Source organism: Lissotriton vulgaris, chromosome 8 (genome assembly GCF_964263255.1).
Source record: "Lissotriton vulgaris chromosome 8, aLisVul1.2, whole genome shotgun sequence".
NCBI lineage: Eukaryota > Metazoa > Chordata > Amphibia > Caudata > Salamandridae > Lissotriton > Lissotriton vulgaris.
The window spans coordinates 999650250-999794428 of NC_141696.1; positions in this window are offsets into that span (position 1 = coordinate 999650250).

Sequence of the window (144179 nt, forward strand, 5' to 3'; positions counted from 1 at the left end):
ACAGGAATGCCCCCTCTCGCCATACCTGTTTGCTCTTGCTATGGAGCCGTTAGCCGCATGGGTCCGGATGGATGCGCAGCTGTGGGGCTTCGAATGGGAGGCAGGACTTTCGGACAGAATCGCATTATACGCCAACGATGTTCTGTTTTTCCTTACAGATGTGAATCGGTCCGGGCCTCGGGTCCTAGAGATAATGAGGATTTTTGGAGAAGTTTCAGGACTGTACCTAAACCCACGGAAGTCCACGCTTTGGTGCTGGGTGACCGCATGGGAATTGGGACGTGGGCACTATAGATCGCGGCTGGAGGTCTCAAATACCTGGGGGTGTTCTTGACAGTCTCGCCGGCAATTGCTTGGGAACGTAATATTGTCCCGGTGTGGGATAAAGTACAACAGGAGATGAGGTGTTGGTCCCGTATGCCCCTCAATATCTACGGCAGGTCAGCTATATTTAAAATTGTTGCCCTCCCCCGCATGTTATACCAACTACAGAATCACCCATACCCGATCCCATCGCAATGTTTCTGACAAGTCAACTCAGCTCTAGGCCAATTTTTATGGGCCGGGGGAGCGGCGCGAGTGGCCCTACGTACCTGTTTTTTGTCCACGTATTTTGGAGGATTGGCAACGTCAGATATGTTGTCCTATTACCAAGCATCCCATCTCGTAGTCTTGAATGAATGGTGGTACAGCGACAGGGGAGACCCAGCATACGCCCTTGAGAGGTACCTGATGGACCCGGATACATTGCTCACTATTTTATACTCGGCAAGGCTGAGAAAGGGGCTGCCTAGAGCAACCCAGGTGGTCTTTCAGCTCTGGCAACAATCACTGCGTCGTATGGGATGGTGGGGGAGACTGACGGAGGAGACCCCACTCTGGCACAATGGGCAGCTGCCGGCACTGGCATTGTTGCAGGGCTTCCGAGGTTGGGACTCAATAGGAATTTCCACATTAGGCCATGTCCTGAAGGGCACAACACTTAAATCCTTCCAAGAACTTAGTGAAGAATTCTGTATGCCCCGCACGCAGTTCTTTAGGTATCTACAGTTTCGGCATACCCTTACACCCACACTGGAGGGATTAAATACCTTGCCCGAATTTAGCCCGATAGAGGCGAAGGTGTTCATGGGGGACCTGGGGGAGAAGAAAATATCCCGTATATACCAGACACTAGTCACACACTGCTCTTCCGATCTACAGCCACTATGAGATCACTGGGTGAGAGATGTGGGGGAGCTGGAGGAAGAGGATTGGCGAGAAGCTCTTGAATCCCCCAGAGGAGCGGCTATCGCCATGCGCTTGCGCCTAATACAGTTTAAGTACTTACACCGTGCCTACTATACTAGGGAGAGATTGTGGAGGGCAGGCCTGATTGAGTCTCCAGCGTGTCTGAGATGTAGCCACGACATGGGCGATTTCCTGCATACAGTATGGGGCTGTGATGGTCTGGTGGGATTTTAGACCGGGGTGTGGGACTGTCTGTCGGAGGTGCTGGGATGGGACCTCCCTCGTACCCCAAAATTAGGCCTACTTCATGTTTTGGAAGCGGTGGGGGGCAACATCTACAAGAGACACCTACTCCTACTGGGCCTTACAGTAGCAAAGAGGGATGTGGCTCAGGCATGGAAGGACCCCAAAGCTCCCAAAGTAGTTGCGTGGAAAAAAGGCCTTGACTTTTGCATGGGATTGGAACGGCCAGTTTTCGAAGCCAGAGGCTGTCCCAAGAAACACTATAAAATATGGAAAAGGTGGGCGGACTAGAGGGGCCTGTGGCTGGAACCTCCGGCACTGATGGGAGACGTGGAGGGGCAGGTGTGATGGGAACATGGGGGCGAGGTTGTACACACTGTTTTATGTATGAACAATTTATGCAGTATCGGAGAGATGCTGTGCAGGGAGTGGGAAGGGAAGGGAGGGGCCAGGGAGGTTGGGAAAGGGGGTAGGGGGTTGGAGGGCATGTTTTCTGATGTTAACTGAATCGCTGATTATGATGTACTGTTCTAGGGTACGGAGTGTTGCGTCTTCTATGCGATTTATCAATAAAAAGAGTTGTAAAAAAAAAGACTGAAAATATCACATAAATATAAATACAGGTACAAACATCACAACTCACATGACACAAAAATCGCTTGTATTCATTAAATGGACTTTATATAATTGTGCAACTTTAATACATGGTTTGAAGAACTCATTTGACCCTGTGGTAGGGGTGGCACTCTTGGACAGAGGGTGCTTTTAAAGGTTTTGCACACAGGATTGAGTTAAGTAATAAGATATTGGTAAAACTTTTCTGTTGTTTGGTGCCTGGCAAAAAATTGATCCACTGTCCAGTTCTTTTGTGTTTTCATACTGAGTATGGCAGGTGGATTAAGCCCTAAAACGGGGGGACCCATATATCATGTCTGCTATACGCTGACAATTTAGTGATTACGGACACGACAGAGCTGGGTTTGCAAAACAAAAAAAACTGAACACTTTTTATGATTATTGTCTAAAAAAAGTCTCACGGTTAATTTAAAAAAGACTAAAATAATGGTGCTGGGTAAAAGAAAGAGCTCTTCTTACTGGAAACTGGGAGACGTCAGAGTCGAAGAAGTGGACAAATATAAATATTTGGGTATGTGGTTCGATAGCAATTTAAATTGGAGGGACCACATACAGTCATTATATTCAAAGGCTCTCTCTTCGGTATGGGGCCTTAAACAGTTTAAGCAGAAGTATTCCAATACAGTGTAAAGGTTTTATCCTTAGGTGACAAATTGGATTGGAATTTAGAGGAGGGTAAATGCATGAAACAGCTCCTTGCTCTCCCTTCGTCAACTATGATACAAGCTATGAGAGTGGAATGTCATCTTACATGAAGAGCCCTCCAAAATATAAAATCATTGTAAAAGAGAAATAGAGGAAAGTGTACTTAACTGGGCATCCCAAGCTAGACATAAGTTAGATAAGTTATGTGCTAAACTTTCTTTAGAACCAGATCAATATGAAATCAGGGCAGCAGATCCCCAAGCAGGTGCTATGTGATATTATCAACACTAAGGCCTGAGAAGATTTATGTTACCTGGTGAGCAGATCGTCCACCCAATTCTTTGTTAATGGGTGGACTAACGATCAGATGTTCCCCTATATCGAGGCCATACCAAACTCGAAGCTTAGAAATACAGTATTGAAATTTAGAGTTGGCCTGAATCCATGTGACACCGAATGGAAGATAAAATCTGCAATGACGAACAAACAGGGTCTGTACACATGTGGATTACAAGTAATATGCAGTGGCCCACATATTTTGTTGGGTTTTTTGTGGTTCCTGGAAGAACGAAAATAACTTTTTATATAAGACTGATAGTAGGGATCAAGCACTTAACCTAATGATAAATATGAGACTTTTAAATGTGAGCGTGTGTGATAGGAAGATTTTTAATTGCAATACAGGAATCGTTGAATGAATTGGTAATATAATCTGAAATGGATTTGGGGTAGAAATACGACTTTACCCATGACCTGAGAATATTTTCGATCCTTGGAAGTTCCGTATGTATGTAGAAATGTATATTTAAGATACATGTGGCCCTTTTTCTATTCAGCGATGAATTAAGAGCTTTTTATAGAGTGGCACATCTTCCTTTGTATATTTTATTAGGATTATATTGAGTTTTATACAGTTTCTATGATTGCACTGTTTGTATAATTCACATTTTGACTGTACACTGTATTGTGTCTTTTTTCTTTTTATCGCTATATTTGCAGAATAAAAATATGTATTAACAACAGCAACCTCCTGGTGCTTAGTTAAATATGCAGTGGGAGCTGCACAAACCCCCCACCCTGGGTGACCACCACCTTCCAGGGCTTTCTTTCTCTTAAAAAACAGAAGGGGGCCGCTGAGTTCCACCTCCGGGCTGTTCTCAGCCACTGGGACTACAACCACCCTGAGGCGACCAGTGTCAACCGAAGGAGGGGGCCTCGCGGCACCCCTCCTGCAGCCATACATGTCCTCCTGCAAAGCAAAGCAAACTGTTCTTTCAGCGGGCGGGTGCTGTCAAAGTGCTCCCGCCCCCTTGAAGCGAAGGTTTTACCTGTGTAAAAGGGAGATGGAACAGGAACCTGAAGATGACCAAACCATTGCCTGGCATGTTCTCGGCTTACCTGAATGCTCATCTTTACCCCTGCAGCCGATGACCAACACGAGGATCCAACAGGTAAGGAACCCGCGACCTCGAGAGAACCGGATGGTGCCAGCCACGAGGTAACCACAGAACCAATCAAAGTGCAGGGAGGGCCTTTTAAACCCCTGAACACGGAGACTTGTTGTTGCTGAAAGACGCCGCCAAATGGAGAAGCAATATTGGAACCAATATCGGGAAGGGCTGCATCGGGGAAGATAGTGTGGTACCAAAGCCAACCTGTTTCCCCACCAAAAGCAGGAAGAGGGAAAACCTGTAGGGGTTCAATCACCCCATCAACTCGACTGCTCGGAACTCCTCACTCTGTAGGGAAAGGATCATAGGAGAAAGTGTCACTGATTTCCCTGCTCCTACCTTTCCGAAGTCGTTCCTCCCTGGTAGTATGTGGCAGTGACCTGACGACAACAGACTAAGGCAGAGTCCCGGACCTGACACAGCACACCACCACATTTTAGGAGTAACATGGCTGAGCCAGGTATGGAGCAGAATCTTTGGAAGATGGGAGTGAAGGAGGGGGACACAGTAGGGATCTCAAACCCCACAGAAATATATAATCGGGTTGGGTTCCTAATTCTTGTAGTCTCTTTTTGTGTGGGTTCTCTCACTCGCTTCCCTCTTTTCGTTTCAAGCATTGGGGAACTATAAATCTTGTATTGATAACTCAATGTCAGAAATGAGCAGAAAGAGACAAAATAAAGATTAGGAGCAAGCAGAAAGACGCAAGATAACAGGCAGAATCAGTAAAAAGAGGCAAAAAGGAGATCGGAAACAACCAGCTAAAGGCACAATAGAGGTCAGAAACAATCAGCAAGAAGCAGAATAAAGGTCAGAAGCGAGTAGAAAGAGACAACATATTCGGCAGAGGGTAGGCTATCAGAGAAAAGAGGCAGAAAAACAAGCAGAAAACGAGTGGGGAGGCACAAAACTAAAGGCAGCAGAGGGTAGTGGACTGCAGGCAAGCTGGACAAGAGGACCATCACAGGGGAAGCTGGTGCAGGATCCTGCTCCTATGTGCCCCCTACTTTTTTTCACTGTGCACTCACTGGCAGACACACTCATACACTGACGTACTCACTCACAGACCCACTCACACACCCACTCACAGACCCACTGAGAGACTCACACACCCACTGACAGATGCACTCAGACAGTCATGCACCCACTCACAGATCCCTTCAAGCCCTCACAGACCCACTAAGAGACTCAACCACCCACTCACAGGCCTAATCAGATACTCATGTTCCCATTCACAGATCCACTGTCAGGCTCACCTGGTGGTTCCGCAGAGGCGAAGTGGAAAGAATAGATGCTGGATCCCAACTTCCCTTACCCACCACCCTGGCCCAACTGAGTCAATGCCAAAGAGGAAAAGGTGGGGAAGAGGGGGAACAAAACAAGGTAAGTTTTATGGCACTAAGCACAACCCTTGACAGTGGATAGGTGTCGGCAGGCAGGGCTCGTGTAAGTGGCTGCGGGTGGGCTCCGCAGTGGGGCTTCCCAACAGGACACCCCGCCCAGGGACCCACAATCAGGTTTGGGATTATTGGGATAACGCCTGTGAAACAACCGCAATAGGGGGGAGCATGAACATGAGAAGCAGGCTCCCAAGTATGTTCAGCAGGCCTATAACCCTTCCAATGAATCAAAAACTATAGCCTATGCCGTCCTCTACGAGAGTCTACAATATAGTCTATCTCGCACTCAGGCTCATCATCCACCAAAACAGGGGGGGTTGAACAGGAACAACAGTACCAGGAGCTACAGGCTTCAGCAAAGAAATGTGAAAAACTGGATGGATCCTGAAGGAGGCAGGTAAGTCTAATTTTACGGCAACAGGATTACCACTTTGGAGATAACATAGGGACCAATAAAGCGAGGTTTTAATTTGCTTGTCCCTTTTACCTTAATATTTCTCATAGATAACCAGACTTTGTCTCAGATCCCATAATCAGGAGGTGGTCTCGGATGTCATTCTTATACCTGCTTTTGGCCTCTTCCAGATATTGCTTGGCCTTAGTATGTATATCTTGGAGACATTTCACAAGTTCTAAGACAGAAGGAGTGGAAGGAGAAACAGAAGGAGATATAAGCCCACAACGGGGGTGAAAAACAAAATTACAATAAAAATGGGATTGAACTATGGAAGAATGTTCACCATTGTTGTATGCAAACTCTGCAGTCCAAAGAAAGGTATCCCATTCCTCGTCAGTGTGCAACAGTTGGCACCTTAGATATTGTTCAAAACACTGATTTACCCTTTCAGTTTGTCCATCTGTCTGGGGGTGATGAGCAGATGAGAGTCTTACATCTATTTGTAGCAACATACTCAAACCCTTCCAGAATTTAGACACAAATTGGGGGTCTCGACCGGACACAATAACGAAAGGAAGACCATGAATACACACCATGTCCTGCAGAAAAACAGAAGCAAGTTCTTTAGAATCAGGTAAACCATTCAAAGGAATAAAATGAGACATCTTTGATAACATATCAACCACCACAAATATGACAGTATGTCCCTGCTTAGTGGGTGGAAGTTCTACAATAAAAACCAAAGAAATGGAATGCCATGGTATAGGAGGTGTGGGCATAGTAGTTAAAAGCCTCGCTGGAACTTGGTGCGTACTCTTACTCTGGGCACAGACATAGCATTGTTGAATATACAGGGGAGTGTCCTGACTCATAGATGGCCACCAAAAGGATCTTTTAAGTAAGGCAAGGGTTTTCTTATGACCTGGGTGTCCTGCTAACGCATGTTAATGACACCATTCAAGTGCTTGCAGCTGTAAGGCCTTGGTAGGGAGAACTAAGCCTCCTTGAACGTACAAGAGATTGTGAACCCTCACTCCCTTGTGTTTGTTTTCATATTCTTTGATTTCTTTAGTTTCTTGTGCCTGAAGTACTTCCTTCAGAAATGATTCTTCCAAATATGTACCTCCCAAGATATACTCGGGGCTAAAGATAAGGGGTTGATCGTGAGGGTTCTGGGTATCAGACAGATCATAACCATATTGCGATAGGGCGTCTGCTTTGCCATTTTTGTTACCAGCCTGTAACTGTGTGATGTAAGCAATGTTGCTGCAATAATGTGTCCTTCGTAACTGCTACATGGATAGAACCCTAGATGCCTTCAGGAACTGCAGATTTCTGTGATCTATAACGACAGTGACAGTGTGTAATGCCTCTAATAAGTATTGATGTCATTCTTCAAAGGCACGTTTTATAGCCAACAATTCTCTGTTTTCCACAGAATAATTCTGCTCAGGCGGTATACGTTTGTGTGAATAGAAGGCAACTGGGTGTAGATGTCCAGTTTGTCTGTATCTCTGGGACAATACTCCTCTGATGGCCACTTGGGATAGATCTGCTTCAACTATAATTGGCTGTGAGGAGTCAGGATGTTTAAGGACAGGAGTGGTAACAAATTATCTTTTTAGACAGAAAAAGGCTTCCTCTCCGGCTGGCGGCCACAAGAAAGGTGTCATTTTTTCAAGGAGTTTTGCAATAGGGGACGGCAAAGATGCATACTTGTGTATGAACTCTCATTAGAAATTAGCAAAACCCTGTACTTCTTTCACAGACCTGGGAGGAGGCCATTTTGTAATGGCTGTGACTTCTTGGGGATCCATTGTCACCCCTTGTGAGGACAACACAAAGCCCAAAAAGGTGACTTCAGGGACATGAAATGTGTCCAGCTTCAAATAGAGATTATTGTCTCTGAGGCATTCTAACATACTTTTCACTTGCCCAATGTGTTCTTTGGTGGAAGAGAAATAGGTTAGAATTTTGTCTATGTAGGCAATGGTGCTCACATCCAATAAATCTCTCAAAACTTCCTCAATAAAGAATTGAAATGGCGCTGGGGCATTACATAGCCCAAAGGGCATAACCAAATATTCATAGAGGCCAAATTTAGTACGAAAGGCAGTTTTCCATTCATCTCTCTGTCTTACCCGTACTAAATGGTAGGCTCCACTGAAGACCAGATTAGAAAAGATGGTAGCATCATTTACCTGTTCGAGTTATGACTGAATGAGGGATAGAGGGTACTGATTCTTCATTGGTACACAGTTTAGAGCTCTATAATCTATGCAGCACCGAAGATCCCCTTCCTGTTTGGGTATAAAGAAAGGGGAGGAAGATGCGGCAGATCTGGAAGGCCAAATGAACTCCTTCTGTAACATGTCATCCAAGTACTCCCTCAAATAGATATTTTCCTTCTCTGTTACTGCATATATACGACTGCACTGAATGTTTGCTCCAGGTGCTAAATCAATGCAGCAGTCGTATGGACAATGAGGTGCTAGAACAGAGGCCTTTTCTTTATTGAAGACTTCTCTTAAGGAATGATAACAGGCAGGCTATTCGGGCAAATTGGAGTCAGTAGGCACTGATATGTGTTGTGATGGGGCCTCACTCTTTAGACAATGTAATTCACAGAAATCAGAAGTAAAATTCATGGAATGGTCTCTCCATTTTATGTCTGGGTCATGTTTCATCAACCAAGGGAGTCCTAAAATTGCTTGAAATTGAGGTGAAGAAATGACATCAAATTGAATAGTTTCAAGGTGACTATTATGTATGTAAAAACCTAGTTCTTTGGTAGAATGTGTGACAGGTCCTTATTTCATGTGGCTCCCATCAATAGTCTTTACTATTTCTATTGTCTTTTTAAGTTCAACTGGAATTTCCATATTTTTAACCCATGTAGAGTCTATAAAGTTCCCAGTCGCTATTGAATCTAGCATGATCTGAATCTCTGCAGATTTATATCCCCAACTCATTTGAGCTCTAAAGAAAAAATGGTGCAGCAGAAAAAAGGCATAGTTCTGACATAAAAGTTGGGAGATCATTAAACCTGACCTACCTGAGCAACCTGTCTGCACCTTGCTCTGGTTTGCTAGTTTCCCGACTCAGCACGTTTTTTGGTTTAATCAGGCAGTTTCGCAAGAAATGTCCTGCTTTGCCACAGTATAAACATAGTTTATTGTCCCTCGGTCTTTGTACTTCTTCAGTACTCAAGGGCCCTTTAATACTACCTATCTGCATAGGCTTGGGGTTATCAATATTTTTGTCTGAATCTGGCTTCTTTTCTCTATACGTAAGGAACTTAGGGGCAGATTTATGAAGGACTTGCGCCGCCGGTGCGTCACTTTTTCCCATGTTAAAAATGACGCACCGGCGGCGCAAGGCCTTCATAAATCTTCCCCTTAGTCTCTGAGCGTCCTGTTTCACGTTTCTGATAGTGCAGTATGTGATCTAATGTAACCACTAAATCAATCAATGCATCGCAAGACTTAGGAGTGTCCACAACTTGAGTTAACATATCTTTTAATTCATCCTTTAAACCTTTGTAGAATAGAGCACAATGCTTTGCCTCAGGCAATCCTGCCTCAGCAATCAACCTGTTAAAACAGGAGATGTAGGTCCTTTGTTCCTTGTTTAAGATTCAAGAATTCAGTGTCAACTGATTGCATAAAAAATGTCTATCGAACAAGAGTCTTAACTCCTCTTTGAAAGCCCTGTAATCATATAACAAGGGGTTATTATGATCCAGTAGAGGGATTGACCATGCAGCTGCTGTTCCACACAAATATGATAAAAACAAATGCTACTTTAGATTGCTCTATAGGGAAACAAGAAGCTTTACAAATAAAGTGCAACTAGCATTGGTTGATAAAAGTAGCAGATTTGGCAGAATCACCTAGGAACCTTTATGGTAGTGCTAATGGTATAGAGGAGGAGGTTGTAGTATGATATACCGGTGAAGTACTACCGGAGGGAGAAGTCTGTGATGAAAAGAAATTACCATGAGCTCCTGACACAGGGTCTGACGAGGGTGACCTTTGAGGGGGCGTGTTGTAAGGTATCCACTCTAGGAGTCAGGGCTTGTGTTTCTTTTTGTAAGTTCCCTATCATGTGTGCCACATCGGCCAAGGTAATCTGTTGTTTCCCTGTTACGACCAGGTGGAAAAATAAAACGTGGGCTTCGCGTTCTGCGAGGTTCAACTGGTGTTTCCGCAGGGACAAAGTGGAAATGACAGATGCTGGTTTCCAACGTCCCTCACCCACCTTCCTGGAACTGAGTCAAAGCCAAAGAGGAAAAGGTGGGGAAGAGGGGGGAACAAAACAAGGTAAGGGAGGAGTATAATCCAATGGCTCGTCTGGTATGATGTTGTATCTGAATGTAGGAGTGATACCTGTTAAATGTACCTCTTGTAGTGAATTGGAAGTTATGGACAAATAGAATGCGCGATTAACACTGTTGAATCTAAAAGGTAGAAGCATGTGTATTAATCATTAGGCCTGCAGAATTTAAGCATTCAATCATGATAAGTGTGAACAATACCAACCTTAGCAGAAACCACAATCTGGATTCACTAGAACCAAGAAAAATTTACTATCCTGAAAATAACTAGGAAAGAAACAAAGAACTAATTTTCCTAGACAGGACAAAAAATATGGAATATTGCACAAAAAGGTGCTGGGTGAGGGTAATATAGAATATCTATCTCATCATCCAAAGTCACTAGTACCCCTCTCTTATTTACAGCATAAGAGAAAGCATGGAAGTCAATTCTGGCAGAGAAACAATCTATTGCGAAAATGAAAAGCAACAAGTCAGAAAAGTACATACCTAAATGCTGTGGTATGCAATAATCCTACTGTTTAGGCTGGAGGCTAGGATCCTTTAACCGAATGCTCTCTGTTACCTCCATTTCAAGAACAGAGAAATATGATACAAGGAAATGCTGTCAGGAGAAGGTGGCCGTGTACTGGACAGCTGACGAGGGAGCTGTGAAGCTGTGGAGTGCTCCAGAAGAGAAGTCGTGACTTGGAAGCGCAGGACCCAAAAGACATCGCAAGAGGACACAGGAAACCAATCTTGCTCTCCGACATGAAACAATCAGGAAAACAGAATAGGCTACACGGGAATCCATGAATCCTGTCATCGGACTTCCCTTTTTATGGCTCTAAGCGCCACCCTTGCCTGCCGATGAGTGTTGTGGGCGGGGTTCACATGGCTGTGGGCGGGCTCCTCAGCGAGGCAGCCCGACACCCATTCAGAGACTCATGCACCCTCTCACAGATCCATTCCAAGAGTCACACACCCACTGACTGACTCACTCAGACACTGACTGACCTACTCACATACCTACTCAGAGACTCACATAACCAAACAGACACTCACAAATCCAGTCAAAGACCCACTCCGAGACTCATGCACTCACTCACAGACTCACTCAGAGACTCATGTACTCACTCTGAGACCCACTTATGCACCCACTCATAGAACGAGCTATGTGAACAAGGAGTGTACAATTCATGTGTGAGGATCTACGTGTCCTGGTGTGGTTAAATCCAGGTGAGTCCAGGGAGTGCTACTATTAGGAGCAAGGGCCCTCACATGCTTCATCATCAGGCAGCTCCTCGTCGGGCTGGTGCTTCAATGCCCAACGGGCCATCCAGGGGGGCTCTTTATCGAAGTTCTTTTCTTTTTTCCTGTTGTGAGGTGTAAGATATTGATGTGGTGTGTAGGTAGATGTCAATAGAATGAGAAGAGGGTGTCTGCTAAAGATGACTAGCGGGATCCAAAAACTATTTTGGTTGGCGGGTCCTTTTGTCATGGTTAAAAATGTGGGTTTGAGCTTATAATAGATAAAATAGTCAAGGGTTGACATGTTTCATGCCTATTACTGTCCACAAGTATCATGGCATTTCATCAGGACCAATGAAACTGTATCTACTCAAGCAGAGATGGACTAGTGAAATATGTGCAAACCATGCCCTGTATACCTACATAGAAATGCAGTGTATCTCCCGGGATAGACCTAGATAAGGAAAAAATAAAAGTAGTACAAAGAAAAGATATTAAAAACATATATTCAAGTTGACAAATCTGTAAAAAATGAGGAAAACCACATGTGACCTGCTGACAGTATTTGCAAACTGTGTAAATGCACGCTCATGCTGTTTCTAATAGGCATTACAACAGGGAGAGTGTGAATACATGCAATTAAATTTGTTGCAAATCATGTTGCTTTTTATTGTGACCAGATGTGCTCACCTGCAGCAAAGCCAGCACAACATTTTCTTTACATACTAAGGGCTTTTAACACTGCTGTGTACATTCAGACCGCGGAGCAGTATGGCTAACACCTCAAAACAGGCAGGCATGGTCGATCCCACTGAGACACTGGACACAGTCTTGAAGATAGAATTGGCCCGTAATACTCATCAAAAAGCACTAGGCCAGGTTTCCATTGCAAGGCCACATGTAAGGGAATTAGGTGTTTTGTTTTTTTAGATACCTGGAAAAGAAATAATCAGTTTTGGGTCTTTTGGTTGGGAGTTGTTCTTTATTCCAGTGGCCCTAGGGGTTATTCATGTGGAGGTGTCATGGACATTGTATGTGCCAATGTGTAGATGCAGGCCTGGGAACGAGGGTTAGGCCCACTCAGAGAACTATTTAGACACTCACACACCCACTCACAAACCTACTCAGACATTTTCGCACCCACTGACAGACCCACTCAAATACTCTAACACCCACTCAAGGACTTACTGAGACACTCATGCACTCAATCACACACTCACTGTCAAAGGTTATTGGTTACATTTAGGAAATAAAATGCAAAAAACCTTAGAAATTCACTTAAAAACCAAAGGTTTCAGGGGCATTATAGTTAGGAAATAGAATTATGAAAACACATGGATACACACAGTCACATAGCCACTCACATAATATTTATTACAAGTAGTATCACTTGTTAGTAGTGCGCCTAGTATACTAATCTAAATTTTGTAGAAGGTTAGTAAATCATTAACACCATAAACTCCTAGAAAACACTTACACTCACTGATAATGTCATCAGTGATGTCATTTGAGAGGTCATCAGTGATATCATCAGTGATGTCATTGACCATGTCATGAGTGATGTAAGACCACTGACCTGGTCAGTGTGACTGCTCTCCCCTGCACAACTCCACCACTGAGTGAGGTCCCCTGATCCCTGAGCGCACTACTGCAGGGTGTTTGAGGCCCTCCTCCACTCGCAGGCTTCTGCCTGCGACTCATCACTGGTGGTCCAGTGGGAGAGCACACTGCTCTTCTGCTGGTCTGCCCCTTGCCTCTCTCCTCTCTGTCCTCTTCCTCTCTTTCATTTCCCTTCTCTTGCCTTTTTCTCTTGTCTCTCTTTTTCTCTTTTCCTTCTCTTGCCTTTTTTTTCTTGTCTCCCTTTTCCTTCTTTTTCTCTTTTTCTTTCCTTCCTGTGTTTTTCACTGCTGCTGCTGCCCCCATGGCCCCTGCAGCATGTCCTTCCCACTCCCAGCTGAGCCACCCTCCCCGATCCCTACTTAATGGTGGCTGCTGCACGGCAAGAAGAGCAAGACCACTGATCTGGTCAGTGTGACTGCTCTCACCCCCCGTAGCTCCACCACTGAGTGAGGTCCCCTGAGCACTCTACTGCAGGGTGTTCAAGGTCCTCCTCCACCCGCAGGCTCCTATCCCTGGTGGTCCAGTGGAAGACCTCTCTGCTCTTCTGCTATTCTGCCACTTGCCTCTCTCCTCTCCGCCCTCTTCCTCTCTTTCCTTTTCCTTCACTTGCCTTTTTCTCTTGTCTCTTTTTCTCGTGCCTTTTTGTCTCTTGTCTCCCTTTTCTCCCTTTTTCTTCACTTCCCCTTGTTTTTCATCACTGCTGCTGCCCCAGCTGCCACTCTCCCCTCCAGCTTGTCCTTCCCGCTCCTGCCTCCCAGTTGAGCCGCCCTCCCCCGATCCCTACTTCTTGGAAGTCTCGCGTCACTGATGCGCCAATGACATGCCCGACCGCAACCAGCGCCAGGAACCCTGGTCCTCCGATCTGCCCACGCTGCGACTCCAGCCCCCTCCATGCTCTCAACCCTCGATGCAGCAACAACTGCCAGCTCTTGATGCTGAACAACACTGAAGGCCCTCTCTACTGTCTACACTGCTGCCGCACCTTCAGCCACATCTGCATCCCAGCAGCAGCCTCCAGCGGTCTGGACCCCACCGCTCAAAACCACTCAACTGCATCCTTCTCAACATACACGCTCCATACACAAGCACATCACACAAATCTGGGATCTCCTCAACACCTACTCGCCCAACATCCCCTTCCTCACAGAAACCTGGACCAACACCCACTCCGTACCTGACATCGCCACTGCCATCCCCGACGGAAACAAGATCCTGCGCAAGGACAGCTCCAATCGGCCAGGAAGAGGTATCGCCATTGTCCACTAAAGCAACTTCCGCATGACGACCACCACTCCAGATGACACAACAGCCCTCATGGGCCACCTCCATCTCCACTTCCAGATCCAGACCAACCCTCAAATGACTCTCCCTCATCTACAGGCCACTCAGACCCTGTGATCTTTTCACCAACATCATCACCAACCTTATCACTCCCCACGTCCTCGCCTCCATAGATTACATGCTACTCGAAGACCTAAACATCCACCTGGAAAACCATGACGACCCAAACACTGGCTCCCTCCTAGAGAACCTCGCCAACATGGACTCAAACCTATCACCGCCCTCACACACACAGTGAGACACACACCACTTGACCTTGTCTTCGCCAAAGGAAACAGCGTCTCCTACAGCCGCACCTCAGATCTCCTTTGGACAGATCACCAATGCATCCACTTTGTCTTCAACAAACCCACCGTACACAAGTACGCCCACTGCCTCCCCTGTAGATGCTGGAACAAACTCACTGAAAACCAGCTCACCTCCACCCTCATCAGCATCCCACCTCCAACTAAGCCAGATACTAACACCACAGCACGAAACCTCCACCGCTGTATCACGAGCTGCACTAACACACTTGTCCCCCTCAAGAAAGACACTGAACGACACATCAAGGAAGCAAGTTAGTACACCCCTGCGCTCCAAGAATCCAAACGCTCTTTCCGGCAACATGGATAAACAACAAAACCCCAGAATCATGTGGCACCTACAGAGCAGCCATCACCGCACACACCAGCTCATCAAATCCACAAGGAAGAAATCCATCCAAGACAGAATCCTCACCAATACTCACAATTCCAAAGAACTCTTCTCCATTATCAAGGAATTCGCCAAACCCTTCAGCGAAACAACAGATGTTTCACGCTCTCAAAACCTCTGCAACAGACTCAGCACCTTCTTCCACCTCAAGATCAAGATGATCTATGACAACTTTGAGAACCATGACCTTCACACCGCTCCTGCTCCCCATTTTAGTGACGCCACCTGACGGATCCTGTTCAACTGGACCCTGCTCAGGACAGAAGACATCCTGAAGACCATGAGAAGCATCCACTCCAGGGAAACCTCAGACCCTTGCCCAACTCACATCTTTCACAGAGCTGCCTTGGCCATCGCAACCAAACTAAGCCAGATGATCATTTGCTCACTCGAGACGGCCACCTTCCCCGATGACTGAAAACTCGCCGAGGTTAACCCCCTCCTGTAGAAACCCTCTGCCACCCCAAGGGACCTCAAAAACCTCAGGCCCATCTCCCTGCTTCCCTTCGCAGCCAAAGTCATCGAAAGGCGGTCAACACCCAGCTAGCAAACAACACCCTGGACTTCTGCCAATTGAGATTCTACAGCAACCACAACACCAAGACTGCCTACTCGCCGTCATCGATGACATCGGCTCCCTCCTCGACCCGGGTGAAATAGCAGCCCTCATTCTGCTGGACCTCTGGACTAGTTTCAACACCTTCTCATACCTCACCCTAGACCCCAGACTCCAAAACGCCAGCATCCGCAACAAGGCCCTCAACTGGATATGCTCATTCCTCAAAGGCAGAAGCCAGCGAATCAGACTCCCATCCTACCCCTCGCTACCAACAAAGACCAACTGTGGAGTGCCCCAGGGCTACTCCCTCAGCCCCAACGTCTTCAACATCTACATGGCACCCCTCGCAACCATCATCAGAAACCACAGTCTCAACATCATCACCTACACCGATGACACCCAGCTTATCATCTCTCTCACCAACGAGCCCAAAATCACCAAACGCCACTTCCAAGAAGGGATGAAAGATGTCGCCACCTGGATGAAAAACAGCTGCCTGAAATTCAACTCCAAGAAAACAGAAGTCCTCATCCTGGGCTCCACCCCCTCCACATGGGACGACTTCTGGTGGCCCACACCCTAGGAAATCCCCCCCACGGACCATGCACAAAGCCTCTGCATAATCGTGGACTCATCGCTCACAATGAACCACCAGATCAAGCCGTGTCCTCGACCTGCTTCAACACCCTCTTCATGCTTTGAAATATTTTCAGATGGATCCCACCCAAATCCAGAAAAAATCTGTCACGCATGCGCTCATCAGTAGCAGCGGAGACTAAGGCAACGCGCTGTATGCCAGAATCAATAAGAATCTCCTTCACGTACTACAGACTGTCCCAAATGCTGCAGCCAGACTGATCCTTGACATCCCCCACCCCATCACCCAACACCTCCCTAATCTCTACTGGCTCCCAGTCGAAAGAAGAATAACCTTCAAACTTCTCACCCACTCATACAATGCCCTGCACAACACCGGACCAACATACCTGAACAGCTGCCTCTCCTCTCACACACCCAAAAGACACCTCCAATCAGTCAGCCTCCTTCTGGCCACCGTCCCTCGCATACACAGGACCAGAAGATGAAGAAAGTCCTTCTCCTACCGCGCAGCCAAGGCCTGAAACGACATTCCCCTCCACCTCTGACAAGCACCCACACTGTCCCAGTTCAGGAGGTATCTCAAGACCTGGCTCTTCGGCTGAGACCCCAATCCGCTAAGGACCTCAACCTGGCCCTTCGGACAACCCCTACACTCAATGGAGCCCCCCCCCCAGTGCCTTGAGACCCTCACGGGTGAGTAGTTGTACCTCAACAACCATGATTGATTAATTGATATGTGAGGTCATAGGCAGTGCATTACGGGGGCATAAGTTATCGGTAGCTCGGCTAACTATAACTGCTCAATTACGCTAGTTTTATACGAGTGAAATATAAGCCTAACTATAACGTCCCTTTAACCTTTGGTTTTTTCAGTGACTTACTAAGGCTTTTTTAATTCTATTTCCTAACTATAAAGCCGCTGTAACCTTTAGTTTTTCAGTGAAATTCTAAGGTTTTTAAAATTTTATTTCCAAATTGTAATGTCCCCATAAACTTTGGTTTTTCATTGTCTGTCATTTTGCAGATAGTCAATGAATATGTAGACATATCGAAAAGAAAATATAATTTAGAAAATAAATTACACAGGATGGAGCTACAAGCCTGGGAAGCTGGCAGTCGCAAGTTGGAGCTCCTCCAAAAACTGTGCCCTCCCAAGGGCGAGGCTGGTGGACCGGTAAGCATGTGGCGAGAATTGGATTTGCATCTGTAATAATTTCCCGGAATGGCATCAACTACCTGCAACCCCCCAAGGCACAGCTAGGCCTGCCCTGGAGAACTGGTACGGGTGTTCATTACAGTCTGCGCTGTCACCGGCAACAGGGATAATTCAACCCATCACTTCTCCCAGGTGAATAGAGCACAGAAGGGGGCCAGCACTCCCCCTGATAATTATCTGGATCACAATGGTGGGTCTCACTGTTTTCCTCTGCATCAAGCTCTGTTTCTTCATGAAAATAGACAGAAGACTGGAGCTTCCATCATCTTGGTTGTTCTCGCATTGAATGAAAGGAGGCAATGCTTTGGGTTTGACCCTCCTTTATGTGCACACTGACCCCACCCCCTTGGGTAGCGCTCACCTGGGCCCACTAAGATCCAATCAATGCACAACTGAACTGCACCACCCTACGTGCCTCCTGAAAGCACTGTACTTGCCTTATTCGACAAAGCCTAGGTGGTGGAGGGTACTGTTGTTTCTTCTTATGACGGAGTAACACGTGAAGTGGCTCTCCAACTCTTACGTTACAGCATCTCATGTCTGCCCTCCCTGCACCCATATATTATGCCATGCCTCTCTTTGTTGAGTGAAGAACACATCTCTGTATAAACTTACCCAGGTACTCCTCTTTTCTATGACTAAGAGATAACAGTCTTTACCCCTCTGTAGTCTTGCTTATGATGTTTCACTGTCACTCTGGTGTCTAGTCACCTAAGTGCTTATATTTATGCAGATTATGTATCATTTGTATTCAAAGCTGTGGCTAAAGTATAATGCATATCACTCTTGTGGATTGCCAGCTACTTCCTGTCCTCTACACTTCAGCTATGCTCACTGTAATATCCAAACCAAGTAGGCAATGACTTTTCCCAGAGGCAGTGTCAGGTAAAACTACTAAAATGGACAGTGATAAGCCAAAACCACCAGATGAAGTGGTACTGGAAGCAATACTATAGAAACTAATAGTGCTTTGACTCTTGATGGCCACGATCAAGGTCACAACAGCCAAAACCTTGACGTACATCCTGTCGATCCACTCCAATCTCACCTCTTTCAACACCCGCATGCAGCAGATAGAGCACAGTCTACATCACTGACAGCAAGAAAATGGAGCTTCCATTAACTGGAAATAAGATCACTAGTTTCTTCAGAGCAAGATAACTGACTTGCTCATTTTAGGTCAACTTCTGTTTTTCAGGAATACTGATGGAGGGGGCAGGCATTTCAGCATTCTTGCCATGATTCATCCCTGAATTCACCAAACTTATGTTCAGCCCAAACCTAGAATTCCAGAGAGCACAAAAACTTAGATCAAGGAGGCTTAAAGGTACTGGTAGACCCCATCAGATCATAGCCTGTTTCTTGAGAATGTGGCAAATCATTCAAGAAGCTAAGAAACATGGCCTGTTTCATCATGGCGAGTAGCAAAATACTGTCATGCAGGAGTTCATTCAGGAAACCCTTCAATGCAGGAGGAGATTTTCACTTTGATCCTGACTCAGTGCACTGGAGATTAGATACAACTTACTTCACCCTGTTATCATGCTAGTTACCCGCCATATTAAAACACCAGATTTGATGATCCAAGGCAGTTTGTTAGCTTTCAGCTCTTGAGGCACAGCCGGGAGCAGGGACAGACAGCTATATTTTTTAAAGATCTGCACTGAAACACCTTGTAGTTTGTTTTAAAATCGCCGTTTCTGCGCCACCCTCGCTACTCAGCAGATTGCTTGCTGACGTAGGCAAGGGTTCCTCAGCTGACACGACGGGATTGGCCTGTCGCCAGGACACGCCCACTAGCATAGCCACGCCCCCTTGGACTCAAAACGCGCGCTGATCATGAGCGCAGCGTTTGTTAGCTTTCAGCTCTTGAGGCACAGCCGGGAGCAGGGACAGACAGCTATATTTTTTTTAAAGATCTGCACTGAAACACCTTGTAGTTTGTTTTAAAATCACCGTTTCTGCACCACCCTTGCTACTCAGCAGATTGCTTGCTGACGTAGGCAAGGGTTCCTCAGCTGACACGACGGGATTGGCCTGTCGCCAGGACACGCCCACTAGCATAGCCACGCCCCCTTGGACCCCTCCCCCTTCTGCTACAAAGCATGTGCCCCCACCGGAAGCGCAGCGAAGGAGCGCATCGGGCACGACGATTTCGTGCCAAAGGCGCGCTTAAGGCAAGCTCGTCTGCGCTCGTCCGCGCCGAGGCCGGGCCCAGGGCCCCCCCTTCCCGTTGCACACCAGCCCCTGATGCGCTCAGATATAGCAGGAGCACACTCATGCTACTGAATGCACAGGCAGCCAAAACTGAGTGCCCACGCTTAGCCCCTCACGCAGTATACCAGGACGATAAAGATTGCCCTCACTGCCAAGTTCGGCTTCCACACATCAACCCCCTCCCCCCCAAATCAATCTTGATGCCTTATCCTAGCCCTGACAACATCAAGACCCATTCCCTATCAGCCCAAGTAGGAACTGAGCCCAGTACCAAAGGGAAACTAATTAACAGACTTTTAAATGTCCGATCCCTTCCGAAACACGCCACCGAAATACAGCCTCTAATTGAGGCTAATAACCTCGACATCCTGTTCCTAACCGAGACATGGATGGCTGAAGGAATAGAGTCAGAGCTAGGCCTAGCATGCCCAGACGGGTTCAATATCATTCAGAAACCCAGACACTCAGGTCGAGGAGGAGGTTTGGGGATCATTTTTAAGGAACAACTTAACATCACTACCCTAGACGTTGATACCGTTTCCTCTGTTGAAATCCTCTGGATTTCCATTAAACATGATTCTGAACACTGCCTCATGGCCCTTGTATGTTACAGGTCTCCGGGGCATTTCAATGCCTCACAACAGCAGGAATTAATCACGGTCATAAATAATATGTCAATCTCCCACAACAGGCTGCTGATACTGAGCGATTTTAACATATGGGACAATGACCAACTACGTGCAGCCTTGCACAATATTACTCAATCCTGCCACAATCTAGGGCTGAAACAGTGGATAAACACTCCTACACATATACTCGGAAACACACTAGATCTAATTTTTGCGGCAGAAGACCTACTGACCCTAGACACTATCCTTCCAGTAGGCTGGTCAGACCACTACCTCCTCAGGTTCAAATCCCACCTCCCGTCCCACACAGGATCCACGAGACCGCACGCCAAAACCTTCTTAGGTCGTGACTGGAAGAAACTGTTGAAGAGGAAAGAGGAGGGAAAGTTCGATCTACGCCAGGTTGGGGCCTCGTTCAAAATAGAGAATGATGTCTCCACTACTTATCGTTCCTTTTGCTACGAGACTACAAAAAACTCGACGCCATCATCCCGCTGAAAACAATCACAAACAGGGGAAAACCCTCTGCCCCCTGGTATACGGATAAACTGAAAGAACTAAAAAATATCTGTAAAAAGGCGGAGAAGCTCTGGAGGAAAAAATACTCAGACCAGGAGAAAGCACGCTGGAGGCTCACTATCTCTCAATACAAGAAAGAAATAATAACAGCCAAATCCAACTACTTTGCTGAGGTAATCCTCAAAAGCTCTAATAAATCCCGGGATACATTTAGGCTCATCAAAGAGCTCTCTCACCCCGCCTGTGTTAATAGCCAAATCAAGCCCTCACAAGAACTCCGCGACGGTCTAGCAGTGTTCTTCCAAGATAAAATCTGCAAAATTGTAGAGGGAATGAATAGCAATCCTATCTCCTCATTGCAAAACAACAGCATTCAAGCGAACAAAGACAAGAAGGTGGAACCAGACACATACCCCCCTTCAAATGCTACCCTGGAAATCTTTACGATTCCCTCGGAACAGGAATTCCTCACGACAGCCCTCAATACGTCTTCAGGCTCTCCTCTAGACCCCCTTCCTCATAGAATAGCCAAGAATTCCGAGGACGATATTCTACCAGCTCTGCATCAACTATGTAATCAATCTCTGCGCACAGGCTCCGTACCCAAAGATTGGAAACTGGCGATCGTCACCCCGCTATTAAAAAAACCAAATCTGGACCCCAGCTGCCAAAAGAACTACCGACCCATAACCCTTTTACCATATCCAATAAAGATCATAGAAAGGTGGGCCAGTAGATCTCTAGCCCTCTTCCTAGAAACTAACAACATCCTGGAAGAGGAGCAGTTTGGCTTCAGACCAGTTCATGGAACGGAGTCAGACCTGCTGACAGTCATGGATGACCTACGAATGAGGGCGGACAGGGGAGAATCAGCAACTCTGATTCTGCTTGACCTGTCCGCCGCGTTCGATACGGTGAACCACGGCATCCTGATAGAAAGATTGAGGAACATCGGAGTTGGAGGGGTCGCGCTTGACTGGTTCCGCTCCTACCTGACAGATAGGTGGCAGGCAGTAGCCATCCCTCCCTATCAATCAGAGTTCATCAAAGTTCCGCACGGGGTCCCACAGGGGTCTGCCATCAGTCCCATACTTTTTAATATTTATATGCAACCCCTGATGCGGATCATCAAAAGCCATGGCATCAGCGTGACAAACTACGCAGATGATACCCAGCTGATAATCTCGCTGGACGGAGCTCGAGCAAGCTCTATGGAAACTTTCCACACCTGTATGCTGGAAATGTCTCTCTGGCTCAATCAAAACTCACTAAAATTCAACTGTGAGAAAACTGAAATATTGCATTGCACAGTAGGAAAAATCCCCAAAAATCTACCATCAGATTTCTGGCCTCAGTCGTTAGGGGACCCACCCACCCCAGTGAGCTCAGTAAAAAATCTTGGAGTCACTATCAATAACAAACTAAGCCTAGAGACAAACGTCAACAAGCAGGTCAGCTGCTGCTTCGCCCTATTAAGAGGACTCCGCAGGTTGCTACCTCTCCTGCCTCCACAGACCAGAACCGACATAGTCAGGAGCACTATCCTCAGTCGCCTGGATTACTGCAATGCCCTCTTGCTGGAATCCCCTGCCTATCTCATCTCCAGACTCCAAAGTATCCAGGCAGCTGCAGCCAAACTGGCACTTTCCCGTGAGCGAAGATCTTCTACTACTCTTGCCCTGGCTGACCTTCATTGGCTGCCCATACACCAAAGGATTTGCTTTAAATCCCTATGTATCGTTTTCAGGGCAGTTCACGGACTAGGTCCCCGACCACTCCAGAATAAATTCAAGTGGTACGAGCCCACCCGGTCTCTCCGATCCTCATCCTTAAACTTCATCAGCATTCCCAGGATCAAGAAAGCCACCTGCGGAGGACGAGCTTTCAGTATAGCTGCAGCCCACCTTTGGAATAACCTCCCCATCGACATCAGAAAATCTAATGACCTTCTGACCTTTCGAAAAAAGGTAAAAACCTTGCTTTTTTCCCAAAAATCCTCCTAAAACTCATCACAACAAATAAATCGACTCTGTTAGCACCCTGTCCATGTTCCTGTCCCCCCCCCACAAAGCTTTTAGCTATGTACTCAAGCGCCAGGATGCCCGTAGGGTTACAGAGCGCTCTACAAATGCTATAAATAAATAAATAAATTAGAGGGATGGCAAGACTCCTTGGAAGGAAAAGAGATTGCTATCTCTACAACCAGAGACTTGCTTGCAACCCTGGAATCTCAGCTAAGGAAGGACTACAGATACTCACAGTTGGACGAGAGGAAATGCTTGGAAGAAGTCACTCAGCCAGCACGAAGCAGAAAACGATGGGAAAACACCTTCAACATCAAGACCAATTATTATCACTGCTGAAGTCCTCCCAAGTGCTAGAATATTAATCAGCTCCTGCTTGCTGGTGAAACAACTCTGATGATCACCGCAATCAATCTCCTTTGTTGTATAATTGTAAGAGTTTTTTTTCTATTTGTCTGTCTTATGGCCTCTGGTTTAGGAGACAAAACTATTTGATGATTTGTGAATGGGAAGTTGGTTTCTCTGAGGAGCCAATGATGCTCTAGGTCTCTCTGAGGGGACTGAGTTTCAGGTAGGGTTGGTCCACACATTTATCTCTCTGCACCTGCACTGACCATGGGGGAATATGATTGTGCCTGGTTCCCAAATGAACAGGACACACTATAAGACACTAGAGGGTTCTACTGGACAAAACACTCTCTAACACTACCACAGTCCTGGGTCACCCATGTTTGATCTCGGGGATAATATTCCTATCCTTTGGCATGGATGCACAGCTTTTCAATGTACCTGTCACATGCGCAACTGATGACCAGGGGTGCAGGTCATCTTCCTGGGCAGTTCACAGCCACAGATTTGGGGGGGCTCGTCTGAACTTTTAGGTTTCCTTTAAATCACTCATCTACACTTTCACTAGTCATTCCTATTTACCTCCCATCACAACTTTTGAGTAGGAGCCATATAACATGCACACCTTAAAATTGTTTCCGTAAATGTGAACCGAATGTGAACCTACTGTCTTAAAAAAAAGAAACTACTAACATACCGACACACTACATCCACTACTTATCCAACATACAGAATTTTGCAGAAGCAGAAAGACAAATACAAGGATGGGTAGGTTTGGAATACCATGCTTTTAAATGAGGCCACCAGTGACTCTATGTTAACAGTCGCCTCTTAACTTTATCACAAAGGAGGGGTGGCTATTTATTATATTCTCTTCTCATGAAAAGAGATATACATCCATGCAGGTGCATTAGAAATATGTTTATTTCTCTAACAGAAGAAATGCAGTCCTCATCGGAGGAAAGCTGGGCCAACTGTCCAAGCTGGAATCATGGTGCTTGTGCCATCTTGCATCTAGGTTCTACACCAAGATTCTAACTGAAATGCCATACATCCCTCTTTGTTAACAATACAGAATAGAGCATGCAAGGTTTACAAACAGCGTATCTTTACGATAACTATGAAAGGTTAACTTTCCTTATCTATTGAATATTTACATGTTTGCATATCAGTACAGCATATATACAATTTAAAGTATTTGCAGCAACACTCGGAAAACCAAAGGAAGCAGGCAAACCAGGTAGCGTGTATTCACTTTATTTCTATACTAGCAGCCCGTCCCAACCTTGTACGGGAGCAATCAGGCTTCCCCGACCCCCGCCCGCCCCGACATTGTCCAGCAGCCCGGGACCCCGCCCGCCCCGACATTGTCCAGCAGCCCGGGCCACCAGCAGCCCGGGCCCCCGTCTGCCCAGTCCCCCGCCTGCCCCGTCCCCTGCCTGCCCCGTCCCCCGTCCCCCGCCTGCCCCAACCCCCGCCTGCCCCGACATTGTCTGTGGGTCCCCCGGAACCTTACCTCAGCTGCCGATCCTCCCCCGCGCTCCTCAGTTCACTGCTCCGCCGCTCCTTGACACTCGTCACCGCTCCTCCCGCCTGTCCGCCGGTCCTCACCGCCTGTCCGCCGCTGGTCACCGCTCCTCCCCCGCGCCATGTCCACCGCTCCTCCTCACGCTCCTGAACACCACTCCTCCCCGCGCTCCTGACGTCAGCACGCAGGTCGCAGCCGGCGCTACTTCGAAGGGACTACTTTTTTTTTTAAGGTACATTTTTTAAATAACGCATATTTTTATAGTTTATATAGCCTATGTCCATCTGCACACCCTGACAATTACAATGATGTATCGGGTGTGTCGATTGGCGCTATGGTTCCCGAGTTTACCCGCCTCAAAGGTTCAAAGTTCTTGCTTTATAATAGTAGTATAGATTTGCAGTGGATCCAAGCACTATTAAGTATTAAGTATTGTATGTGTCTACTTTACAAGATAGTCCTGTAACCACTTCAGTATCTGTTTATTGCATCTGACTAATTCACCTTTCCTCACATGCACCCATTCTCTCACTTTCAAATCACTCTCCTCCTTGCTTGATTTATTCCTAAAGTACTTAGATTCCCCTCCCTCAAAGAACCTTATGTCCAAATTACCTCTGTCCAGACCACTTCTAATTTCCTCCTTGAGATCCAACATTCAAGCTAGTCTTCGATTGTGTATAGAAGATCTTCCTCTCATTTTCTCAAAGGAGATCACTCAGCAGTCAATCTGGGTGTGCTATGATAACTCCACAATAATTCATTAATGGTTGACCAACAATTTTTCCCATTAGCAGTGGCTAAAAGCAGCCCTTCCTTTAACACTCTAATCCACCATTCAACAATGCCATTACTTTGAGGGTAATATATCAATGCCCTGATATGTTCTATGCAATGGCCCAATATAAATGAAGTCATCTCCCTAGATGTTAGCTAAACACCATTATCAGTCACTAAGCTTTACTTAACCTGACTAGAGCCCCAAGGGAAAGTACTAGTGGATGGACTAGTGGATGGGTTCAATGCTACACACAATCTGTCAACACGACACAAGATAATACATGCAAAACAGAAACTAAATCCGCTATCTACATCCCGGACTGAGAAAGCATTATACTTTAGACACTGCTTTGAATACAAATGATAAATAATCTGCATAAATAAAATTAAATTATGTTTAAAAATGAAAATATGAGATCCTAATATTGAACATGATCAAATGAGTGATACATTAGAGAATCATCAAGCCCTGAGTTACTACAGAATTGTTTTTATAACATATGTATGTTAGATAGTAGTTGTTTGTAGTGTGCATGGTTGTAGATGAGAGGACATATTGTTTCATTAGAATTGTAATCTTGTTTCCATTGAAACCTGTGTTGAAGGTACTTAGGATGTAATACCTGGTCGAATGAAAGCAATAATCTGCAGAAGAAAGATGTTATATAGAAAAATAGATTTTTGAACAGAAAAATTAAGGATTGAAATGAAAATCATAAATCTTTTAGCAGTAAATTATCATATATATGTGTGAGAGAAAATCTAAATAGAAAGCTTGAGGGGGATTCTAGGTGCTAAGGATGGGTTCAATGCTATACACGATCTGTCAACACCAGATAATCTAATAAGTGCAAAACAGGAACTAAATGGTTATCCACATTCCAGGCTGAGAAAGTCCTATTCAGCCTTCAGCAACAACATTATGGGGAGGGGAGCCGGGGAGCTCTTAGCTTTCCAATTAAGGAGACAGGAAGTTCAGCAGGTGGTCCCCATGATTAAGACCGGGTTGGGACAGCTAGTGGTCCATCACATTGACATAGTTGTCCCTTTTAGGGATTATGACAAAAGGCTTTAAACAGTGGAATGCACAGACTCTAGATTTGCTCAGGACAACTTTCTCTCGCCCCTCCCAATGCCACAACTAACGGATGACCAGCAATTAACCATGAAGCAAGACATAACGGAAAACAAAATATGCCTGGTCATTCATGACTCTCCATATAACAAAGGACTGGAAATCTGAAATGGTATGCCACCCCATTGGGACATTAACAAGGCCAGAATTACATTGTTATTGAGGCCTGGTAAAGATCCCTTAGACTGCGCCAGTTACTGACCCACTTCCCTAATAAATACAGACATGAACATTCTGGCAAAAGTGCTAACTAATCACCTTAAATGCTTTCTACCTGCCTTGATACACAGGAATTAAGTGGGCTTTATACCTCACCTGTCCTCCACATTATGCCTCATAACGCTTGCTCAGATTTTCTGGCTAGTGAAAGATGATAGATGCAGGGAAAGCATTTGACAGAGTGGAATGATCTTATTTGCTTTGGAATTGGAGACCAATTTTGAAAATGGTTCAGTGGCTATATACTTGTATCTGAGCAGTGATGAGTGGCAATGACTATTCCTCCATGGAGATTGAACTAGGAAGAGGGATAAGACAGGGATGGCCTCTTTTTACGTTGAAGATGTCTTAGTCATTATTTCCAACCCCCAGAGACCTTTCTAGCAACTTATGCCTATGGTCTCAAAATTCTCTGTTTTCTCAGAAATATAATCTATTGGGGGAAACGTGAGGTATTGCCTCTAACACACTCCACTACATTGATGCAAATTCAAGATCATCCTTTCCACTAGAAACACCATATCTTGAAATACCAAGCAATTTATCTTAACACTGGGCTTACCAAAATGGCTGAAGACGATTTCAAACTGCTTATCTCTAATATCGAGGAGGACCTGCAATGATGATCAGCACTTGACCTATCCCTCTGAGATAGAGTGCAGGTGTACGAAATAAATGTAATACCTTGCATTAACTACTTATTTGCAATGCTGCCTTTCTGACTTCCGATAAATTTCACACTGCAACTGGAAGCTGGGGGCTGTGACTCCCACAAATGGAACACCACTAGATTGCATAGCAGCTGGCACCACTACACTGCATCCTACACACAGCCTTATACACACATAGATGGGTCTCATTGCAGAGCACACTGCGGACAGGGGAAGGCTCCCTATTCCCATTATACATAGGTCACAAACGAACACAGCTTTCCCCCAACCCAGTTGTGCACACCAACGTCTACGCATTAAATGGGGGCAATCAATCCCACAAGAAGAAGTGGTTATGCACAAAAATGGAAACCCCTCTGGTCTGGAAACACTTTATTAGCAAAAACATTTGCATAGTTGATCATGTTAGGCAAAACGATAGATTGAAAATCTTTGTGGAAGTTCAAGAGGAATTCCACCTCCCAGGGATTTTTTCCTGAAATGTTCAAAGACTGTAACATTGTATTATTTCACCCTATCTGCTGTTAACATGGGCCCATACCAAATCAGCACCTCTGTGTTATTTCTCCAGGAGAGGAATGGAGCAAGCATCTCTAAGACATTCAATGACAGGTTTTTTTCCAACACTACATCGAACAGCCTCAAGGACTTGTTCTGCAACCCTCTCCACTTTGACTACCTTGATGCTGACTGGGGAGATTTAATGACCAATCACAACAAAACTTTGAGGGAAGCATGCCTTAAACTTAGCTACTTTAGGATCCTCCACAAGAGGCATCGGACACATCATAGGCTGCATGATACACAGCTACTACCCAGTGTAAAATGCTGCAGATGTGTCCATCTGGGGTGTGACATTGTGCATATTCTCTAGGAATGCCCAGCCATAACACCCTACTGGGGTATGATCTGGATATATGTGACAAATACCCTGGGGCCACTTTGCACACACAAAAGCCAGGTGGGACATCTGCACGATTCGTCAGATTACCTGGAGGTTAAATTTCAGATGACTAGATGGTTTGCAACTGCTCTAGCAACAGCTAAGCTTTGTATACTTCGACTCTGGCTAACCCCACACAGCCCACACATACATGAACAGGTACATGAAAGGCATTCAGTAGCCACTCATGAGCATATGATTTACAGACTAAACAACAACTGGATATAGCCGATCGCTGCTAGGACATCTTTACCCAACCTAAGTAGATAGCGTTGGGAGGCGTCACTGACTACACTTTGATCTATGCATACAGATGCCATGGGCATTCTGTGTGGCATGGAGGCACGCATAAGGAACATTTTTTTTCTTCATTATCCTTCTTTTGAGACATAGAACAGACTTTAACATTGGCATCATTCTACCTAGGTGCTGGCTTGAGCTGAGCTGCTTTGTAATTGGGTGACTGATGCTTTGATCATTCATTTGCATATCAGCTCAAGTCATGATAATCACTGTTATACTGCTTCCAATGATGCCTGGTACCAAAAGTGACATACACCTGCTGAAATTGTTATTTTGCCTGGCTATAATTTGGAAAAAAGGCAATTTTTGGTCCAAACATTTCCAACTTTGCACATGTGGTGCACTGTACAGCACACATACAAATTGGAACAAGTGTTGAACTATGTCTAAGCATAGCTGTTTATACTGCAAGAATATCCTTCCAGTACAAAACCTATGAATGACAGCACACACTTGCACTATGATGCAAGTGTGTGTGCATTGATGTATTACGGCTAAATCTGCTAATGAAGGGAGAGAACATTTTTTTTTAACCATTTCTTTTTATTAAACATGAGGAATCGACAATACAAAGTACATTTGGGAGGAATTGAGTCAAATCCACGTTCACAATCCAGGATACAACAATGGTTAATAGGTCTTGCATAAGGAGACAACACATTTATGGTATGAGAGAATCTTCAATTGAAGGAACGACAGAGGGGCTACATATATTTCCTCGATAAACATTCCATTTATTCCAAACAGCTGACCATTTTTTGGGACAACCCCATGATATGTATCCAGTTTTTTTCCTTAAACATGAACCAGTCCCTATCTGTTTTCCATTTCTCAATTTTGGGCGGTAGCACCGCTCCCCACAACTATGCAATGGTTTGTTTTGCCACCATAAGACCCAGGGTAGCCCATATTTTATCTTCACTAGTTAAATCAGTTGGCTCCCAAACATTCAGGAGGCACCTTTTAGCTTCAGGATGGACAGACACCGCAAGCACCGAACTCATGACGTCATGTACTTTCCGCCAGTACTGCTGAACTTGCTCACACTTCCATATTGTATGCATGAAGGTGCCCAGTTGACTACAATTTCTTCTACACTCTTCCCCCCTCCACCCTACCCATGCGAACAAACGAGGCCCTGTGATGCAAACTCTGTCCAGTATTTTGAGCTGGACGAGAAGCAATCTAGTAGAGATTACCACCTCTCTCAGGGAGGCCACTGCATCCTGCCCTTCTTCATCATCGAATTCCAGCCCATCTCTCACCCAATTCTCCCATGTCCATATGAAGGGATCAAAGGTGTTGTTGATCAACTTTTTATAAGTCAGGGAGATCGTTTTCTTAGGTAGATATCCGTCTAACACCATGTCTTCTGAAGGCAAGGCTTCAGGGGGAGAGGAGCCTTTCTACAAGTGAGTCATCAGTGTGTGTCGTATTTGCAGGTATCTAAAGTATTTGGAGTTAGTCAGCGCGTACTCCTGCTGCAGTGCCTTAAACGTTAATATATCACCCTTCACCCAAAGGTCTCCAATCTTTGAGATCCCGATCAGGTCCCATTTGTCAAACCCTTTCGAGGTCCTCAGAGTACCCAGCTGTTCCGTGTCCCACAGGGGAGTTGCCAGGGTAAGTGTCTGCTCCCACTCCAGACTTCTCTTTGCTGCGTGCCAAATTTGAACTGAGTGTTTAGTCGGCCCTGTTAGGTGGAATTTCTTGTGACTAAAATATATGGTCCTATTGTAGCTTCCCCCGTAATAGCTATCTATCCATCGCATATCCCGGATCTTCAGGTCTGAAATAGGTGCAATGATTGATGGCAACTAGATGAGCAGCCCAATAATATTTTTTAAGGTCTGGAGGATCTATCACTCCATCGTACCAAGTCAAAACCAGCTTATTCAATGCTGTAAGGGGTCTCCCATCCCACAAGAGTTGACGCTGCAAGCCCTCTATCTCTTTAAAGTAACTCGTAGGGACCAAGTTGGAGGAGTTCTGCAGAGCATAGATGAAACTTGGCAGTGCCGTCATCTTAAAGATTGCTGCCCTCCCCAGCATCGAGAGCGGAAGCCCTCTCCAACTCGCAATATCGCGCAGCAATCTCTGAGGTGTGGGAGTAGATTGCACTCGAAACAGCGTTTGGGCTCTGTGGTAATGAATATACCCAGGTGTTTGGAACCTATTGTCGTTGTTTGTATTGAACAATCCCTGGGTGGGAGGAGAGGATCCCCACTGATGACATACATAAGGGATTTGCTCCAGTTGATTGAGTACCCCGAGAATCTGCCAAAGACTGCAAATATATCAAGCACTCTACAGAGCAACATTTTGGGGGAGGCCAAGTATAGAAGAATGTTGTCTGCATACAAAGAGATGCGGTCCTCCCAGTCTTCCAGCCATCGCAGCCCTCACATAACTGGACCCTTTCGGATCCATTCTGCCAATGGCTCCAGGGAGAGAGTAAAGAGCAGGGGGATAGTGGACAACCCTGACGAGTCCCTCGACTAAGCGTAAACGGTGCAGATTTCTTGTTGTTGACCACCACTTGCGCAAGAGGCTCCAAGAAAAGGAGATTGACCCAGTCTACAAAGCCAGGTACGAATCCCATTTTTGTCAGTACTGCAAAAAGGTAGGGCCATTCCATGGAATCGAACACCATAGTGGCATCTAAAAAACAATTACTGCTGCCTCCTGGATGGGAGCCACCCTTCCCAGCACTCTGTGCACTCTACATAGGTTTAGCGCAGTGTTGCGATGGGGCTTGAAGCCTGATTGGTTGAGGTGCACCAACCTACTAATTACTTGAATGAGTCGGTTCGCTAAAGGTTTTGCCAATACGTTGGGTTCCATGTTAAGCAGAGAGATAGGTCTGTAGGAGGAACATTTACACCTCAGTTTGCCCTCTTTATGGATGGTGACAATGTCGCCATCCTCTGATCAGGCGGAAGCGAACCTACCCTCTTGCTCTTTCCAAACATAGCTCACAGGTACGGGGCTATTTTATCTGGTCTTAACTTGTAGAACAAGATGGGTAGGCCGTTAGGGCCGAGGGCCTTCCAGGACTGGAGATTTCTTATTGCTTACGCTATTTAGTTGTTGGTAAAGCCACTATATAGTGCATTCGCTTCCTCAGCCGTGATGGCAGGGAGCCGTATGTCTTTAAGCAATTCCTGGGAGTCAATTTCGAGCAAGGGGGTGCTTGATTGGTATAACTTACACTATAGTGAGCTGCAAATGTGTTTGCGATTTCCTGTGGGTCAGTGACTGTCTTACCCGCATCGTCTACCAGTTCTGGCACTAGCCTGCTCATCATTTCTCTCTTGTTGAGCCAGGCTAATAGTTTCCCAGCCTTGTCCCCTAGGTCATACACTCTTCCGTCTTTTTCCCTACCCCATGTTCTGGCTCTGCAGTGCCTATGGCTTTATAATCATCTTTTTTAGTTGCAGGGTGTACAGTTTCTCCTGAGTGACCTCCTCCCTGAGGTTCCGTGACGATTTGAACCCGTGTTTTTCAATATTGTCGGAAATACATAATATTGGTATCAGCGAACCGCAAATGATCCATTTAGCATATCCTGGTGTTTTCGCTACGCTACGAGCAAGAGCACTCCTTTTATAAACACATTTCTGATCTACCCACGGCATCCATCTTAAATCATGGCCGCCATTTTGTGTTTCTTGCCCTCACATACGCAATAGCCTCTGATCACTTCATCTCGATTAAGGACACGTAGCCTTAGCCGGAGATTCACCTCTTACATGACACGTGCACCTTAAACCAGATCACGCTGTAGCTGCATGACTCGACAAAGGCTGCCTCCTCTGCCCAGGGCCAGTCCTGCTAAACTGGTCTTCGTGTCCATTGTCCTGATCACGATTAGGCGGCCGAAGCCGGTAGCCTTGCCCATTTACAACCCACAAACATCCCTTATCCCGCTTTTCTATCTTCTGCACCTGGCTCTGCTCCTTTCCTTCTGGGCCTTTATTAGGGGGAGGTAACGAAATTTACGATGAGGCGGTCCGGGTCTTGAATGAAAAGTTGACATGAGATTATGATGGAAAAGTGGGAACCCCTCGTTCGTAATGTTTTGACATCAGATATTGTCGACGATTCCTGTGTACGCCAAATATTTATTGTTTATGACACAAAGGTTTGGGAATGTACTAACATGTGAAGAATTCGCCTAAAGGCCAAAATTTAGTATATAAGGAGCAACCCTCTTTGTACAAATCGAACAGGCTCCTGGTTACTGCCCATGCGTAGTTTCTGCGACTTCTGTGTCCCTGCAGTAATAAACCTTTGGTCTTTGACGCCACCATCGAGAAGCCCGTGTTTCTGTTCATTTGTGCACCAAGGCAGGTGGAACTCCGGGGTCTTTGGGTGTTGTACCTGACACCTCTGGACGGAACCAAAAAGTCCAGAACTCCAATTGGCGCCCAACGTGGGCGACGTCATTCGGTACCGGTCCAAAAGCCTGAAGAGTTCGAGAAGCTTCGTGTGAAGATTCCTGAGGGAGGCGCCCCACTTCATCGATCCCGGCATATCGCAAAAGTGGCCCGACGTTCTCTTCCACGAGGGTTTCCCGTTCAGGACGGCTGCAGTGGGCCGTTGCCTTGACCGTCGCCCTGTCTTGGACCCGAGGTGCAGTCCTTAGTACAGCGAAACGTGACGGGTTTCTCCGTGGTGACGTCTTCAGTGCCTCAGTTAAGTATTTAGTGATAGCTAGCTGGTTACTTTGTGAGGGTTGTTAAAATCCTTTTTGGTTCTTGGTTTGGTTTGGTCTCGTAAGATTATCACTGGTTGTTCTGGTTACGATAATCTATTTGGTTTAGTTTGGGTATCGATACATCAGTTCGTTTTGGTAGGCCTAAGTTCTTGGTTCGAGTGCACATATCTGTTTCGTGTTTTGTTTGTTTTGTTTTCTGGACTGAAAAATGGTAAGTCGGAAAAACTGTATGTTGTCTTGTTTCGGTTGCAACAGTGACTCACGATTGGAGGACTCATGTCTGGTTCCTCCGATTGGGACTCCCCTGTATGACTTGTATTGTAAATATGGTGTGGGTCCTATATCTTATAATGAGGTGTGGGTCCGATACACTGAGAAGGATGGTGTCCTTAGTTGGCCACTGCATGGTAGTTTTGAACCCGAAATTCTCGACAATTTAGAAGCGAAATTGTTTAGGAAGAAAGCCCGGCCGGCAATGTTTGATTCTTTCCGTTACTGGCGAAAAGAATCCAAACAGAGAGAAATGAAAAGGTTAAAGAAAGAACAAAAAGAGCAAGAAGAGTTGACTCTGGAGCAAGCGGCTAAGCACCTGCAAGTTAACGAGTCAGAGAAAGCCATAGAGGTGGCCATTAGAGAGCACAATTTAGCGATTGACAAGTGCTATCCTGCCTTGCCATCGAAAACAGCTAAGATACTGGAGGATTCCGAAAAACGATCCTCTGCTATCATATTTGTTACGGTCACCTCCACCGTATGCACAAGGTGCTACGGCTCCACCTTTACCGAATGTACAATTGCCGGTTGCTGGACAACCTGGTATTCCTGCTCCTGCCCCTCAGAATCAAGCTCCTGTACCTCCTGTGGTCAATGTAAATGTTCCTATGGCTCCTCCTCCTCCTGGATTGCCGACTTCTATACCTGTATCTGTCTCGCTTACACCTACTGTTCCACAAACTATCTTCCTCGATACTTCTACTGTTCCATTATCTGTTCCTACCTCTACTGTGTTCTCTGCATCTGCGAGTATGTTGACTCCACTTTCTGTTCGTCGGAGAATCACTGATTCTGTGTCTAATATGCTGTCCCCTTTCTATAAAACCCTAATCAAGACTCCTACTTCTGACTCTGTTCAGAGACGTAGTCAGCTTCCGAGTACTGAGGAACGGGGAATATTAGATTCAACGGCTCTCAGATGGATTTCGAAGAGTAGGAGATATAGTACGAGAGATGTGCTAGACACGTTTATGCAGTGGAAAGAACCAACGCAACGGTATGTCTTTGACGAGATGTGCTCGTTGTTACGTGAGGAGATAGAAGAAGACGATGTTGAATCAAATTTAGAAGACTTAATTAAGGTTCAGAAAGAGGTTGCTGCAGGAATGATAGTGGGTGATAATATAGAAGAAGCGATGGAACTGATTTTAAGTTATAGGAATGATCCATCACTTCGTTCACCAAGAGATTTAGAGAAAAACAAGACGAAATTAAGTCGCCAATATCCAATGAGGGAGGTTCCTCCTATTTGGCGCGAAGCTGTGCAAGCCGATCAAAATAATGGTATAGTAGCCGCTCCGGCCCAATTTCAAAGAGTGTGGATACACATTCCGTGGAAGCGAGCTGAAGTATTAGCAGTGAAACAGGCCTTGCCAGATCCGCGTAAGAATCCTGCTGGATACTATAAGGAATTAACACAGACAGTTGAGGCTTGTATAATGAACTTAGCAGACATCGATATGTTATTTGGCAATGTAGTTCCGCAACCGGTGTGGGCTAAAATTCGTAGAGAGGATCATCAAGTTGCCTTAGGTGGTGACTGGGCAGCTATCACTGCAGCGGATGGTCATCAAGTAGGTGGTGCAAAACCCGAACCCCTAATTGCTAACCTTCCAGGTAGAATAATTGATCTAATGAAGACTCTGATGCCCGCATTGCGTGTTAATTGGGACAAGTTATCAGCATGCAGGCAGAAGAAAGACGAAAGTGTCTCCGACTTCTTCACGAGGTTCGAAGAGACTTTTGTAGATCATAGTGGTCAGGATATGAGCACAGAAGGAGGACAAAGACTGTTTGTCGATAAATTTGTGCATAATTTGTTAACTGAATTATGCAATAAATTAAAGGATTCAGAGAGTGCGTGGGCTGTATCCACAACTGCGCAAATACTTGCGACTGCACAGTACTACGAAAACAGGGATAAAGAGGAAAAGGAGAAATCAGAGAAGAAAACGAAGGATTTAAAGACTAAAGTTCTTTTGCAGCAGGCGTATCCGCCTCGCACGAATCAGACTAATACGCAACAAGGGTCATATCAAAGAACAGATTATAGTACATCGAGACCTCAATATCAGTGGAACCAGTGTGCGTACTGTAAGAAAGAGGGTCACTACAAAAATGAATGTCCGATCTTAGCGCAAAATAATGCAGCAGCAGCCCAGAGAGGTCGTGGTGGTTTTGTGCAAAATTCTAGAGGTCGAGGACGAGGTACTATGCCTCCACAAACGAATGATCGTCCTTCCAATCACTTTGATCAACGAAATGGACAGTCTACTCAGCAAAATAGATCTCAACAATATCTTGTTGAAGATTATTGTGAAGTAGATGAGGGATTTCAGCAAAATGGGTACTAGGACAGCCATGGACAGAGAGAGGGAGTAGTATCAGTTCCAGTGGACCAGAGTGGGCCTTATGTCGCAGTAGCAACATCAGGTGTAGTCGAACCGTTTCTGTTGGATACTGGTGCCGCAAAAAGTTCTATCATTCATGCGAAACTCCCTGGCGCACCTTTGTCCGGCTCAACAAATGTTTCTGTAGGTTTTTCAGGCGCCCCTGTTTACAACCCGATATCTGGTCCTTTGTCTATTTCTGTTGGACCGTGTCACTTGAAAGCACCTCTGATTTTGACGACAGGTTGTAATGAAAATCTGCTTGGTTTAGATTTGTTAAAACGACTATATGCGACATTGTACTGTTCTCCGGAAGGAGTACAGCTTACGTTGGGTAAAAATATCACTTCTCCGATGTACTTGTCAATGGATGCACTCCCGCCAGAGCTGCGTTCACTCCCTGATTCTCTTTGGGCGACTGGTCCTAATGATGTAGGCCTTTTAGAAATACCACCATATGTAGTTACTTTAAAAGCGAATGTAAAATTTCCAAGAATTCCTCAATACAAAATATCTAGTGAAGGTGAGCGTGCACTTTTATTGATTGTGCAAGATTTGATTAAGAAAGGTGTGGTTGAAGAAACGAGAGGAAATGTCTGTAACAGTCCTGTACTACCGATTTTGAAACGAACTGATCCTACAAAGCCTCCAGTTTATAGGTTTGTTATCGACCTTAGAGAAGTTAATAAGATTGTAGTCCCGCAGTTTCCTGTAGTCCCAGACATTACTGCCTTGTTAACACTGATTCCTGCTACCTTCACTTGGTTCTCAGTCATCGACTTGAAGAATGCCTTTTTCAGCATTCCGATAGCCGAGGAAAGCAGAGATATTTTCGGCTTCTGTCTAGGAGGTCGAAGTTTCAGATTTAAACGCGCTCCACAAGGCTATTGTGAGAGCCCATCCATTTACAGTCAAGCACTAAAAAGCCAGTTAGATTCCTTTGTCCTTCCTCCAGGTTCTGCTCTAGTACAGTATGTAGACGATCTTCTAGTGGCTGCCGATGACAAGGAAACTTGCAAAGCAGCTACAATTTCGTTATTGCATTATTTGTCTAATTTGAATCACAAGGTGTCACCTTCGAAAATGCAATACTGCTGCCAAGAAGTGACCTACCTAGGTCATCTCTTGTCAAAGGAGGGAAGGAAGTTGACCCCAGAGAGAATAAAAGCAATTACGCAAATGAGTGTTCCACGCACACAGAGAGAAGTACGTGCCTTCCTAGGTATTACCTCTTACTGTAGGCAGTGGATCCCAAATTTTTCTCTTTTAGCAAAACCGTTGGTAGCTTTGACTGGGAAAAATGTTCCGAGTCCGGTGCCATGGTCTGATGAATGTCAAGAAAGTTTTTCTGAATTACGAAAAGCATTGTGTTCAGCTCCTGTATTGGGTACACCTGATTACAGTAAGCCATTCACGCTCTATGTTCATGAGAGAGAAGGTTGCGCGTTGAGTGTTCTGACACAGAAGTTTGGTGACAAACAACGCCCTTGCGCGTATTTTTCATCAACATTAGATCCGGTAGCTAGAGCGTTGCCTAGTTTTTTGAGAGCTACAGCGGCAGCTGCGGCTTCCATTCGACAATCTGCTGGTTTGGTGATGAACAACATGCTAGTAGTCATGGTTCCTCATGCGGTGGATACACTCATGAATCGAACGAAGACACAACACCTTACCAGTGCGAGACTATCTGGTTACGAGCTGACATTACTAGCGAGTCATATTCAGATCAAAAGATGTAATGTATTGAATCCAGCAACGCTGTTGCCGACTGATCAAGAGTCGAGTGATTCCGAGCCCCATGATTGTTGTTTTAAAACGGAGGAAGAGACAAAAGGACGCATTGACTTAAAGGATACTCCGTTATCCGATCCAGATGGCACGCTGTATGTGGACGGGTCATGTTTTAAATTGGAGAATGGTGATGTGACTGCTGCTTACGCAGTAACGACTTTGAAGACGATTGTGGAGACTGCAAGAGTGAGTCAGAATTCTGCCCAAGCTGCAGAATTAATAGCTCTAACAAGAGCGTGTGTTTTAGCTAAGGGAAAGAGAGTGAATGTCTTTACAGATAGTCAGTACGCATTTGGCGTGGCCCATAGTTTTGGCCGTTTGTGGAGAGAAAGAGGTTTCATTACGTCCCATGGGACTAAGATCCAACATGGTCAGCTAGTTAACGACTTGTTGGAATCTCTAACCTTGCCGACTGAAGTTGCGATTGTAAAATGCAGTGCTCATAAAGCAATCACGGATGATGTTGGTCGTGGGAATGCTTTTGCTGATGAAATTGCTAAACAGACAGCTAGAGACACGATGAGCAGAATGTATGTTGCAACGTCTGCAAGATGGATCGCTGAGTCTGGAATGTGTGAGGATACTATGGAAAGTGTGAAAGAGATTCAGAAAGAAGCAACTGAGGAGGAAAAACGTGTATGGAGAGAAAGTACGGGCAAGTTGGATTCGAATGGGTGTTGGATTGATTTGACAGAACAGCAGCGTTGGATGTTGCCTGATGCGTATGTGCTTGCAGTGGTGACAATGGCGCATGGAGTAGCGCATATAAGTTCTAAAGGAATCTGTAAGATGTTGGCTCCGGTCTGGAAGAATGATGGGATCAGTAAGTGTGCAGAGAGAGTGGTGAAAAATTGTATGGTATGCCTGATGCATAATCCTGGCAAGGGAACTCCAACTCCAGCTGGTCACTTCGCTCCTCCTTCCTGCCCCTTTGAAGTGATTCAGTTAGATTTCATTCACATGGATCGCTGTAATAATTTGAAATATGTCCTGGTGGTAGTCTGAGCTTTTTCCAGGTGGATCGAAGCATATCCACTAAAGGACAATACTGCCCTATCAACTGCCAAAATTCTCCTCAAAGAATATTTCCCTAGGTATGGAATGCCACGGATTGTATGGTCAGATAACGGAAGTGAGTTTATAGGGAAAGTTATGCAGAGTGTGTGTGCCGGCCTAGGCCTGAAACAAAAGTTCCACAGTGCGAACCATCCCCAGTCTGCTGGTTTAGTGGAGGGTTACAATGGTACCCTTAAGCTGAAACTAGCTAAAATACAAGCATCCACAGGTTTGGCCTGGCCAGACGCACTTCCTTTGGCTTTGTTATCAACAAGAGCAACTGTACATTCTAGAGTGGGGCTTAGCCCCTACGAGATCGTTTTTGGCCGCCCGGCAAATATTTGGGGTGTGCCGAGGCCTAAAGAGTTTTGTTCTCTAGAATATCCTATGTTGATAGACTACCTTTACGACTTGACTGCTAAATTGAGTCTTATTCACCAACAGGTTTTCGATGCTTTGCCAAAGCCTCCGGAGAGTCCAGGGCATCAGCTGAAACCAGGAGATTTTGTGGTTATCAGAAATTTCGCGAGGACGAAGAACCTTCAGCCGAGATTCGTCGGCCCCTTTCAAGTCCTACTTGCAACGAGAACAGCAGTTCGTGTGGCTGGACGCAAGCATTGGGTGCATGCATCCCATGTAAAGCGTGTACCTTTGCCACTTCCTTACGACGACTGGGTGAAGAAGGGAATTGGTTCCTCCGAATTTGAAAGCACGCCAAAATTCATCCCTTTTAGCGATGCCGAATTGATCACTGACACTCCAAGCTCTGACTCTCCTCCAGAAAAGACTCCTTTGAACACTGAACATTTGTCCCCTGCATCAGAAAAAACTCTGTCATCTGCGAACTTGAACACTGCAACAGCTACCAGTGAAACGCTATTTGCTGATCAGACAGTACCTGCGAAGCAAAGATATAACTTACGAAACCGTAAAATGGACAAATAAAGCAGGCAACTGCCTATTGTGATATTTTGAAATTTTGAACTTTTTGCCTTCAGCCAGGAAGTTTGCTATTGTTTTATTGTTTTTTTAAAATTGCCTTGCCGTCTGGGTAGCCGTAGGGTCGTGGCTGTGTGCCTAGTTGAATTTGCAGGGGTCTGACACAAGGTCGATCTTTCTGTTGGTTCTGGGAACTCCCAGGGCTGATAGAGGCATTTTCATCTACGTACACATCATCAGTGGTCGCGAGCGGATTGTAGAAGATGGAGCTTCCTGCGCTGCAACGAGAAAATGTGATTTATGTTCGCAGAAACAGACTTTGCAGAATCCTTCACAGCAAATGCTTTTTGATGCAATGTGCCATTACATTCTTGATTGTTTTGATAACGTTGGTGGGTGGAATCGTCTTCAGTATAAATTTGATTTTTGTGCCAGTTACTACAGTACCTCCCCTTGATACTGCTACTTCTACTGTTTCTTCTATTCACTCTTTTCATTCGTTTCCCGAACATGAGCAAGCCCGACGCTCAGAGTTCATTAACAACACTTTTGTACAGCTCTTGCACCAAAATCAACTGGTAGTTAACACTACAGACTGCTGGGTGTGTGGCTTGATACCCCACACTATGGATAAAGGTATTCCTTATCTGGTTTTGCCTTTCAGCTACAATGGATCATTTCAGGCCCTTCAAACCATCTTTGCTTATGCCCTTGAAACCTATCCTCCACGTCCACCACGTTCCACTAAATATAACTCTGCCAACAAAGCTTTAGTCCAGGGAATTATTGACATGATCAAGGACGTCAATAATACTCCATCATACCCTAGAGACGAATTGCGAGTGTATTTAAGTTGGAATACTTCAGAGTATCGCCTTAGTTTAGGAGAAAGCAAGCGTAAAAGCTCAACTCCAATCTGGGTCGTACCTCACCGAGGTCAGGTCTGTTTGCAAGGTAATGGGAGAAATCCGAGAGCTCAGCTAGGGAGGAGTGAGTGCGTAGGGACTTATGTGTTTCCGGCTAACTCTTCCCCTGCCTTTCTTACTGCTAGGGGTACCTACTTCATCTGTAGAGATAGAGCTTATACATGGTTGCCTGCCGACTTTTCAGGATCATGCTATATTGCTCGATTGTTGCCTCCGACATACACTGCCTCATCTGATTACCACAGAACCAGAGTAGCGAGAGGTGTCTTCAGCAAGGAAGATACTGCTGGTCAGGAAGCTGGAGACTTCTTCAAAGGCTTCCTTCCGTTCTGGGGGCCTATGGCCAATAGTAGAAACATACGTCAGCTAACACGGGTAGTTGAATCTACTATTACCGAAACTGCTGGTGCCCTTAGCAATTTGACAGCTGAGCTTCAGGCGGATAGACTCATGACGTTGCAGAACCGTATGGTTCTAGACGTTATCCTTGCAGATCGAGGTGGGGTATGCAGAATGATCCAATCGAGCTGCTGTGTCTTTATTCCTAATAATGCTCCAACAGTCTATGAGGCGATCTCTAAGCTACACAAGATTTCCGACTCTATTCACGTAGACAAGGGAAACTGGTCCTTCATGGAGTGGTTTTGGACTCTGATCTCAGCGTGGGGATGGAAGGTTCTAATGGTCATTGGTGTCATCTTAGTATTCCTATTCTCATGCTGCCTGATTATCCAGTGTGGTCCTGCTCTGTGTAGTCTTTGTGCTGCAACTTGTCTTAGAAAACCACCTGCGTTTGGAGAAAAGGCACGAGAAAGGATGATGATACAACAGCATGTCACTGACCTGATGAGCATAGAATTAGACTCTGACATAGACTGAGTAATTGCCTATGTAAGGGCAAAAGGAGGGTCTGAGGTTCCGTGACGATTTGAACCCGTGTTTTTCAATATTGTCGGAAATACATAATATTGGTATCAGCGAACCGCAAATGATCCATTTAGCATATCCTGGTGTTTTCGCTACGCTACGAGCAAGAGCACTCCTTTTATAAACACATTTCTGATCTACCCACGGCATCCATCTTAAATCATGGCCGCCATTTTGTGTTTCTTGCCCTCACATACGCAATAACCTCTGATCACTTCATCTCGATTAAGGACACGTAGCCTTAGCCGGAGATTCACCTCTTACATGACACGTGCACCTTAAACCAGATCACGCTGTAGCTGCATGACTCGACAAAGGCTGCCTCCTCTGCCCAGGGCCAGTCCTGCTAAACTGGTCTTCGTTTCCATTGTCCTGATCACGATTAGGCGGCCGAAGCCGGTAGCCTTGCCCATTTACAACCCACAAACATCCCTTATCCCGCTTTTCTATCTTCTGCACCTGGCTCTGCTCCTTTCCTTCTGGGCCTTTATTAGGGGGAGGTAACGAAATTTACGATGAGGCGGTCCGGGTCTTGAATGAAAAGTTGACATGAGATTATGATGGAAAAGTGGGAACCCCTCGTTCGTAATGTTTTGACATCAGATATTGTCGACGATTCCTGTGTACGACAAATATTTATTGTTTATGACACAAAGGTTTGGGAATGTACTAACATGTGAAGAATTCGCCTAAAGGCCAAAATTTAGTATATAAGGAGCAACCCTCTTTGTACAAATCGAACAGGCTCCTGGTTACTGCCCATGCGTAGTTTCTGCGACTTCTGTGTCCCTGCAGTAATAAACCTTTGGTCTTTGACGCCACCATCGAGAAGCCCGTGTTTCTGTTCATTTGTGCACCAAGGCAGGTGGAACTCCGGGGTCTTTGGGTGTTGTTCCCTGACACCTCTGGACGGAACCAAAAAGTCCAGAACTCCATCCCTGATCTCTTCCTCCAGCCGGAGGAACTCATTCTCAACTTTGACCAAGTCTTTATGCTTCTCTTTCTGTACCCCAGCAATCATAGAGAGTGATTGCCCCCTTTTGACGGTTTTAAAGGCTTCTCATACCATTAGGGGGCACGCTACCGACCCCTCATTGTCCTAGAAATAATTTTCTAAGGCCTGGAGTAGGGCTTTTTTAACCATGGGATTGTGGAGGTACCAAGGGTTTATGGGCACGATGCTTCCCACGCTCGTGGCCCCAAGGACCAGTTGAGCCCACAGTGGGGAATGATCCGAGATGCCTTGTGCCATGTGTCTGATTTCTCTGATATTAGTGATTTGTGATGCTGGCGCGAGAAGATAGTCTATGCGGGATAGGCTAGTATGTGTCCCGGAATAGAAGGTGTATTGCCATGTGTCAGCTAGGCCTAAGGTGTATAGAAAGTCTGGAAGCCAGCGATATGAGGGGCTAATGTTACGGGGACGATAGCGATCCAATGAGCCAGAGACTACCGAATTGAAGTCCCCTCCTACTAGCAGGAGACCCTCCGGGAGAGAAAGGAAGATGGAGCCAATGTCTTTGAATGTCTAGTGGAATGTAGACTGACATCAACATTATTGTGTTCCCTTCCCATTGCCCCTTCCCATATCTTTGAGTGTCTAGTGGAACGTAGACTGACATCAACATTTGTGTGTTCCCTTCCCATTGCCCCGTGACTGAGGTGTATCTGCCCCTGTCATCCGACCATATTGATTGTATGGAAAGGGGGAAGGAGTTTTTAAGCATAATGCCCACTCCCCTAGAGCCAGTTGTGAAGCCTGAGTGGGCCACTAGTTTATACCCCATTTGTTGAGTGCTCTATAGGTGTGGCCCATCAGGTGGGTTTCTTGTAGGAGTACTATATCTGGGGAATGTCTTGTGTTGTGCTGCTGAACAATGCAGAATTGTATTTTGTCCCCCAAGCCCATTGACGTTCCAACTCAGAAGTCTCAAGCTTTTATCTCAGTGTGTACTCATGAAGACCTAACTGAGCCTCACATTCCTCTTGACACATATGGACAAACATTGTTTATTTAACTTGATCATACAGAAACTTACAAACCCCTACCCAACTTCCCCCCTCCTTGCTTCCCTGAACTCTGGGCCTGAAACTGCCCATAAATGTAACAGTGCAGAGTGCCTATCACTCGAACTGGAGACTAACAGTAGACAACAGTGGGGTAAGATGCTCTGCCACCCTGCCCCCATACACTTCTGTGGAGTATTGTAGCAACCCGAGCGGTGAGAGCCACCATCAACATCTAATACAAAAAGAGATTAAGTCATCCTACCAAGCTAGTGTATACTATTGAGTACAGGACATCTCAGCCCTCACTGGTTTGTTCACGGACAGTGGTGAAAATAGAGTCATGGTGCCCCAAGTTCAGGAACGAAGCGCAGTCCAGCTCCCAAACAGGTCGAGTTCTCAACGGGCATTATGTTTGCTAGCTTAGTTCTAAAAAACCAAGCTTTCCCATCTGCCTCCACCCAGAGCCGAGCCGGAAACAACATTGAGTATTTTTTGTCTCTGTCCCTGAGTTTCTTCTTGATGGCATGGAAGGAACATCTCTGTTCTGTACCGCCTGGGTGAAGTTTGGAAAGGAAAGGATTTCAGCATTTTCATATGAAAGAGGCGGGGCACCTTGGCATTGTGCAATATTATGTCTAGGTCTCGAAAGTTAAGTAGCCTGGCCAGTACTGGATGCAGAGGGGCACCATGCCTCTGCCTGCCCCCGGGGACTCTGTGGGTCCTTTCAATCACAAAAAACTTTGACAGGCCCGTGGGTTGTTATGAGGTCCTCTACGAAGAGTTCAGTCGCTTGCCCCTCTGCCCTCTCCGGTACACCAAGAATACGCATGTTATTCCACCTGGTGTGCCCCTCATAGTCATCCAGTTTATCTTCCGTGATCTTCCGGAATGTTTTCAGTTCTTGGACTTCGAGTTGAAGTTGGGAGGTGTCATCGACTAGGCTAGCTGTAGTAATCTTGACCTGCTTAACTTTCCTGCTCATTTTGATGAGATCGCCCTGATAAGTGACACCTCTGACGTAATGGTGTCCGTCCTCTGCTCCAGCGACGTTCTGACCCCGGCGATGGCTTCCATAACATCTTTCAGGGTGAGTTCTGGGACATCCCCCTCTGCACCCCCCATTGACTTATCTTTGGTTTGTTGTTCCTGGATGTTTGCCTTAGGGAGCGCATAGGGATCCAGCTCATTCTGTTGCGTAACCTTTGGGCCCCTCAAGCTTGACATTTTAATCATCTCTGGTGTGGCTGCCACTCTGTCTCTTGCCAGGTTAAGGGTGACAGCGCCAACCACAGCGCCGTGTGATTCTATGGGCGGGTGTTCCACCTCCAGCAAGGGCCCTGACCGCCCAGGGATAATGTGCCCAGGGAGAGGGTGGGAGAAGAGGTGCACAAGACTTCCCACTGGAACGACACCCCAGGTCAGGTGGAGGGCAGATGCAGATACGCTGTTGTGCACGGGTGTCCCCAATGAGTCTTTCCAGCCAGCAAGCATGGCCTTCCAAAATCTGATGGGCACCCCTCACTGTTGTCTGAGTGGGCAGCGAGTCACCGCTGTTATGCCATGATGCACAGTGAATGCCCCATCAGACCAGAGGGTTTGTCATGCCTCAAATGTGTCCTCACTTCGGGGTCTCCAAAGAATGGCCACCGCATGCACCATCGGCCGCTCCACAGGTGCTCTGCAGTTATGCTGCAGGTGTACAGTCCCCCCTGGGGTGTTGGCAGTTATGTGGATCCCGAGTGCTGGCCGTGTAATGACTATGCGGCCCCACCTTATTGTTGCCGCTATACCCCCAGGGTCCAAGGCCGAGGTCTTGCCGCAGCGGGCTCGTCCCCTCTAATCCCGTCAGCCGTGCCAAGCAATTCACCACAAGCGGGGGACCCGGCTCACCTGGCGCACTTCTGCTGCTGATGTTACCTGCATGCCGAAGTCCTTGCCACGCCTCCAGCCTCACTCTGGAGCGCGGGCCCAGTCCGCGGTCTCGCACAATGATCGGGATCGCACCTCGCCGCGTCCCACTCGGTTCCAGCAGTCACGGCAGGACCCTGTCTCAGGCGAGGAGTGGGCCGCAGATGGCAATGGCCACAACTCCGGTCTCGCCGGTCCCACAGCTCCGATCTTGGGCTCGGCGGAATCTCCACACAGTCCAGCAGCACGTCCACCGCTAAGGGTTCGGATGAAATTTTCAGGATAGACGGTAGGGAGACAGACTGCCGGAGCTACTCTAGCTCGCAGTCATCCCGCTATGCGGTGTAGCACTGCCCCGCGTCAAGAGAACATTTCTTAACAGTTATGGTGTTCTGTTCTCTACCTTTCAAGCACCACATCACAGCAACTTTGGTTACTACACTGTGAAAGAAAGTTTTTATTAAAATGCAAAATAATCTAGTTCAAGTCACATGTGCAATGTTAACTTGCAATTTATGTTGAGCTGACATGACATTGAAATGTGCAGTATGTAGTTATTTCTAATAGTACTAGGACTCAAAATGTGTAAGCAAGCTTCTATTTACAAACAACTAAACCAAATGTGCTGAGACATGCAGAAAATGCTTACAAGTCTACCTTACCCTCACATGCCTTTGATAAAAGCTTCACTTTGCATTGCAGAATGTTCCCATTTAATAATGTTTTGAAATGTTTGCTAGAAACTCTTTTGTTGAAAAAAATGAATCCTTATTTTACTCTTTAGATACAATTCATGAATAGAAAATGTTGACCTTTTTAACATATTATTATTTTATTTTATAATGAAGAGATGTGGTGCTGAATAATATTCAATCAATCAATCAATCAATCAAAGCATTTATATAGCGCACTATCTCACCCAGAGGGTCTCAAGGTGCTAGGGGAGGGGGTCCGCTACTGCTCGAACAGCCAGGTCTTGAGCTGCTTCCTGAAGGCGAGGTGGTCCTGGGTCAGGCGGAGGTGAGTCGGGAGGGAGTTCCAAGTTTTGGCGGCGAGGTAGGAGAAGAACCGTCCCCCTGTGGTGGCTCTTCGGATTCTGGGGACAGTGGCGAGGGCGTGGGCGGTCGATCGAAGCTGGCATTTGGGAGCGTAGAAGTTGAGGCGGCTGTTGAGGTATCCTGGTCCTTGGTTGTGTAGGGCTTTGTGAGCGTGGGTGAGGAGACGGAAGGTGATTCTCTTGTTGACCGGGAGCCAGTGCAGGTCTCTCAGGTGTTCGGAGATGTGGCTGCGACGGGGGATGTCCAGGATGAGTCGTGCTGAGGCGTTCTGGATTCGCTGCAGTCTCTTCTGGAGTTTGGCGGTGGTTCCTGCGTAGAGGGAGTTGCCGTAGTCCAGACGGCTGGTGACAAGGGCCTGGGTGACCGTCTTCCTGGTCTCGGTGGAGATCCACCGGAAGATCTTGCGTAGCATGCGCAGGATGTTGAAGCACGACGAGGAGACGGCGTTGACTTGTCTGGTCATGGGGAGGGAGGAGTCCAGGATGAAGCCCAGGTTGCGTGCGTGGTCTGTTGGTTTGGGTGCGCTGCCTAGGGCGGAGGGCCACCAGGAGTCGTCCCAGGCGGAGGGTGAGGATCCCAGGATGAGGACTTCCGTCTTGTCCGAGTTCAGTTTCAGGCGACTGTTCTTCATCCATTCGGCTACCTCTTTCATCCCTTCGTGGAGGTTGGCTCTGGCGGTGGCGGGGTCGTTGGTGAGGGAGAGGATCAGCTGGGTGTCATCGGCGTAGGAGATGATGTTGAGGTTGTGCTGGCGTGCGATGGCTGCGAGGGGGCTCATGTAGATGTTGAAGAGTGTTGGGCTGAGCGAGGAGCCTTGAGGAATGCCGCAGATGACTTCGGTGGCCTCCGATCTGAACGGGGGGAGGCGGACCCTCTGTGTCCTTCCGGCGAGGAAGGAGATGATCCACTCCAGAGCCTTCTCCAGGATTCCGACGTTGCTGAGGCGCTGTACTAGGGTACGGTGGCAGACAGTGTCGAAGGCCGCGGAGAGGTCCAGGAGGATGAGGGCCGCTGTTTCTCCGTTGTCGAGCAGGGCTCGGATGTCATCGGTGGCTGCGATCAGGGCGGTCTCGGTACTGTGGTTGGCCCGGAAGCCAGACTGCGAGAGGTCTAGGGATCCGTTCGTCTCGAGGAAGGCGGCCAGCTGCTTGTTGACGGTCTTCTCGATGACTTTTGGAGGGAACGGGAGTAGCGAGATGGGGCGGTAGTTCTTGAGGTCGGTGGGGTCGGCTGATGGCTTCTTTAGTAGAGCACTGAGTTCGGCGTGCTTCCAGCTCTCCGGGAAGGTAGCGGTGTCGAAGGAGGTGTTGATGATGTTCCGCAGGTGGGGTTCGATGACAGCATCGGCCTTGTTGAAGACGTGGTGAGGGCATGGGTCGGTCGGAGATCCGGAGTGGATGGAGTTCATTGTGCAGACGGTGTCTTCGGTGCTGATCTGGGTCCAGGCGCGGAGGGTGGTGGTGGGGGGCGCTGGTTCGGTCATGGCGTGCGTCGGTTGGGTGCTGAAGCTGTTGTGTATGTCCGCGATCTTGTTGTGGAAGTAGGAGGCGAGGGAGTTGCAGAGGTCTTGCGAAGGGGTGATGTCGTTGTTTCCGGCGTTGGGGTTGGAGAGCTCTTTAACAATGTTGAAGAGTTCCTTGCTGTTGTGTGTGTTGATGTCGAGTCGCTCCTTGAATGCGGTTTTCTTGGTTGCGCGGATGAGTTGGTGGTGTTTTCGGGTGGCGAGCTTGAGGGCAGTCATGTTGTCCGGTGTTGGGTCTCTGCGCCAGGTTCTCTCGAGGGCTCGGCAGTTCTTCTTCGAGCTCTTGAGTTCTTCGGTGAACCATGGGGCTTTCTTGCTGCCGGGTCTGCTGGGCAGGGTCCTAAGGGGGGCGAGGTCGTCAGCGCAGTCGCGGATCCACTTTGTGAGGTTGGTGGCCGCTTGGCTGGGGTTTGTTGCGCTGGTGGGTGGGTTCTTGCTCAGGGAAGTTGCGAGCTGGTCGGCTGCGATCTTGTTCCAGCTTCTGCGTGCAGCCTGTTGTTGGTGGTAGTGGATCGTGGTCCTTCTGAAGCTGAAGTGGACGCAGCTGTGGTCCGTCCAGTGGAGTCCGGTGGCGTGGCTGAAGGCGATGTCCTTGCTGGATGAGAAGACGGGGTCGAGTGTGTGTCCGGCGTAGTGGGTGGGGGTGGTCACCAGCTGCTTGAGTCCGAGGTTTGCGAGGTTGTCCAGCAGGGTGGTGGTGTTGCGGTCGTTGTTGTTCTCCAGGTGGAAGTTGAGGTCCCCGAGGAGGATGTAGTCAGCGGAGGGGAGGGCGTGCGGGCTGATGAAGTCGGCGATGTCTTCGCTGAATTGTGTGCGTGGTCCCGGGGGTCTGTAGATGAGGGTGCCTCTGAGGGTGGTCTTGGGGTTGATGTGGACCTGGAAGTGCAGGTGTTCTGCGGTTGTCAGGGTGTCGTCGGCGTTGGTCATGATGCGGATGGTGTTCCTGTGGATGATGGCGATGCCTCCTCCGGTCTGGTTGATGCGGTCCCTTCGGATGATCTTGTAGCCGTCTGGAATGGCGATGGCGATGTCGGGCGCTGAAGAGGCGTTCATCCAGGTTTCCGTGAGGAAGGCGACGTCTGGTGAAGTGGTGTCGAGCAGGTTCCAGAGCTCGACGGCGTGTCTGTGTCAGCAGCCACTTCAGGTGGCTGCTGTTGTTGCTCGTCTTGGTCTTGGTGGGTGTGGGTGTACTGCAGGTCCGGATGCAGGTGAACTCGCATGAGCGGCAGCTGAAGGGTCCGTGGGTGCATCTCGAGGTGGCTCGGTGGCAATCCGGGAGTCGGCCGGTGTTGAGTGCGTTGAGGGTGGTGGCGTTGTACGTCCGGCGGGTGGGCTGGGGTCTGCGAGGGCCAGGAGTTCTGGCACTGGGCGCGGTCCAGGCGCGGACGGGCGCAGACGGGCTTACCTTTGGCGCGCCTTCGGCGCACAATCGGCGCTCCTGCTGTGCGTGACCGCTGCGCATTCGCACGGTCGCCATATATGGCGAAGTGCGAGGGAGGGCGGAGCAGCTGGGAGGCGGGAGCGGGGAGGGCACAGAAAGAAAAGGGGCGTGGCAAATCAACGGAGGCGGGAAGCGGGGAGCGGGGCGGGAGGAAACCGGGGCAGCAGAGGGGAGCAAGTACAGGGGGGACAGGCGATGAGTAAATACAATAACAACAAATACAATATCAGTTACAACAAAGGGGCACACAGCAGGAGAAACACGGGGCACAGGAGCCTAAAAAGGCAACAGAGCAGCGAACACAGCAACAGATGCCCCGACCGCAGGAGACCACGCCGCTCGGCGGCAGGGGGCATGGTCAGACGGCGGCGGCAGGGTCAGCGAGGCAGGCGGGTGGCAGGAGGCACACGCAGCAGCTGGTAGGCGTGCGGCGCGGGGGTGTCCTAAGCTAGGTCACACTCACCTGCGTCGCACGGTCGCCATATATGGCCAAGTGCGAGGGAGGGCGGAGCAGCTGGGAGGCGGGAGCGGGGAGGGCACAGAAAGAAAGGGGGCGTGGCAAATCAACGGAGGCGGGAAGCGGGGAGCGGGGCGGGAGGAAACCGGGGCAGCAGAGGGGAGTTGATGTTTTTATTTCACACAGCCTATTGTTTAGCAAACATACAATTTATTTCATGAGAAGGTTAAGAATGTGGTTATACCCATGGAAAAAGGAGGTCAAAGAATCGAAAGGCCTCATGTAATGCTTCAATACTTTGTAATGATTATTTGTGAATTCATTTTGTGAAATCATTAGAAAAGAAGAACAGAGACTTTCCAAGGAAGAACAGAGATAGAGAAGAAGATACAAAAAGAACTGTCATATTTAGTTTTGACTGTTTATACTAGTGTGTGTTCCTAGAGTAGGTTAACACTCAATGCTCACATATTCTTTTTCCCATTCTGAAGCTGAATGATAACTGCTTAATGCTGACTGCTGATTTGTCATCCCTTTCTGACTTGATTGCTGATTGCAGTTGCTACTGCTACTGCCTGACTCTTTTACTTCATTACTGAGAATCCACTGAGCTTTGGTGAACCTCTCTTTGTGGGTGGTTCAGCTATTTTTGACTGATTGAATTTAGAGCTTTGTGCTCTATCTCACTTTTGCCTCTAAATCTTGAACTCTTTATGGGTTCCTGCTAACACCATTTTCTGTCATTCTTTAGAATAAGAATTCCTTCTTTTATGGAAAAGTCTGAATGCTTTATTTATTGTTATTTGTTCTAACCATACTGTTAGACATGGCATCCTTTGGCGTGTTTCCCAGTCTTTTTGCTTTCTGGCCTCCTGTTTTTAATGGTACATTAAACCTTGTTTTTCTGGCTTAGTGCCTCTGCACTTTCTCCCTGCTGTTCAGTGCTAATGTGCAAGTGCTCTTAGTGTACATTGTGTTAATGGATTGGTGTTTTCATGTTTGGCTTATTTGATTTACTACTAAGCCCCTAGAATAGTGCACTGTGTATGCCCAGCGCCTGTAAATCAAATGCTGCTAGTGGGCCTACAATACTGATTGTGCCACTAACACAAGCAGCTTTTGAAAGGCGTGTCAGACCTGCCACTGCAGTGTGTGAATGCAGTTTTTACTGCCATTTCTCCCTGGCAAGTGCATCCACTTACCAGGTGCCTACCCACCCTTTTTGAGCAGGATGCAGTGTATGTGAAAGGTATGACATGTTCTGGTGTGTCCTGCCATTGAAATACTGCCAATTTCGTTTTTCACTATTGCAAGGCTATCTGTCCAATAGGCTAACATGGACATTGCTTTGTGATATCTCACAAGTATAACTTTCCATTGGGACAAGATTGAGAAACAGAGTTTTTGGCTCTCTGAACTCAGCATTTAATAACACATCTTTTTATGGAGATGGTTTTTTAATTGTGTGCTTGGAAATGCCACTTTTGGAAAGTAGGCATTTTCTTGTTTAACCATTCTGTGTGCCTCTGCAAGTTTGTGCATTAACTGTCTGGTTTTGGAGTGACAGGGGCTGGGGATGAGCATTCACTGTAGACAGTCCCAAGGGGGGTTGAGGTGTGTCCTGTCTTTCCTGGGTGACTCATAGTTGGGATGAATAGGCCTGGTCTGCACTTAGAGTGGTGGTAGGAGTTTTCACTAGCACATGAATATGCAGTGTCTCCTCTGCACGATGCTGTCTCCACATCCTGCAGTGAAGCTGGGCCAGAGAGGGTAGAAGTGGTTTGGACTGGGCTCAGAGACCCTTGCCACAAATAAAACAAAGACAAAATGTGGTATAAATATTGGGGCCCTACCTCAGGACCTTAGAACTCTTTTGGATCAATGAACCTTCCAAGTCGAAGAGCTGGAGAAGCTGTGAGGAAGAACTACAACTTTGCTGTGTGCTTTGCTGTGCTGGTCTTGGCTGGCTGCTTCTCTCTTGGGCAGAGAATGGACTGGACTGAACTTTCTGCAACTTGTTTGAGTTTCTCCAAAAGCTTGAGGTAGAGCTTTTCCCCTGTTCAAGAAGTCTCAGGAATAGCAAAGACTTCACATTCATTTGCTACCAGCACTGGAAACTGTGTGATTTGTGCTGCAACAGACGAAAAAGCAACCTGACGTCATCAACAACACAGCTGCCAGCTCCGTGTCCTGAAGTCACTGCAAAGGGCACCGCTGCACTTCGCACCGCAACCCTGGTCTCACCGACAAACCATCAGATGCCACCACTGAGCCGCTGCTTGCACAGTGAACTGTGGGCACCACACTTCGCACAGCCTTGCTTCACACCGCAGCCCTGGTATCCCTGATGACACTGCTCCACACCGATATCAATGCTGCTGCTTGCACCGTGGTTTGAGGGCACCGCTCATAAGTTACATGATGCGCCGCCCGTCCCAAACTGCAAATTTGGCCGACGACAGCGCTTCAACAATGATGATGCCACTGCCTGCTCTGTGAACTGCTAGCACCACACAGGGCACCCCACCACTTTGCACCACAGCCCTGGACTCACTGACGCTGCTGGACACTGTCTCCAATTGTCTGCCTGCACCACATCATGAGAGCACCCACGCTGCACTGCTGCACTTTGCACCGCAGCCCCAATGCCCACCAACGCCAGTGCTCCTGACTTCAACCACACAGCGTTCAATCTGCAACACGTGTAACTTCAAGGGCCTGATGACTCCAGCACCGACCTCTAGAAATGAAGCCTGCTGACATTGGCTCTTTAAGGCTCGTTGCGGGGCCACTTATGCTCTGCATTTGTAAAGGTACTGTTTGCGGGTCTTCCTGACAACGTAGCTGGTCCATGACGCCTCAGTCAGAACTGTTTGGATTTGTTGTTAATTAGGCTGTGATAACCCCGGATGGAGCTTTTGACTTAAGGAACTGTATTTAAGTCAAATTTTGCTTATTGATATTTCTCAGAACTGTATGGTGGATTTTTATAATTTCGGTCTTGTTTTGCACAGATAAAATATTGGATATTTTTCTAAAACTGGGGTGGTGTAATTTTGTAGTGTTTTCACTGTATTACTGTTGGTTATGTGCAAATGCTTTACACACTGCCTCTGAGATAAGACTGACTGTTTATGCCAAGCTACCAAGGGGGTGAGCAGGAGTTATTTTAGAAGGGTAACTCCCTTATCCTGACTAGGAAGAAGGGTCTCTACTTGGACAGGGTAACAACCTGCCAACTAGAGATGCCCATTTCTAATACATACTTTTTCTGATCAATTCTGTAATTTGACCACTACATTTAACTAACTGAATCAGAAGAAAGAGAACTTACTAAACCTTTATTGAAAAGAAAACCCTTAAAACTTTCACCTAACTGTCATTATTGACTGAAATTTGAAATAATATTGTGATTTTGCAATGCTTGGCTCCTGATTTTCTCATAAACGATGGCAAAGGTCTGTCACAGAGAAGCAAGGAACAAACTTCCGAAAGGGGGGTCAACCCTGTTGGTGTGAGATAGAGATGATAAACAATATGGTGCAGATTTACAATCCCCTTGCGCCACTTCTGTGTCACTTTTCCCATGTTAAAAGTAACGCGAAAGTGGTGCAACTGGCTTGTAAATCTGCCCCTATATATTTAAGTTGATTCCTGCTCCAGCAAAATCTGGTGGCAGAGAGACGGTTTACGTCTTGTGAAAACGAGCTATAAAATACTTGCCCGAGTTAGAGTAATGCTCGAATCCCAAAGCGCAAAGTTTGAATACTGACAAAGTGGGATTTTCAAAGGCGGTAGCTATTTTGGAGGTGTGAGTGTTAATGGGGTGACTATTTGTTGTGTCTATTGAGAAGCAATTTGGACTCCGAGAGTTGAATGATTTTATGAATTTATATGTTCATTGTTTCTTGTGAAGAAGTTGAAGAGTAACAGATTCAGCGTAGCCTAGGATCCCAGGATATTAAGATGAATGTAAAAGACACTTACTAGATAGTGAGAAGAGTGTAAAATACACTTTATGGTTTTCTTGTCTGCTAAAGTTTTGTGGTGTAGATCGTGAGGTACAGTCGACTACACAAACTGAGATGGGGACATTAAATTAACTGATGTGATTGTACTAATATTGATTGATGTTGGCAGAACCTGATTGCATAAAGGTTGAAGCTATATTGATTAGGGTGATTTCCAACTGGCTGAGATTTTACTTGTAAATTTGAAAATCTCTTTGTGTAAAAAGTAGGGAGGTGTAAAAAAAACTTAACATTCTGATTAGTGAATTGCCTCTAATTTCCTTAGTGGAGCAAACAAAGATTGTCTAATTTCATTTTGTCTAAATTTGTAGAATTGTGTGTACTAGAGAAATTGCAAAGGATGGTGAGCTGCTGCAAGGAATGGGATCATACAGCATAGCGTGCCATGCTGGGATTGGTTGGTTAGTGTATTGTCTAGCTGTGATTATTTGAACTGATTATTGTTGAATTTTGCTAAGATCAAGAAATTCTTTAAAGAATTGAAGGCTTTTGTGAAAGGTGATGTTACAATTCCAATATGGAAAGGTGAAGTGTCGCCTAGAAGTGGTGCACACGCTCTTATATGGCAACCAAATTGGGATTACATAAATGTTTATGGCTTAGTTAATGGTGCAAGAGTACCCAATATATGGTACTTTTGAGCTAAGAATCATTGAAAAAATTAAAGGGAAGCTGTATGAAATGAAGTCACCACTTAGACCCACACAATATGAATCCCTAAATGTGTATGAGAAGGTAACATGAGACAAAGTAAAGGAAAACACCAGAATAAGACTAAAAGAGCAATGTGTAATTATGCAGATGCTCGATGGAATGAAGCACATCAGAGATGGAGAAAAGCTATTGTATAGGGAACTAGACTGTATCAAAGTATTACCAATGAGACTTGAGGAAATAAAAAAGACTAAGACAGAGGCAAAAGACAACAGAAAGGGTAAAAAGAAGGATGAGACAGATAGTGATTCAGGGGATGAGATTTTGGAAGAAATTCTAGGCACACTTCTCTCACCTTCTGTGACCCCTATCCCTTGTACTGATAATAGTGCAACTGTAAGTAAGGACAGTGGCTATGGCTCCTGATGAACCAAGCATAATATAGCTTGAGAGAAACTTTAAGACATTACAGATTGTCTCACCACCTGCTTTTAAGGCACCAACAATTATCCCAAATGGGGTAACTGCTTCCATTATGACCGTTCTTGTACCATTACCACAAATTGCAACTGTACAAACAGTGCCTCGGTCACTTGTGATAGCCTTGATTGTAACTGTCCCACATGTGACTGCCCCAATAAACATTGTGTTGACACCAGAAGCTCAAGGAGCTGTAGGAGGATTGGCTATATCAAGGTTTATCCTGACATCCCAAAATTCACAATTTGTTGCCTGGAAACCACCACAAACAATTCAGTTATTTAGAGATAGGAGAAGGATTGTGTTTGCAACATCAATACTAGAGGGAGAAGCAAATATGTTTGAGGATGGAATTTTTCCACCATGGTTTGAGGAAACAGCAGGACCTAGAAAGACAGAAGGTGCAGAACGATAAGATATCCCAGAACCTGAAAAGGAGAGAACACTAAGAGGCACATGCATCAAGCTAATTACCGTTTGCAAACGGGAGATTCGCAGAATCGGCCCCTTTGCTTCTGGGAATTAGCCTTTTAGGATGCATCAAACCCAAAGCCATTTGCAAAATAGGTAATCGCAAAATTTGTGATTCTTTATTTTGCGAATAAAGTTAGGGAATCGCAATTTGCTATTCCCTAAATGCAATGCAAGAAGCATGCTCAGAATGCGACTTTGCATTAAAGAATCACAAATTACTATCAACTTCAAGTTGATGGTAATTTGTAATTCCTTACAAAAATGCACAACATTGCATTTTTCTACGTTCCATGTGGAGCACACACATGCCCTTATGGCATGTGTGTGTGCCACATGTGCACACATGCCAATTTTGGGGGTGCATCAGGGTGGCCTTTTGGCTCCCTGGCACCCTTGAAATTGTATTTGCAACTTGAGAGTACCTATTTCGTAATCGCTAATTGGTAGTGGCTACCCATTTATTCCTATGAGCCTCTAGGCCTATAGGAATGAATGGGAAAGCATTCCCTAATTGTGAATTTTAATTTGCGATTCGCTATTAGGAAATCTGTAGGAATAGCAATTTGTTTAGCAAAACCTACATGCATAGGCAATTGCGATTCCTTATTAATCGCTATTAAGAAATCGCAATTAGCTTGATGCATGTGCCCCACTGGGGCGATTCGCTATTAGGGAATGGTTTTCCATTCATTCCTCTGGGCTAGGCCCAGAGGAATGAATGGGAAACCATTTGCAATTTGCGATTACCAATAGGTAATCGCAAATTACGAATGCAATTTCAAGTGTGCCAGGGGGCCAAATGATCTGTGGGCTGCATGTAAAGTTATTGTTCAATTGCCATGGCAAGAACCAATAAGAGAAGTATGAACTAATGCACCATCTCCTATAGGTATGGAGAATTATGATTCTGTGATTACTTTCCTGAAAGGCAAGGTGCCTCCGAAAGATCTTGATTGGATGAAGATTAAAAGAACTTCACAAGATCCAAAAGAATCAGTGCATGAGTACTATGAGAGATTGTTTCAGGTGTGGGAGAGAAAATCCCGATGCCAATGAATCTTAGGGACTTATGTACAAGCCCCTATCCACCACCACGTCCCTTTTACAGACATTGTGGTGGTGATAGGGGCTGCGCCTTATGTACAAGGCAGTGTTAACCAACTTAACGTGGCTTAATGCTGCCTTGTACATAAGGCACCCTTTCACGCGATGGTTAGCGTGAAAGGGGGTGCAGTGGGTGTTGTGATAGGTGTTCCACCGCAACAACCATTGTATTTGATGTTGCTCCCTATGTACAAAGGTGGCGTACATAGGAGGCAATGTCAAAATTAGGACTGGTCTTTATTTGGCGAAATGAGGAGAAATGCATTATTTCTCCTCATTTGTGCTTTTTTTGCATGAAGCAGCAAACATAAAAGTGACAGAATTGCAATTTAGGAGTGTTTAATGTGCAGGAAGGGACACCTTCCTACACATAAACAATCCTCCCCTGCACGCAGACATCCTTGAACTCTGGTGCAAGGGTGCCTGCGTTGGCGATAAGTTGCTAAACTTAGCGCTATCGCAGGGTGAAACGCATGGCTGCACACATTCTTGTAAATATGGTGCAGCCTTGCATTTCAGAAGTGGCAGAGCATGTCGTTAAGCCTGGGAGGCTAAGGACACGCTCCGCCACATCCTTGTACATATCCCTCTAAGTTTGTTATGGCCAGAGAACAGTGCACATTTACAACAGAGTGTGATCTTCTGGCAAACAAAATTGCTTGATGAGATCCTGAGGTATGCAAAATATTGTAGCGATGAACAAAGAAATGAAGAAGAAAAAGCTCAAGGACCCAGATTAAGTTTGCTTAGAGGGGGGTTTTCAACCAGTCTTTTGCAGGAAATCAAAGTGGTATGTAAGGTGTTGGTGCACAAGCAGGAGTGCAAGGTATTCAAGGAGGATTTGATGAATCACAGGGTAGAGTTAGAGTTGTTCCGGTTGATCCAATATCTGAGATGGATGTCGTGACTTTGAAAAAAAAGACTCCTTGTAACTATTGTAACAAGATGGGGCATTGGGAGAGAGAGAGAGTAGGCTTAATCCTGATGGACTAAATGGAAATGAATAAATGTGGATGAGGAAATCAAACGTAAATCCCAATTCAGAAACAGGTTCCGATGAAGCAAGTTACACAGACTCAGATGGTCCCACTAAAGCTGGGAAACTCTAGATTTAATTTGAACCAGTTGCCCAAGGCAAACCTTAACCCCTTCCAGATCCGAACTCAGAACACATTTCAACAGTGTTCTGTATTTGATAGTGATAGTTTCAGGTCCAACAATTCCAATGATGGTACCTGAGGGGGTAGGAGGATTGTGTGTTTGGCTCAGTCTTGTAGACAGAACAGAGTGGTCCATTCGTAGACGGTGAGGGGAATGGCCACCCTGTATAATTTTTTATTGATACCGGAGATACCTGATCCACTGTTAAAACAGTGGAAGTCCCAGATCTGCCTCTCTCAGGAAAGAAGTTCCAAGTTGTAAGACATTCAAATACCCAGTTTCAGAGTAAGTTTATATAAAAATAGGTTCATTTGAGGAAAATCATCAATTTGTTGTTTATGATTCAAGCACTGTAAATATGCTAGAAAGGGACTTGTTTTGCAAGTTAAATTTCACACTTTACTGCACAACCAACCGTGTTGAATTTCAAACCCATGATAAGGATTTCAAGTTCAAAATGGCTTGACAAGATTTGGCTCTAGGATTGTTCACAGTAAGAACAATTGAAGAGTTACCTCCTGATTTGAAAGAAACAGTAAACCCAGAAGTATGGGACTTCACAGGAAAATATATCAGACTAATAAAAGGTGTAGAACCGTTCCGAGTAAGACCAAAACCAAACGCATTGTATCCAAGAACAGCACTATACAATTTGACACCAAAGCGGATTGCAGGAATAACACTTGTAATTGAAGACATGCTGAACAAAGGGATTTTGAGGGAATTGGTTGTACGTCCATGCAAATCTCCACTCATGGGTTTACAGAAGCCCAATGGAAATATCAAATTGTGCAAGATGTCCAAATAATGAATAGCATTGTTGTTCCATGTTTTCCCGTGGTACTGAATCCAGCCACTATACTTTTTCAGATCCTGTGCACAGCAGAGTGGTTTATTTCTGTTGATCTCTGTCAAGTATTCTTCTATGTGCCAGTACACTAGGAAGGACAGTACCCCTTTTTCTTTGTGTTTCAACAGAGAGTGTTGGCATGGTGCCGAGTCCCACAATGGTATGCAGAGAGTCCTTCATCTTTAACCACATCTTGAAAAAGAATCTAGAGTCATTGCAGATACCCTACAAATCAGTACTTGTGCAATATATAGACAATTTACTTGTGGCATCATGGACACAGGAGCCAGGTAAGCAGGATAAGATGCAATTTTTAAATCACCTGGCTAGGAATGGACACAAGGTTTCTCAAATAAACTTGCAATACTGTCACAAAGGGGTTCAGTATCTGAGACACAACCTTGAGAAAGGAGCAAGAAAGGTGTCGCCAGAGTGATCGGAAACAATTCTTCAGATGAATCCATCTCAAACGCAGAGAGATGTCAGGATGTTTTTGGGAATACCAAACTTGTCTCTAGTGAGTAAGCCTTCTCTGAGGCTGACACTCAAAGATGTGCCTAATCTACTTCCCTTGGACAACAATTGCTTGAAAGCTTTCTTAGAGCTGAGAGAAAGTCTCTGTTGTGCCCTAGCACTAGAAATGCCGAATTACAGTAAGATGTTTACTTTATTTTGAGGTGAGAGCTAGAGCTGTGCTCTCTCAGTTCTGTTGCAGGAATTCTGTTTGGAATCAGAACCATACCTGGCATCACAGGATGTCAGTATGTAGGGATTGAGTCACCATAGCACATCAGTACCTCTGGGCCCAAATACGACTGGCTCATAGTGCCGTACCTTCCCTCCTAACCTTCTAGAATAACAAGCAAATATGCACCCCAGAACACAACACTCTAGTCCAGAGGTAACCAGGGAAACAGATCATCACCTTTCATTTTTTCACTCATGCATGCCCACAATAAACAAAAGACAGTCACAAGCAAAGTTTACAATATTTATTTTAAACTATTGTGCTTTATCGTGCAGCAGCTGTGCTGCAATTAGAAAACATGGACAACTGAGAGGAAAAATCAACAGAACTAGCAAACTGTGTACAATAAAAGGTCCTATCATGGTGAATGATATATCTGTTTAAGCCTAACCTCACTAAGTAATAGTGATATATCAGTGATCCCTGGGATTAGCACTGGACCCCATACCTGGCATTTTTAGTTAGCTGTCTGCATGTCAGATGTCAAAAAGCTGGTGCACCCATTCCAGGGCCTTTCCCTCTACTAGAAATCCTCCTCTCTGTTTTCAAAAAGGCAAGTCTTGGTTTATATGATACAAAGGACCACGTTGAAAAATAGAAGCTGGGTTTCTCTGTGATATCTAAATGTTAGAATATATTGCTGACCAACCACAGAATAAAACAGGGCACGATGTTGTTCGACCTTGTACAAAATGTTCAGATTAAGTCCCAGGAAGAAGTATGGAATTAATAAAAAGATTATAATAAGTAATGTTGTGGCACAAAAACAGATGTGCTATTTTGTAACGTGTGCAAAGTAAAAGCAGCCTATAAAATGCAGTTAGGATAACATAGGGGAGAACTACAGTGGGCCCTAAAGGTAACTCACTACAACCCCTCCTTGGTCAGAACAGTAATTTAAAGTCTGACTAGATAATAAAAAACCTAAAGCACAAGGGGAATAAAATAATATGCTTTGCTAATAAGCATGTTATACAAAAAAAATAATCCTAATGAAAAACATAACATGACAATTTCGAAAACAGAGCCAAATTAAGGTGAGCCGGGGGCATCCAGTATTTCTTCTGCAAGTTCAAAAGCTGATGAATCCAGAATGGGTTCACAAACTCTAAAGAACAGACATGATCCTCTTTATCAGCCGATGCTGAGGAAATAGTCGGGTAACCTGCATATGTGTCAATATATATTCTCAAAAATTAGGGGATCACTGTTCCTAAAAAAGAAAAGAGAAGGATAGAAGTGGTCTAGGGTGCTGATAGGAGAGTCAGTGAGCCTATTACTTGTTGCCATCACACATCCCAAAGGATGTCATGCTTCCTCATAGGGTGGTTTCTCCTCGTTGGGCCGGTGCGGCAATGCCCTTCGAGTCCACAGAAGGGTCACTTTGGTGGATATCTTTAGGAGAGTTCTTGCTGCATGATGTGTGTGAGGAAGTGCTCAAAAGAAAGTGAGTGAGTTTAAAATTGACTAGAGGATATTGATGCTGTGTCAATTAAATTGATGGATTCCTCTGTCAAAAGTAAAAAAAACACAGGTTAGGGCTACTAGAGGGTTATAATGGCCCTCGGTAGTCAGGTGTAGATATGAGTGATGGCCTTTTGGTCTCGGACAGAGATCCTTGGCGCTTCTTCAGGACCAAAAAAAGAGTGTATAAGCGAGTGGAAGTGTACAGAGGCCCTCCCTCTAGTAGGGTGGTGCCACCTATTGGATCCTAGTGAAAACAAGAAAGGCTTGGGTCCTGTACTCCCCAGACTGGACCACCCAAATATTGAAATCACAGAAATGTGTCAAGGGAGGTTTATTTTAATTATTTGCGATAAACCTGAGACCACTAATTCTGAGGTTTTTAAGCATTTATTCTGCTTAGTATTGATACTTCAAAAAGACACTCATAAATCAATTGGACATGTCTTTTAAAAGGAAACACCACATTAGTAAATCACACAATTGCAACACATTTGTATGCGTGGTTTAGAACCATTTCTTTTGTGAGACAATTTATACAACACACACATAATACGAAAACTTTATTTGTGACAGAAATATATACAGCAAACCAATGATCACAAGACAAACATCGATAAATTAAGTGTGCCAGCCTGAAATTAAACCAGTTCTGCATTTGCACTGAAAACACAAGGCGGACAATTTCTCATTCAAAGACACATGTATACTGTCCTGCCTGTGGGAGGGTGGGGATGCATATCCTACTTAACGGAGTTGACAACCTAGAAAAAGGGGGGAAATAATTTCTATTCAGTCCCCTTGTGGCACACCCTATTCTACCATCCCCCACACTCAACAACCAACGTGTTTTGAATCCCCAACAATTCCGGGATTCTCTTCAGGACTCAGACTTGGTTTTTGTTTGGGCTCTAAAATAATAAAAAGAAAAAATATGTTGCTATAAATCTGACAACCCCTTGTATGACCAGAACTTAATGGCCAGCACATGAATGATAGGTACCTCAATTGTGCTGCAGACAGGTGTCAATTATCTGTTCTTCAATTCTTAGTATTAATCGAGGCTACAAAAAGATAGACATCAGGGCATTAAATGTACGGTGTACTACATGAGAAACACATCATATTTTAAGGATCATGGAACAGATTTCCTACCTTAAATTTTATGGGTGTGTGGAAGCGCTTGATAATGATTTAAAAACGGTCCAGGAATGGTAAGTGAAATTATTATCAGTACTGACTCTGCCTGCATTCTGTGCGCGCATTAGAGTTAAATAGTGAAAAGCTGGCTCATGCTACAATGTTACCTTGAGACTTGTGAAATGTAGTTAGAGCTTGCGGGCGCGTCACTGTGAATTTTTTCTGCAATAATCCTGACTATTTCCGGTGTGAATGGAAAACTACATGAAAGGAGGCTCCTTGATTATGTGAAACCCCAACTATTCCAGCAGCAGATTGTGACTTGCATTTCATTTCACCCATGCGAACGCAGTTAGAAAATCATCTCGCTCCTCTCATTCAAACCGGCAGCACTTGTTAACTGCCACTGATGCTTCCTTAAACAACCTGGAAGCTGAACTGTGAGGTAAAAGGCCCCGGAGATTGTGGGCCATGTAGTCCATATTCAAAACATGTGACATTTAAGAGTTTAGTAATTTCAGATGACTCATTCAGGCCATGCAAGGCCGTGTTAAATTTCATAATGAGAAATGCCTCTCTTCTTGTCAATACTGTCTCAGGGTTACCATCTCTCAGGTTATTCTTTGTTATCCCTTTCCAATACAGTCCATGTAAGTCATAAAATCTGTGGTTCAAAGTTAGAAAATGTTCGACCATTGGGGCAGTAAGAATTTTATTCTTCAAACGTGAGCGGTGTTGCACAATCCGATTCCGTACTTCTTGCAAAGTTTTTCCAATATAAATCTTTTTGCACAGGCATGTAACTGCATTAACCACGTTTTGGATTTGCAATTAGTAAATTCATTGTGATGCCAGTGTCTCTGTCCATCAGTAAAAGTGCAGCCCTCAGTGGTGAAACTGCATACCGAACATGTTCCACATTGTGATGCCCTTGCACAGGTTGAAGATTTAGCATGGTGCAAGGTGTAGACGTTTTTTATTTTCGCCTGCTGTGTTGGCAATTTGTTGCCCAATACCTCTGTTTTTTTTACAGAGGAGAGGGGTGGTCCGATGCTAGGAATTGTACCTTCAAGCAATTGCCAGTTGTTGCGTATGATTTTCTTCACAGGTTGTGTGTAGGGCCCGAACGTGGAAAGACACACAATGCGATCAGTAGGTGACTTAATTTTTTTGATTAGCAAATGTTCCCTAGGTATGAACGATGCCCTTTTGAGAGAGTGTTTTAACAATTTCTGTGGATACCCCCTTTCCCGAAGTTTGTTAACAAGTGCTTCTGCATGGAAATCGTCGTCTTCCCTTCTTGAGCTTATTGCGCCTTATGCGCAAATATTGGCCAAACGGCAAATTGTCATTGAAGTTTCTGGGATGGTAATTTCTGTAGTGGAGTGCATTATTTTTATCCGTGGGTTTTGCGTGCAGTGTGGTAATTAACCCACTGGGTGAAGTTTTCACTCTCACGTCCAGAATTGCAAGACTCTGATTGCTGTATTCTTCTATTTTAGGTCTGATGCTGTGTAGTCATCCTTTGTGTGGGGATGCATCTTTTCCATCAAGAATCGTTTGAGATCCTTCCCTAATTTTTGTATTTTATTTTGGGTAAAGTAGTCTCCGGTGTCGTTCATTTCTCAATTTATTTCCTCTAACCTCTTCTTGTATGCTGAGATCTGGACCAATGATTTCAGTTTTGTTTTGCTTACTTGTATTTTGATGGTCACTGCTTCTGCTAGTCTTGTTGCGGTCTTGATGATTAGTACTAGGTAATCCCTTGTACATTTCAATGATATTGCTGACCAATCTTTACGAAAAGTGAGGTTTTTGAATAAAAATGCGAGGAGCGTTGTGTACCCAGAGGCCTATGGGAGCTGCAATTGCACGAAGATATTCTGTCATGATTATGCCACATATGGCTGTTCTCACTTGTTCTTTTTTCATCTCAGTTAGATCGTCCCATTCATTTGTCTGAGTCAATGTTTGTTTCAATACACTTTCTTGCAGCAAGGAGGCTGCTGATAGGATTGCATCCATTTCTTCATCAGTGTATCTCAGACCTACATTGGTTGCCATTTTTGAGGTGTAGGTTGGGTCGTTTTTGTTCTCTTCAACTTATGTCTTTGTGGTAATAGTTAGAGAATGACTGACTCAAATTTGGTCAGCAGGGGTAATCGCAAATTGAGAAAAAAGTATTCAAAATAGTATTTGTATTTCCCACAGCTCCATGCTGCTATAATACTGTTTAAATCAGAAGGGGGAGGGAAAGGAAAGTTAAAGTCCATTCGGCTTCCATGGAGTTATATTGATATCAAGAGGGAGAATGGACTACTTGTATCTGTGTAACCAGGGTCAATAGGTTTGCGTATGTTCCTTAAACCCTCATACACATACACAAGTTCTGGACAGTATTTCTTGGTTCTCCGCCATTCAGTGACGTGGCAGCATCATCATTGGGTTTTAGCAGAGGGATGCTGACCTCCACCTGGAGGAAGACCAACTGGTATTACAGTAGTGTCCAGGGGTGAGAAAAGTGGGTGCGGTGCTCATGTGAGGTGGGTTGAAATTCTCTACGCCACCATTTAAGATGATTCTTTTATATTATGGTGGTGTGAAAAAGTAAAACCAAGGTAGATGCATGTGTAGATCAAGTAATTAATCTTACGCACTCTGAGTCCTACTGAAACCCGACACAAACTCGTTATGTGATAACTTCCATATAGAAGATCAGTACAGTGCACCTAACCCTCATTTTTAAGCACGCATTTACACAATAAGATGCCATAATTTTACACTATGTGATCCACATACACTAACATAGTGGGTCCGCATAATCATAACTTGCTTCACTTTATCCCAGATCGTCATTCATTTATAAGCGCGCATTAAAACAATAAGGTACCAGAATTTACATGAAGTGATCCATTTACGCTCACACAGTAGGTTCATGTAATCATAACTTGAGTGTCTTCATCCATCAGTTAACACATGCAATAATGCAGCTTTCGAGTGCCTGCATGACCTGTGCCTATGCTCTTCTCCTTTTAAGTGTAGCTGTGTAAATAACTATTATCTCAACTACTATTTAAGCAGCAAATATTTTGGGGTTTCCTAACAATGTCTATAAAAGTAATGATAAGTAGACAACTACACTCTTTGAAATTTTAATTACAGGTACAGGTACTTTTGACCTAACCTGATTCAACTGAATGGGTAAGTCCATGACTCGCTTACTGTATCTGCGTAATGCGCATCTACCCTTTTCTGGTCCTGAAGAACCCCCCTAGATCCTACTGGACAACGAGGCTGAAACATGTTGACCACCGTTGAACCTTAATAGTGCGTAAGATTGGTTACTTGATTTACACACGCACCTACACTGTTTTTACTTTTTTCAAACCACCATAATATTAAAGAATAGTCTTAAATGGTGGCGTAGGGAATTTTAACCCACCTCACATGAGCACCGCACCCACTTTTTTCATCCCTGGACACTACTGTAATACCAGTTGGTCTTCCTCTAGGTGGAGGTCAGGATACCTCTGCTAAAACCCAATGATGATGCTGCTGAGTCAGCGGAGAACCAAGATATACAGCCCAGAACTTGTGTACGAATATGAGGGTCTTTTAAAGAACATACACAAACCTATTGACCCTGGTTACACAGGTACAAGTGGTCCATTCTCCCTCTTTATATCTATATAACTCCATGGAAGCCGAATGGACTTTAACTTCCCTTTCCCTCCCCCTTCTGAATTGAACCACATTTGTACATAGACAATCACATTCAGAATACTTTTATTCTAGCTAGGATCTAATACTTTCAAGAGTACCACTAGAACAAATCATGAATATACACTCACAAGCAAAAGAAATGGACAAGGCTTGGCATTCATTCAGACCGCCTATGCCCATAGATTGTGTTAAATCTTACCAGAACAATCTAACCTGTTTAATGAGACCACTATAGGAAGTCTTTATTGTGACACTAAAGGAAAGGAGCACTAACATTTTACATAGTAATTATGGGGTAATAATGTTTGAAAAATGTCTGGAAGAAGATGATTTCAAGAAGACAATGGTTTACCCAAAGCTGAAATTAGACAGATGGCAACAATGGAAAATGTGTGTTTACAAAAGGAGAACACACACAAGAACCAGACATGTGGGAATTAGTAGCTGTAAACATACATTTGAATTAATAGGAGTAATATGGCAAATTTTACAAAGGTAAGAAACTGCTATTTCAGGAGTTTATTTTGTTTGTGGACCAGACCCTGACCTTTAGTTTCTTGCTGATTGTGAGTATATTTGCAACTTAGCTATATTGTTTCCAAAGATGTATTATATATATATATAGAATAGATGCATTAACAATGACGCCAGCACATAGACGCACCTGTAGTACAGAAGATGGAACCCAGTTAGAGGAGAGAAGAGAGGGTGTGGCCTAATGGTCAGAGCTGCTGACCTTGGAGCTGGTGATCGATGTTCAAGTCTCTGTGTCGGCTCAACATCCTGTGATTTCGGGCACATTACTTAATCTCCTCATGCCAGGAAGAGAGCCCAGAGACCCTCGCAGGTAATTAATTGCACTATACAAATCTGAGAATGCATTTATTAATTAGTGGGAGATATTGTAGTGCGATCATTCCGTCTGTAGGAGTCATACTGAATGACAAAAAGATTAGAAAACTGTCAAAAGTTGTTGACAAGCTAGCCACTAGTACTTCTGGACCTTTATTAGTTGCGAACACTGAGCTTGTAGCAATTATATCCATGGTTTTGCAAAATTGCTTAGCATTAGACATCTTACTTGCAGAGAAAGGCAGAGTCTGACAAATTATGAAAATTCAGAATTCCTACTTATACATAACCGATAAGAACAAGAGGATTCAAGCACTTTGCAAAGAACATTTTAGACCAAAAACCTGAGTTAGAGGAGTTAGAGACACCTAGCATTTTAGAAACTTTTGGAAAGGGAATGTACCCTATTGGGAACTGGTTTGCAGCTGCAGGAGGAGGAATCCTGAAAGTCGTTTTTATGCTAATTTTAGGTATCAGGCTTTGTTTACTAATACTATTTGCATTATTCAAAGGCTGTAGAAATTGCATTAATAGAAGAAAGAGCAGAGACATTAGGAGAGAATGGAAAAAGGACTAGCATTGATTGATTGAAGTAACGATGAATAAAGAAGTCTTTACAATTCAAATGTTTGAAAAGAAAAGGACAAGACTCAACTGATGATGAGAGTGCCCTTTGAGCAGAAGTTATATGTGAAAAAGTGATGGTTAATATAAGCATTAGAGGGGGAATTTAAAGAAAGTTTTTGTTAAAATGCAAATGAATCTAGTTAAATTTACATGTGCAATGTTAATGTGCAATTTACATTGAGCTGGCACAACAGTATGTTCCTAATTAATAATAACGTTTTTAATTGTTTGCTAGAAACACTTTTGTTAAATACAATAAATCCTTATTTCACACACTAGATACAAAGCATGAATAGAAAATGTTGATCTTTTTAACATAATTTTATTTTATTTTATAATAAAGAGATAATAATAATAATAATAATAATAATAATAATACTGGATTTTATACAGCGCGAACAGCTACCTCGCGAGGAGGTGTCCCGGCGCTAGTAGATCACTGATAACCTTAGGCATACAAAATATGGGAGCTATCGTGGCTGGGAGAAAAGCCAGGTCTTTAGTAATTTCCTAAAGCAGGGTTCGGAGGGGGCCTGTTGAATAACTTGTGGCAAGGAGTTCCACAGAGCGGCGACGTTGGCTGAAAAGGTCCGACCGCCTAGCCGGGCCTTCTTTGCCCGCGGGATGACCAGTTGGACACGGTCATTGGATCGTAGTGCACGGCTTTGAAAGTATCTAGGAAGGCGGTTTTTCAGGTATTGTGGGCAGGAGCCATACAGAGATCTGAACGCAAGTGTCAGAGCTTTGAATTTTATCCTGTTGGCTACTGGTAGCCAATGCAGGGTTCGAAGATGCGGAGAGACTGACTGCTTGAAAGGGATTCGCAGTAACAGTCTCGCAGCCGCATTTTGAACTACCTGAAGCCTATGAGTCAGGTATTTTGGTAGGCCCAGGTATAAACCATTGGCATAATCCAGCCGTGAGGTGACAGTCGCGTGAACAACCGTTTTTCTACAACTCTCCGGTAGGAGCCTTAGGATTTTTCGGAGGTTTCTCAGCTTGCTGAGACAGCATCCGGCCACTTGTTGGACATGGGATGAAAAGGACATGTTATCATCCCATCTCACTCCAAGATTTTTTGCCGAGTGACTTGGTGAGGGGGGCGGGCCCATCTCCGTGGGCCACCAGAGCTCATGGGCGGGGAGGGGACCCTTGCTGAAGAAGATGACTTCGGTTTTATTGGCATTCAACTTTAATTTATTAGTGTTCATCCAGTGTGCTATATCCTGGAGACAACCTTTGAAGTTTGAGAAAGAATCATGTGTCATCTCCGAGTACGGAAATACCAACTGGGTGTCATCGGCATAGGAAATTGCCTTGACACCCCAGTTGGCAATTAACGTAAAAAGAGGAGCCAGGTAGATGTTGAACAGAAGGGGGCTGAGGGCCGATCCCTGCGGGACTCCACAGCCAAGAATTTTGGGCGTGGAAGAGAACGTCCCAAGTGTTACCTTCTGCGTTCTAAGCGATAGGTAGGAGTTTATCCACCCTAGTGCTCTGTCCTGAATGCCTATCTCTGCGAGCCGACTGAGTAGGCTGGCGTGGTCCACCGTGTCGAAGGCGGCCGATAGATCCAGGAGTACCAGCATTGCAGAGTCTCCTGCATCCATCGACCACCTCACTGACTCGGCTACCTCTATGAGCGTTGTTTCCGTACTGAAACCGGGTCGGAAACCCGATTGAGTTTCATGTAGGATGTTGTTGGTTTCCACAAATTTACTCAATTGTCGCTGTATAATTTTTTCCAGCATTTTTCCCGGGGCAGCTAATAGGGATATTGGGCGGAGATTCGTCAGGTCGTCAGGGTCCCCATTGGGTTTCTTCTTTAGGGGTAGGAGAGTGGCATGCTTCCAGACGTCAGGGAAAATGCCCGAAGCAATTGAAGAATTCCAAATACATTGAAGTATCGGGGCTACCGAGTCTGCAATGGCACTCCAAAGTTTAGCTGGGCAGGGGTCGTCCGGGGAACCGGATTTGCATCGGCTAAGTTCTTGCCTTACCTCATTCAGTGGAATGTGCATGAACTGGGTAAAAGTCTCTTCTAGCTCGCCTTTATTCGCTATGTCCTGCTTCACTGTTTTTGTTATTGGACCAAAAGAGTCGTACACCTTTTTAATTTTCTGTTCAAAATACTCAGAAATTTGCTCACATAGCGTAGCAGTGGGTACAACCTCTCTTTCAATACATTTTGGCTTAAAAAACGACTGTACCACTTTAAAAACTTGTTTGCTGGACTGTTCTGCCTGAAAAATTAAGTCCGCATAGAAGCGCTTTTTGCTTTTCCTAATAGCTTTCCGGAATTGTTTAGAGGCTTCCTTATACCTGGCTTTTTCTTCTGGACCGTAGTTTACTCTCCAGAGTCTCTCCAGTTTTTTACAGACTGCTTTCTCATTCCTAAGTTCCTGCGTGAACCAGGGGGCTGAGGGAGAGTCTCTTTTAGATAGGGCCCGGGAGGCTGGAGCAATAGAGGAAACCATCTTTCTGATCCATTCATTAAGAAGTATAGCATCCGTATTGGAATTATTTGTCAGGGACGGGATGGTTTGCGCAAGGACAGGGCGCATAGTATCAGGGGTCAGTTTTTTCCACTGCCTCTTCAAGAAGTACCGTTTACTCGAGACAGGGGTATCAGTCGCAATATTCAGTGTGAATGGAACGAGTGCATGATCTGACCATGTCAGAGGAAGAGGTGTCTCAGACTGCACATTCTCAATGTTTGAAAAAATGAGATCAATAGTGTGGCCCCCTGTATGAGTAGGGCCCTCATTGATCAGTCTGAGACTGGCCATATTTAACGTGGATCTTAGCAGCTCTGCCATGGCACAGTCAGGTTTGTCCATGTGGATATTGAAGTCGCCTACCACAATAAAAAGGGGGTGGAGAAGCGAACTCTGCACAATGGTGTCCAGTAAAGTCGTAAGGTAGGGGTCTGTACCAACCGGTGGGCGATATAACACTAGTCCTGCTAGTGACAGCTGAGGGCTCACTTGGAAGCAAAAGTGAAGGCCATCAATACCTTGAATGGCAGTAGGGGCAGAGGATGTCAAAACTAAATACTCTTTAAAAATAATGGCTACACCGCCGCCTCTTTTTGTCCCAGGGCGGTTAGCGAGGCATATTTTAAATCCCGAAGGGACTGCAAGTGCAATGGAGGTCGAATTGTCCTCCTTGATCCAAGTTTCAGTTAGAAACAATATATCCCATTCCTGCTCTTCAAGTAGAAGCCAGACATCATCTGCGTGTTTGGCTAAGGATCTACAGTTAAGAAGGCCCGCCCTTAGGTTTGTTAAAAATAGGGATTTGGGCTTAGGGGATATCACAGAGGCATCACTGCCAATAGCTATCCCACAGTTGTTACAGGTCTGAGGGAGTTCGAGGGTTAAAGGGTCAATATAATGGGGGCAGCATTTGGATGGGGGATCGAGCGCCTTGAGGTCCTCACCCGACCACGCTATCCTTCCACCTTGTTCTTCGCTACCGGCAGCATGTCTGGCCCCGGCCGCGATCTGGTCGCGGACGGGCGCAGACGGGCTTGCCTTAGGCGCGCCTTCGGCGCGCAAACGGCGCGCCCGCTGCGCACGTCCGCTGCGCGTTCTAGAAATGCACATTGAAATAGTGGACCGTTTAGGGCGGGAAGGGGGCGTGGCCAGAAGTGGGCGTGGCCAGCGGCGAGTGGAGCCGGTCGAGGGTGTCACGTGGCAGCGCTAGGTCCGCTGCACGTCACCTTAAAGTGCCAGAGTGTCAGTTAATAAACACAAAGTACAAAGTTTAAAATCACACAGTACAAGGTTTAAAAACACAATATAGGACAGGACACCAGTTTTAAAATATCAAATCAAGCAACTCCCGGCTTTTCGCCTCAGGAGACAGGATCTAACTGAGCGCTCGGTATTCAGCGCTACTAATAGGGCGGGAAGGGGGCGTGGCCAGAAGTGGGCGTGGCCAGCGGCGAGTGGAGCCGGTCAAGGGTGTCACGTGGCAGCGCTAGGTCCGCTGCACGTCACCTTAAAGTGCCAGAGTGTCAGTTAATAAACACAAAGTACAAAGTTTAAAATCACACAGTACAAGGTTTAAAAACACAATATAGGACAGGACACCAGTTTTAAAATATCAAATCAAGCAACTCCCGGCTTTTCGCCTCAGGAGACAGGATCTAACTGAGCGCTCGGTATTCAGCGCTACTAATAGGGCGGGAAGGGGGCGTGGCCAGAAGTGGGCGTGGCCAGCGGCGAGTGGAGCCGGTCGAGGGTGTCACGTGGCAGCGCTAGGTCCGCTGCACGTCACCTTAAAGTGCCAGAGTGTCAGTTAATAAACACAAAGTACAAAGTTTAAAATCACACAGTACAAGGTTTAAAAACACAATATAGGACAGGACACCAGTTTTAAAATATCAAATCAAGCATCTCCCGGCTTTTCGCCTCAGGAGACAGGATCTAACTGAGCGCTCGGTATTCAGCGCTACTAATAGGGCGGGAAGGGGGCGTGGCCAGAAGTGGGCGTGGCCAGCGGCGAGTGGAGCCGGTCGAGGGTGTCACGTGGCAGCGCTAGGTCCGCTGCACGTCACCTTAAAGTGCCAGAGTGTCAGTTAATAAACACAAAGTACAAAGTTTAAAATCACACAGTACAAGGTTTAAAAACACAATATAGGACAGGACACCAGTTTTAAAATATCAAATCAAGCAACTCCCGGCTTTTCGCCTCAGGAGACAGGATCTAACTGAGCGCTCGGTATTCAGCGCTACTAATAGGGCGGGAAGGGGGCGTGGCCAGAAGTGGGCGTGGCCAGCGGCGAGTGGAGCCGGTCGAGGGTGTCACGTGGCAGCGCTAGGTCCGCTGCACGTCACCTTAAAGTGCCAGAGTGTCAGTTAATAAACACAAAGTACAAAGTTTAAAATCACACAGTACAAGGTTTAAAAACACAATATAGGACAGGACACCAGTTTTAAAATATCAAATCAAGCAACTCCCGGCTTTTCGCCTCAGGAGACAGGATCAGTTGTTATGTCGAATAGTATTAATTGCAGCTGATGTTTCTATTTCACATAGCCTATGGTTTAGCTGACATACAACTTATTTCATTTAAAAGTTAAGAAGTTGTTTATTCCCATGGGAAAGGCAGTCTAAAGAATCGACAGTCCTCATACATAGACATAGTTTTAATAATTTTTAATACTTTGTGATAATTCTCTGTAATGTCATTGTGTGGAATCGCGAGAAAGAAAAAGGAGATACTTTTCTCAGAAGAACACTGAAAGTTGATTGAATGAGAGATGCTAACCCAAGTGCAACATTTCTTTTTGACTGTTTATGTTAGTGTGTGTTCCTAGAGTAGGTTAACACTCAATGCAGCCATATTCTTTTTCTTATTCTGAAGCTGAATGCTAGCAGCTTAATGCTGAAATCTGAATACTCATTTGCCATCCTTTCCTGACCTGATTGCTTCATGCAGATGGTACTGCTACTGCATGACTATTTTGCTTAATTTCTGAGACTCTACTGAGTTTTGGTGAACCTCTCTTTGTTTGAATGCCCCAGTCTTTTAAAATAGAATTTTTTTTTATGGAACATGCTGAATGCGTTATTTGTTATATTTTGTTCTAATAATAGTTTTTTTATCAAATCTGTAATTTTACTGTTACATTTAAGTAATTTAATAAAAGAAAGAGAACTTACTAAACTTTTTACGAAAATGAATCCCTCAAAACTGACACCTAACTCTCATAATTGACTGAACTTAGAAACAATATTATGATTTTGTGCTGCTTAGCTCCTGATCTTCTCATAAACAATGGCAAAGGGCTGTTGCAGAGAAGCAAGAGAACCACTGGAGTGGGGATCATCAATGCTATTGGTGTGAGACAGAGATGCTAAACCATATATATTTAAATTGAGTCCCACTCCAGTAACTGCATTGAGTGAAAAGTTAGCATTTCTGCCCCTAAATCTATTTACACACTTTGTGGCAGCCTTTCTTACACTTTGTTTAATTTTAAAATAATGACTTTTAAATTCACAGTGCTTTCAGCCACAGACTGGGTCCTCAAAGCACTATTAGTACTTGGCAATATTCTACCCTTACCTCAACCAGGAATAATTTGTGTGACTAACTGGTTATAATAATAATAATAAAACAATTTATAAAGCGCCTGGTTACTCAAAACAGAGTGTCCCCGCGCTGAATACTGCAAAGAAGCTCAGAGGACAGGAACACGGGTGGGCCAGACAAGGACAAAGAATGGAAAGGGATTATGTGCGTGGGAAAAGAAGAGTTTTAAGTTTTCCCCGAAACCTGATTTCAGAGGGTTCCATGCGGAGCTCAAGCGGAACCTCGTTCCAACACTTGGCAGCCAGGTATCTGAACGAACAGCCGCCCATCCTGGCTCTGGTAAATTTAGGGATTTTGAATAGCATCGTCCCAGAAGATCTCAAATTCCTGGTGGGGCGATGTATTGTAAGAAGACCTTGTAGATATCCTGGCCCAGTGCCATGGGCGATGCGGTGAGCAAAGCACAAGGACTTAAATTTGATTCGTTCCTTGATGGGGAGCCAGTGGAGTTTGGACAAGGCAGATTTCCCTGAGGCTCTGCGGGGGAGTTTGAGCACAAGGCGGGCAGCGGCATTCTGAGCACACTGGAGTTGACAAAGTCCTTTTTTGCTCAAACCGAGTAACAGGGCGTTCCCATAGTCCAGATGGGGGGTTACTAGGGCATGGACAATGGTCTTCCTGGAGTCCATGGGAAGGAGATCTAATACCTTCCGAAGAACCTTCAGTACCCTGAAGCACCTAGCTGTGACTTTGCTGACATGAGACATGTATGAGAGGCTGGAGTCAAGTATTATGCCCAGGTTACGCACTGACATCACAGGAGAGGGCAGACTGCCTAATTCTGCAGGCCACCACATGTGAGACCATGCGGAAGATGGTTTTCCCACCACCAGCAGCTCGGTTTTATCGCCATTAAGGCGAAGACAGTTGTTATTCATCCAAGCTGCTACAGAAGATAGACAGTTGGAGAAATTGGTGGCATCCTCTCTGTGGTCGGGCGTAAGCTTGAACATCAATTGGGTGTCATCAGCGTAACTGACTATGCCCACCCCATAAGACCCAACTATGCGAGCCAAGGGTTCCATGTAGATATTAAATAAGGTAGGGCTCAAGCTCGAGCCCTGAGGAACCCCATGGCTCGCTTTCCTGAGAGATGATTTAAAGGGGGGGCAGTGCATCTGAAAGTTCCTATTATCTAAGAAGGATTGCATCCACGCAAGGGCATGTCCCTTAACTCCCATATCAGATAGCCGAGACAGCAGCGTTGAGTGCAGCACGGTATCAAAGGCTGCACTTAGGTCTAATAGTACCAACGCTGCTGTCTCTCCCTCGTCCACTATGCTCCTGAGGCTCTCAGTGGAAAAAAGTAGGGCAGACTCAGCAGAGTATCCAGCTCTGAAACCTGATTGAGTGGGGTGCAGGAGAGAATGTTCTTTCAGATAGCTCATAAGTTGCCTATTCACTACCTTTTCCACAATCTTAGCACAAAAAGGGAGGAGGGAGATGGGGCGAAGGTTTTGAAATTGTGAGATGTGGATGTTGGCCTTCTTTTTAAGGGGGATTACTTGGGCGGTTTTCCAAGCATCCAATACCTGGCATTCTTGGAAGGAGAGCGACACAATAAGTCTGATATTGTCAATTATTGTGGTCTCCATGACTCCTTTGCAGCGAGTCGGCGGACACACATCGCTCGGGAGCCGGATTGTATACTATTTACAATGCTAAGTAGCTCTTGTTTCTCAGGAGTGATAAAACAGGTGAGACCAGGAGTCCCCGTGTTGTTGTTATTGGCTGTTACAAGTTTACTCGAACTGGCCTCATCCTTTGTAAAGGTGGCATGAATTTTATCGATCTTGCTTACGAAAAAATCAGCAATGGAGTCGCACAGTTCTTTCGAGTAAGTATCTTGAGCTTCCAATCTAGTAGGGATCGTTAGTTCTTTATACATAAAAAAAGTTCTTTTGGGGGGTTGTCCGCCAAGTCAATCCTGCTTTTAAGATGGCGACTTTTTTCAGATCTAACTAGTTTATGGTATTTGTTAAGTTCACTCTAATATAATAGTTTATACTCAGGACTGTAATGTTTTCGCCAGCTTCGCTCTAAAGTTTTGCATCTAACTCTGGCAAGTTTTAATTTTTCCGAAAACCAGGGAGCGGATTTGGAATGCCTAACTTGGGGCTTGGATGTCCAAGGAGCTATCTCATTCAGGGCAGTGGACAGACAGTTTTCATAATTTATCCAAGCCTCCTGAAGGGAGTTGCTTTGCGGAGGGGGATTTTTTTGAAGAGCGAGTCTAAAGGCTTCTTGATTAAACTTTTTCCAGCTTCTTCGTTTCACAGAAGGGGGTTTCAAGAGTCTGTTTTCTGTAAGTGTATTATCAGCCAGGAACGGGATAATGAAGTGATCCGACCAAATGATTTTGACCGGAGGGAAGGTAGTAATGCCCACCCAATTAGCAAAAATGGGATCCAATAGATGGCCATGTTGGTGTGAAGGGGCGGTGGATTGAAGATTCAGCCACAATGATGCCAGAGCTGTCGCCATTTCCTGTGCCTCCTTACATTCCCAATCATCAAAGTGAAAATTTAAATCACCTAAAATGAGGAATTTTTTGTAACGGAGGGCTGGCTGCGTGATAAAGTCAAAAAGCTGACTATCAAATAGTCCAGCTGCTCCAGGCGAGCGATATATCAACAGACCATTAATAACATTTCTCGGTCCTAATTTGATGGCGAACAGGCCAATTTCACTATGAGGTAACGTGGTTTTCTCTAAGGTACATTCAATCTCAGCCTTGTGAATAAGGGCTATCCCTCCCCCTCTTTGTTTATGTCTATCTACTCGAAGAAGACAGTAACCAGGGGGGGTAGCCTCAAGCGCTTCCGGAGCTGATTCCTCGTCCAACCATGTCTCGGTTAGAAAAAGCACATCGGGATTGTTCGTGGTTAATAAATCATATATTTCTAATTTGTGTTTTTTCAACGACCTGCAATTTAATAACATCATATTAGGTTTAGATGTTACCTGTATGTTGTTTTTAGGGGATTGCAAAGGCTGATCACAAAAATCACAAGTGGTAGGTAATAGATCAGCTCGGTAGCTGTGGTCGCAGCAACTAGCCACCATAGGGCGTAATAGAAGAAGCTCCTGTTTGGTATATTGCATGTGATACTTGGTCGGTACCAGGTTGTTAGTTGACATCAGGGGACTAAGAGGGCTCGCCCCGCGCCCCGGTCTGTCGCGGCCGGGCGCAGACGGGCTGGACTCTGGCTTGACTCCGGCGCGAATGCGGCGCGCACACTGTACGCGTCCGCTGCGCGGAGCCATGGTCGTTTGTTTTTATATTCATACACACATATGCGGTGACCACATTTATTAATTGACCTTTCATAAATAACATAAAATAATCCATTTACTATCCATTATTTTAATATGCTTTTTATTTAGGGCGTCTGCGTTTTATTATATATTGTTCAGCTGAAGGTGAAAGGTCATAGAATATGTTGTTCTTTGTTTTATCCACGGCACCTACATTACACTCAGGATCAAAGTCAACATATTTCTTATGCACCTCAACCACTGGGTGGCCTCGGAAATACTTTCTACCAGGCTGCCATGAGGTCCCATCTCCAGGACAGCTCAGTACGGATCAGCTGAGGAATGGAGTTGACCTGGAAGCTGCAGCAGACCAGGCTAAGACACAGCGATTATCCTAGCCCGGGCCAGGTAGTGGGGGTGGTAAAGACCTTTCAGCCCAATGGGCGTTGTACGGCTTTTCTGTGTCCCAGTGCCTGTCTGCCTCACAAACTAAATTGCAACCGGTAGGACTGTTCATTAAATTGCAGTTTGGGCGGGGCTAGCTGAGTTCCCACGCCCTCTGGACCATGGTGCTACTGCACCGACTGCACGACTGATAGCTACCCCCTGCCTTCTCCTGTCTGACCCCTCTACATTGTGTATTCTGGTCATGGACTAGAAAAAAATCATCAGTGTTAATGCTTTTCGAGGTAGAGAGAGCAGACCTGCCCACGCCATGTCTGCCAGCTGTTGTGTGCCAGTAAGGGTCTGTCCAACACAGCACATCTCCACCTTCCAATGGCAATTTTTAGAGGAACCTCTAAATGAGGACTTAAGTCTCTTGGGGAATGCTCTGTTAAAGTGTCTAAGGTTAATTGAATATTGTTAGTCACTAGAGAATGTTTGAGTTCTTCAGAACGGGCTGTCACGGCCTTTATTTTCACTTTTTGCTTTATTTTATACGTTTTGCTCAGAAGGACGTTTTAATTGATCTAATATGTAACGTTAGGATGTCAGGAAATTATAATAACTGTGTTGGCTTTATTTACGGGAGCTTACAATTCCCCGTTCCTTTTGATAATTAAGTAGCCTGTTTTCCGTCAGCCACGCATTTCATCAGAATTTAAATTCCTCGCATATACTTTCGTTAGGTTTATTTGAACTCAGTGCTCTCCGAGTTGTTTTTTTTCTACGAGACAACACAACCATGGACGGGTGGATGAATGCTTGAGCAATTGGATGATGGAGGGACGGACGTACGAAAGGACAGACAGACGGGGAGAGACGCAGCAACAGGCGAGAAGTAGGCGGATGGATGGATGGATGAGGACAGACAGACGGTCGAATAGCCAGATATATAGATATGTGCGTACTATATGTGTGCCTATGTATGACTATTAGAAAATTAGTACCTGAGAAAACGATATATGCACACGTGCCAGTTTCCCCGAATATTCCTCTATATGTTGCAAGCAACTCTGTATTTTGTCACATTGGTACATTCTTGCTCATTTACGGCGCTTCAAAAGCATGGAGATGTGCATGTTTTAATTTAAACATTCCCCATGCGGAACATGCCTTGTCATCATGCAACCAACGCAGCCCTGCAGGCTCCCCAGCGCTCGAGGCGCTGGGGAGGCTGCTCCGGAACGCTGAGCATCTCAACCCTGACGGCGTGCATTATTGCCACTTGGTGTCCTTATACCACTCGCCATCTCCAGTATGCAATGCAGCTATAGTAAGAAACCCAGCTCTGTTACCGAGGAAATGGCCAACGACTAAACATAACCGGCCAGGTGCTCGTTGGTCTGCAAGCGCCCTTCATGTCAACACCCGCTCTCCCCTAAGGGGGGCTTGGGGGAGGGAGCTGACCGCAGGGAGGTCCCCTCCCCCGGGCGGTTTGGGAGGGCTGCGAGGGGTTTTACAGAAGTTGATGGAAGGTTCTGGCACTTGGGCTGGCCTAGTAGGACTGGCCAGCCCAATCATAAGTTTCTCTGTCCCCGCCCCCTAGCCACCATTTTAGGTTTGGTGACCTGGTGGCTAGGAGGGCTGTTGGCGTTTTTTGTCTGTGAATGATTGTAGAGTGTTAGGGTAGTTTTAATTAGTGTTTTTTGTGGCTGTTTTTGGATCGTTTACATGGAAGATTCTTGCATGATAGAAGCTATGGGGCTTCTGTCTCAAGCAGGTCGCTTGGAACTGTTGGTGGGAGGGGGGCCGGCGTGCCCCCAGCGCCAGGCCTCCGATGGCGTGTGTTTGGCGGTGATGGCGCATTTCATCGAAGAAGGAGAGAGGCTCTGTGCAGGTACGTTATGAGTCCGGCCCCTCAATTCCAGGCGCGTGTGGTGTTGGGGGCGGAGGGAGCCCCAGCGGTATCCGGCGCGAATTCTAAAGTTGCGCATGAGGCGCACCCGGTCCCTGCTGCTTCAGCGCGAGTGGCGCTTCAGGTGGGGAAAGCTCCGGCGGTGCCTTCTGTCCCCGTGGCGCTTGGGAGGGAGGCGGGAGGCGCTGTGACGAGCGCGCTGATTGTGCGGGCGGGTGGGGCTCCCAGGGTGCATATTTTAGGCTCGACGGCACCAGCTGCTGCTTAGGCGGCGCCAAGGGGAGGGGGGGGGTGAAGACCGAGTGGGAAGCGCTCCGTCCTTGACCCAGTTATGTAGAGTTTTTTAGGAGTTTGTGAGTAGGCGGGCGGTGCGGGGAGAGGCCCTGGAGTCATGACAGTCGATGAGGGAGCCGGTGGGGCAGACATTAACCCCTTTAAGACTTATTGTACGAGAGACACAAGATTATTGGGCAATGAGAAGGGGCATTGTTTACACCTTCAAAGCGTTTTGTGCCAGGGATGCCCATTGCTGAAAAGAATGCTACAGGCAGGTTTTTCTTCAAGGGGTTTAGAGGGTTTTTGTGGGTTTGGACCAGCAGGGGGGTCCAGTGTTATGTGGTGCCAATACAGTTAGGGTTATGAATGAGATGGAGTAATTGGTTTGGCTTGTACAGGGGCCTTTGGGGGCTGTTCCGTATTGGTCGGGAGGGGCAGGTGGCCCCTATTGATGTGTGGTTCTCTGGGGTTAGAACATTTTGTGGCTGTATGTGGGGTGCAGCGTGCTTTACGGAAAGATGGTGAGGGTCCATTTTGGGGTGCAAGGTTTTCTTATTTGGGCTTCTTTAGAGGTGGCGTTTTATAATTTGGATTGCAGTTAAGAGGATCAGTTAGTAGGCGACTCTCCGGGCAGGATGATGCCTGTGAGGAGTAGTATTGGAGGCTGTTTTTGGATGGGTTGCAAAGGAAGGTTATGGATGATAATATACAAGGGAGGAGGTCCGCGTCTGGAGTTGTAGTCAGGGACCCTAGCACACCAGTCCAAACTTTTCCTTTTTAGGACAGGGATAGGTGCGGCGGTCCAGACTTGGCAGGGCGCAGTCCAGCCCACTTTCGCCAAGGGGAAGTGAGGAGAGTGCCTAGCGCGGCCCTCTTTTTTCCACCGAGGGAACCCGCCGCGGCCGGCACACGAGGGTCCGGCGTGACCCCGCTGGCCCCAACGAGTAGCAGGTATAGGTGTCCTACCTTGCCGGCGGCTATGGAGCCGCAGAGTCAACGCAAGGGGAGGTACAGGCGGGTACAGCCTGCTCCCACTCCTAGAGTTTCCTCAAAAACATCAAAATGTAATACTGTTGGTATCGGGTTCGGTAAGACCCGTGGTGATGTGTTGCCTTTTTGGTTGATTCTACCCTTCTGTTTGATTCTATGGAGCCGCAGAGTCAACGCAAGGGGAGGTACAGGCGGGTACAGTCTGCTCCCACTCCTGGAAGTTCCTCAAAAACATTCAAATGTAATATTGTGGTATCGGGTTCAGTAAGACCCGTGGATGTGTTGCCTTCTGTTTGATTCTATGGAGCCGCAGAGTCAACGCAAGGGGAGGTACAGGCGGGTACAGTCTGCTCCCACTCCTGGAAGTTCCTCAAAAACATTAATGTGTTATTGTTGGTATCGGGTTAGGTAAGACCCGTGGTGATGTTTTGACTTCTGGTTGATTCAGTGGTCCTGGACTATGACAAAGATAGTCACAGGGAAGGAGAATTACGGGACGTGGAGGGGGGGGTACCCTCTCATGTTTCTGGTAGTGTTTTTCAGGCTCCAGCGGTGCAAAGTCAAGTGCAGGTGTGAAGAGAGCACGGCCCATCAAGCAGGGCGCCTCGCAGACAGCATGCATTGGTTGCAGCACCACGGGCGGAGCCGTCGAGAGTGGTCTCTCTGTTGCCAGGTGAGCAGTTAGCTGCACAGGCCAAACCTATTATGGTGTCTGTGGGCATAGGAGTGTTGAGGAAGTCGGGTAAAGTGGAGAGTGGTGTTACAACTGGTGCTTCCAGTACGGTTCAGGAGCCATTGGCTAGTAAAGAATGAGTTTCAAAAGTTACCTTGTATGGGGGTCACAAAGCATTTGGGTGCTCATTTGATGTTGGCTACAAAAGAATGTATTTAGAATGGTGAGTATGTTGAACTTCTTAAGCTGCTACACCGGGAAGCCCGGCCCAAAGTGGGTTTAAGTAAGAGGAGTTTGAGTTGGACAAACGTCCTAGAGTTCCTTTAAACATTGAAAATTGGACGGCTGCATTCTTTATGTAGGACACACCCATTTTCAGATGCTGGGATAACCAGCCAGCGGGAAGCCGTCAGGGGAAACAGGCGAGTGCAGGTTGTTCAGGGACGCCCTCACAGTTTTCAGGGGGTAAGGGATACAGAGGTCCTCAGGGGGTTGTGTCCAAGGGCTCATACACTGGTTAAGTTGGAGAGGTTGCGCCTTGCGCTTCAGGTCTATGAAGATGAAGCAATAAAAAAAAAAAAAAAAAAAAAAAAAAGGATGGTTTTGAATTTGGTTTCGGCTGGGTTACTTGGGCACAAAGGAGAGGAGATGGTCTGCTATTTTGAAAACAACATCTGAGCATGGCGCAGTGGTGCGAGACAAGCTCAATAAAGAAGTACAGGAAAGAAGGATGGCTGGCCCCCTTTTTCATTTTTGGCCGATCCTTAATTTGATAATATCACCTGTTGGAGTGGTCCCGAAGAAAGATCCGGGATAGTTCAGGCTCATCCAACAATTAGCATGGCCGGGAAGGTCGTCTATCAATGATTTATTCACTCAGAGGCTGTGTCAGTCTCTTATTCCTCAGTTGACGTGGCCATGTCACTTGTTGTGACCGCGGGCGCAGCTGCTGTGATGACCAAGTGTGATATAAAGTCTGCATTCCGGCTGTTGCCTGTCCACCCGGAGGATTGGTGTCTCCTGGGTTTGCAATTTTCAGGTGAATGGTATGTGGACCAGGCTCTGCCGATGAGATGCTCCATTTCATGTGGTCTTTTGAGTATTCTAGTACCTTTCTTCATTGGTACTCTAGTCATCAGTCCTGTCACTCAATGGTAACGCGCTACCTAGGTGATTTTTCTTTGTCGGGTCCCCGGGCTCCACGGAGTACCAGTCTGCTCTGGACACTTTCCAAGGGCTCATGGAGGATCTGGGAGTTCCGTTGGCTCCCGAGAGAACGATGGGTCCTGCCACTTTTTGTCCTTTTTAGGTATGGGGATTGATTCTGTGTTAAGGTGTGCTCGCCTGCCCGAGGTCAAAAACATGAGAATGCTGGAGTTACTGGAGGCCATGTTATCAAAAAGTAAAGTGTTGGTGAAAGATGTTTACGTGCTACTAGGCCATTTAAAATTTTGCTGTGGGGTGGTGGGGCAGGCAGGATTTTTTGTCGAAGATTGGGCAGGGCTCTTGCAGGTCATCAGTTGTTCCTTTGGTGCGGGACCTTGACTTCCGGTGGATGTGCAGATGTTCTCGGATGCTGCTGGCAGTGATGATTTTGGGCTGTATTGGAATGGAAGATGGTGTGCTGAACGTTGGCCGGATGAGTAGTTGTATGGAGATCACAGCATTACCTTTTTAGAGCTTTTCCTTTGTTGGTGGCTTTGACCCTGTGGGGGGAGGAATTGGACACAAGAAGGTGCTTTTCCGTGTGGATAACATGGCTGTAGTGGAGATGTGAACAGACAGTCTGCCAGGGATGAACAGGTATTGAAGTCATGAGAGTCTTCGTGCTGGGTTGCTTGGCACACAACATTCATTTTCGTGCTTTCAACATACCTGGGGTGGACAATGACATAGGTGGCTCACTGTTAATGTACAGGGGCTGTGAGAGAGTTTTGCCTAGGGTTCAAACCTCAGCTGGGGAAAATCGTTTTGGGAATTGGGTTAGCTTTATGGGTAAGTTGTTGTGGGGTTATTCCCCGACAGCGGAAGAAATTGGTAGATAGTTGCTGGAGGGTTGGGCCAGAGAGCAAGGGCATGCTACTAGACTTAGGGCTCCTTTATCTTGGTAGGTACTAGCCAGGTTTATCACTATTCTTCCTTCTGTTTCTTCAGTGGACTTTGAGTCATGTTTATTTTCCATGTTGAGTTTTCGGGGTGTCGGATTTGTTGGGTTCTAAACACAAGTGTGGCCTATTCTGGTGGGATGTTTTGTTCAGACGAGGCGCTGCCGGTCTGGCTGGCCAGCTCCACACCGTTAGACGAAAGAAAGGAAAGGTGTGTGGTTGCAGGCGTGTGTTCCACGGCTTACTTGCCCCCCTTTAATGTTGGCGCGGCGCTGGCGTTCACTTTGTGGGGATGGTGATGAGGAGCTTGCTTTTCAGCATATTGATGGCACCCTGTTACAACATACCAATTCCGAATGGTTTTGCGCAAGGCTTTGCAGCATTTGGGACTGGATGGGACCTTATATGGGACACTTTATTTCAGGATTGGTGCTGCAACCGAAACCTTCAACAGAGGTTGGACGGACAGAGATATCATGAGATTGGGGCGTTGGTCTTAAAACTGTTTTCAGCCCTACGTGAGGAGTCCAGCGGAGGAGGCGCATGCGTCATCTTCCTTCCCATGAGTTCTAATTCTGTTTTCTTTTGTAGGATCGGTTGCTGGGCCTCGTTCTCCTGTGGTGACAGTTTGGATAGTTGGGCATTCCTTCGTGAAGTGGGCCCGAGTCCAGGCTGCACAAAATTACTTTGGAGCACTCCTGGGTTTCAAGGCTCGACTGTTTAATGTGGTTTGGAAGGGGAAAGGTGGGATGCTCTGGAGAGAGTTAATCCCTTGTCATAGCAACAGTATGGTGGGCGGTCTATGTCCTGACGTTTTGGTCCTCCAACTGGGGGAGAATGATCTCTGTGCTACCAGAGGTGGTGTTACTTAGAGCTATAAATGAGATCTGGGCTTTATTAAGGAGCTTTGGGATGGGTGCCATGTCTTTTGGACGGAATTGATACCGCGTAGGATCTGGAGAGGGGTAGTTAACCCCAGGGCTGTGACAGAGCCTGGTAGAAGTTAAATTCGGAAGTTTCATGCTGCTGCTGTGGTTTTGGTTTTAGCAGAATTTCCCATTGGGTCATTAAATTCGAGACGGTGGAATTTTTCGGAGATGATGGTGTTCACTTGTCCAGGGTTGAAATGGACCTATACTTGTTAAGAGTTACGAGAGGTTTTGGCGCGTTCGATTGCTATGCAGCGTTAGTATTGGTATGGTTTTGTTTCTAGTTTCCTGTTTGGGGGGGGCAGAAAGGGAGGTGGGTATTTTCTCTCCCCCCCTACCTTTCTGGGTGGCGGGGTTTTGGTTGTATCGGTGCAGTTTATGGTAGATTGTTTGATGAGTATCGGATCGATGCTTTGATTGACAGGTTCAGGGGAATGTTGGTCATTGTTTGACCGTTCAGGTTTTGGGGGGTATTGGCAGGAGTGAAGGGTCAGGCAGGGTTTATGGTTATAGAGGGCCTGGATTTCAATATGTGATTGGGGGTTGATAAATAAAGGTTTTAAATGATGACGTAATGATTTAATTAATGACGTAATGTTTTATTGATGATGTGATGTTTATAATGTTGTTGTAATGTTGTAATGCTGCATTGTTGGGTGGGGAGGGGCCAAAGAATGTTAGGGGAGGGGGTGGGGGGCGGGGTTTGTAGTTAATTATTTATTTAGTGAGGTATAGTTTTGTAAGGCGTTGCCAAGGTTTTGTATTTGTGATGTGCACCTGTTTCCTAATAAAGCGGCCTTTTTCACACACAGAACAATCTCGGTCTACTTTACTTCCACCCCTCGCCCTCCCTCCCAAGGGGGGCTTGGGGGAGGGAGCTGACCGCAGGGAGGTCCCCTCCCCCGGGCGGTTTGGGAGGGCTGCGAGGGGTTTTACAGAAGTTGATGGAAGGTTCTGGCACTTGGGCTGGCCTAGTAGGACTGGCCAGCCCAATCATAAGTTTCTCTGTCCCCGCCCCCTAGCCACCATTTTAGGTTTGGTGACCTGGTGGCTAGGAGGGCTGTTGGCGTTTTTTGTCCCACCCTCCCTCCCATTTATCATTCCTTTTTTCTGGTTTTTTGCTTCCCTCACTTTGTCCAGCTAGGGTTTTTCTCCCTCCTTCTAAATTTTTTAACTTTATCTTTATTAAAGGCTGTTTTCTTGGGTATAGGTGTGCAGGGGTTTTTCTTGTGCTTTGTATTGTCGCTAGGAACAGGTGCTGTGCGGGGTTTTGGTTGTATCGGTGCAGTTTATGGTAGATTGTTTGATGAGTATCGGATCGATGCTTTGATTGACAGGTTCAGGGGAATGTTGGTCATTGTTTGACCGTTCAGGTTTTGGGGGGTATTGGCAGGAGTGAAGGGTCAGGCAGGGTTTATGGTTATAGAGGGCCTGGATTTCAATATGTGATTGGGGGTTGATAAATAAAGGTTTTAAATGATGACGTAATGATTTAATTAATGACGTAATGTTTTATTGATGATGTGATGTTTATAATGTTGTTGTAATGTTGTAATGCTGCATTGTTGGGTGGGGAGGGGCCAAAGAATGTTAGGGGAGGGGGTGGGGGGCGGGGTTTGTAGTTAATTATTTATTTAGTGAGGTATAGTTTTGTAAGGCGTTGCCAAGGTTTTGTATTTGTGATGTGCACCTGTTTCCTAATAAAGCGGCCTTTTTCACACACAGAACAATCTCGGTCTACTTTACTTCCACCCCTCGCCCTCCCTCCCAACATTACTTACAACTCTATCGAGCATTCGCTGCACACTGTCAAGAATAACTTTCTAAACTCCCAGGACTAATCCTGCACAGTGAAAGACTATTTATTTAACAGCTCATTATCTCAAGTACATTGTTCCATGGATGTGTTTAAGTGGCTTTTTATATCTAAATAGTGCTCATGCGGGTTAAATACACGTAGAGCAAACACTGCTGCCTTCGAACCTTGTGAATAACGCAACACGTCCCTACTTCCTTATGGGTTCCCACGTTTTGCCGTTTATCTATTCAGTCACCAAGATCCCATTTGCTAGCGCCACCTGTTTATTAAAAATTTCATATTATTTACGGGCACTAAAAATGAAAGAAAGACACCGACGAGCAATGTTCCCTCGAATTTTTTTTCCTCTGTGTGGGACAGTGTAAGGTCTGTGTGCACCGCAACCAAGGCTATGTGCGGCAGTAACCAGACTGTGTGTGTGAGTGCAGTGCCAAATATCACTCCAAACTTTGGATTAAAAAAGTGAAAAGACGGTGCAGTTCCACACATATTGCACCACATGAACAGTGTTAAGGCAGGTTTGAAACAGTCTCACATAGCAATTTGAAACCTTGGCAGCTATTTTGCTGCATTTCTTTTCTTAATAGAGCTGGGCTGCGGGGTGATTGTGTGCACTCGCTAAAGTTTTCATGGTAGTTGCATCTCAGGACGGGCGCTGCGATTAACATGAAAACTTTAACAAATGCTCTCTATGAGCAGGAAAAATAACATTATAATAACTTAGCTATTATAATTTTACTTTTTCGCAGGTTCAGGGCTGGGTTAGGGTAAGGCTGCATCAGGCGTTAGACTAACGCATTTTAATGATGGTGTCCGCATCACTGCATTAAAATGCATTAGTCACGCATTCTATCACCCCTCTTACTACACTGCAATTGAGGCACCCTGCCAATGAGGCAGAACCAGCACGCAAAAATTGTCTAACATATATAAGCATGCAACTGCGCCCTCAAATTTAAAATGCTATGTGTCACTCCACAAATAAAAAAACAATGTTTTGCCTCCAAATTCAGAATGTTACTCAATGACTTTTGTTGTAGCACAAGTGCACCACCATTTAACATGGGTCCCAGACCACAGACTTTCCTTCATGAACTCCAACACAAAACATTGTGAGCCCATTAGAAGAACCTTTGTCATGATCCCCTATTTTAACATTGATGAGACTAGACGCTTTATTACGAGCAATAGATGCATTCATTTCACACCTGCTGCTGCCAGAGAGTTAGAATTTGACACTCATCAGTAAAACATATCCTATATCTTCTAGTGCCCCACCAAACTCTTGATTATCCTCACTGCTTTTAAGTGTCTGCACAAGACCTCTGGAACACCTAATTGTTCAGTATGCAGTGAAATTCAAATGTATGAGGACTAAACTACAAATCAGAAAACACAAAGGATCAAAGCAAGATCAAGGGGTGTCTCAGAAACAACTTGAAGATAAGTGAGACCTGCTTAAGCCTCAACAGATCCTAAGTCACTGATCAGGACAGCTTTAGCTTTACCGTAGCCTTTGATGTCCTTAGGAGCTTGGGCACACTACAGTTCCCATTCTAGAATAGTTGAACATAGATACCTGATTTGACACAACTTGTCTTGCTACATTTCAATGGTTATATAAATCAGTAAATTGCAACTCATGATGCTTATAAAGGTTCTCCTTTACTGCAAGAAAAGCAAGATAGGCAGTTAAAAAGATTTTTCATTGCATCAAAACTGGACTACTGTAATGTAGTCTATGCCGGAGCCCACAAAAAATTAGACACAGAAACTCTAGACAATCCAGAAGTGGGACGATCAAATTTGCCTCAATTGGATTAAATCTGCCCACATCACATTGACTACTGAGCACCACCGGCTCCCGGTAGAACAAAAAATATGAAGTAAAAAAATAAATCTGCACTTCACCTCAACCATACTATCCAATTATGAAGCTCCAATCTTATCGCACCCTTTATGCTTCAAAATGAAGAAAGATGGAGGGAAAAACGTTTGAGTGCAAAGATCCAACTGCTGGCCTATTCAAGGAAGACTTGTTTTAACTGTCTAGAAGCTCTGTATTGACCTTCACCCGCCCAGGGTTAATAGAGGATAGAGCCACGAAACATGGAACATTAATACGCCACTGAATATTTAAGTCCCAACCACCTCTCGAAGAAGGTGGTAAAACCTCACAAACGTATAATCTCTGTACTGCCAAGTGGCCTGCATGTGCTGCGCAAAAACACATAGACGGCACAAGACTAACCACCATGGCAATGATGCCCAACACTCCTTTTAGCAAACCTGGCAGTTCAACTTTATTACATCTGAAGTGGCTATTCTTCTGGCATCAGAGTGCTGGTTAAGAATGTTAAACATTAAGGAAAAAGTGTATATAAACGGGAATGTTAAACATTAAGGAAAAAGTGTATATAAACGGTAGCAGCACTGCACAATTGTATCTTGCAGATTTTACGTGTCATACAGTGGACATTTTTTAAAATGTGCAGGTTAGTTATAAAGCTCACACAGTTCAAAACGATGGTCATTGGCTCTTCACTCCGAGTCAAGGTGCATTGCTAGGAATTTGCTGAAAACATCCCTTCAAAACTGGTGCAAATTAATAGGAAACAACTGCAAATCTCGGCCACTAGGCCCATCTAGTCATGTTGATCCTGAGCATGCCCAGAAGTATATGTAAGCTGGTTGGTCTCCAGCCTTGCCTTGGTGTTTGCTCGGCATTGGCCTCACCGGTTATGAACTGGACTTTACTCCACCAATCCCTGCTGGAATGTAAATGTAGTATACTTGTAAAGCTCACAGCTGCCCCAGCAACGGGGCGTCCCGGCGCTGTATAACGCTGTGAAACCCTTCCTGGCTCTCCCTGTGAGATGCCCCTCCAAGATGAAGCCGGGCATACCAGTGTTGTTGGGGCCGTTGTGGAGATTAAGCAATCTATTGCCCAGAGTTGCAGCGTGGGACCCATGATTAGAGGAGGCGCTGAGGCGAGAATTATCAAGTCCGCGGACATTGAGCCCAAGATCCTGCCGCGTCCGGACTTGAACCCTGGTCCCGGGCCTGATCTCTGCTTCAGAGTCAGCCGCTCTAACCAGTCAGCCACACTTCTCCACCGGATGTGCTTCTTTCTTCACGTGTTCTGTTGCACACTTAAGTGACAGCGATAAGAACAACAAAAGAAGCCGCTCGACCGCAGAAACACCCTGAACACAAATGAAACAGAGCAAATGTGACCGTGGCCTATATTCAGTGAGTATTTCACTGTGAGTGAATGTCAATATGTGGACCCTGAGACAGAGTCAGAAAAGACATCACAAATGGGAAAAGAGACACATAAAACACACTAACAACAAAAAAACACATACACAAATACCTCACTGGCGGCACTTTAAAACAGAAACTAAAACGCATGGTGAAATCGAATTGCAAGCGATGTGTCACTAGACAAATGTGCATCAAGTTGCAACGAAAAACGTGTTTAGCTTCGGAGCTGGCCTGCTGTAAAACAGATTTACAAAAGGGGGTGGTGATGAACAGAGTGTCTGAATTGAGCAGACCACTCTTACCCAGTCCAAAGATCAGGGCTTGATCCATCACCGTTATTTATCTCACTGCCCCATCCCAGCTCAGAACCTGGCTATATGCAAATCAGTCTGTCCCTGGCCCAGTGCATCATGGGAACAGGGCAGACTAAACTACCAAGCCAATTCTTTACCAGAAAGGAGACAAGCTACCGGGGACCGGTTTCTGGCATTTCAGCCTCTTCGGCCCGGCTTGCTTGAATCCTGATGGAGCAGTGAGAAAGGGACTCATGTCTGAGTATACCCTGCCACACCTATAGTGGCCAAAATCGATTTACAAAAGGGGGTGGTGATGAACAGAGTGTCTGAATTGAGCAGACCACTCTTACCCAGTCCAAAGATCAGGGCTTGATCCATCACCGTTATTTATCTCACTGCCCCATCCCAGCTCAGAACTTGGCTATATGCAAATCAGTCTGTCCCTGGCCCAGTGCATCATGGGAACAGGGCAGACTAAACTACCAAGCCAATTCTTTACCAGAAAGGAGACAAGCTACCGGGGACCGGTTTCTGGCATTTCAGCCTCTTCGGCCCGGCTTGCTTGAATCCTGATGGAGCAGTGAGAAAGGGACTCATGTCTGAGTATACCCTGCCACACCTATAGTGGCCAAAATCGATTTACAAAAGGGGGTGGTGATGAACAGAGTGTCTGAATTGAGCAGACCACTCTTACCCAGTCCAAAGATCAGGGCTTGATCCATCACCGTTATTTATCTCACTGCCCCATCCCAGCTCAGAACCTGGCTATATGCAAATCAGTCTGTCCCTGGCCCAGTGCATCATGGGAACAGGGCAGACTAAACTACCAAGCCAATTCTTTACCAGAAAGGAGACAAGCTACCGGGGACCGGTTTCTGGCATTTCAGCCTCTTCGGCTCGGCTTGCTTGAATCCTGATGGAGCAGTGAGAAAGGGACTCATGTCTGAGTATACCCTGCCACACCTATAGTGGCCAAAATCGATTTACAAAAGGGGGTGGTGATGAACAGAGTGTCTGAATTGAGCAGACCACTCTTACCCAGTCCAAAGATCAGGGCTTGATCCATCACCGTTATTTATCTCACTGCCCCATCCCAGCTCAGAACCTGGCTATATGCAAATCAGTCTGTCCCTGGCCCAGTGCATCATGGGAACAGGGCAGACTAAACTACCAAGCCAATTCTTTACCAGAAAGGAGACAAGCTACCGGGGACCGGTTTCTGGCATTTCAGCCTCTTCGGCCCGGCTTGCTTGAATCCTGATGGAGCAGTGAGAAAGGGACTCATGTCTGAGTATACCCTGCCACACCTATAGTGGCCAAAATCGATTTACAAAAGGGGGTGGTGATGAACAGAGTGTCTGAATTGAGCAGACCACTCTTACCCAGTCCAAAGATCAGGGCTTGATCCATCACCGTTATTTATCTCACTGCCCCATCCCAGCTCAGAACCTGGCTATATGCAAATCAGTCTGTCCCTGGCCCAGTGCATCATGGGAACAGGGCAGACTAAACTACCAAGCCAATTCTTTACCAGAAAGGAGACAAGCTACCGGGGACCGGTTTCTGGCATTTCAGCCTCTTCGGCCCGGCTTGCTTGAATCCTGATGGAGCAGTGAGAAAGGGACTCATGTCTGAGTATACCCTGCCACACCTATAGTGGCCAAAATCGATTTACAAAAGGGGGTGGTGATGAACAGAGTGTCTGAATTGAGCAGACCACTCTTACCCAGTCCAAAGATCAGGGCTTGATCCATCACCGTTATTTATCTCACTGCCCCATCCCAGCTCAGAACCTGGCTATATGCAAATCAGTCTGTCCCTGGCCCAGTGCATCATGGGAACAGGGCAGACTAAACTACCAAGCCAATTCTTTACCAGAAAGGAGACAAGCTACCGGGGACCGGTTTCTGGCATTTCAGCCTCTTCGGCCCGGCTTGCTTGAATCCTGATGGAGCAGTGAGAAAGGGACTCATGTCTGAGTATACCCTGCCACACCTATAGTGGCCAAAATCGATTTACAAAAGGGGGTGGTGATGAACAGAGTGTCTGAATTGAGCAGACCACTCTTACCCAGTCCAAAGATCAGGGCTTGATCCATCACCGTTATTTATCTCACTGCCCCATCCCAGCTCAGAACCTGGCTATATGCAAATCAGTCTGTCCCTGGCCCAGTGCATCATGGGAACAGGGCAGACTAAACTACCAAGCCAATTCTTTACCAGAAAGGAGACAAGCTACCGGGGACCGGTTTCTGGCATTTCAGCCTCTTCGGCCCGGCTTGCTTGAATCCTGATGGAGCAGTGAGAAAGGGACTCATGTCTGAGTATACCCTGCCACACCTATAGTGGCCAAAATCGATTTACAAAAGGGGGTGGTGATGAACAGAGTGTCTGAATTGAGCAGACCACTCTTACCCAGTCCAAAGATCAGGGCTTGATCCATCACCGTTATTTATCTCACTGCCCCATCCCAGCTCAGAACCTGGCTATATGCAAATCAGTCTGTCCCTGGCCCAGTGCATCATGGGAACAGGGCAGACTAAACTACCAAGCCAATTCTTTACCAGAAAGGAGACAAGCTACCGGGGACCGGTTTCTGGCATTTCAGCCTCTTCGGCCCGGCTTGCTTGAATCCTGATGGAGCAGTGAGAAAGGGACTCATGTCTGAGTATACCCTGCCACACCTATAGTGGCCAAATTCGATTTACAAAAGGGGGTGGTGATGAACAGAGTGTCTGAATTGAGCAGACCACTCTTACCCAGTCCAAAGATCAGGGCTTGATCCATCACCGTTATTTATCTCACTGCCCCATCCCAGCTCAGAACCTGGCTATATGCAAATCAGTCTGTCCCTGGCCCAGTGCATCATGGGAACAGGGCAGACTAAACTACCAAGCCAATTCTTTACCAGAAAGGAGACAAGCTACCGGGGACCGGTTTCTGGCATTTCAGCCTCTTCGGCCCGGCTTGCTTGAATCCTGATGGAGCAGTGAGAAAGGGACTCATGTCTGAGTATACCCTGCCACATCTATAGTGGCCAAAATCGATTTACAAAAGGGGGTGGTGATGAACAGAGTGTCTGAATTGAGCAGACCACTCTTACCCAGTCCAAAGATCAGGGCTTGATCCATCACCGTTATTTATCTCACTGCCCCATCCCAGCTCAGAACCTGGCTATATGCAAATCAGTCTGTCCCTGGCCCAGTGCATCATGGGAACAGGGCAGACTAAACTACCAAGCCAATTCTTTACCAGAAAGGAGACAAGCTACCGGGGACCGGTTTCTGGCATTTCAGCCTCTTCGGCCCGGCTTGCTTGAATCCTGATGGAGCAGTGAGAAAGGGACTCATGTCTGAGTATACCCTGCCACACCTATAGTGGCCAAAATCGATTTACAAAAGGGGGTGGTGATGAACAGAGTGTCTGAATTGAGCAGACCACTCTTACCCAGTCCAAAGATCAGGGCTTGATCCATCACCGTTATTTATCTCACTGCCCCATCCCAGCTCAGAACCTGGCTATATGCAAATCAGTCTGTCCCTGGCCCAGTGCATCATGGGAACAGGGCAGACTAAACTACCAAGCCAATTCTTTACCAGAAAGGAGACAAGCTACCGGGGACCGGTTTCTGGCATTTCAGCCTCTTCGGCCCGGCTTGCTTGAATCCTGATGGAGCAGTGAGAAAGGGACTCATGTCTGAGTATACCCTGCCACACCTATAGTGGCCAAAATCGATTTACAAAAGGGGGTGGTGATGAACAGAGTGTCTGAATTGAGCAGACCACTCTTACCCAGTCCAAAGATCAGGGCTTGATCCATCACCGTTATTTATCTCACTGCCCCATCCCAGCTCAGAACCTGGCTATATGCAAATCAGTCTGTCCCTGGCCCAGTGCATCATGGGAACAGGGCAGACTAAACTACCAAGCCAATTCTTTACCAGAAAGGAGACAAGCTACCGGGGACCGGTTTCTGGCATTTCAGCCTCTTCGGCCCGGCTTGCTTGAATCCTGATGGAGCAGTGAGAAAGGGACTCATGTCTGAGTATACCCTGCCACACCTATAGTGGCCAAAATCGATTTACAAAAGGGGGTGGTGATGAACAGAGTGTCTGAATGGTGGAAGGGTATTCTCAGATGTGAGACCCTTGCTCATTGCACCATCAGGATTCAAGCAAACCGGGCCGAAGACGGCTGTAATGCCAGAAACCAGTCCCCGGGAGCTTGTTTCCTTCCCAGTGTAAGAATTGGCTTTTGTAGTTTGGTTTGCCCTGTTCCCATCATGCACTGGGACAGGAACAGACTAATTTGCATACAGCCAGGTTCTGAAACTGGGATGGTGCAGTGAGCTAAAAAACGGTGTTGGATCTAGCCCTGATCTCTTGACTGGGTGAGAGCTTTCTGCTTAATTCAGAGACTCTGTCCCTCACCACCCCTTGTTGTAAATATTTTTGTCCACCCTAAACGTGGAAGGGTATTCTCAGATGTGAGACCCTTGCTCATTGCACCATCAGGATTCAAGCAAACCGGGCCGAAGACGGCTGTAATGCCAGAAACCGGTCCCCGGGAGCTTGTTTCCTTCCCAGTGTAAGAATTGGCTTTTGTAGTTTGGTTTGCCCTGTTCCCATCATGCACTGGGACAGGAACAGACTAATTTGCATACAGCCAGGTTCTGAAACTGGGATGGTGCAGTGAGCTAAAAAACGGTGTTGGATCTAGCCCTGATCTCTTGACTGGGTGAGAGCTTTCTGCTTAATTCAGAGACTCTGTCCCTCACCACCCCTTGTTGTAAATATTTTTGTCCACCCTAAACGTGGAAGGGTATTCTCAGATGTGAGACCCTTGCTCATTGCACCATCAGGATTCAAGCAAACCGGGCCGAAGACGGCTGTAATGCCAGAAACCGGTCCCCGGGAGCTTGTTTCCTTCCCAGTGTAAGAATTGGCTTTTGTAGTTTGGTTTGCCCTGTTCCCATCATGCACTGGGACAGGAACAGACTAATTTGCATACAGCCAGGTTCTGAAACTGGGATGGTGCAGTGAGCTAAAAAACGGTGTTGGATCTAGCCCTGATCTCTTGACTGGGTGAGAGCTTTCTGCTTAATTCAGAGACTCTGTCCCTCACCACCCCTTGTTGTAAATATTTTTGTCCACCCTAAACGTGGAAGGGTATTCTCAGATGTGAGACCCTTGCTCATTGCACCATCAGGATTCAAGCAAACCGGGCCGAAGACGGCTGTAATGCCAGAAACCGGTCCCTGGGAGCTTGTTTCCTTCCCAGTGTAAGAATTGGCTTTTGTAGTTTGGTTTGCCCTGTTCCCATCATGCACTGGGACAGGAACAGACTAATTTGCATACAGCCAGGTTCTGAAACTGGGATGGTGCAGTGAGCTAAAAAACGGTGTTGGATCTAGCCCTGATCTCTTGACTGGGTGAGAGCTTTCTGCTTAATTCAGAGACTCTGTCCCTCACCACCCCTTGTTGTAAATATTTTTGTCCACCCTAAACGTGGAAGGGTATTCTCAGATGTGAGACCCTTGCTCATTGCACCATCAGGATTCAAGCAAACCGGGCCGAAGACGGCTGTAATGCCAGAAACCGGTCCCCGGGAGCTTGTTTCCTTCCCAGTGTAAGAATTGGCTTTTGTAGTTTGGTTTGCCCTGTTCCCATCATGCACTGGGACAGGAACAGACTAATTTGCATACAGCCAGGTTCTGAAACTGGGATGGTGCAGTGAGCTAAAAAACGGTGTTGGATCTAGCCCTGATCTCTTGACTGGGTGAGAGCTTTCTGCTTAATTCAGAGACTCTGTCCCTCACCACCCCTTGTTGTAAATATTTTTGTCCACCCTAAACGTGGAAGGGTATTCTCAGATGTGAGACCCTTGCTCATTGCACCATCAGGATTCAAGCAAACCGGGCCGAAGACGGCTGTAATGCCAGAAACCGGTCCCCGGGAGCTTGTTTCCTTCCCAGTGTAAGAATTGGCTTTTGTAGTTTGGTTTGCCCTGTTCCCATCATGCACTGGGACAGGAACAGACTAATTTGCATACAGCCAGGTTCTGAAACTGGGATGGTGCAGTGAGCTAAAAAACGGTGTTGGATCTAGCCCTGATCTCTTGACTGGGTGAGAGCTTTCTGCTTAATTCAGAGACTCTGTCCCTCACCACCCCTTGTTGTAAATATTTTTGTCCACCCTAAACGTGGAAGGGTATTCTCAGATGTGAGACCCTTGCTCATTGCACCATCAGGATTCAAGCAAACCGGGCCGAAGACGGCTGTAATGCCAGAAACCGGTCCCCGGGAGCTTGTTTCCTTCCCAGTGTAAGAATTGGCTTTTGTAGTTTGGTTTGCCCTGTTCCCATCATGCACTGGGACAGGAACAGACTAATTTGCATACAGCCAGGTTCTGAAACTGGGATGGTGCAGTGAGCTAAAAAACGGTGTTGGATCTAGCCCTGATCTCTTGACTGGGTGAGAGCTTTCTGCTTAATTCAGAGACTCTGTCCCTCACCACCCCTTGTTGTAAATATTTTTGTCCACCCTAAACGTGGAAGGGTATTCTCAGATGTGAGACCCTTGCTCATTGCACCATCAGGATTCAAGCAAACCGGGCCGAAGACGGCTGTAATGCCAGAAACCGGTCCCCGGGAGCTTGTTTCCTTCCCAGTGTAAGAATTGGCTTTTGTAGTTTGGTTTGCCCTGTTCCCATCATGCACTGGGACAGGAACAGACTAATTTGCATACAGCCAGGTTCTGAAACTGGGATGGTGCAGTGAGCTAAAAAACGGTGTTGGATCTAGCCCTGATCTCTTGACTGGGTGAGAGCTTTCTGCTTAATTCAGAGACTCTGTCCCTCACCACCCCTTGTTGTAAATATTTTTGTCCACCCTAAACGTGGAAGGGTATTCTCAGATGTGAGACCCTTGCTCATTGCACCATCAGGATTCAAGCAAACCGGGCCGAAGACGGCTGTAATGCCAGAAACCGGTCCCCGGGAGCTTGTTTCCTTCCCAGTGTAAGAATTGGCTTTTGTAGTTTGGTTTGCCCTGTTCCCATCATGCACTGGGACAGGAACAGACTAATTTGCATACAGCCAGGTTCTGAAACTGGGATGGTGCAGTGAGCTAAAAAACGGTGTTGGATCTAGCCCTGATCTCTTGACTGGGTGAGAGCTTTCTGCTTAATTCAGAGACTCTGTCCCTCACCACCCCTTGTTGTAAATATTTTTGTCCACCCTAAACGTGGAAGGGTATTCTCAGATGTGAGACCCTTGCTCATTGCACCATCAGGATTCAAGCAAACCGGGCCGAAGACGGCTGTAATGCCAGAAACCGGTCCCCGGGAGCTTGTTTCCTTCCCAGTGTAAGAATTGGCTTTTGTAGTTTGGTTTGCCCTGTTCCCATCATGCACTGGGACAGGAACAGACTAATTTGCATACAGCCAGGTTCTGAAACTGGGATGGTGCAGTGAGCTAAAAAACGGTGTTGGATCTAGCCCTGATCTCTTGACTGGGTGAGAGCTTTCTGCTTAATTCAGAGACTCTGTCCCTCACCACCCCTTGTTGTAAATATTTTTGTCCACCCTAAACGTGGAAGGGTATTCTCAGATGTGAGACCCTTGCTCATTGCACCATCAGAATTCAAGCAAACCGGGCCGAAGACGGCTGTAATGCCAGAAACCGGTCCCCGGGAGCTTGTTTCCTTCCCAGTGTAAGAATTGGCTTTTGTAGTTTGGTTTGCCCTGTTCCCATCATGCACTGGGACAGGAACAGACTAATTTGCATACAGCCAGGTTCTGAAACTGGGATGGTGCAGTGAGCTAAAAAACGGTGTTGGATCTAGCCCTGATCTCTTGACTGGGTGAGAGCTTTCTGCTTAATTCAGAGACTCTGTCCCTCACCACCCCTTGTTGTAAATATTTTTGTCCACCCTAAACGTGGAAGGGTATTCTCAGATGTGAGACCCTTGCTCATTGCACCATCAGGATTCAAGCAAACCGGGCCGAAGACGGCTGTAATGCCAGAAACCGGTCCCCGGGAGCTTGTTTCCTTCCCAGTGTAAGAATTGGCTTTTGTAGTTTGGTTTGCCCTGTTCCCATCATGCACTGGGACAGGAACAGACTAATTTGCATACAGCCAGGTTCTGAAACTGGGATGGTGCAGTGAGCTAAAAAACGGTGTTGGATCTAGCCCTGATCTCTTGACTGGGTGAGAGCTTTCTGCTTAATTCAGAGACTCTGTCCCTCACCACCCCTTGTTGTAAATATTTTTGTCCACCCTAAACGTGGAAGGGTATTCTCAGATGTGAGACCCTTGCTCATTGCACCATCAGGATTCAAGCAAACCGGGCCGAAGACGGCTGTAATGCCAGAAACCGGTCCCCGGGAGCTTGTTTCCTTCCCAGTGTAAGAATTGGCTTTTGTAGTTTGGTTTGCCCTGTTCCCATCATGCACTGGGACAGGAACAGACTAATTTGCATACAGCCAGGTTCTGAAACTGGGATGGTGCAGTGAGCTAAAAAACGGTGTTGGATCTAGCCCTGATCTCTTGACTGGGTGAGAGCTTTCTGCTTAATTCAGAGACTCTGTCCCTCACCACCCCTTGTTGTAAATATTTTTGTCCACCCTAAACGTGGAAGGGTATTCTCAGATGTGAGACCCTTGCTCATTGCACCATCAGGATTCAAGCAAACCGGGCCGAAGACGGCTGTAATGCCAGAAACCGGTCCCCGGGAGCTTGTTTCCTTCCCAGTGTAAGAATTGGCTTTTGTAGTTTGGTTTGCCCTGTTCCCATCATGCACTGGGACAGGAACAGACTAATTTGCATACAGCCAGGTTCTGAAACTGGGATGGTGCAGTGAGCTAAAAAACGGTGTTGGATCTAGCCCTGATCTCTTGACTGGGTGAGAGCTTTCTGCTTAATTCAGAGACTCTGTCCCTCACCACCCCTTGTTGTAAATATTTTTGTCCACCCTAAACGTGGAAGGGTATTCTCAGATGTGAGACCCTTGCTCATTGCACCATCAGGATTCAAGCAAACCGGGCCGAAGACGGCTGTAATGCCAGAAACCGGTCCCCGGGAGCTTGTTTCCTTCCCAGTGTAAGAATTGGCTTTTGTAGTTTGGTTTGCCCTGTTCCCATCATGCACTGGGACAGGAACAGACTAATTTGCATACAGCCAGGTTCTGAAACTGGGATGGTGCAGTGAGCTAAAAAACGGTGTTGGATCTAGCCCTGATCTCTTGACTGGGTGAGAGCTTTCTGCTTAATTCAGAGACTCTGTCCCTCACCACCCCTTGTTGTAAATATTTTTGTCCACCCTAAACGTGGAAGGGTATTCTCAGATGTGAGACCCTTGCTCATTGCACCATCAGAATTCAAGCAAACCGGGCCGAAGACGGCTGTAATGCCAGAAACCGGTCCCCGGGAGCTTGTTTCCTTCCCAGTGTAAGAATTGGCTTTTGTAGTTTGGTTTGCCCTGTTCCCATCATGCACTGGGACAGGAACAGACTAATTTGCATACAGCCAGGTTCTGAAACTGGGATGGTGCAGTGAGCTAAAAAACGGTGTTGGATCTAGCCCTGATCTCTTGACTGGGTGAGAGCTTTCTGCTTAATTCAGAGACTCTGTCCCTCACCACCCCTTGTTGTAAATATTTTTGTCCACCCTAAACGTGGAAGGGTATTCTCAGATGTGAGACCCTTGCTCATTGCACCATCAGGATTCAAGCAAACCGGGCCGAAGACGGCTGTAATGCCAGAAACCGGTCCCCGGGAGCTTGTTTCCTTCCCAGTGTAAGAATTGGCTTTTGTAGTTTGGTTTGCCCTGTTCCCATCATGCACTGGGACAGGAACAGACTAATTTGCATACAGCCAGGTTCTGAAACTGGGATGGTGCAGTGAGCTAAAAAACGGTGTTGGATCTAGCCCTGATCTCTTGACTGGGTGAGAGCTTTCTGCTTAATTCAGAGACTCTGTCCCTCACCACCCCTTGTTGTAAATATTTTTGTCCACCCTAAACGTGGAAGGGTATTCTCAGATGTGAGACCCTTGCTCATTGCACCATCAGGATTCAAGCAAACCGGGCCGAAGACGGCTGTAATGCCAGAAACCGGTCCCCGGGAGCTTGTTTCCTTCCCAGTGTAAGAATTGGCTTTTGTAGTTTGGTTTGCCCTGTTCCCATCATGCACTGGGACAGGAACAGACTAATTTGCATACAGCCAGGTTCTGAAACTGGGATGGTGCAGTGAGCTAAAAAACGGTGTTGGATCTAGCCCTGATCTCTTGACTGGGTGAGAGCTTTCTGCTTAATTCAGAGACTCTGTCCCTCACCACCCCTTGTTGTAAATATTTTTGTCCACCCTAAACGTGGAAGGGTATTCTCAGATGTGAGACCCTTGCTCATTGCACCATCAGGATTCAAGCAAACCGGGCCGAAGACGGCTGTAATGCCAGAAACCGGTCCCCGGGAGCTTGTTTCCTTCCCAGTGTAAGAATTGGCTTTTGTAGTTTGGTTTGCCCTGTTCCCATCATGCACTGGGACAGGAACAGACTAATTTGCATACAGCCAGGTTCTGAAACTGGGATGGTGCAGTGAGCTAAAAAACGGTGTTGGATCTAGCCCTGATCTCTTGACTGGGTGAGAGCTTTCTGCTTAATTCAGAGACTCTGTCCCTCACCACCCCTTGTTGTAAATATTTTTGTCCACCCTAAACGTGGAAGGGTATTCTCAGATGTGAGACCCTTGCTCATTGCACCATCAGGATTCAAGCAAACCGGGCCGAAGACGGCTGTAATGCCAGAAACCGGTCCCCGGGAGCTTGTTTCCTTCCCAGTGTAAGAATTGGCTTTTGTAGTTTGGTTTGCCCTGTTCCCATCATGCACTGGGACAGGAACAGACTAATTTGCATACAGCCAGGTTCTGAAACTGGGATGGTGCAGTGAGCTAAAAAACGGTGTTGGATCTAGCCCTGATCTCTTGACTGGGTGAGAGCTTTCTGCTTAATTCAGAGACTCTGTCCCTCACCACCCCTTGTTGTAAATACTGCTGTAAAACAGAACACTCCCAAACAAGTCCAACAACGGAGCTGGAAACAAACAATTCAGAGTCCCATGTGAAAAGAACATTAAGCAAAAGGGCGACACATAATTTCCAACCACGTGAGATACTCTTACGACCACAGCACCTCATGGTCACACTACATTTGGCACGTTAATTGCTGTATTCTGAGCCTTGACAGCTGGTATTCATTTATTAAGTATGGATTTTTAAAACAGAACAGGCTGCATGACATTAAGGGCCCATTAGGATGGCGGGGGCGATCCGCCCGCCATCCGTGCCGGAATGATCCCCCGCCATATTAGTATGGCTGGGGGGTCCGCGGCGGACTGAAAGACCGTCCGCCACTTTTCCACCCCGGTTGCCTTGCGACCGGGACGGAAAAGGGTTTATATTGTGGCGGTTTCTATCAGACACCGCCAGCCATATTTGGATGGGCATTTTCCTATGCCTTTAAAGGCATGCAGATTCTACTTTGGGGGCCCGTTGCAGGCCCCCAAAGACTCCGGGGGTTGGGGAGTGCACATGGGGGGTACCATTTCAAAAGACAATGTGGCAGGCACCGCGCGTTGCCTGTAACGTTGTGCTTTGAAATGCACAACATGTATTTTTGACATTGCGGCGGGCGGTGCATTCAGCACCGCCTGCCGCATTGTTAAAAATACAGGATGTTAAAGATTAGACTGCAAAACGTCAACATTATCGGCGCCATCTTGCCCCTTTCCAAGCCCATTCGTGCGCGTAAGCGGCAGCCATTTTGAGCACCATGGCCTCCCTGCCCCTCGCTGATAGCCAGCGCGTCTCTCTCTCTCTCTCTTAACCTCGCAAGCATTCCCCCGCATGCTGACAACCCCCGCTCTCTCATGCCTTGGGTCATAAACCCCTCTTCAGCGCAGCTTCCCCACGGAATCCCATCCTGTTCCCAGCGCGACACCTCCCCTCATTCCTTTCGTGGCCTCAAATCCTTTTGATGCAAACCCCCTTTTCCTGTGTCCCCGTTTGTCTTCCTTGTTCCCAGGCCGCCACCTGGCTCTGCGGATACTGTTTATTACCCCGTACAGTAGGAAGCTTCCCCTCCCCATCAAAAGACCCCCGAACCGATCAAAGCCCCCACCCCATGAGATCCGATCAACCCCATGCATTCCGTGAATCGGCGGAATGCCCTGCTGTGCGACAACCATCACCTGTCGTGACCGGGGTGGGGAATCCAACTGTAAATGTATGTGGGAACGGGCCTAAAGGGGAGATTCCGAGGATGTTCTTTCAACTATTAACGTATTGCGAGAATGTGTTATGTGCAATAAAGGTCATAAACCCTAGTATAAGAGGCCAGGCCTCAGAGATGTGGTAAGAGCACCTCGTGACGATACTTGCTGTCTGAATTGATGTGTTCTCCTCCGGAGAGAATAAAATCCTCGTTTCCTGCCTTCCAGTCTCCAGCGCCTGCTTCTTCATTGATTAACATTGGTGGGTCATAGAGGCGATATCGCCGGGCAACAAAAAGGGTCTTTGGTTACTGGTTGTCTTTGGAACCCTTTTTAACAATTGGCGTCCCAAACGTGGGGTCCATCAGCGACTCGTGGATCCAGTGGGAGAGGTCCTGACGACAGAGTGAACGACTGCAACGATCGGAAGGTACCCTGTCCGATAGACCCTCGTCTGACAGCCGATCATCCGAACTTCACTGGTTCCGAACAGACCTCTCTCGAGTGATCTGCGGTCCTGACTGGGAACCATCAGGAGTGCCACGAGAAGTACGAAGAGAAGAGGACGATCGGGCGCTGGATTCGGAAGACAAGAAACTGTCCATGCGGTCCGGGTAAGGTCGTGTAAACACGACGAATTGCGAAAGTGATAGATAATTGAAAGTGATTGATAATTGTTGAGAAAATACTAGTATTACTTTTTGTTAATTTATTGGAGATTCACTGTCTACAAACGGAGAAACAACAGGCTCTCCCTTTATAAACAGCGAAGGATAGGTACGCACCCGTCGGACCTATCTTTCTCCCCCACTGAACAATTGCCCCTTTCCCCCATTGATTAACTGTTATAGATTGTTTTCTGGAGATTCTCTGTCTGCAAACAGGGAAGAATAGGTCCCCTCTTTGCAGATAGTGAAAGGGTAGGTGACGCGAACCTTTGCGAGCCTACTTATTCTTCCCATTGACCATATTGATTTTTTATTTTTGACCTAACATTGATTGCTCAGAATTGGTTCATGAGGTATTCACTACGTGCAAACAACGTAGAATAGAAATATTCTGTCTAGTCTTTGCGCGCAGTGATAAGATAGGTAGTGCTGACTATTATCCCATTGTGATCCGTCATGCCTGTCTTCTCCCCACTGGTTAGTAGCCTGTTTAGCCCGGACCGCTTATTAGAGATGAACCATCCGGCTCCGCTGGAAGGCACCCCTAATAAGGACATGTTCACGAAGCATGGATTAGTCGCTATAGCCTATAGCCAGCTGTGGCATAAATATACGAAAAAGGATCGAGAAAGTCAGTGGCCACTGATAGGATCCTTCGAAAACGATAGAATAATCGCACTAGAAACAGCCCTTGGTAAAAACAAGACGACGTCCACTATGCTTGACAGCTTCGGCATGTGGCGAAAAGAAGCCGAACAACGCAAAAAGAGAACTGAGAGTAGGTTGGGAAAAGAGCTGCGGAAAGCAGCCCACCTAGCGGCCCAGAAACTAGAGAAAGAGATAAAAGAAAGAGAGGATACCAAACAGAAGCTAGAAATAGAAACATCAAGCCAGTGTCTGGTTGGAACTCCCTCCACGCTCTACCCTGAATTACACTCAAAACAGCGAACCAACGATGATCTGCTGCTAGGTCCTCCGATCATCCACATGCCCCCTCCATATGCCCCTTCCCAACCCTTAGCCCAACACCCACTATCCCCAGGTACCAGCGAGAGTAGCCCCACGGCTTCAGCCCCCATGGCCTCCGTGCCGGCTGAACTCCTTGTATTAGATGTTACGCAAACGACAACGCCGGGCGACCCAGAAGCCCGAAGGGTTGGTCCTGCTAGAGCATATAGACTAAGCAAACACGAACGAGCAGGGGTCGACAAGATAGCAAAAATACTGGTAGAGAAGAGGGAAGATGAAGAGTCCATCACGGATGTGTTTAATTCTTATACTGGGAGTCACAGACGACACTTTACTGTACAACTGTGTTACCACGTCTTAAACGCATACGAGGACCGATATCAAGAAAAAGGTCCACAGAGCCTAACGACTCTGTACCGGAAGGTTGATATCGGGGATGAGAGTGAGAGTGATGTGACGGACCTCCTTACGCGTACGCTTGAGGTTTTCCGCCACCTCACTGAACAAAAACCAAAAATCGAATCCACTACATCTGTAGCAACCGACCCACAAACTGAACGACCTAACACTATGATGCCGATACGAGAGGCTGCCCCTTACTGGGTTCCTCCACGAGGTGAAGGGACTCATGATGACGCAAACAACAAAGATGCAAAGGGAAGGGTAGTGTACAATTGGGTCTACCAACCATGGGACCGGCAAGAGATTCTGACCTTCCGGAAATCTCTGCCAGACCTACGTAAAAACCCCACTGCCTTCTATACTGAGTTGGGTACGGCCCTAGGATCGACGATTATGACTCTAGCTGACATCGACTTGTTTTTCGGGTTATGTCTACCAGCTGATGTGTGGAAGCAAATCCGGAAAGTCGACCACTCTGAGCTGTTTGGACATAACTGGTCACAACTTGATGGCATAGACAGACAACGAGAACCCGGACAAAAGCCTTTGAAAGCCATTTTAGACCTCCCGGATAAAATCGTACAGAAATTAAAAACCCTGATCCCAGAAAAGAAAGTGGACTGGTCGATAGTAACGGCTTGTCGCCAGAAACCTCAGGAGGATGTATCGGAATACTTCTCCCGGTTTGAAACGGTGTTCTCCGATTACAGTGGCCAGGACCTGACCACTGCAACCGGACACCATCTGTTTGTCCAGAATTACGTTAAGGGTTTATCACCGGAGGTCTCGCAGAAACTGCAGGCCAGCGAAAGTAGTTGGGCAGCCTCCAAACCTACGGCTATCCTCCAGATGGCCCAATATTATGAACATCAGAAAAACGAAAACGATAGAACGACAGAGAGGAAGAAGAAAGAATTAAAAGAGAGGGTGATGATAGCTCAACTGCAAGGGGTGACTCTGGGACGAGACCAATACCGGGGAAACCATCAGATGAATGTCCCTAAAACGGCACCTCCCAAAGACCGTGCTTCAACTCCCCACATTGGACGTACAGACATTAGAGAGGACCAGTGTGCCTTCTGTAAAGGATCGGGCCACTGGAAATCTCAGTGCCCGGTTCTTTTGGAACTCACCAGAAATAGAGATCCTAGAGATTCAGCAAACGAACCAAGAAATAGGGGACCACAGCGAGGGCCCCCAAACAACGCAACTAATGATAGATCCAGTAGACCAAACACATTTGATCGACCCCGACAGAACCAATGCCAGCAATCTGACTACGATGACGTTCATGACTTTGCATAGGACTGCCTAGGGCAAGGGAGGGATCCAGTCGAGCTCCATGTTGACCAGCAAGGCCCTTATGTCACTGCTAAGGTCTTGGGTACAAAGTCACCATTCCTGGTAGACACTGGCGCAACACGTAGTGCATTATCTAAACGACTGATTCCAAGGGCACCCTTGTCTGGCTTACTAATAACATCGACAGGTTTCGATGGGACGCCCTCCACTAACCCTTTGTCCGCCCCAATCCTCTTTGACTTAGAAAACAACACCACTGACACTACGTTTTTGCTTTCCTCCAATAGCCCTGACGCAATTATGGGACTCGACTTATTGAAACACTTCCGAGCAACGATTAGATGTTCTCAAGATGGAGTCCGAGTTTTCCTTTACGACAATCCTGTTCTGCTTAGACATTGCCCCCCCAGACACATGTTTTCCATCACCGACGCTGACACTTCCCTGCTTGACACTCTGCCTCCGTATCTGTGGGCCAAAACGGATTCGGATGTAGGGCGCATGATGATTGACCCAGTGCACATCACTGTTCGACCAGATGCAACACTCCCAAAACTTCCACAATATCGGATATCGCCCGAGGGCGAGAAGGCATTGGTAGAAATCATCCAATCACTGATAGACGCAGGAGTGGTAGAGGAAGTAGTTAGCAACGTTTGCAACAGCCCAATCTTGCCCATCATTAAGAAACAGGGAGAAGGAGATGAGAAAGCATACCGCTTCATCATTGACCTTCGAGAGATCAACAAAGTGGTGGTACCCCAGTACCCTGTGGTCTCGGACATTACCACCATCCTGACTTTGATTCCCTCCACTGCCACCACCTTCACTGTCATTGACCTCAAAAACGCATTCTTTTCCATCCCTATCCACCCAGACAGCCGATATCTCTTCGGTTTCACCCTAAAAGCCCGCTCATATAGGTTCTGCCGAGCACCCCAGGGCTACACAGAAAGCCCTAGCATCTATAGCCAGGCCCTCAAGAGACAACTGGATCAAGTCCAGTTACCCGATGGAGTGGTGTTAGTACAATATGTCGATGACATCCTTTTGGCAGCCAACACCACTCCACTAGCTGTCACAGCCACCATTCAACTCCTGCATTTCCTTGCAGAAAATGGCCACAAGGTCTCTAAGAAGAAGTTGCAATTCTGCCAACCCCAGGTCACTTACCTAGGCCACCTTTTGTCCAAAGACGGAAGGAAGCTGACTCCTGACCGGATCCAAACCATTCTCGACACCCCCGTCCCTAAGACCCAGAAACAGGTCCGCTCTCTACTAGGCCTCACCTCCTTCTGCCGACAGTGGTTACCCAACTTTAGCCTTGTAGTAAAACCACTGCTTTCATTGCTAGCAAAGGACATCCCTCTCCCACTCCCTTGGACCCCTGAGTGTCAGACTTCTTTCATGCAACTACGAGATGCCCTCTGCTCGGCCCCTGTGTTGGGTACCCCCGATTACACGAAGCCCTTCTCCCTTTTCACGCACGAAAGGGAGGGGTGTGCTTTATCTGTCCTGACCCAGTCCATCGGCTCAAAGCAACGACGATGCGCTTATTTCTCAGCCACTCTTGACCCTGTAGCCAGAGCCCTGCCTGCTTGCCTTCGAGCCGTAGCTGCTGCTGCGATCTCTATCCGACAGAGTGAGGGGATCGTGCTCTCGAATTCCCTCACAGTACTGGTACCCCATGCAGTTGACACCCTCCTAAACCAAACCAAAACGCAACACCTGACGAGTGCACGACTGACAGGATACGAACTGACTCTGCTCGCACCCCACATCACTCTGAAGAGATGCACCACACTGAACCCAGCAACCCTGCTGCCCTTACCAGAAAACGATCCCAATGCGCACCCTGTACACGACTGTGTGACCCTCACAGACGAACAGACCAGAAGTAGGGTTGACCTCAGAGACACGGCTTTCCCCGACCCCGACGGAGAGCTGTGGGTGGACGGTTCTTGCATCAAACTCCCCGATGGCACCACTTCAGCTGCCTATGCAGTCACCACGGCTCGAACTGTAGTCGAGACAGCCCGCATAACGCAACGATCTGCCCAGGCAGCGGAACTGATTGCCCTGACACGAGCCTGTATTCTAGCAGCAGGAACCACAGCAAACATTTACACCGACAGCCAGTATGCCTTTGGGGTGGTTCACCATTTTGGGCTCCTTTGGAGGGAGAGGGGATTCTTGACCTCACACGGCACCCCCATTTTGCACGGGGATCTAGTCTCCGCCTTGATCGAAGCCGTCCTTCTCCCCAAAAAGCTTGCAGTCATCAAATGTCAGGCACACAAAAGGGTGACAGACATTATTGGACAGGGGAATGCACTAGCCGACATCACTGCCCGAACGACAGCTGAAAATAGGACGACAACACGCATGTACGCGACCAGGTCACAAGCCGAAAAATGGTCTGACGCTAGGGACACTATTAGAGACATTCAAATGGCTAGCACACAACACGAACTGACCGAATGGACACGGGTGGGATTGAAAGATGACGAAGGCTGCTGGCGGACAAAAGACACAAACAAATGGTTGTTACCTGACTCGTATCTGATCCCCATACTGACTATGGCACATTCCCCTGCCCACATAGGATCAGCCCCCATGATTGAACTTGTCTCCAGAGTTTGGCACAATGATAAGATCACAGAGTCCGCCAAACGCCTGGTCCAACAATGTTTGATATGCCTGCAACACAATCCCGGGAAAGGAACTGTAGTACCCCGGGGAGGGTTTGGGGTCCCGAATCACCCATTTGAAGTCCTGCAGATGGACTACATCCAACTAGACAGATGTCAAGGCCTGAAATATGTACTTGTGGTGGTATGCGCATTTAGCAAATGGGTGGAAGCATATCCAACCCGTGACAACACTGCAATGGCCACAGCAAAAGTACTGTTAAAGGAGTTTTTCCCCCGTTACGGCCTTTGTCGAATTTTGTGGAGCGACAATGGCCCCCACTTCGTAGCCGAAGTTATCCAACTCATTTTGAAGGGGTTGGGTGTAAAACAAAAGTTCCACGCAGTCTTCCACCCCCAATCTGCTGGACTAGTTGAACGACATAACGCCACACTGAAACTAAAATTGGCCAAGATAGTAGCTACCACAGGACTGAAATGGCCAGACGCACTCCCCCTGGCATTGCTTTCAATGCGTTCCACCCCCACCAAACACCACTTGACGCCATACGAAGTTGTATTCGGCCGGCCTATGAATGTCTGGTCTGCACCGAAACCAACTTCCATTCATGACGTCCCGGACGTCCTAATGTCTGATTACTTATGTCAGTTGACTAAAACGCTGTCTGTTATCCATCAACAGGTGCTGCATGCCATCCCTGACACTTCCAGGGGTCCCGGACACGCCATTCAGCCTGGGGATTTTGTCCTGATCCGGAATTTCCAGCGTGCCAAGAGTCTGGAACCCCGGTGGACGGGCCCCTGGCAAGTCCTCATCACCACCCGAACAGCCCTACGGGTGGAGGGAAAACGCAACTGGCTGCATGCACACCACTGTAAGAAGATCTCTTCGACCCTGACCTCGACTGAAAACATCGACAACCAAGAAGAGCTCCTGAACAAGGATCGACCGTCACTAACCTGCTATCCTGATACCGACACACTTGAACTTTCAAAATTCTCTGATCCCACAGTGCCATCAAAAGAAGGGTATTTCCTGCGTCGAAAGGAGGGAGTCTCGGCTAAGTAGACCACGGACTGAGTTAAATCTCAGAACGGTGACCTAAACACTACCAAGGGTTACCCGGAGAGAAGCAAAACAAAGTCTGTGGTTCTGCCCGCTACCGAGCCCCTTGAAGATGATGGAAGCGCCAGATAAGAAGATGATGGAAGCGCCAAATAAGAAGATGATGAAGGCAACAGGAAATACCCACCGCAGAAACCCAAAAGCAGACAAACTCCATAGCCCCAAGACTATTGCGCTCTTCATCACAATCCTCTTCTGCTTTCTCCTCATGACCACACTCTGGATTGTGGAAGAAAATGCACCTGCTCACGAAACCTTCTTGACCACTGTCCAGCCTACCACCATGAAGGAACATTATCTGATTTCGCTCTCTCCCCAACTCAGAGAGAGGCGAAAGGAATTTTGGAATAACTCCTTCGTACAACTACTTCACCAGCACAACCTTGCCACCAATGCCACCAACTGTTGGATCTGTGGGTTGCTACCCCACGCCACTGGACACTCGATACCATTCATCCCTTCACCTTTCTCAGTTCACGGCTCCTGTCTTGCCTGGCTGATGCTTCTGCAAGAAAGCTTTAAGGACAATGCCACCTCCAGCAAAACCGTAACGCATTTCTACCACGGGGTCTGGCGGAACAGAACAAAGACACACTTCTGCCCGCAGACCAACAACAACACAATCCACTTGAATATCCCTGCTAAAGAACAAGTTGAAATGCAAGTGTTCAATAATCCAACCAGAACCACCTTCTCCTACCTGCGAAAACGAACGGCTGCCACTCTGACTGTGGCCCTGTCAGTCATCAACGTCACCGGCCACATGTGCATGGAAGGGCTTGGGACTCAGCTGGTAGGCCACAGTGCCTGCCGGTTTTCCAGAACTCTGGACTCCGCCGACCCACCTTCCTTTGTGGCATCTCCAAACATGTATTTCGTCTGCGGCACAAAGGCTTACACCTGGCTCCCCAAAGGCTGGGGGGGCACTTGTTTCATTTCTTTCATCCTTCCTCCGACTTATGTGGCACCAGCAAATCATCACAGACAAAAACGAGCCAAGGACATCGAACAAGCCGATTCAACAGGAGCGCAATTCATCGATGCTATGAAAGGACTAGTCCCCCTCTGGGGCCCGATGGCAAACAGCCGTGCCATCCGACATCTGACTCAAGCAGTTGAGACAACAATGAACATCACGGCTGGTATCCTTGCTAACAACACCGCTGAACTTCAAGCGGTCCGCTTGGTGGCCCTCCAGAACCGCCTTGTCCTGGATGTGGTTCTTGCGGACCGTGGTGGAGCATGCCGCATCATTGGGTCCAGCTGCTGTACATACATACCGGACAACTCACCCTCAGTGTACAAAGCCATCGAACATCTTCACAGACTCTCTTCAGAAGTCCACCAGGAACAAGAAGAATGGTCGCTTGGTGGTTGGTTCTGGAACACCGTTAAGAACTGGGGTTGGAGACTGTTCACCATTATCCTGATTCCTGTAGTTGTAATATGCGGTCTATGCTTAGGAATTCAATGTCTGCCACCTCTGTGTTCATTATGTGCAAATTGTATTTGCCCTAAGACTGTGGACTTTGAAAACGAACGTATGAGAGCAATATATGATGCCGAGGTTAGGAATTTGATGAAGATTGACATTGAGTAAGCAAGTTGGCTAAGATATGTTGAAAAGGGAGGACTGTTAAAGATTAGACTGCAAAACGTCAACATTATCGGCGCCATCTTGCCCCTTTCCAAGCCCATTCGTGCGCGTAAGCGGCAGCCATTTTGAGCACCATGGCCTCCATGCCCCTCGCTGATAGCCAGCGCGTCTCTCTCTCTCTCTCTTAACCTCGCAAGCATTCCCCCGCACGCTGACAACCCCCGCTCTCTCATGCCTTGGGTCATAAACCCCTCTTCAGCGCAGCTTCCCCACGGAATCCCATCCTGTTCCCAGCGCGACACCTCCCCTCATTCCTTTCGTGGCCTCAAATCCTTTTGATGCAAACCCCCTTTTCCTGTGTCCCCGTTTGTCTTCCTTGTTCCCAGGCCGCCACCTGGCTCTGCGGATACTGTTTATTACCCCGTACAGTAGGAAGCTTCCCCTCCACATCAAAAGACCCCCGAACCGATCAAAGCCCCCACCCCATGAGATCCGATCAACCCCATGCATTCCGTGAATCGGCGGAATGCCCTGCTGTGCGACAACCATCACCTGTCGTGACCGTGGTGGGGAATCCAACTGTAAATGTATGTGGGAACGGGCCTAAAGGGGAGATTCCGAGGATGTTCTTTCAACTATTAACGTATTGCGAGAATGTGTTATGTGCAATAAAGGTCATAAACCCTAGTATAAGAGGCCAGGCCTCAGAGATGTGGTAAGAGCACCTCGTGACGATACTTGCTGTCTGAATTGATGTGTTCTCCTCCGGAGAGAATAAAATCCTCGTTTCCTGCCTTCCAGTCTCCAGCGCCTGCTTCTTCATTGATTAACATTGGTGGGTCATAGAGGCGATATCGCCGGGCAACAAAAAGGGTCTTTGGTTACTGGTTGTCTTTGGAACCCTTTTTAACACAGGATGCGACCGTCACTGTGGTGGGCGCATCCTAATTCCCCCCACGGGACACCCACCCTTATGGCGGACAGTCCCTTCCCACGATGGGATGCCGGGCGGGTCCTAATGGGCCCCTAAGTTTGGATACCACAGCGCTGAATAACTAACTGGTGGTCTACTTGTCCGCGAGCCATCTTTCGACGCATGCTGAGGCAGTGAGAAGTCTACATGACGTCTTGCACACACCGGGTTTCTTCGAGTGCTAATTTGGACACCCTCTCACGAGAGCTTGGCATAAAGGCACGCAGGAGCAAGGTAGTAAGCAGGTAATCAATAGGAAGAGGGCTACATCAAATGACCGGAAGCCAAAAGCACAGAAATGAAATAGTACTGTATCCCAAACTTTTACCTGGAAGCAATGTTTTTGCATACAAGTGCCCCCTATATCGCTAGCATGGCACCTCATAGCTCTTCAAAACACTGAGCTGAAACTTGTTCCACAAAAAAATCTAGGCTTTGTGAAGTATGGAGAGGCGCAGGGCCTGGCATGTGCACAGCAGGCAGCAGTCTTTAGCCATGTTTGTAGACTTGCTTTATTTCTTTTATTTTGTAGAGTGCGACTCTGGTACACATTGTGTGCTTTTGTGAAAGTATTCATGTTAATCGCAGTTCGAGACGGCGCTGCAATTAACATAGATTACTTAAACAAAAGCACACAATGTGCCCCACAGCTTCACTATACAAAACAAAAGAAATAAAGCAAGTGCTCCCTCCTTGATCCCACAAGCTGCCTCTCCGCAACCAGGAAATGCCAGTTTTTCGTGCCGCTCGCTTTATAAAGGCAGCGGTGCGAACGCTCTCTGGGGATGTGGGTGCGCCCCACACACACACACAGCACAGGAACACAGAGATGCGCGCTGGCACACACGCGCACCATGAAGGGAACAGTGCCCACGAGGTGTTTTTTTTTTCTCCAAATGACTTCCTTTGTGGTACATTTGCATGTTTCAGTGGTAACTCGGAAAGTGCCCTCCCTTTATTGCAGTACTTTGTCAGCGTATTGACCACAGAATCTGCCATAGCATCCCCACGCGCGTGCATTCCTTCTGGTAAATTGGATCTGTAATTTCCTTGGTAATTCTGTACATTCCCCAGTTTAGAAGTTATGACAACTGCACCAAAAATGCTCACCAAACATTATATAAAGCTGGCTGGTTTCCAGATTACTAAGAATAGACTGTGGCGTTCCCGAGAAGTCAATCATGTAATTGTCTTCAAACGTTTTAATGCCACGCCCCCAGTGGGAATATCAATGATTAGTGTCCCCTCAGAATTTTTCACAATTATTCTATTAAATTGTCAATGTTTAAATATGTCTAGACTTATTTAAATATTGCAGGTAAGTCATGTTACCCTTTAAAAAATGCAATCAAATACATAATTGCCAGACATACTATTTTGGTCAGGCAGGGCTTACTAAAATTCTACACCTTCCCAGGTGAGGCATAATGAGGAGAAATATCTTTATTTTTCCTTGTTTTGTCCTCTTTCTGATTGTGCTGCATTCTGCAGAACATATAGAAAGAGTAAAATGCCTCTGAGGATTGTTTTTGTGCAGGAAGGTGCCCCTTCCTGCACAACACAGGCACCCTTGCATGGTGCAAAGGTGCTTGTTTTAAATATGCCCCTCATGTTTGCACAATTGAATGCAAACCCAAAAATATTGCCACCCACTCCAGTTCATGCAATCTAGCCTTCAAAGGCCCTAAATCTAGCGCAGGGAGAAATTTATTTTGAACCACGTTCTGCATGTGTTTACCTAAAGGTTAGCTTACATCCATAGATGCTGCACCAGAGATCCAAATTATATTGTTAAATTCTCGGGTCTAAATAGCTCTAACAGCACTCCTATGAATCAAATACTACTCATCTAATTGAATTATTACATTGAAGCCCAACAGTTAATCAGATAAAGAACTATATCTATTTTTGTGTAATTCTGATTTGCAAATTATATTGTTGTTATATAACGTCTATTAACACACTGGAATGTTGTGAGCTCATGGAAGACAGTGGCCTGGCTCCGGGATATTAATGGCGAAGTAGGCCTATAACTCCACCACTCCAATATTTGTTTTTCTCTTCCTCGCTTTTCAATTTAGAACTTTCTACCCTCTGTGGTGGAATGTCTAAAAGTCTTATATTCCTTCTGCTTCAGTCTATACTTGCTGTTAAAGGCCCTTTCCATCTTTGTAGGTCCACGCATGTGGCGAACACCTATAACCTGACACAGGCCTTTAACATCTGGTACAGACCTGGGACGCAGGCTATAAAGCTTCAGGAAACAAATCACAGCTAGCAATTGGTGCGCATAATAATCTATCTCATCTATTAAAGCAGGGGCCAGATTGAAGAGATTGCATTAGCAATTTGCCTTGACGTTTCCAGATAACATTGATTACACTGGTGCTCTACAATTTTGCATCAACATTTGAACCAACATTTGGACCTACCCATGCAAATTATCATATGGAATGTGGTACTTTCAGGGCATACATTTTTAACTGATATTGCATGTATTTACTCATGCTTTGACATAAGTCAATACATGTTGCAGCACAGATGCAAGTGATCTTGTCTTCATGTGTTGTGTAATAAATATATCAGAGGTCACTGGTTGCAAAGGGCACATGCAATTTGCAATACAGGTGACAGAACAGTCCACATTGATACTCACAGTAATTCCAGACCATCATTTCAATATAACGTAGATCACACAGGCATTAGTACAAAGTTGTAGATATGTCAGGGACAACTGGTTCTAAATACCACTTTTCACTGATCAGTCAGTGCAAATGTAATTTTTCTAGTGTCATTTGATGCAAATTTAGAAATGTTCATATGCAACCATTTGAGATTCAATGAGCACGTCTTAATTTCTCTTGCTTGTGGGTTATTTTTTTAATCTATTTATGGCTCTCTTACCTAGAGTATTGTACTAGTTTTCATCATATTGTTATGCTATGCAGATTTGTAGATCACACTTATACCCAAGAGGATACCCAGGGCTGAGAAGGTGTGAGTCTAGGCACACCTAGGGCCCAGGGGAACTACTCGAAAAGCAAGATCATCAGCTTTTTGCGGAACTCAAAAAGTGAGGATGAGACTGTTATGCGTAGCGGCAGGTCATTCCATGCTTTAAGGGCAAAGTAGGAGAAGGCTTGAATGCCAGAACTGGTTTTCTGTGTGTGGGATTTGTGCAAGAAAGAGTCCGGACAAGCTGAGGTTTTTGGAGGTTTGTGAAAGCAGATGCGATTGTTGAGCTATGTTGGACCAGTGTTATGCAGTGCCTTGAAAGTGTGGGTGAGAAGTTAGAATTTTGCTTCTTTGTGAATGAGGAGCCAGTGGAGATCCTTCATTTGTGGAGTGATCTGAGTGCAGCTTGAGAAGTTGAGAGTGAGGCTGGCCACTGAGTTCTGAATGGTCTTCAGGCTCCTGGTGAGCTTTTTTGTAGATCCCGGCATTGAGGGTGATTCTACAGTTCAGCTTGCTTATGAATAGGGCATGCGTTATGCTTTTACAGGTGATGATTAAAAACCATTTGAACATCTTCAACAGCATGTTTAGGGTTTAGAAGCATGAGGCAGTGACAGTATTGACTTGGGCGGTCATGTACAGTTTGCTGTTGATGATGATCCTGAGGTTCTTGGGAGGGTTGGTGGGGATGGGTGTTAATCCTAGCTCTGTTGGCCATCAGGGGGATTCCCACAGTGATGTGCTCTTTCCAAAGAGCACGACCTTGGTCTTGTTGGTGGTCAGCTTTTGACAGGTGGTTTTCATCCAGTGGGCGATTTTTTTTCAAGCAGACATTGAACTTGAACTGGATATTAGGCGTTTTGTCCGTGAGGAACAGAATGAGTTGTGTGTCATTGGCGTAGGAGAGGACGTTGATACTGTGAGAGCGGATGATACTGGCTAGAGGGATAATGCATGTGCTGAAGAGGGTCAGGCTCAGGGAGAATCCTTCCAACGGATAGAAATGGCTCCAATAGTGCAGGAAAAAAACTTTGTTGAAGACTTACACGTGAAAGTGCTAAGTATGTGAGTTTCAATACACTGATTACAGTAATTGTTCTCATCATGCAAAAAACCCTAAACACAGGTGAGTTTCAAAATATTTGATACAAATACAAAAAGTAACTACAAGGATATTGTCAGATCTGGGGGTCTCTAGTTGGCAATGGTATTCACCTTTGTCCAAATAGGGACCCTTACTTCTAAGTCAGGATAAGGGGATTACACTCCTTAATAACCCCTGCTCACTCCCTTGGTAGCTTGGCACGAGCAGACTGTCTTATCTCAGAGGCAGTGTGTTGAGCATTTGAGAATATACACCGTCATACAGTGAAAACACTAGAGATGGACACAACACAGGTTTTATAAAAATATGTATTCTTTATTTAGACTTATTACAAGACCACCAACGACAAAAATCCACAATACTACACTTAAGATTGCTTTAAAGATGATAAAAGTTACTTAATTCAAGTTGATGATCAATGCGACAAAGTTCTCAACAAAGTACCTGGATGCGTTACGCAAAGTAATCAAAAGGCTCGCAAAAGGAGAGATGCGTCAGTTCGTGATCCGAGGGAGATGATGCGTCGTGCCTCAATGCTTGCGCAGAGTAGGGGATGCGTCGTGATCCTTACCGGTGCAGGGTTGATGCGTAGATTCTTGGCCTGTGGGCCCATTGCGGTGCGCAAGATGGTGCCCTGATGAGATGCGATTATCTGGTTGCAATGCGAGAAGATGGTGCCCTTGATGCGACGATGCTATGACGTTGCGATGGTGATGCATAGGCGCCCTGGCAGCCTTGCCATAACTCTGTACTTTGGAGCCGTGACAGGCGCTGTGACATGCTTCTCCGGTGATGCAATGGCGATTCTCTCGATGGCGTCACGCTTCTCCGGGGATGCGACAGCAGGCAGCTTCAATGAACACTCGTTTTCAGGGAGATTCGGTGAAGGCTCGCTTCTCCGGCGATGCGACACTTTCAGCAGCGGCAGTGACACGCTTTCTCTCGATGGTTCGCGCTTCGAGCTCCCAGTGACACACAAATGTCTGTAGATAGAATTCCCAGCAAGGAAATTCACAGGGGGAGCTGAAGATGAAGTCTTTTGTCCCTGAGACTTCAGCAGGAGGCAAGCACAGTTCAAGCCCTTGGAGAATATTCTGTAGCTGATGAAAGTCCTTAAAAAGTTCCTTCTCCTTTCCTTGGCAATGAAGCAACCACTGCAGGCCAACCCAGCAAACAGCACTCTGGCAGGAGGGCAGTAAAAACTCCTGCAGCTTCCTTGGTTCTTCTCCTTGGCCAAAGGTTTCTTGTTCCAGAAGTGATCTAAAGTTCTTGGGACTGGATGCCAATATTTGTACCCCAAAATCCTTTGTTCTCTGAAGGCAGATAGGCCTCTGCGTAGTCCAAACCAGTTCCTGAGCAATTTGTTTACATGATTCTCTCCTTTCTTTCACTGTGCAGGGCAGAGACATCAGACACACCACAGGAGGTGGAGCCAGCATTGTAGAGGGAAGGCCCAGCCCTATTCAGGTCCCAGGTGCAACTCCTCCCTCCCATCTAGATGCAGATCTCTCTATTCACCACTGGCCTGCCCCAGCCTGTCTCCTGGAATCCCCCAGCCCTGTCACTCACAAACCCAGACAAGGAATACACAACCTAGCAGAGGCAGTCCTGGACAGTTAGGCAAGAAAATACCTACTTTCTAAAAGTGGTATTTTGAAACGAAGAATATTAAAACCAACTTTACTAAAATATGTATTTTATCATTCTGAGTTCAGGCATACTAAATCCGAATTTCTACCATGTTCCCTGAGTCAGTTAGGATTATAAGAATGTAATAATCTAACTGCCCATTCTAGCCTAGACTTGCAATAGTGAAAAACGAAAATGGCTGTAATTCACTATTAGGACATGCTACACACACCAGAGCATATCCTACTGTATACTTACAACGCACCCTGCCCTTGGGCCTACCATAGGGGTGTCTAATATGAAGCAAAGTGAAGATTTAGGGACTGGCAAGTGGGAGCACTTGCCAAGTCGACATGGCAGTACTAGACTGCACACAGGTCTTGCAATAGCAAGCCTGAGACACATTTTACAAGCTGCTTCTGTGGGTGGCACAACCAGCTCTGCAAGCCCACCAGCAGCATTTGATTTACAAGCCCTGGGCACACATGGTGCACTGTTCTAGGGGCTGACAGGTAAGTCAAATAACCCAATCATGGAATCACCAATTAGTACATCAATTTAACATAGGAAGCACTTGCACTGTGGCACTGAATAGCAGTGGCACAGTGCCCAAAGCATATAACCAGCAAAAACATATCAAATCATAGGAGGCAATCCATCAAAAATGGAAGGAAGACTCACGCCAATGATGCCAGGTCTAACACGTGTCCCCTCCAGCTGAAATGTGGGGAGAACTACCCTTCCCCTTGGGAGTTCTCTTCACTAAGGAGGAAAAATCTGGACAGGCCATCAGCGTTGGCCTGTTCTGTACCAGCGCGGTGTTCCACCGTAAAGTCCATACCCTGTAGGGAAACGGACCACCTCAACAACTTTGGGTTCTCACCCCTCATCTGCATCAGCCATCTGAGGGGCCTGTGGTCAGTCTGAACCAGGAAGTGAGTCCCAAACAAGTATGGTTTCAACTTCTTCAGTGCCCAGACCACAGCAATTGCCTCAATCTCGATTGCACTCTACCTCTGTCCCAGTGGAAGTAACCTCCCACTGATGAAGGCTACAGGTTGGTCTAGGCCTCTTCATTATTCTGTGATAGAACAGTCCCCACACCATGCTCTGAAGCGTCTGTATGAACAATTAATTATTTTGAGAAGTTGGGCGCCTGAAGCACGGGTGCTGTGCACATGGCAGTCTTCAGGGCGTCAAAAGCCTTCAGACAGGTGTCAGTCCAGTTCACTTTCTTGGGCTGCTTCCTGGAAGTCAGCTCAGTCAAGGGTGCAACAATGTTGCCATACCGCTGACAAATCTCCTGTAGTAACCTGTGAGTCCTAAAAAGGCTCTCACCTGTGTCTGAGTCCTTGGGGGTTCCCATGCCAGGATAGTATCAATCTTGGGTTGTAGGGGTACAACCTGGGCGATCCCTGCCTGGTGGCCCAAGTACATCACGGAACCCTGCCCGATCTGGCACTTACTCGCCTTGATCGTGAGGCCTGCCTTGCGCAGTGCCATCAACACGTCCCAGAGGTGGTGCAAATGTTACTCCCAACCGGTGCTGAACACTGCAATGTCATCCAGGTAAGTGGCAGTGAAATCCTCCAGTCCAGCCAACACCTGGTTGACCAACCTCTGAAAGATGGCAGAGGCATTCTTCATCCCAAAGGGCATAACCCAGAATTGGTAGTGCCCATCTGGTGAGAAGAATGCTGACCTCTCTTTGGCCACATCTGTCAAGGCGATCTGCCAGTACCCAGATGTCAAATCAAACGTGCTGAGGTACCGTGCCGCCACTAACCAATCAATGAGCTCATTAGCACTGGGGATGGGGTGCGTGTCAATCCTGGTGACTGAATTGAGCCCTCAGTAGTCCAGACAGAACCGGAGTTCAGGTGTGACACCAGGCACGGCAACCACCGGGCTGGCACAAGGACTGTTTGAGGACTCAATCACCCCTAAAGCAAACATCTTGGAGATTGCCTCCTTAATGTAAGCCCTGACCTTGTCAGTCACTCTGTAAGCCTTGTGCTTACAGGAGGACTGTCTCTAGTGTCCACATCATGGACGCACCATTCAGTGATACCAGGAACCAAGGAAAATAGATCAGAGAATTGCCCCAACAGTTGGCAACAATTTTGCTGCTGATCAGGGGTCAGTGTGGCAGAGAGGCAAACACCATCCACTGACCCATCTTGCTCTGTTAAAGACAGGAGGTCAGGAAGAGGCTCTGTCTCCTCCTTCATTCCATCATCTGTCGCTAGGAGCATGCCCACTTCGGTCCTTTCTAAGTGGGGCTTCAGGCGGTTAAAACTCAGGACCCGCAAGGGGTTCCTGGGAGACTGTAAGTTCACCAGATAGGTGACATCACTCTTGCACTCCACCACCTTACATGGACTGGTCCACCTGTCCTGGAGCTCACAAGGCTCCACAGGGGCCATGACCCAAACTTTCTGTCCAGGCTGAAGCTCAATCAGAGTGGCATTCTGATCGTACCACTGCTTCATTTCCTTCTGGCTGGCTTCCAGATTCGCCCGAGCGAGCTCTCTGAATCACCGAGTCTAGTTCCTGTAGGCCAGCATGTAACTATATGCATTCTGGGGAGTTTTCCTGGGAGTTTGCTCCCAGCCTTTCTTGACCAGACTGAAAGGTCCTCTTTCCGGGTGTCCATACAAAAGCTCAAAGGGCTGAACCCTAGGGACTTTTGTGGCACCTCACGGCAGGCAAATAGAGCGCATGACAAGAGGACGTCCCACCTACGCCTCACTGGTTCCTCAAGACCCATGATCATGCCTTTGAGGGTCCGGTTGAATCTTTCAACCAGCCCATTGCCTTGTGGGTGGTAAGGAGTGGTGAACTTATAGATAACACCACACTCCTTCCACAGAGACTTCATATAATTAGAAATGAAGTTTGTACATCGGTCAGACACCACCTCTCTGGGGAACCCCACATGGGAGAAAATCCCCATCAGTACACGTCCCACCACAGGGGCTGTCACTGTCCTGAGTGGAATGGCTTCCGGGTACCAGGTAGCATGGTCCGCCAAGCCCAGAATAAACCTGCTGCCCATGGCTGTCTTGGGTTCCAGTGGCGCCACAATGTCAATGACCACCCATTCAAAGGGGGTACTGACTACAGGGATTGGTTGGAGAGGGACCTTGTGCCTCCTTCTAGTTTTCCCACTTGCCTGGCAAGTTTGACAGGTCCTACAATGAGTATCTGAACTCTTCCGCATCTGGGGCCTGTAAAAGTGGGGGACAAGCCTTTCATATGTCTTGTTCTGCCCAGATGACCAGCTAAAGGAACATCATGAATCAAACCCAGTAGGAAGGCTCTAAAGCGCTGGGGTATCACCAGTTTAAGGGCGGACCCAGGCTCAGCAACCCTAGGCTCGCTATACAGGATACCTTTCTCCCAGTAGATCCAATGTGATCCAGACTGATCACCTGCTGCCTCGTTTGCGGCATGTTGCCTTAAACCCCAAGAGAAGGGCACTTCTTTTGCTCTTCAAAAAATTCCAACATGGAGGGACACCCTTCTTGCTGCCAATGGGTTAGCTCAGGTAGGTTCCCCAGTTCAGAAACTTTTTCCCCTGTAGGTTCCAGGGCACCCCCCTCAAGGTCTGCCTCCTCCTGGACCGTGGGAACAATGGGGGCTGGTTTCCCAAGCCCCCTACCTCTTCTCTTTAAGGCAGCTTCCTGGGCAATACTTTCTGGCTCCTGGATCTCTTGAACACCCTTAGCTGTCATAGACTGAGTGGTCACACGCGCCCACTCAGGCAGACCCAACATCTCAAAGTGAGCCTTCCTCTCCACCTTAACCCAAGGGGAGCTTTCCAAATCATTGCCTAACAGACAATCAACAGGCATGGCTGGCCTCACAGCTACTTGAAGAGTACCAGAGACCCCCCACACTCAAAGGGAACTTGAGCCACTTTGCAATGTCTCTCAGTGTTGTCAGCAGCAACAACTGGGAAAAATGCATTGGGGACCAACTGCTCCGCAGACACCAAGTGACACTTGACAGATGTCACACAGGTTCTGGTGTCTCTAGGGGCCTCCACTCTATGGCCATTGATGGTCACCCACTGCCTGTATTTTTTAGTGTTATCAGGCAGCTGAGTTTTTGGAACCATCTCAAAGTCTCCTAATGAGACAAGGGACATTTCTGCGGGACCCCACCCACCTTGGGCACCCATCTCCTCTGGCCATCTGATGGGGTGGTACATACTGACCTTTTTGGGGACACTGGGGATCATACCAACGGTGTCCCACCTGCTTACACTGAAAGCAGGTAACAGGCCCCCTATGAACAGGTTTACCTGTCGGTCCTGACTTCTTCTCAGGGGGTAGCTAGTAACCCTTACCTTGGATCCCTTGAGAATTACTTTGGGGCCCTTTCTGGAACTCCCTCTGTTTACCATTGTCCCCCCCCCCACTCTTCTGCTGGGGACCCTGTCCACCTTTGACAGAGTCTCGCATAAGACCCTTGTGGACCCTGGAACTGACCCAGCGGTCCGCGTCCTGAGAAAGCTTCCTAGGGTTAGTCAACTTGCTATCAATAAGGTGCTGGCGTAGCTCTGGAAAACAATTAGCAGACAAGTGCTCCATAGCAATCAAATCATAGAGAGCTTGAAAATTATCCACATTGCTACCCTCACCCAATCATCCATAGCTCTGCAAAAGAAAGACACATATTCTACCCAAGTGGTTCCCTCCAACTTCTTAAACTTCCTGAACCTCTGTCTATAGAGTTCTGGAGTTAAACCATACCTTGTCATCAGTGCTATTTTCATGTGGGCATAAGACATCCTATTCTCACTGGGCAGGTCTAACAAAGTATCCCTACCTGCAGTTAAAAAGCGGCCCCACAACCCCGCTCCCTAATCCTTCTCAGGGACCCGGTGGGCCAACATTCCTATCTCATAGGCTGCACACCAATGCCCAATATCTTCACTTTTGTGGAAATCTTTGATGACATCCTTGGGAATATGTACCCTGCCTTCTGAAGGCACAGGTGGTGTGCTGCCACCAGAGGGATTGATTTTCAAGCCCTTGGCCTTGATTTCTAACTCCCTCAACATCCTCTCATTTTCCATTCTCATTCTCTCCCTTTCCAAAGACAACCTGTTATTATCTGATTCCCTCTGACGCTCCATCTAAAGCTTAGCCAACTCCAGCTTGAGTGTCCTATTTCTCTCCCTGTCTTCCAACTCTCTGGGGGACAGGTCTTTGGAAGAGATAATTGCTGCCAGGTGGAGAGAGTCCCTCTCCCCTGGCTGAAAACACTGGCCTCTCAATGGGCACATTTGCATCCCCAACTGGCTCCACCACAAGATCAGGAGCATTTCTTGCTTCTACTCAGGCCCTCAGCGCCTTTTGTTAGTCAGTCAGTCAAAAGTACTTTATTAAAACCATGAAAGCATACTAAACATTTCATATCAAAGAAAGTTTTTTTAAAGAAAAAAAACATAAAATTTCAATAAGGCTATAGAAGCTTGAAGTGCATACAGTACCAATGATCATTTCATTTAAAATACTTTAAAAAAAACATATTGCCATTTTAAAACGTTCTTAGATTCAGTTAATTCGGACTAATTCATGAAGTTGGCTATTCCCATCTAAATGTATTTTTTAATCTAACAGCCGCAGTTAGAAAATTAGCAATATTAAAAATATCCTACATATTCGAAAATAGCTGCAGATAGAGGAGGGCTGGTTTAACTTGCATAAAGCCTTTGTCTTTTAAAATGGGAATAATAAAACTTTTCCGAATATGAAGTATGTGCTCACAGGAAAAAATAAAGTGCATTGTATCTTTAAGAGAAAACCCATCACAAGAACAGATCCCCAAATCTTCCTCCCTTTTCCAGCCCGGGGATCCAGCAAGGGGGAGATGAAATTGATTCAACCTGAATCTGAGAAATAAAAAACGGTGGTTTGAATTGGTGACAACGTTCAGGTATGGCTCAATAGCACATGATGTTTTTAGCAATTGGTGGGATCTTACAGTCGGCTTGACCAGCTCTCTTTCTTCTCTACCCATATCAGCCATTAACTTATAAGATTCCTTGACCCACTTAAAATCCCCTTTCACCAGCTTCTCAGGAGAATTAAACAACTCTGGACGCCCCAGTTTAACTGATACCTTGTGAACATAACTCAGCCAGGGGATACAGGACATAAAATTGAGTGCTAAACAGTCTCTGAGGATTTCCTGGTTCAATTCCAGTTCAGGGTTTAGCCAGGTAGAGATCCATTTTAGAAGTGGTGAAATAGCTATTTGATCCTCCACAAAACCAAGTCCACACTCCTGATGAACAATATAACCGGATGTAGATTGATGGACAGATAAAATATTTTTCAAGAACTTATCCTCCACCACTTGAATTGCCTTCACATTCTTAATGCCCCACAGGTCTGCCCCATACATTGCAAGAGAAATGCATTTTGCACCATATATCTTTAGGAGCGCTTGCATTGGTTTGGCTCCTAGTTTACGGGCAAAACCCAGGACGGCTAAAGTGGATCTGGCCAAAACATTTCTTTTTGCTGATATTTGGGGTGACCATGTGCCTTTATCATCAAATATGATGCCTAGGTATGGGAAAGTGGAGACCCTAGACAACACATTCCCTTCACAATGCATGTTTTTATCCCTTTTCCTTTCGTGCCAACCATCATAACATGTGATTTCGAAAGATTTACACTAAGATCGATAGATTTCATAAAAACAGCAAATGAGTTTAAAAGGTTTTGCAACCCAACCGCTGTACGTGCTAAAAGGGCGGTATCATTCGCGTACAGCAGTGCCGGAATTAGTCGTTTCCCTGCCCTTGGTATATCCTTGCACACCTTGGATAAAACTAGACCCAAATTATTAATGTACAGGGTGAAAAGCAGGGGGGTCAAAATGCACCCCTGCCTAACACCATTGGTAATGTGAATCTTCCCTGTACAATTACCCATTTGGTCATATCTCACGGTGTCAGATAGATCCCAGAGCAGATTAGCAAGGAAGTAGCAAGGAAGTACAAAGTATTTTTATCCACGCCAAGATGGAGAAGCATCACCCATAATTTGGACCTAATCACTCGAACGAAGCTGAGGACAGGTCCATAAAAGCTAAATATAGTGTGCCCTTTTTGGCGACTATGTACTTCCCGATTAAGAGTTGTAAGTTGAGGCATTGATCGATTGTTCCCCTGCCTTTCCTAAAGCCAAAGTGTAGATTCAGCCAACCACCCCTTGAGCTTACTTAATACCACCCTTCAAAGCACCTTAACAGCAGAATCAATAAGGGAAATCGGTCGGTAACAACTAGGGTCCCCTCTATTTTCCTTTTTAAAAAAGGGTACTATTACTGATTCAAACCAGGTGCCCAGCAGTCCTGATTTGCAAGCCTTATTAAAAACATTATACAATACTGTAGATCATGTCTTAACATTAAATTTAAAAAGGTCAACTGGGACGCCATCCGGTCCCGGGGCCTTGTTACACGTCATCTGGTTGATGGCCTCTGCCACTTCGCCTCGGTCACAAATGGAGTGTTGACAACCCCTTCTGGGTCCGCACCTTCATATACTGACTTGAAGTGGCTACACCAAGCCTGCTCCTGAATACCACAGTCAAGTTGACTATTGAAGGAATCTTGGAAGAAAGGTTTATTAACCACTGCCCACAATTTAGAACTGTTTTTAAGAACATCAATGGATAGTAGCTCATTCCAAGCCTCACTTCGGATTTCCCTTTTTCTCGTTTCTAGGGCAGCTTTGTAGGCTTTCCTTGGGCTACTACAATAGGCTTGTCCACCGCGTTTTGTTTCAAAGCCGCCAACAATTTCCGATGGGCTAACGAGCAGTTATGATCAAACCATCCCTCCCCAGATTTATTCTGCACCCTACAAGGCCGTTTAAGATCAGCAGAATTAGGTGAGTTGAGCAGCCTCCAAGGTCTGGCAGCACGTTATTCTGCCCCCCAGCAGCAGGTTAGCCAGCAATAATTGTGAAATGTGTCCCGCGCTGCGGGAGGCGCAGCGGTGATTTAAGCGCCTCTGAGCGCTTTGGGCTGATGGCGATGGTATGCACGGCACAGGGGGTGCTGGAAGTTGAAGTTCCTGATGGCCGTGACGCCCCTCAAGCAGCCATCACCCTCGGCGAAAATGCAGGCGAAGAATTAAGTGAGTTGAGCAGCCTCCAAGGTCTGGCAGCACGGTATTCAACCCCCCAGCAGCAGGTTAGCCAGCAATAATTGTGAAATGCGTCCCCTTTTAGTAGTCATCCTTTTTAGAAATGCCTGGTGTAGCAACTTTCGATTTCTTACAGAGCTTACTTGAGCTGTTTCAAAGTGTAGGTTTCCAAACTCTCTTCCTCAAATCCAAGATTCGTAGATGCAAGATGCTTCTTTACTCATGGTAGTAAGAATTGGGAGTTTTCAGGAAAAACTAACAGTCCAAAGTGCACTCACTAGTAGTGTACACCAATCACTGTATATGAAACACAAATGCAAAGTCCAAATGCTCACCGCGTACCACCAATGTTAGATCTGGGGGTCTCTAGTTGGCAATGGTATTCACCTTCGTCCAAATAGGGACCCTTACTTCTAAGTCAGGATAAGGGGATTACACTCCTTAATAACCCCTGCTCACCCCCTTGGTAGCTTGGCATTATCAGACAGGCTTATCTCAGAGGCAGTGTGTTAAGCATTTGTGAATATACACAGTAATACAGTGAAAACACTACAGATGGACACAACAAAGATTTTATAAAAATAAGTATTCTTTATATAGACTTAACACAAGACCACAAACGACAAAAATTCACAATACTACACTTAACATTGCTTTAGAGATGATAAAAGTTACTCAGTTCAAGTTGATGATAAATGCGACAAAGTTCTCAACAAAGTACCTGGATGCGTAATGCAAAGTAAACAAAAGGCTCGCAAAAGGAGAGATGCGTCGGTTCTGTGATACGGGGGAGATGATGCGTGGTACCTCAATGCTTGCGCAGAGTAGGGGATGCGTCGTGATCCTTACTGGTGCAGGGTTTATGTGTAGATTCTCGGCCTGCAGGCCTGTTGCGGTGCGCAAGATGGCGCCTTGATACCATGTGATGATCCGGTTGCAATGCGAGAAGACTGCGCCTTTGATGCGATGATGCAATGACGCTGCGATGATGATACATAGGCACCCAGGCAGCCTTGCGACTACTCTGTACTTTGGAGCCCCGACATGCCCTGCGACACGTTTCTCCGGTGATGCGATGGCGATTCTTTCGATGGCGTCACGCTTCTCCGGGGATGCGACAGCAGGCAGCTTCGATGAACGCACGCTTCCAGGGAGATGTGGCGAAGGCTCACTTCTCCGGCGATGCGACGATTTCAGCTGCGGCGGCGACACGCTTCCTCTCGATGCGTCGCGATTCCAGCTCCCAGCGACACACAAATGTCTGTAGATAGAATTCACAGCAGCGAAATTCACAGCGGAGCTGGAGATTAAGTCTTTTGTCCCTGAGACTTCAGCAGGAGGTAAGCACAGTTCAAGCCCTTGGAGAATATTCTGCAGATGATGAAAGTCCTTAAAAGGTTCCTTCTCCTTTCTTTGACAATGAAGCAACCACTGTAGGCCAACCCAGCAAAAAGCACACTGGCAGAGGGGCAGTAAAAACTCCTGCAGCTTCCTTGGTTCTTCTCCTTGGCAAAAGGTTTCTTGTTCCAGAAGTGATCTAAAGTTCTTGAGACAGGGTCCAAATATTTATACCCCAAAATCCTTTGCTCTCTGAAGGCAGAGAGGCCTCTGCCTAGTCCAAACCAGTTCCTGAGCACTTTGTTTACATGACTCTCTCCTTCCTTTCACTGTGCAGGGCAGAGATATCAGACGCCCCACAGGAGGCGGAGTAAGCACAGGGGAGGGAAGGTACAGCCCTGGAGCACTTTGTTGACATGATTCCTTCTCTCCTTTCACAGTGCAGGGCAGAGACATCAGACACACCACAGGAGGTGGATCCAGCATTGTAGAGGGAAAGCCCAGCCCTATTCAGGTCCCAGGTGCAACTCCTCCCTCCCATCTAGATGCAGATCTCTCTATTCACCACTGGGCTGCCCCAGCCTGTCTCCTGGAATTCACCAGCCTTGTCACTCACAAACCCAGACAAAGAATGCACAACCTAGCAGAGGCAGAGGTGGACAGTTAGGTAAGAAAATACCTACTTCCTAAAAGTGGTATTTTCAAACACAGAATATTGAAAACAACTTTTCTAAAATATGTATTTTATCATTCTGAGTTCGGGCATACTAAATTCGAATTTCTACCATGTTCCCTGAGTCAGTTAGGATTATAAGTGTAATAATCTAACTGCCCATTCTAGCCTATGGAGAACATGTAGCCTTGCAATAGGGGAAAACGAAAATGGCTGTAATTCACTATTAGGACATGCTACACACACCAGAGCATGTCCTACCTTATACTTACAATGCACAGCGCCCTTGGGCCTACCATAGGGGTGTTTAATATGAAGCAAAGGGAAGGTTTAGGGACTGGCAAGTGGGTGCACTTGTCAAGTCGACATGGCAGTACTAGACTGTACACAGGCCTTGCAATGGCAAGTCTGAGACACATTTTACAAGCTGCTTTTGTGGGTGGCACAACCAACGCTGCAAACCCACCCGCAGCATTTGATTTAGAAAGCCCTGGGCACACATGGTGCACTGTACTAGGGGCTGACAGGTAAATCAAATAACCCAATCATGGAATCACCAATTAGTATATCAATTTAACACAGTGAGCATTTGCACTGTGGCACTGAATAGCAGTGGCACAGAGCCCAAAGCATATAACCAGCAAAAACATATCAAAACAGAGGAGGCAATCCGTAAAAAATGGAAGGGAGACTCAGGCCAATGATGCCAGGTCTAACAGATATGAAGAACAATATAATATATGGAATGTGGCAATCCATGCATAAAATCCAGTAGCTAATTTCTTTTTTACTGTCCGATTGTGACATCTTTAAGCAACTATAAATAATAAAATTGCATGTTATTGTGATGTGCTTGACCAGCAGCCAAGGTGAAAGTCAGGTCACAGATCATAGCTGGTTGCAGTCCAAATAGAAAAGACAAACTGGCCTTTCATTCTGCTGAACTGTTTGTCTAAAATGCACAGTGTTCAGCAGAAAGGAAATATTTATAGCAACATGTTTACATTTTGCACACTATAGATCATTACAGGAAATACAGACTATCTATGTATGTTTCTCTACATTCTGAATTACAGATTTCTGTTTAATTTTTTTCAACAAAGGCTCAACATTCTGTTTTTCTGGGCAATCATTTAATCCCCTAGTACCTAAAAAAGTTTTTTTTAAGTTATTGTCTTTGTCTGGTTCAGTTCTAAAGCGTTGGAATGGTGTTGAGACAGATGTGTGCTATAAAACAAAAAAAAGAAATTGCTAAACGCATTTTTAGTATATTTAATTTTGCACAACATTCTGCTTTTATCCTTGATGTCGGCAACAATGCTATCTCTTTCATAAGAAAGAGCAGGTCACCATGGATTTAAGCCATTTGTGGAAAGGGGGATGGTGTGAACCATGTATTACAACGAATAAAATACCTCACATCCGCATGTAAATTATGTAAGCAGGTGTAGCTAATTATAGAACAACCCAGCCAGTGTGCTATGCCTCATAAGGAGTTAGAAAGCGCTATGTAAAGTACAGTACAATTTAATGATGTAGAGCTTGACAGGGACTAATCTCATAAGAATGGAAAACAAGCAACCATTCTTAGAAAAGACGCAAGATCTGTATTGAAATTACCTAACTGTGGTGATGGGGACACAGTAGTAACTAAATATGAAGGAAATCATGGAGATATGAGGACAAACTGCATATTTTAGCAGGGTCTCCTTCATGATTGGTTGATTACAAGACAGACTGAATGAGCCTGATAGTTCTTCCCTGTTTTTTAAGAAATAGATTTTAATGGCTAAAACGTATGAAGTGACAGAGAACATAGGCAAATATTTTTCAAGGGCTGCCAACTGATCCTGTGCTCTTTGATGCCACATTATGCGATGGAGATAGCGCTGTGAATGAGGTATGCAAACACATGTATACATGATGATACAATGAGAGGCAACGTTTGTAGAAGTAACAGTATGTTTTACCCCATGCTGCATGGTTGCTCCATACATGTTGTTGACGTAGGTGTTAAGACATAATTCTTTAGTTTGTTAGTGTTGAGAGAAAAAACCTAATTGATATTCCTCCCTGTGCTGGTGTACCTTTAATTGACTAGAAAGGGGTTTAATAGTGTCATTTATGACCTATGAGTGGTAGCGATTTCAGCCTCTTTGACTCAGGAATGCCGTGTTGGCAGAATACATACATTGGGAACTTTGGAGAAAGAGAAGTCAATCATACAGTTCCTCCAATCCACTCACGATACACTTCGTCTACTTTGGGACCTGGGTTTATAAAGATCCAGGGGGTTAGTCTGATGTGTATGGCCAGGTGCAATGAGAAACTGTGAAGCACACAACAAACTAAAACTATCTTACAAACTACTTCTGTTCAGTAGAGGAGCAGACATCAAGAAGGTTCCAAGCATCGGGCACATGACTCTTAAAGATTAAATGTTCCTCCAGTGAACCCAAATGATTGGATGTGCACTCAATTTCACCTTAGTTGCTGTACAATGAGGGCCCAAGAGCAGAGAGTCAGAAGTAATGGAGTTAAAAAATGTGTATTATAAAGATGGATACCTGTACATTAAATTACACATACATTACAATGAGTGTGAGAGTTTTGCCGCATGTGCTTATGTCTGTGTGGTTGCTCAGAATGTGGACATGCATAAAGATCTTACTACGCAAATTCTCACTAAGTTACATCATGTCTCCCTATCACAAGTCTGAAGTTGCACCACAATCATTGAAGCTATGTTGTATTGGGACGAAACTGCGAATAGAGTTTCCTGGTTTTTGGGGCAAGATGGCGACTGCATCGGTCGCGGGAGCAAGCTGCTTCTGCCAGACCTCGCAGACATTATTATTATTTCTGGTATTTATAAAGCGCGACACTCATCCCGGGGGATATCACGGCGCTGTAAACAGAAGAGACTACTGAGAACTGTGCTAAGAGTTATGTTTTAGGGAACAGGTGAGTTTTTAGTTGTTTCCTGAATAGAAGGTAATTTGTGGTGTGTCTGAGTTCTACAGGTAACTCGTTCCACCTTTTTGCGGCTAGATAAGAAAAGGCGCATCCGCCGGTCCTTGCTTTGTAGATACGTTTGGGTTTAGCCAGGGCCAGGTGGTTCGATCTTAAATTTCTGTTGGGGGTGTAGAATTCGATTTTCCCTTGGAGGATGGTGGGGCCAGTTTTGTTGAGAGCTCTGTGCGCGTGACAGAGTATTTTGAAGGTGGCCCTCTGGCGTATTGGTAGCCAGTGGAGTTTCCTAAGGCATGCGGACGCTGAGTCTTGCTTGCCTTTGTTGCAAACCAGTTTAGCCGCCTGGTTTTGTAGGACTTGTAGACGGGAGAATAGTTGTTCGTTCATCTCCTCGAACAGGGCATTACCATAATCCAGGCGGCTGACCAGTAGGGCTTGGGTGACTGTGCGACGGCAGTCCAGGGGTATCCAGGGAAAGATTTTTGCCAGGAGTTTAAGAATTGCGAAGCCTTTGCCCCAAAGTGATCAGATGTGGTCCTTCATGGATAGTGTGTCATCCATGATGATGCCCAGATTTCTGGCATGCTGTTTTGGGGTGGGGGCTGACCCCAGTGATGGTGGCCATCATGTGGCATTCCATGTGAGTTTGGCTCCTCCAAATAGTAGGATCTCCAACTTTCCGGCATTTAATTTTAAACAGTGGTTTCGCATCCATTCCGCCATTTCGGAGAGGCAGCTGTGTAATTTTTTCTTTGTTGTCTCAGCCTCTTCACCCAATGTCACCATCAGCTGTGTGTCGTCGGCATAAGAACATATGCCGATGCCCCACTTTCTTCCAATGTCTGCCAAAGATGAAACATAGACATTAAAGAGAGTGGGGCTCAGTGAGGCTCCCTGTGGGACTCCACGCTGATGGGGTAGGGTTTTGAGTGGTATTGGCCCATGTGCACTGCTTGGGTGCGTTTGCTGAGGAATGATTTAATCCATCTCAGGGCTGTGGATTGTACTCCTTTACTCTCAAGAGTGTTTAGCAGGCACTCATGTGCCACCGTGTCAAACGCCGCTGACAGGTCAAGCAGTATCAGGGCCACAGATCCCCCTTGATCTGTGATGCATCTGACACTGTCCGACACTGCCAGCAACGTTGCCTCGGTACTATTGTTGGCTCTAAAGCCGGTCTGGGAGGGGTCCAGGAGTGAATTGTCTTCCAGGTATCGGGACAATTGTGTGTTAACTAGTTTATCCAGAGCCTTGGAAAGGTAGGGGAGTTGGGAAATTGGCCTGTAATTCTCCGGATTAGAAATGTCGGTTCCGGCTTTTTTCAGGAGAGGAGTTACGGAAGCGTGTTTCCAGGCTTCCGGAAAGGATGCGGTGGTGAGTGATTGATTAAAAAGATTAGTAATAAAAGGGCAGAGCGTTGGTGCAATTTGTGAGAACACGAAATGGGGACAGGGGTCAGCGGGAGAGCCAGATTTGATTGTCTTCAATGCCGATAGTACTTCATCAGGCGTCTAACCGCCGATATTAGGAGAGACGCATGCTAGAAGCTGCCGGTGCTGCTTAGATTACGAGCGGGATTACTGTATCTTTATGAAATAGGAGGAAATTATTTTCAAAAACGCTAGCGCCAACGCTAACGCTAATGTGCTCACCTTCAGTTGCGGCGCTGATTGGAGCTAGACCGCGGAGACTGCAGCAACTGCGGTGGAGGCTGTGGGCGGTTCTTGCAAGACGACACAACTGGTGCGGCCGGGCTACGGATACCAGCGTTCCTGTCAGAAAGTCTGTTTGAGAATGCCTCCCAAAGGCCGGAGAGGACGCGGCCAAGGGGCCACTGGACCCGAGATACAGGGTGAGCCGGAATTACCACAAAACCCGGGCGCAGACAGTGCGGCAACTCCAACCCGAGCTTCTGTTGTGGCATCCAATGTAGCGAGTGTACCGAGAACGTGACTCGTGGGGAGATTCGTGCCAAAGAGCCTGATAGAACCGGGAAAGGCACCTCTCGTCTGAAGGAGAACGTGGCGCTGGAGGCATTCAAGACTACTAAAGGTATTCCTGAGTTCTTTTTTTCAATGAAGAACAAGGAAGCTTCGAAATCCGCTAAACCCACTCTGACTATAGACCATGTTAAATACTTTGTGCCTATTGAGACTGTAGAGGCATTAATTGAGCGGGTCGAAAATGGGTTATGGATGGAAGCACTCCCAGATAGCTCGGAAGGAAGGAGACAAGAGGTAGAGATACTTAATGGTGCCCATCTGACTGAACTAGATGAAGAGGAAGAGACTGAGGGGAATGGGATAAAAGCGCTGGAAAAAGAGTCAGAAGTGGAGGTGACCCTAAAAGAGAATTTAACTTTAACCGCTACACAGGCTAAGTACATAGAGAGCACAGACTCAGCTGATTTTTATTCTTTGTCTGAACATTCTGTGTCATCCACTGAAGATCTTGAGCAGCAATACGCTACGCACATGAGCATGGCCGAAGGAAGCTTACACAGTAGTTTTGAAGTTGAATATCAAGTATGTGGATGGTCGCACAGTTCACAGATTGCGCTTAACGCAAGAGGGAGAAATTATGGAAGGAGATAAAGGCCGCATAATGGGAGCATCTTTTTCAGGAGAAGAGCAAACTGAAGAAATCTCACTTGCTCTCATATATAAAACTATGATGTTGCATTGAGATGAACATAGACAGGACAGCTTGAGAGTCCAGAATTCATGTAAAAAACTTCAAAACTCTGTTAGACGCTTGACAAAGTCACATTCCGAATTTTTGGAGAGAGCAACCGAAGCTGAAGTGCGCATCTCTATGCTGGAAGATGAGGTAACGCAACAGAAGAAGGCATTGGCAACACAGCTTGCCAATAAAGACGATATTAACTGGAAACTTATTGATTTAGAGAATCGCTCTCGAAGAAATAACTTGCGGTTTTTACAAATTCCAGAAGGAAAGGAGGGCTCAGATCCTCGAGGGTTCATTATAGAGCTTTTGAAAAAATCATTTCCGGAGTCCACAAGATGGGATTGGGAGCGGGAAGTGGAAAGAGCACATCAGTTCCCTTTTAACACTAGAGTAAATCATCAGGATCACCGCGACCAAAAACCAAGAGCTATATTAGTGGCATTCAATAGCTTTTTGGTGCAAGAGGAAATATTTACTAAAGCGTGCCCAGATAAGAAGATCAAAGCTCTTGACTGTGAGTTTTTTGTGCGTCCTGATCTTTGTAAACAAAGTGTGGATTTGAGATGGCAGCTTCGACAACTTATATCGGACTTTCAATCTAGGGGGGCACAAGCCTATTTGATGTTCCCTGCTAAAATGAAAGTTGTGCATAGAGAGCGCATCCATTATTTCATGACGGCATTGGCAGCTAAGACCTTTATGGATACAATGTAATTATGTAATTTAACTGAAATGAGCATATACTGGGTTTGGTTTTTGTTTATTGGCTTATGACTCAAGGTATTCTTTGCAAGTTTTATGTCTTTTTTCAAATGCCCTTTATCAGTTGGTAGGCGCTTAAGTCTTAATCTTGAGTTCAAATTAATGTGAATAATATGCTCGCGGGCGAAGGCAGGTAGATGGGGGCAAAATCGCATCAACAGGACCATAAGTCCTAAAGCCTCATTAAAGGGTTGGGGGGGGAGGGAGGAGGGGGACACTTTGGTGGGGGGGGGTGCAGGGGAGGTACACTGGGGGGTGCAGGGGGGAAAAGGGGGAAAAAAAATTCTTGAATACAGCAAACTGTGCTCAGAGAATGATATTTATGACTTTGTTACTGTTCTAAGTAGTCAGTACTTTAATATTTCTGATTGGTATGATTTATTATGTTTTTTTTGTATGGACCTCCATGGTTGGAGGGGAAGAATATGTCTTTGGTAACTCTGGAAGAATTGAATTATAAGATAAATGGCTTCTAAACGATTAAAAAAGTGTTCTTTAAATGTTTCTGGGCTAAACAATATGATAAAAAGACAGAAAGTTGCAGCTGAATTAAGATATATTGCACCACATATAGTATGTCTGCAGGAAACTCATATATCCTTGTCAAATAGAGGTGTTCTAAAAGAACTTGGATTTTCATTTGTGACTACTACCGGAGTTTGATACGGGGTGTGGCCATTATGTGTAAGGTTAATAATGTAGTATCAGGCAAAGCACGGGCTGATAAAAAAGGAAGTTGGGCAATTGCTGAATATAATGTGGAAGGTAAAAACCTGACGCTATGTAATATTTACGGTGCAAATTTAGATGAACCAGAAGCTTTAGCTGAGATAAATTTGGAATTAGCTACTTGGCCTCAGCCTGTATTGATTTGTGGGGATATGAATATTAATTTGACTAATAGCTCCGTAAGCCAAAAGTATATAACGCATTAACAAATCTAGTGCAGGACCATGGGTTGGTGGATGTCTGGGGGTATATAAGACCACAGGACAGAGGATTTACGTTTTATTCTTATCCCCACAAAAAACTGGTCAGACTCGATTATTTTTTTGCCCCTGTTTCTGTAATACAAGGAGCGATAATTACTGTATATCCCAGGATTTCATTAGATCATTCTCCGATAGTATTGGAGATAGGCATGGCGTTAATCGATTCTAGACAATTTAATTTTACATTTGATAGGAAGCTGGTAGTTAATAGTGATTTTAGAGATCACATAAGGAAGTGGATCAAATTATTTTTTGAAGAAAACAAGGATCTACCTCGCAGGCCATAATTTGGGACACTTTTAAAGCTGGATTTCAGGGAGAATGTATCAGTTTTTCCTGTAAGAATCAAAGGAAGGCGAGACAGGAGTTAGATAGATTATATCTGCAACTAAGTTAATCGGAAACATTATTGATGCAGGGGATAGTTAATGGGGGGAGCGATTTAACTACACTGGAGGACACCGTGGCTAAAGATAGAGCGAAAGTACTGGGATTTTGGTCCGTAGAAAATGCAAGGAGATTTCTTACATCTAAGATGGAAAAATATGAATATGGTGAGGCAATCGGGAAAAAACTAGCGGCCAATTACGAATAAAAGAATCAACCAGAAACATTGTTCAAATGTCGGATTCTGCTGGGGTGGCTCATTCGGACCCACAAGAAATACTCAAGATTTTTCCACAATTTTATTCAGAGTTATATGAAGGACCTGATGGCGACAGATCAGATTGGGTGGTAATGCTAGAAGAGGGTTTAAAAAGGATAGACCCTATAGAGGCACAGTGGCTAGAAGATATGATTACAGAGGAAGAGTTGTAAAAAGCAGTGAAAAGCCTCGCAAATGGCAAAGCCGCAGGTCCTGATAGGATACCTAGTGAGGTATATGTACAATTTTATCAAGATATCAAAGAGGAGCTATTAAAAATTATGCGAGATGCTCAGCTTGGATATCCACCAAAATCGTGGGCCGAAACCAGCATAGCAGTTTTCTGCAAGAAGGGTAAATCACCAGAGTTAGTAGGTTCTTATCGACCGATATCATTGTTAAATGTAGATAATAAAATGTATGCTAAAATATTAGCCAATAGACTGACCCAATGCATGACCTCCTTAGTCTCATATCATCAACATGGCTTTATCCCTAGAAGGGGGACGGTAGAGCATGTTAATAAAGTTATCTCTCTATTTGATATAGCCTCTGTGAAAAAGAATGATCTAGCGCTGATTCTGCTCGATGCGGAAAAAGCGTTTGATCGTGTGCAATGGGGATGTCTGTGGAAATTAATGAGGGAAATGGGATTTGGGCAAAAACGTATTCACGCAATTCAATCCTTATATCTACACCCTATGGCAAAGATATCAGCTATGGGCTTACTTTCGGACACTGTGAAAATTACACGCGGTACTCGACAAGGATGCCCTTGCTCCCCTCTTTTGTTTGCCCTCTACATTAATCCTTTTATAGAGTTATTAAGTCGGAATATTCTGGTTCCACCTTATAAAGTCCAAGATTATAATTTTTCGGTTTTTGCCTACGCCGATGATATTGCAGTGGTAACTACTAATCCCGAAACTGCAATAAAAGAAATCGAGCGGTTGGCGAAGGTTTTTGGGACAATTACTGGATATAAATTGAATGATGGAAAAACTCAAATTCTCTGCTCTGAGACTGTAACATGGCAAGATCGTTGGGTGGTAAAAGAAGTAACGTATCTAGGTATTTTGATAAGGGCAAACACGACAGAATTAGTTCAAGTAAACTGGGATACGCTAATGGCTAAAGTTAAGTTGTCCTTGGATAGGTGGGAGCGGTTATATTTAACTAAAATTGGTCGATCAAATGTCATAAAAATGAATATATTACCAAAAGTTTTATACCTATTCAGGTTCATACCTTTAGAAATCACTAAAGATAAAATACAGACATTGCAATCTAGGTGTGGGAAATTTATATGGAGCCCCGGAAGACCCAGAAGGGCAATGAATTATATGACTTTACCATACTTAAGGGGAGGAATGGGGGTTCCAGATTTTTTCTTATAATATGTAACTTGTTTTTTCTTAAAGATGAAGGTTTTGATGACTGGAGAGCTAGGAAGCGAGGTGGCCAATGCCCCGAACATTTTTGATATTCAGTTAGGGGCATTTGCAAAGCATTCTTTAGTTAAAAGAGATTGATGGGAGCTATTACAAACGAACAAGGTTTAAGGTAACCCGAGGTGCATTTAAGGTTTGGAAATGGTTCATAAAAACAATGGGGATAGGAAGAGTATCGTATTACATCCCTCTGAACGCACATAGGATTTTACCTGGAATATTCTCCGATGTAATGACGTCAATATTGCAACAGAAAGGAATTAGGTTCTTAGGAGATATGGTAAATGAGGATGGGATTTGTAAATCTTTTGAAGAGATAAAGGATAAATATTTGTTGCCTAGATGTTATTTTTTCAAATACTTACAAATTCGCGATTATCTAAATCGACGACGATGGAACTTAAATCAAAATAAAGTTATTGAAGGAATTCGCAGATCTGTAAAAATTGGAGTGATATATCAATTCTTGGTTTCAGCTAAGAATGACGCTATGGAGAAAGTTAAGTTAAAATGGAGAGATTCTTTAGGAGATTTAGAGATAGAAGTGGAAGGCCTTTTAATACTATCAAAGGAGGCCTTAATGTCCGCAAATTTGAAAGCTCAGTTCTTTAAAACTGTATATGATTTATACTATACTCCTAAAATAATGGCAAAAAATGGAGGAGGAAATGAAGGCAAATGCTTCTGGTGTGGGGAAAATGATGGTGTGGGCGATACATATTTTTTATAGCTGTGTTAAGCTCCAGGGCTATATTGGAGACCTTGAACAGTTTTTATCTTTGGTGATTAAAATAACTGTTGTTATCACTCCAGCAATGTTGTTATTAGGCAAAATCCCAAAAGACAACTCATGAGAACCACTTTACCAATATCGCCGTTTCATTTTTTTTGCAATGACAGTCGCACGCTTGTGCATAGCTACGGAGTGGCTACAAGAAAAACCACCGGATTTTCATCAGTGGCGTGCTAAAATGTTGAGTCTATATAATCTTGAGTGGAGTTTATTTTCAATTAAAGGACTGAGGAAAAAAAGACTGGGTACAAAAATTTGGAGTGTGTTTAGGGATTATTATGCATAATGAGTCTTTCATTTGGATGTAAACAAATTTGTATTGTATTTTCTTTTTTTCTCTTTTTATTCCTTTTCATGTGAGAGATGATGGAAATGTGAATTGATTAATGCGTATTTTCTCGCAGTTTTGCTGTATAAGAACAATAAAATATATTTTAAAAAAAAGAAGCTATGTTGTATTGTACTAGGGTCATTGTCTTGCACATGTGTGAAGTATCCTAAGACATGGCCTGCACATAATATACTGATGTACATTTTGCCAAAATGATTTCAATGAGAGATTCCTGCATTTGAGTGCACCAAGCACAGGTACATAATACACAATTGCTTGCTACATGGGGCTTGTCCCGCATAGACTGCAACATGACATACTGTGTATTAGTAAGCCCCCAATAAACTGTTAGAGTATCTTGGTGCCAAATAACAGATGTTCATTCTTACCCAACTCAATGGTACTCATTGCACAAGTCTCTAAAAGATAAGTGGACAATCTGGGATTTGAAGCTATGACAGGAATCTCAAATATAGATTCATGGAGTGGATGCTTTAGTCCACTGAGCCACCATACACTGCTTGGTGATGTAATGTAGCATGCAGTTAAAACACTTCATCAACTGGTGCATGCATATTGTCTTGACTGTGTAATGCCTGTTTGTGCACCACTGGTCCTTTGAAGGGATCAACTTCCTAGGATGTGGAATACAACTGGTACCCTGACAATAGCAGAGCCTGCATTGGTCAGCAGCTTATGATACGTCCTCCATCACACCTTGACCATGTCCAGTACCATGTGTGGTAGGAAGCAAAACAGTACTGTGCGCGTCCAAATACCAGCAGAGTTTATAGAGCTTTATTAAAAATACAGATAAGATAAGGCCACCTCTGCAACACTCACTGTTAATAGTCAACTGACCCACCAACCGTCAGTTAATAGCATAACATATTCTAGAGTCGCTAGTGGTGAGAATAGCAACAGGAGCGAAAGAAACAAACAGCATTAATTAAATTACAATCAGAATACTATTACAACTTTCCTATTATCTCTCTGTATGACATGCTAAAGAGTACCTTCTTTCTCCTGTATATGCTTTATTGTCTGAACCTCCAGGTAATCAAGTCAATGGTAACATTGCCTTTTCTTGATTGTGGAGTGTATTAAGCTTTGTTATATGCTGGGTCAATATTGGATTGGTTAGTAAAGATGAGTGCTTTAGCAGGGTAAGGGTGTGCTCAGGTGTCCTGCTTCACATCACCACAGCCTGCACTCTTTCTTGTTTTTAGGTTTTGACTGGCGATGCGTACTTCAGTACGCATGCGCCAAAAAACCTTATGAGTTGTATGTGCAGTCGGGTCTACGCCCCCTCCTCCCATTGGATAGCTCCATAAATAGAGGCTAGCCATTGGGAGGAGGGGACGTCCGTCAATCTCGGACCAGATTCGGGGGCGTTCCCGAGAATTTTTGGCTTTTGGCTACGTCAGCCGAAAGCCTGTTCTCGGGAACGCTCCCGAATCTGGTCCTGCATTGAGCCGACACCCGCCTTCTTGCCAAAGGAAGCAGCCGTCCGTCTACAGCCAGGGCCGCGCTGGGATTGGCCCAGCCGGCCGAGCCTCCGCCGTGTCATCGGGAGGAGGAGGAGTGGAGAGCAGGTCCAGCCTCGGCCCCGGAACGAAGTCCAGGTGAGTGCTTTGTTTGCTGGGGCTAGGGGAGGCTCCCTCCCGCTACCCGTGTGTCCGTTCCCGCACCCGCCCCGCCCCCCCCCTCTCCGTGTGTCCGTTCCATATGCTTCAAAGATGCGGCGCTCCGCCATATCAATCCGCTTCGTGTGCTTGTCTAGGCGCTCAGACATGCGGTTCCACTCTATAGGTTAAAGAGTCTATTTCACCATTGATGTTAGAGGGGGAATTTTGTATGGACGAGAACATGGCCTGCACATCGCTATTGGTTACTCCACTCTCAGCTCCGTCTGCTGGCTGTGTGGACTGTTGTACATCCGGGCTAGTCCCAGTTGATTTTTTCGACTATTCGAAGTTGAGTTGGGTTGGTTCCTGTCACGTTTGCCAATGGTGCGACCTTAGGAGAAACCCAGTATCATCCTCCAGGTGTAGTCCGTATGTTGTGAGTACTGCTTGAGTTTAGAAGAGTCTCAGACTGTTCCTTCGTCCGCTGGGTTGAGAGTCAGCTATTCCCGTAACCGTTCAGGCAAGGTTAACAGGCATTTGAACAGCTAAGTTTCGTCAGGGGAGCTGCAGTTACACTTTAGTGGGGTGAACTAATCGTGCGGGTGGGTATCCCCATAGACCACCCATATTCGACAGCACAGAAATTGGAATTCCTGCTTACAGCATGCGCACTGCACAGGCCCTACGGTAGCTGCGCTGTGCAGCAATATCGGTGGGAGCGCCCACCGGGGTGTCACAAGCAGTCACAGTGCGTGGCACAAATTCAGCTTTTTTATCCCATGCACGCCGCTGCTGGGCTATAGTACAGTGTACAACTGGCTGTTGCAACCTTCATTCTTCCCAGTCTGCCAGCAGAATCCCCACGCTCTTCGCTGCAAAGTGCAGTTTAGGGCAAATATTGCGTGCACAGGGCCACAGCGGTGCTGACCTCTGGAAAATTCCGCCGTCTCTCTGTTGCACTCCGACTCCCCAGCAGTGCAGATCTCAGGCTTATTCTGTTTTCCCCGCAGGTATACCACAAAGCACAGCCCGCCGTTACTTTGCAGGCGTCCCCTGGCCGTATTTAAGTGTCCTCCTTTGGGCAGTAGTGCAAAGTCTGGTCCCGACACACCGAATCCCAGCGTCCCGCAGCAGCCGTCCCGCCCCCCCAGAGCACTCTCCGGTACCCAACTAGACATGCAGCCGGGAGCTCCCACTCAGCGACGCTCTCACCTCCCAGTGAGCAGGGATCCCGGTGCCGAGTACTCTGCTTCAGGTCTGCTCGGGCCGCCCCTCAGGTGAGCCGCCTCAGTCTGAGGGTGGTTGGTCTGCTGTGCGCTTGTTCTTTCCGGGGTAGCACAGCCCTCAATCACAGCAGGACAACCACCGCTGCCACACATGCTCCACGCCACAGCCAGCCGCTGCGCAACCCCGTGGTTTCACCTCTTGATCCCAGATGTAGCCCCACCTCCTCAGTTTGCCCGAGTCACTCCACAAGCAGTTCCGAGCCGACTCAGGTAGCAATAAAGGGGTCCGCAGGTAGCCTCAATTTTCTGGGGATCTTATTTCATATTTGTAGTCTTCTACAGTCTCAGTGAGTGCAGGGAGTGCAGGATAGTTGCAGGATATTACCTTGACCAAAGGAGCTCGCTCAAGAAGCAGCCATCTTCGTTGTGACTAACTCCGCCCCCGCACAGTCACACATAATGGTGTCATAACCAGAGTCTTTTCCAACTGCATGTGTGACCTTATCCCAAATCCAGCCTCTTGTGGGTAGTAGTAGATATCATCATCCTGTCAAACTAGGCCCTTGGTCCATACCATTGCAACCTGATGTCATCAAATGGGATGTCCACATGGAATGCATCACTACCTATCCACACAAGGCCCTGCAATCAGCAAATGTTCAGGTGTCCTTAAACCACAACATGTAGAACTGCTGGGCACCTGCTACAGCTACGTTTTAGCAATATGTGACTACCAAGAAAATGTGACATGGAAGTGCCCATTCCATACTGTTCACACTTCCCAAGTGACACTGTAGGAGGGTCAAAGGGCTAGTAGAGGGTATGTGGGGGCCGGAGGCGTCTCAATTCTGTGCCAACAATCAACACGCTCTACAATATCAAATGTATAGCCTGTGTTGCCACTCTTAACAAAAATACGTAACGGAAATTAAGTCCTAAGTAGAACTTGTACGATTTCTCCTTTGTCAGCCCACGGTAGTAGCAGTGGCGTCACTTGGGGGTGTGGACCGTACCGGGTGACACCAATACGCTGTGTTGTCCAATATCTAACTTTGCAGCCTCGCCTCTGCCAGGTGTACCGAGGCTTTAACAGCGAGCAGCTGGACCACGTGTACCAGAATGCACCTGTGATATGCGAAGCTGTTGCTGCCTCAGAGGTCCTGGTGCTGGGCAACAGAGGAGGGAAGATAGACAGACGCAACGTGGACTCCTACTGAGCCTAGAGCAACGTGGGACGGGGCACAGGAGGACAGACAGACAGAGGGCTGACCTCTTACTGAATCTCCCCAGCACGGAGGAGAAGCCGGCCCGGCGGCCGGTAACACCCCAGTGAAGCTCAGCAGGCAGAGAGAGGGGGAAGACGGCGATCCGCAGGGGTCAAAACTCCTGCTGGCGCTAAGAGCAGCCGGGGTAGGGCAGGCGGGTGAAGCGCGGACAGACTGATGCAGTCAACTGAACTCCCTCCACGCACTGGAATTTACCGGAGCATCTGTGCCTAGTCGAGCTCCCTCTGCTGCTCCAGGAAGAGCAGGTGAGTGTCTGTTGTTACTGCTGAGGTGTGTAATGTTCTGCTGAGTGTCTGTGATCCTGTCTTGAACCCTACGCAGCCTCCTTTACTCCGTACAGTATCAGGAACACAAGGGTGTAATTATGGTAGTATGCTGACGTTTGTGAATAACCGGTTGCTACTGATGTCGGCAGCCTTGAGGTGCTTGGATGATACTAAGGTGGGTGTAGTGTCGGTACATACATAGCAGAATCCAAGCAGGGTCCTGCATGAGGGCTGGCAGTTGTACAGTGCGAAGATGGGTGGGTGTGATGGAACATCAGATGCATTCGCTACAATCTGCGTTTGCATCAATATTTTCTTAAGGTCGGTCCTGGCAGTGTGTGTTTTGAGTACTTGGGGAGAGGGGGCGTAATCTCCTAACGCATAAGACCCCGCCCTGGTTAATTTGTAAAGCAAAGTGTGTGGAGAGAAGATGGCCACGTGTGTCTCTTGGGCTGCTGCGTCCAGTTTGCAGAGGGGGTGGGGGAGATCCCCCTGCCTTCAACTCACGTTTAATGCCTCCTCAACACAACCAAGTGCGTCTAAAGAGGCGACAAGTGTGTGCATGCGGGTTAGATGCCCACTATTATATGCGGCGGTGCCAGTGAACCTTTTTAGCCTGTAGCATTTTCGCATTTAAATATTGACACAGTGCGATGTTAAAAGCAAAACTACAAGTCCCAACATGCAAAGTTCTGTTGACTAACATATCAGGATTGATTAAAGTTATCACACATGGACACTTTTTGACCGTGTTTCCTTCTGTCTTCCTTTGGGTCATTATAGTCCCTCTTTTCTCTAAAACTCATACATTTAAGGAATAAAAGCTCAAAGAGGGTGGAGAAGTACGAATCGTTGAAACCTGGCTTTAGACACATGGAAGCAAACGACCCGAGAGGCAAGAAAATTAGGCAGGAAAGCTCTTACAGAAATGCTAAAATAAACATTTAGCAAATATTTTCCCAGTACTTGTATACATACGCCATTAATGTACTTTCTCTGTATGCTTGGAAACAACCGCACACTGAGCCATTTCTTCTAAAAATAAGTGTAACTTTCTGTGATTGAAACAAATAACGTTTTGTCTAATGGAATTATCCCTTTCCAAGTTCCGCAGCAGCACAATTTTGGAGGAAAGATCTATATTACAAAAATGTATGCAGCGGGGTCAATGCGCCTCGAGTGAAGGAAACAGGAAATCCTCTTGTGAGGCTGGGCTGCTGATTATTTTTCTGCAGCACGAATACTGTCGAGTCCTTCCGTGGCGCTTGCAATGTTAGTCAACTTAATTGAATTTGAAGTTTAACGAACTATAAAACTGGCCATACATACAGTTTGCTGCTCTTTAGAATTGTATTACGTAAAGCAAGTACCTTTGATCAGATATGCAAGAGTAGCATGTTTACGGAATTAATAACTTTTTGTTCGGGTGATATATTTTCATAACCTGACAATTTATATTTTACTTTGGAGGACATTGTGTGAACGTTCTATTTTTCTCTGGTGAAGGATTTTGTGCATTTTTAAAACTCAAATGAGGCCGAACAAATTATGATAATTCTCGCCTTTAGTACTCTTTAAAGGAAAACTTCGGCATAATAATCCAATCTGTGCATTTTAAAATAATACATCTTCAGCTGCTGTGTATTTACCGGCGC